A 144,179-nucleotide genomic window follows, 5' to 3' on the forward strand; every position below is an offset into this window, starting at 1 on the left:
TCCACCACCTCCCCCGGCAGCAAGTTCCAGGCACTCACCACCCTCTGTGTAAAGAACTTGCCTCGCACATCCCCTCTAAACTTTGCCCCTCTCACCTTAAACCTATGTCCCCTCGTAACTGACTCTTCCACCCTGGGAAAAAGCTTCTAACTATCCACTCTGTCCATGCCGCTCATAACTTTGTAAACCTCTATCATGTCGCCCCTCCACCTCCGTCGTTCCAGTGAAAACAATCCGAGTTTATCCAACCTCTCCTCATAGCTAATGCCCTCCAGACCAAGCAACATCCTGGTAAACCTCTTCTGTACCCTCTCCAAAGCCTCCACGTCCTTTTGGTAGTGTGGCGACCAGAATTGCACGCAATATTCTAAGTGTGGCCTAACTAAGGTTCTGTACAGCTGCAGCATGACTTGCCAATTTTTATACTCTATGCCCCAACCGATGAAGGCAAGCATGCCGTATGCCTTCTTGACTACCTTATCCACCTGCGTTGCCACTTTCAGTGACCTGTGGACCTGTATGCCCAGATCTCTCTGCCTGTCAATACTCCTAAGGGTTCTGCCATTTACTGTATACTACAGTTGAGAAGTAGGGGAGAGAGTGGCTGGATGGGGGATCTGCAGCTGGAGGGAACAGCTGGATGGCGGGGGCCGGAAGCAAGAGGCCATAGAGAGCCGCGGAGACCGAGCGGCCGAAGACCTTGGTGTCGTCGGGTGCAGGGACCGGCCGGTACATCTTTTGCTGTTGCACGTTTATGGTGCATGTGCAGAAAAACGCACTCCTCCTCCCTCCCCCCCCATCTCTGGCTGCTCCGCTCCCCCCCACCCCGGCTGCTCTCTCCGGCCACTCCGCTCCCCCCCCGTCCCCGTCTCCGGCCGGCTCGCTCGCCCCACTCCCCGGCCGCTCCGCTCCCGCCCGGCCCGCTCCGCTCCCACCTGTCCCGCTCCGCTCCCCACCGTCCCCGGCCCGCTTGCTCGCTCTCTCCCTCCGGCCATTGTGTGCCACCATGTGTTTAGGTTAGGTTGCCTCCGTGTGATTATTTGAGCAGCGCCATCTTTAGTCCTGGCAGTTGCCTGAAGTCGCAGACTGTGCCGTTTTAGTGGCACATGTTGCATTTGCACATGTGCCACTGCAGCGCCACCTAGCGGTAGCGTTGTCAGCAAATGCAGCCTTTAAATATACAACTTGGCGCTCCACGATGTCATCGACCCTTGGCTGCAATTTCAACTGATGGATTAAATAGGGAAGTTGTAATGGCTTTCTCACCAGGTAAAGATTGTGGGAAGAGGATCTGGGGCCAGAAGAGGCCCAAACAGATAAGCTGGTATTACTGGTTCTTGCAATATAAGTAAATTTGATTTATTTTTGTTGTAATGGAACATGACTGCAAAAGCTTTTCTAATACTTCTTTCCCAATCTGTGATAGTATGCATCGAAGCTTGTTGTCAGTGAGTCTTCATCCAGGAACACTACATTGCCTGGATGCACCAAATATTGACAAATCGAGCAGTTTGGAATGCATGCATGTAAATGAACCTGCCTAATTTTATTCCCATAATGGAAGGAAAACCATCAGTTTCCTTTTCAAGTGGCTGCTCCAACCTGCCTTATTTCCTGATAGTCACTGTGCCCAGGTTATCCAGGAAACTCCCCCCTATCAGTTCCTGGAACTTCAGAACTGTGTATCACCTTACTACCCTTTCTTTTTGTCATTAATTTACAGGCTTTTAAAATCCAAATATGAGTTACCTAATCACGACTTCCTGGTACATTGTTCTTCTCTCTTGTTGTTAAAGCTTGTTTTACTTTAGGTGGCGTTGTGCACTATGACCCTTGGTTTTTTTAATCTAGTTTTCTTAATGGTACAAAAGGCATGCATTTCCTGTGTGCCACTGGACAGATGTGGGACATATGTGTGCTGCAGAGCAGAGAGATGTTTGCACATTTAATCAGCGTGTTACCCAGCAAGATTTTTGGACCACAGCTTTGCGACTGCAGGTCAATATTGTTATGACCAGGTGAGAAAGAGGTCCAGGGTTTCCTTTCAGCCTTCACCTGGTCTTACCATAACAGGGTTTAATTTTAAACACACTTTGTGTTTTTAGCTCCCCCTTGGTGAACTTTGTTCACCGTATTCCAATTATAAGGCAAAGAAACCAGTACAAACAGGCTTTCCTAGGTTTAAAGAAGAAAATTTGAAATTTATTAAACTTAAATTTAAACTCTAATTCAGTTTACGCCGACGATACACACCACACCCCACATTAGTATGCATACGCGATACACACATGCGAAAAGAGCAGAAGAAAAATTAAGTGAAAAAGTTTGAGGAACAAAAGAGATTTTGTTACGGTTCTTCGAGCTCACTGTAGAGTCCCTGATTGTAGGTAGATCTTGCTTTGCGTTGGGGCCCAGTATTCTTCTTAAATCTTCTTCACTGTATGAGACATTTCTCTATTGGGGTTCATATGTCGTCAGTGGATTCAGAGGCTTGTGAGAAAGAGATGGGAGCAGACAGGAGAGAGATCTTCTCAGTCCAGGAGCTAACAGACTTCCTGCCCAAACTGTTGATGGAAATTCAAAAAACTTAGGTTGCCCAGCAGGTTAGTCATGTGACTAGGTGGTTTGACCATGTCCAATTGTGTCTTCGGCCATCTTAGCAGTCAACCTGGAATGCGAGCTCCCCACCTTCAATATCTGGTGATCAAAGGTCCATTGTGGGTTGAATGTGTCAGGGAATGGCTGCTTTGTCCTTCCAAACACCATCTGTTAATATGCAAATGTCTTTTCCAGCCACAGCTGATGCGTTCAACAAGTCCTCCCCTCACTCCAGTAACAGTTTAAAATTAATGTTCATGACAAAAGTAATGTGCCCCCTTCTTGGCGGGTGGGGGCCTAGCATGACACCTCCACACCCAATAGAATAAAAGGCGACTTGAGAAAAGGTGCATTTTATTGAAAGGGTCGAGAAAAATGTAAGATACAGAAAAAAACATACATTTCTCTCATTCATTCCCATTCATCCATAAATCCTAAAACTTATAAAAATCGCCCCTTTTTTGGCATCTCAATAAACATGTGGTTCTTTTTTGGGGAAGTTTCTCTTTTTAAAAATTTTTTATTTAAAACATTCGCACCCAGTCGTAACAAAAATCAGTAGTGGGCAGGTCTATCCTGAACTCTCAGTGCTTTGCTGAGTCATGCAAAAGCTTTTAACTTCAGGGGATGGGTGGTTCACTTTTTTCTGACTGTGGGGAAGGATTCTTTGCTAATCTCCCTTTTGTCCCAGAGGAAACTCCTGCCTGCAGGTATTTGTGCAGACTCTACTGCACTCCACTGTGGCACTTCATCTAGGTGAGGCATCACCCTCATGGTTTCCCTGCACCTTACAGGTCTTTCTTTGTCTCTGCAGGTTTCTGTAAATGCTCTTAGCAACTCTGGTGGGGTGCCTCTAGTGTCTGCATTTACGTAGGAGGATGTGGGGTCTAACTTTTCACATTTGGGGTTGGCTGACTGGACAGTAGGGGTTTTCATTCGGGATTCCTCCTGGACATCCTTTAACGTGCCCTCTTGGTCAGTTTTTCCCCTTCCCTGTCTAACCTTTTGCAGCCTTGTGCCTGCCTGTCCCTTTTTGTTCTCAGCGGAGGTCCCTTACAGTTTACCAACCCTCTGCCGGAGTGTCCTTCTGACACCAGTACAGGACTTAGCGGTGCAGGTTTCACTGTAGGTTGTGGTTTCCTCTCAACCTGGCACATGTGGCAGTTCCTGCAGTACTCCACCACATCTTTGTGGAGTTTTGGTCAGTCAATCTGCTTTCTTATGTGTGCTTTGGTCTTTCATATACCGGCATGTACTGCCACTGTAGTCTCGTGGGCCCTTCTTAACATTTCTCCCCGGTACCTCTGTGCCACCACTAACTGGTGAACTACTGTTCACTCCTTGCCCTCAGGTCTGTGAGGAGAACTCCATTTCCTTCAGTACCTCATTCTTTAAAGAGTAGCAATCAGGGATCCCTCTGCTTCACTTTCAGATGGGGCAGCCTGTGCTAACTCTTGCAATACTGGGTCAGCTCACTGAGCCTCAGCTAGGGAAAATCCATTTAATTCATTCCCAAAGAAAGTATCAGACAGACAGACCTGTTCATCTACCAGCAGTGCTAATTCAGTCTCCTTTGGGAGAGCTGGTTTGATCTTGGCCTGATCCACCAAACATTCAGGGAAACTGCAGGGGTCCGTCTCCTGCCACGGCCCTGTCTCTCTGACCTCTTGCGGTCTTTCTTTCACTACTGGGGTGGGGGGGGAGGCTACCACCTTCACCCCCGCCAGATCATTACCGAGGAGCAGGTCATCCCCATCCACAGGCAAACAAGGGACAATCCCTATGGTCACCAGTCCCAAAACTAGGTCACACTCTAGGTGCACCTGGTGTACAGTACAGGCATACACTACCCTCCAATACCATTCACCACCATTCTGGTGTTCACTGCACTCTCTGGGGGAAAGGTCAGGCCTTTTCCCAGTAAAAGGGATCTGGTGGTCCCAGTGTCCCTAAGAATCACTATGGGCTTGCTTGCCCCACTTGAGGGGTATGGGGTTACTCTCTCTTCAGACACAAATCCCTGATAACCCTCAGGAACGCGATTAAATTTTCCTGCACTTGCAGCAGTAGACTTCCTGGGTCTCACTCTTACTACAGTTCAAGCCACAGCTTGTTCTGCTGTGCTTTCTACCAGGGTCCTGCCTTCACTGAGTGGATGTGCCCTGATTAACCCTGTAGGTTTTCCCTTTAGTTTCCAGCAGTCAGCTTTTAAATGCCCTGCTTTATTGCAATGGAAGCACGCAGGTCTCTGTGTCTCTCACTTGCTCACAGCACCTTCCTTTTTGGCTAGAGGAGGGCCCCCTGCGTCTCCTGCTTTTCCTTCTTTCCCAGGTATGCTTGGGCTCCTATCATCTTCCTACCCTTTGTCCTTTTCAGATTTGTGGGGGTGACTAGGAAAGGTTTTCCCCTGGGAAACCGACTTATAAATTAAAGCAAACTCATCAGCCAGAACAGCCGCTTGCCGGGCTCTCTGAACCCGCTGCTCCTCTACATGGGTCTTTATGGAGAGTGGGAGAGAATGTTTAAATTCATCTAACAGAATTACTTCTCTGAGATTCTTATAACTGAGCTGTGCTTTAAGAGCCCTCAGCCACTGGTCAAAAGCCAGCTGCTTACTTCTTTCAAACTCTAGATAAGTTTGATTAGCTTGCTTCTTGAGGGTTCTAAACTTTTGGTGGCAGGCTTCGGGTACTAATTCATATGCCCCAAGGATAGCATTTTGGTTAGTTCATAATTTGATGAACTCTTATCTGGCAACAGGGAATAAACCGCATGGGCTTTTCCAGTTAGCTTTCTTTGTAGTAAAAGAGACCAGGTTTCAGTTGGCCATTTTAGCTGCCTTGCCAGTTTCTCAAATGACACACAAAATGCTTCGATATCCTCCTCATTGAATTTTGGAAGTAATTGAGCTAGTTTTAACAATTCTGTACTCAGCGCTGAATTACGCTCCTCCACATTGGCTATGCTTTCACTGGGGTGACTCTGACACCCCCTAGTTAACTCAAGCTGCTTCAGCTCTCTGTCTTTGCATTCCTTCCGGAATATTCTTTCTCTCTCCTTCTCCTCAAATTCAAGTTTCCTCTGTTCCAATTGTATCTTTGCTTACAAAACCCTGTCGGAATCTGCTTCTAACCCTGTTTCTGCTTCTTCAGATTCAAGGGAAAATGGTTGGCCACTAGCTTTAGGAGTTCAGACTTTTGCAAGGAACCTTTGCAAGGAGTCAGTGGAAGGGGGAATCAAAGACAAGAACAAAAGACAGTAAGGGGAATAAGAAAAGTGATAGGCAGAGAAATCAAGGGCCAGAATCAAACAGGGCCACAGTGAAAAATAGTGGGAAGGGACCAAGTAATGATAAAAAGACCAGCCTTAAGGCTTTGTGCCTTAACGCGCAGAGCATTCGCTATAAAATGGATGAATTAATCGCGCAAATAGATGTAAATGGATATGATATAGTCGGGATTACAGAGACATGGCTGCAAGGTGACCAAAGACGGGAAATGAGCATCCAGGGGTATTCAGTATTTAGGAAGGACAGACAAAAAGCAAAAGGCGGTGGAGTTGCATTGCTGGTCAAAGAGGAAATTAACGCAATGGTGAGGAAAGATATTAGCTCTGACGATGTGGAATCTGTATACGTAGAGCTGAGAAACACTAAGGGGCAAAAAACATTAGTGGGGGTTGTAGATAGACCCCCAAACGGTAGTGGTGATGTTGGGAATGGCATTGAACAGGAAATTAGAGACGCATGCGATAAAGGAACATTTGTAATTATGGGTGACTTTAATCTGCATATAGATTAGATAAATCAAATTAGTCACAATACAATTGAGGAGGAATTCTTGGATTGTATACGGGATGGTTTTCTGGACCAATATGTTGAGGAACCAAGTAGAGAACAGGCCATCCTAGACTGGGTATTGTGTATTGAGAGAGGAATAATTGACAATCTAGTTGTGCGAGACCCCTTGGGATTGAGCGACCATAATATGATAGAATTCTTCATCAAGATGGAGAGTGACAAAGTTGATTCTGAGACTAGGGTCCTGAATCTTAGTAAAGGAAAATACAAAGGTATGAGGCGTGAATTGGCAATGATGAATTGGGAAATGTTACTTAAAGTGACAGCAGTGGAAAGGCAATGGCAAACATTCAAAGAGTGCATGGATGAACTGCAACAATTGTTTATTCCTGTCTGGTGCAAAAGTAAAACAGGAAAGGTAGCCAAACCATGGCTTTCAGGGGAAATTAGAGATAGCATTAGATCCAAGGAAGAGGCATATAAATTCACCAGAAAAAACAACAGACCTGAGGATTGGGAGTAGTTTAGAATTCAGCAAAGGAGGACCAACGGATTGATTAAGAAGGGGAAAATAGAGTACGAGAGTAAGCTTGCTGGGAACATAAAAACTGACTGTAAAAGTTCCTATAAGTATGTGAAGAGAAAAAGATTAGTGAAGACAAATGTAGGTCCCTTACAGTCAGAAGCAGGGGAATTTATTATGGGGTACAAAGAAATGGCTGACCAACTAAATGCATACTTTGGTTCTGTCTTCACAAAGGTGGACACAAATATTATACCAGAAATGTTGGGGAACACAGGGTTTAGTGAGGGGGAGGAACTGAAGGAAATCAGTATTAGTAGAGAAATGGTGTTGGGGAAATTGATGGGATTGAAGGCCAATAAATCCCCAGGGCCTGATGGTATGCATCCCAGGGTACTTAAGGAAGTGGCCCTAGAAATAGTGGATGCATTGGTGGTCATCTTCCAAGATTCTATAGACTCTGGAACAGTTCCTACAGATTGGAGGGTAGCTAATGTAACCCCACTATTTAAAAAGGGAGGTAGAGAGAAAACAGGGAATCATAGACCAGTCAGCCTGACATCAGTAGTGGGGAAAATTCTAGAGTCCATTATCAAAGATTTTATAGCAGAGCACTTGGAGAACACTGGTAAAATCGGACAGAGTCAGCATGGATTTACAAAGGGGAAATCATGCTTGACAAATCTACTAGAATTCTTCGAGGATGTAACTAGTAGAGTTGATGCGGGGGAGCCAGTGGATGTGGTTTAGTTGGACTTTCAGAAGTTTTTCGACAAAGTCCCACATACGAGATTAACATGTAAAATTAAAGCGCATGGGATTGGGGGTAATATGTTGCGATGGATAGAAAATTGGTTGGCAGACAGGAAACAAAGAGTAGAGATAAACGAGTCTTTTTCCGAATGGCAGGCAGTGACTAGTGGGGTACCGCAGGGATCGGTGCTAGGACCCCAGCTATTCACAATACATATTAATGATTTAGATGAGGGAACTAAATGTAATATTTCCAAATGACACAAAACTGGGTAGGTGGGTGGGTTGTAAGGAGGATGCAGAGAGGCTTCAGGGTGATTTAGACAAGTTGAGTGAGTGGGCTAATGCATGGCAGATGCAATATAATGTGGATAAATGTGAGGTTATCCACTTTGGTAGCAAAAACAGGAAGGTGGATTATTATCTGAAAGGCTATAAACTGAGAGAGGGGAATATGCAACAAGACCTGGGTGTTCTCATAAACCTGTCGCTGAAGGTAAGCATGCAGGTCCAACAGGTGGTAAAAAAGGCAAATGGTATGTTGGCCTTCATAGCAAGAAGATTCGAGTACAGGAGCAGTGATGTCTTGCTGCAATTATACAGGGCCTTGGTGAGGCCACACCTGGAATATTGTGTGCAGTTTTGGTCTCCTTATCTGAGGAAGGATGTTCTTGCTATAGTGGGAGTGCAGCAAAGGTTTACCAGACTGATTCCTGGGATGGCGGATCTGACATATGAGGAGAGATTGAGTCGGTTGGAATTATATTCGCTGGAGTTTAGAAGAGTGAGGGGGGATCTCATAAAAACCTATAAAATTCTAACAGGTCTTGACAGGGTAGATGCAGGAAGGATGTTCCCGATGGTGGGGGAGTCCAGAACCACGGGTCATAGTCTAAGGATACGGTGTAAACCTTTCAGGACTGAGATGAGGAGAAATTTCTTCACCCAGAGAGTGGTGAGCCTGTGGAATTCGCTGCCACAGAAAGCAGTTGAGGCCAAAACATTGTATGTTTTCAAGAAAAAGTTAGATATAGCTCTTGGGTTTAAATGGATCAAAGGATATGGGGCAAAAACGGGAACAGGTTACTGAGTTGGATGATCAGCCATGATCATAATGAATGGCGGAGCAGGCTCGAAGAGCCGAATGGCCTACTCCTGCTCCTATTTTCTATGTTTCCCAGCCTTGCCACATACAGTGATCCCACACTGCTCAGCCATTTTCCTCAATTCCTCCACAGACAGTGCTTTTAACTTATCCCAAGTTACTTCATCCTGGCTTGGAGAGCTATTAGGTTCAGTTGCAGACATGTTAGTATTCAAGCACACACAACCACAAGAAAACCTGTATTGATATCGTGCTCTTTTTTTGCTTGGGAACAACTTGGCTTCCCACTTCCAATTTCCCTCGTTTGTCTGTGCGTCAATTCCGGACGAGCCCCAAATTTCTGTTACGACCAGACGAGAAAGAGGTCTAAGGTTCCCTTTCAGCCTTCACCTGGTCTTACTGTAATAGAGTTTATTTTAAACACACCGTGTTTTTACCTTCCCCCTTGGTGAACCCTTGTTCACCGCTTTCCAATTATAAGGCAAAGAAACCAGCACAAACAGGCTTCCTTAGGTTTAACGAAAAAAGTTAACATTTATTAAACTTAAACTCTAATTCAGTTTACGCCTATCATACATGCCACACCCCAAGCTAACATGCATACCCTATACACATATACAAATAGAGACAGAAAAGAGCAGAAGAAAAATAAAGTGGAAAGGTTTGAAACAATATCTGAAGAGTTGGTGGTATGGTTCTTCAAGCTCACTGAAGAGTCCTTGATTGTAGGTAGATCTTGCTTCTCGTTGGAGCCCAGTATTCCTCTTAAACCTTGTTCACTGTAGGAGACTTTTTTCTCTTGGCTTTCATGTGTCTTCAGTGGATTCAGAGGCTTGTGAGAAAGAGATGGGACCAGACAGGAGAGAATCTTCCCAGTCTACAAGCAAACAGCTTTCTGCCCAAACTGTTTGTACAAATTCAAACAACTTAGGTTGCCCAGCAAGTTAATCATGTGACTAGCTGGTTTGACCGTGTCTGTTCGTATATTCGGCCATCTTAGCAGTCACCCTGGAATGCCAGCTCCCCACCTTCAACATCTGGTGATCAAAAGTCCATTGTGGGTTGAATGTGTCAGGGAATGGCTGCGTTGTCCTTCCAAACACCATCTGTTAATATGCAAATGTCTTTTCCAGCCATGGCTGATCTGTTCAACAAGTCCTCCCCTCACTCCAGTAACAGTTTAAAATCAATGTTCATGACAAAATTTGATTACTTCATCATGATAGTACTATATAAGTAGTGTAAATGCTATCTAGTACTGCGCAGTTAGACCATATTACTGTATTATAATTTTTCCCCCAGTTTTCTCTCATACCGTTGTGAAGGCGCCAATTCTTGGTGGGGTTAGATTTCATGGGCACTGACAGCCCTCTGTTACCTCACCCATGTGCCCATTCTCCATCTGAGTGTCACAATGAGATCTTGTTAGCTATTAAACTGTGGAAGGCATCACATCCAAGCCCAATCCTATCTTTAACCAATTTCCAGACATGCACTCTCCAACCAAGATCAGCGATAGTGGTGGGAATCTGGATGATTCTTCCCCTCCCTGTCTGTGATCAGCTAATTCAGTAGTGAACTGAAAGTCTGGGTTTGGGATCTTTTGGTCCTTATAGCTCACGATATGATGTTTTAACTCATTTTTAATAAAGCTTCATACAGTTAAAAATCTTCAGTGTTCAGTAGTTGTAATAAATATGGTGCTCCACAGTATTCTTCATCATAAGTAATATTCAAGGTAGTAAAAAGCTCAGATTAAAATCATTGCAATAGCTTAACATTTGATTCAGCACTGTACACTATACAATCAATGTTGTTCATGCAGGAACAAAGAACCAGCAATTTTTTCAATTAAAAATTATAAACATCTCCTATGACGAAATGTGTACCATTGTAAAAGAGAATCCAAATGCAGTACATGACAAATGGAATGTATCAAAGCGACAGATTTGAAAGCTGTACTACCTCAGCCTCACTGAAACGTAACTGCATAAATCATATAAAGAGTCAGAAAAAGGAACAGAAAAGTAAGCAAATAAATGCCTGGCCCAATGGCAGACATCAAGAAAATGTGAGGGATTTTTACAATTCTTATTTTATGTTTTTCCCTCGCCCTGTTGTGTTTACTAGGTTAGAGTTATGGAAGTGTCAACAGTCCTCCAGTGCTTCAAGTAGCCATTCATTTTGTGTGAGTCCAGCCAATAAGTGTTGCCAGGATTTTTAATCATGGGTTGCTTTGCAACAAAGCCTAATTTTGCTCTCACCTGATATCCATGCACACACATTTTGCAACAGGAATCATTGGAGACTAAGCAGAAGTAAGAACTTTGACCTCTCCATATCGGAGACCAATTACAACACCCCAAATACTGCCCCTGTTGAGATTGGGTAATCCAGATCAAATTAATAATTAAACTTGGGACTCCCTGGCTGTATGCTATTTATGCTTTTAAACTCTCAGCCATTGGGAAATCATCTTTTTTTGGTTAGCCAGGTGTTTGCCGTAAGTGGAAAACTATCACCAAATTTAAGAGACCCCAACCCAAGAAAATCTATATGTGTAGAATTTATGTTTGACCAATCCTTTGTGGAAACTCTCTCCCTACATGGCCACCTCACTTACCAAAATACACAGTGCTTAAGTACCAGGTCAGCAGTTATGGGTCTTCAAGTGTTTGCAGGGGTAACGCTGGAGTTTAATCAACTGAAACCCTGCAGCTTCCCAGCACAGTGTGCTCGTAATCTTCCCAGTGCTTGCTCAGTTAGGATGAGTGTATGCACTAAAGCATCATGAGACAGATTGGTTGGTTAATCATAAACTTCAGATCTGCTTGGTTCAGGTATCAGAACAGAAAATCTTCGGCATTCATCTTGGAACCAGCTCAATATCAAAGTGATACCACTAACAAACTAGAGGTGAAACAAAGGAGTCTGTGGTGCAACTTGTAGGATGTCTAATGTTGGGAAGGATGCTGTGAGAAACATTGTGGTGATAAGTCTAGCAGCTAATGTTTTCAATATTAGCAGACAAAAGTTTAACATATCTCTATCCATTATTTTAACAGACATCAAGTTAACTCCTCCATTAAAATAATGGATGGAGGAATGACATACAACCAAAACCAGAGCTCCCTGATGACAAAAGAGATAGAGTGTAAGATGAAGCAGAGTGTGTACAAGTGAGAACCAGGTTGAATATAGAAAGTTCAGAGGGGAATTGAAAAAGAAAATATAAGTGGCAAAGAGAGAGTATGAGAAGAGACTGGCAGCTAGCACGAATGGGAATCCACAAGTCTTCTACAAGGCATATAAATAGTGAAAGGATAGTAACAGGGGGAGTAGGGGTGATAAGAGACCAAAAATGGGATCTACACCATGGAGGCAGAGGGAATGGCTGGGTTATAAATGAGTACTTTGCATTTGTCTTTACCAAAGAAGAAGATGCTGCCAAAATTACAGTGAAAGAGGAGGTAGTTGAGATACTGGATGGGCTAAAAATTGATAAAGAGGAGGTATTAGAAAGGCTGTCTGTATTTCAAGTCGATAAGTCACCAGGACTGTATGGGATGCATCTGAGGATGCTGAGGAAAGTAAGGGTGGAAATTGTGGATGTACTGGCCATAATCTTCCAATCCTCCTTAGATACAGAGGTGGTGCCAGAGGACTGGAAAATTGCAAATGTTACACCCTTGATCAAAAAAAGGGTGCAAGGGTAAAACCAGCAACTATAGGACAGTTAGTTTAACCTTGCTGGTGGAAAAGTCTTCAGACAGGATAATCTGGGAAAAAATTAATAGTCATTTGTTCAAGTGTGGATTAATTAAGGAATGCCAGTATGGATTTGTTATAAACAAATCATGTTATGTTAACTAGATTGAGTTTTTAGATGAGCTAACAGAGAGGGTTGATGAGGGCAATGCAGTTGATGTGATGTACATGGACTTGCTAAAGGCGTTTGATAAAGTGCCACGTAATAGGCTTAACGTAAAGTTGAAGCCCTTTGAATAAAAGGGGCAGTGGCAGCATGGATACGAGGTTGGCTGAGTGACATGAAACAGAGAATAGTGATGAACGGTTGTTTTTTGAACCGGAGGAAGGTCTACAGTGGAACTCCCCAGGGGTTGGTACTAGGGCCACTGTTTTTCTTGATCTATATTAATGCCTTAGGCTTGGGTGTACAGGCCACAATTTCAAAATTTACAGATGAAACAAAACTTGGAATTATTGTGAACTGTGAAGAGGATAGTGAGACTTCAAGAGGACATAGAAAGGCTGGTGGAATGGGTGGACATGTGGCAGATGGAATTTAATGTAGAGCAGTGTGAAGTAATACATTTTTGTAGGAAGAACGAGGAGAAGCAGTATAAACTAAGGGTATAATTCTAAAGGGGGAGCAGGAACAAAGAGACCTAGGGGTATATCTGCCCAAATTGTTGAAGGTGGCAAGACAGGCTGAGAAAGTGGTCAAAAAGACATATGGAATCCTGGGCTTTAAAAATAGAGGTATGGAGTACAAAAGCAAGGAAGTTATGATGAATCGTTATAAAATACCGGTTTGTCCTCAACTTGAGTATTGTGTCCAGTTCTGTGTATCACACTTTAGGAAGGAAGTGAAGGCTTTGGAGAGGTTGCAGTAAAGATTTATGAGAAAGATTCCAGGGATGAAGGATTTCAGTTATGTAGATAGATTTCAGAAGTTGGGGTTATTCTCCTTGGATCAGAGAAGTTTTGAGTGGAGATTTGATTGATGTGTTCAAAATCATGAGAGGTCTAGACAGAGAAAATACAGAGAAACTGTTCCCATTGGCGGAATGGCCAAGAACCAGAGGACACAGATTTAAAGGAGATTGGCAAAAAGAACTAAAGGTGACATGAGGAAAAACCTCTTTATGCAGCAAGTGTTCACATTCTGGAATGCGCTGCCTGAGGGTGTGGTGGAGGCAGATTCAATCATGGCTTTCAAAAGGGAATTGGATAAGCACCTGAAGGGGAAAATTTGCAGGGCTACAGGGAAAGGGCAGTGGAATGGAATGTTAACTATCGAGAGCCAGCACAGATTTGATGGGATGAATGGCCTCCTTCTGTGCTGTAACCACTATGATTCTATACATTTAGGTGTTTGTCTGCTAATATCTAAGACAGTAACTTCTAGGCTGTAGAAATAGTGTTGGTTCTCAACATACATATGTACCACCATGTCACCTTTTATGTAGGAACTGGGTTTATGAGTAGCAATTATGGAGAGCTGACTTGGTTTAAAAATGTGTTAAAAACAACTGTTCGAAGGTTACATTTTCAGACATAAGATTCATCTGTAAAAATAATCTTTTCAAAGTCTTCCAATTGTGAATCAGTGCACCGTCTGCTTTGCCATTCTTGTCTTCTCCTAATTAGCTCATTTTCCACTGTTGTAGTGTCTCTGAGGCAGTGTTTGACCTCATTGTGAAGGAAGTAATCCTTAACAGTAGTTTTAACAGAGGGAGGCAATATAAAATGAATAGTGTGCCTTTTATTACTAGTGTTATTGCTGCATTGCTGAGGTGATGCAGGCTGAATTGAGCCATCCAATAACTGCTTGCTGTTCTGTGAAGGAGAGTCTCTGGAAGAAGTTCTCACTAAGTTGTCCCCGGGTATAAGTTTTTGCTCCGATGCCTCGGATCCATCAGAGATCTGTCTTCGTGCAACAGATTGGAGAACCAAGGGCGAGTTCTGTCCATAAAACACAGTTTGTGGAATGTGGACCTTTAAAGTCTGCCCTAATCGTCTTGTACTTCCTTTGCTGGGTGGTAATACACTATAGTGACTATTGTTGTCTTGTGCAACATTGTTAACTTCAGGGTTCTGCCTCTCTTGATCACCCATTTGCTGTATAGTTAACACCTTTCCTGGTGCCATGTAGAATGTTATTTTAGTCCGTTTAAAATTTTTACTATAAGAAGGCATTACAGTGGACTCCTCAGGCAATGTGACAAATTGTGTTGTATGGGGAACAGTCAACTTATTCCTTCTTTCCTGATAACTTTCTCTGTTTAACTCCTCTGCATCATTTTGGACACAATTTGTCCCAAGTTCATCATGTCTGATATAGGCCACACTTGTAAAAAGGTCAAAATCCTTTTCAGAACCTTCAGCATCCACTGATCTTAGATTTTTTGAACAAGACATGTGCTCCATTGATATTTGGGTTGAATCCTCTCGCTCACTCTCACAGTCCAAGTCCTCTTCTTTTTCTGCTTCCTCATTGTACCAATCCAAATCATCAAGACAACAAGCCACGGAAGATGATGAGGTCCCAGGTAATTTGCCAGGAAGCCTATTGGAGATACAAGGTGAGGGTGTCTGGCATTTTCCAGAATTCCCAAAGTGCAAAGTGTCACTGCGACCAAACACCGATGAGTCAGAACAAGAGAAAGCGCTATCTATTGAACTTAGTGAAGATTCTGAGGGTGATGTGGTCGGCGAAGACAGGCTTGATAGGCTTGACCTTGTTGACAGATTTATTTTATGTGGATTAGGCTGTTTCAGCCTCGTATTACTTTGAGGGGACCTCCAAAATGTATATCTTGTTTTATTAGAACCAGGTCCTTTTCCATCATCCAATAGCTTCTGACTTTCAATCTGAAGCTTTTTCAACTGTTGTAAATGATCAATGTGGCCATGAGTGATGGCTGCATCACAGCTTGACTGGCGAGCCACTGGCTCGTGAGACAAGGCAAGGTGGTGTGACAGGCAGACACTGGGCTCGGACGAGCAACGGTCTCGTGCTGAATCAATGCTTTGGATAGCTGCAAGTGAAGAGACAGACGAGCAGGAATATAAAGACTCGTTTTCCAACTGCTCACAGAGGTCTCCACTGTCAATCTTCTCTAGGAATTTCTTACATGAAGCTTCTTCATTGAAGAAGCTCTGTTGGTTCCAAATGTCCTTGGCTTCTTCAGTAGCATACACTCTAGAATCATTCAAGGTGATAAAGATGGAATTACTTTTCTGGTCCTTTTCAACTTCTTGCCTTTTTTGATCAGACAATGCTGAATCCATATCGTCAGATGAATACTGTGGTTGCAACAAGTCCACATCTGCAAAAGTAACATTGAAAGAAAGATCAGAATGTTATAACTTTTCCACATGATTTTCTTATGCTCTTAGCTGAAGGTACTGAATTTTGCTCCAATGCTGTTCCACAGTTGCTTGAAGTCACACAGTCATTCATGTGTGTGATATAAACAGCGAACTATGGAAGGCTATTTGATAGTAGAAGTCATCATAGCCAAATCAAAATCTGTCCCTTATTTGACATCTTTACAATTTGCAGCAGGAATTACTAAATAGGCATTTAGAGCAGAAACCCTGGCTGATTTTATTCTTTTCATAGTACAGAGGCACTGTAGCTTCTTTATAGTCACCCTAACTGAGATTAGCAAACTCAGATCATGGATTAGACTTTTAGTTCTTATGGTTTAGTACTACACTAGGTAATGCCTTTACCCATTAGACCATTGGTTAATTAGGATGGTGTAATTAAAGGAAGACAACAATCCAGATTAGGTCTCAGGGGACAGTTACAAAGGGTTAAAATTTTGTCTGCTCCCAGTTTCAGGTGTGGGGCTCACAATTAATGATCCGCCCATGCCTGGTCCTGTTGAGGCAAGCAGCTTGCGAACATCGTTCTGCCTCCTCATTTGCCTGGTTTTAGCATTCAGCTGAGCGCGACACAAACTGCTGGCTAGCTGAATGCACAACAGCAGCTTGCATTGCTAGAATAAAAGCAAAATGCTGCAGATAGTGGAAATATGAAATAAAAACTGAAAGTGCTGGAAATACTCTGCAGGTTAGGCAGCATCTGTGGAGAGAGCAGCAGAGTTAGCGTTTCAGGTCTGTGACCTTTCATCAGAACTGGCAAAGATTAGAAAAGTATTAGGTTTTAAACAAGTGAAGGTGGGGTGGGGTGGGGGGTGCGGGGTGTTGGTGGGGAAGAGAACAAAAGGGAAAGTGTGTAATACGATATACTTGCACTGGAAGCAGTGCAGCGAAGATTTACTAAATTGGTCCCTGGGCTGAGGAGATTGTCCTATGATGACAGGCTGAGTAAATTAGGCCTATATTCTCTGGAGTTTAGAAGAATGAGAGATGATCTAATTGAGACATACAAGATTCTGAAAGGGCTTGATAGGGTAGAAGCTGAGAGATTGTTCCCACTGGTCACTGTCTATAAAAAAATAATGAGGAAAACGCCACAAACCCAGGGAGTCCTCGGAATTTCCTCGCTGGACGTCTCCTGATCTCCCAAAGAGAGAATTCAGCCCACTACCAAAGATTCGGTAAGTGTTTTCAATCATGAACTGTACAAGAATGGCCACCTGGAAGAAAGCACAAAGTCCCAGATGCATCACGACATTCAACAACAGTAACTTGTATTTATATACTGTCTTTAATGCAACAAAATGTCCCAGGTGTTTCACACAGGGTGTAACAGGAGAAGAGCTGGGAGAGAATTGGGAAATGATGATTAATTTATAGAAGGCAATGGTTAGTTCACAGTAATTTGTGCAATTTTGAGCAACCCATTCAAGAAAGAACATTGAAGCCTTAATGGTAGCAGTTTGACATCTATTTTACAATTGTGATTAAGTGTAGCTTATTTCTTATCGAGTAAAAATGTAATAAATAGTTTATAATCATCATGTTAAAGTATGATGTAAGTAATACCCTTACATAGCAGTAGTTTTCCTCTTCACACCATCTATGGAATCTATGTGGTTTGACTACCTTTCTTTGAAAGCCACAAACTGTCTGATTTGAAATAGACAGGCAAATGAATACCTTCATAAAATTAACTACGAACCAATAAATTTAAATAACAGCTTAATTCAAAAAGGGCTGCCAATCAAAGTTAAATTTGAACAAATCATACTTGGAGGGAGATTTACACTGGCATCATCAGACAGAAAATGGATGATAGTGCCTTGAAAATCGTGTGGAAAACTAAACGTCCTGTTCTCGCTCCCAATTTGGCTGATATCATTCCAAAAGGGGATTACCAATGGGAAATTGGAGCATGTGTCTGTTTCAGGCAATAGGCCATTTTAATTTGTAAATCTGGGTCCTATGACATAAATAGGGTTCTGACTGCCAGTCAGGATAATCGCTACTCTTATTCTAAATGGATCTACAAATTTTGCTGCCGGGGCTTTTGCAGCTTTGTATGTATGAGCATTTTATAAATTATAAATTCATCATTCAAAAAGTGTTAATTCTTGAGAAGCAGTCAAGAAGTGTCTATAAAAAAGCAATGAGGAAAACGCCACAAACCCAGTGAGTCCTCGGAATTTCCCCGCTGGACGTCTCCTGATCCTCCAAAGAGAGAATTCAGCCTTCAGAATTTAGGAAACAACTGGTGCATGCTTTGTCCAGTTTTACTGGGAAGTACAGCCAAAGAAGATCAAAAATGGCAAGTTAAAATTAACAGTGCTCCTTTAGGCATCAGAAAATAGGTGGGCTTGTGTCTCCCTGAGTTGATCACCCTGTCTGACTGGGCCTATCTTGCTTCTGGCTGAGCCGGCCTCTGAGCAGGCCAGTATTGTGCCAGCAAGCTTCACCAGAGTGTCTATTTAGAGCCCACAGCTGGCCAGGGACATGGTGATAAGGACAATTAAGAGGCGCCACAGGGAGTGCATCATCAGTGTCAAAAATTGCATTTTAATTTGAGTTTTTGTTTCATTTATCTGCTGTTAATAAAGTTATTTATAGTTGTTTAGTAGTACAGAACTTGAGTATTGCTGAAAATAGAGACATGTTGTCAAAGCTTTTCGTCTTGCACTCATCAAGATAACCCGCAAGAATAACCAATGTAAGGGAAAACGACAACTTATACTGCATGAGAAGAGAGTGCTGATTGGTTGGCAAGAGAACTCTGATTGGTAGAGGCATTGCCATGGAGAATGCACCAGTTTATGGTGACTGACAGTTAACTGCCAATCTTTGTTTGAAATTTAAACCAGGCAGCTTAACTCTGATTGGTCAAGGCATTACCCTGAGGAATGAACCAGCGATTGACTATCACTTATTTTGTTCAGCTGAAACAGGTGCAATATTTGTACATATTCTTTCTGACTGCAAAGAATAGGGCCCTGTGTATTAATGTATGTAGCTTCCAGTACGTGCAAATGTGCCACATGGCAAGCCCGACTGACAATCTTAAATTGGTTGTCAGCATAATTCTTAGCACACTGTGGATTATTTAGAAAATGTTGTCCAATCGCAGAATCATATCTAATGTTCAACACTGTGTTTTGAGTTTTGCAAGCACAGGCTTTTTTATATTCATTCATGGGATGTGGGCATCGCTGGCTAGGCCAGCATATATTGCCCATCCCTAATTGCCTTTGAGAAGCTGGTGAACTGCCTTCTTGAACTGCTGCAGTCCATGAGGTAGGTACACCCACAGTGCTGTTAGGAAGCGAGTTCCAGGATTTTGACCTAGCGACACTGAAGGAACGGTGATACAGTTCCAAGTCAGGATGGTGTGTGGCTTGGAGGGGAACTTGCAGGTGGTGGTGTTCCCATGCATCTGCTGCCCCTCTCCTTCTAGGTGGTAAAGGTTGCGGGTTTGGAAGATGCTGTCTAAGGAGCCTTGGTGCGTTGCTGCAGTGCATCTTGTAGATGGTACACACTGCTGCCACTGTGCATCGGTGATGGAGGGAGTGAATGTTTGTGAATGGGGTGCCGATCAAGCATGCTGCTTTGTCCTGGATGGTGTTGAGCTTCTTGAGTGTTGTTGGAGCTGCACCCATCCAGGCAAGTGGAGAGTATTCCATCACACTCCTGACTTGTGCCTTGTAGATGGTGGACAGGCTTTGGGGAGTCAGGAGGTGAATTACTTGCCGCGGGATTCCAAGCCTCTGACTTGCTCTCGTAGCCACGGTATTTATATGGCTACTCCAGTTCTGTTTCTGGTCAATGGTAACCCTGAGGATATTTCTAGTGGGGAATTCAGCGATCAAAATGCCATTGAATGTCAAGGGGAGATGGTTAGGTTCTGTCTTGTTGGAGATGGTCATTGCCTGGCACTTGTGTGGTGCGAATGTTACTTGCCAACTATCAGCCCAAGCCTGGATATTTCTACACAGACTGCTTCAGTATCTGTGGAGTCTCAAATGGTGCTGAACATTGTGCAATCATCAGCGAACATCCCCACTTCTGACCTTATGATTGAAGGAAGGTCATTGATGAAGCAGCTGAAGATGGTTGGGCCTAGGACACTACCCTGAGGAACTCCTGCAGTGATGTTCTGCAGCTCAGATGATTGACCTCCAACAACCACAACCATCTTCCTCTGTGCTAGGTATGACTCCAACCAACGGAGAGTTTTCCCCGATTCCTATTGACTTCAGTTTTGCTAGGGCTCCTTGATGCCATACTCGGTCAAATGCTGCCTTGATGTCAAGGGCAGTCACTCTCACCTTACCTCTTGAATTCAGCTCTTTTGTCCACGTTTGAACCAAGGCTGTAATGAGATCAGCAGCTGAGTGGCCCTGGCGGAACCCAAACTGAGCGTCACTGAGCAGGTTATTGATCAGCAAATGCTGCTTGATAGCACTGTCGATGACACCTTCCATCACTTTACTGATGATTGAGAGTAGACTGATCGGGCAATAATTGGCCAGGTTGTCCTGCATTTTGTGTACAGGACATACCTGGGCAAATTTCCAGATTGATGGGTAGATGTCAGTGTTGGGTATGGCCCGTACCTTGCCCGTTGCGAACAGCAGAAGGGACATGTTGTTTGATATGATTCGCCAGTCTTTGGGACGTATAGTCTATATAACCTAGTGTCACACTGGCATTGAAATTCATATATCACATTACTCATTTGTGTGATAGGCAGGATGACTTTTTGGCTTGACAGCAGAATCCTGTTAGTGGTGAACACCACACGTGTTGCTACTGCATAGTAGCAGTGTGAAATAGCTAGCTTTACCTGTTGCTCAATTTTTGGGGTACATTACCCTTCCAGGGTAATTTGCGGTAGACTGGGCACTTTTCAGGGCTGTAAAAGATGGCCTTAGGCCCATTCATAAGTTTGCACAATATACAGCGAGAAATGATCTGATCAGGGTAGCCATTGTCACGCAGGATGTCTTTGATTTGCCCTATTTCAGCATCAAGCTTGCATGGTGAGCAAATGGCTCAGGCCCTATTTACGAGGTTGCCGATAAGGCCAATCTTATAGCACATGGAACTATAAGAATTCCAATGCGTGCATTGACCAGTTAGGTAGGTTTGTGGTAGACTGTGGTGGAAAATCCCTTAACAGATTTCTCAATTAGTACGTCAAGGAAAGGGAACTCATTTGACTGCTACATTTCAAAGGTGAATTTGAGAGCAGGATGGAGCCTATTAAGACATGCAAGGACATTATTGCATGCAACTGCGGATTCAAATATAGAAAACGTATCATCTACATATTGGAAATAGGCAAGAGGTAGGAGGTTAGATGTCATTCCCTCAAAGACACGCTTCTCATGGGACCAAACAAAGAACAAAGAACAGTACAGCACAGGAACAGGCCATTTGGCCCTCCAAGCCGGCGCCGATCTTGATGCCTGCCTAAACTAGCACCTTCTGCACTTCCGGGGCCCATATCCCTCTATTCCCTTCCTATTCATGTATTTGTCAAGATGTCTCTTAAAAGTCGCTATCGTATCTGCTTCCACCACCTCCCCTGGCAGCAAGTTCCAGGCACTCACCACCCTCTGTGTAAAAAACTTGCCTCGCACATCCCCTCTAAACTTTGCCCCTCGCACCTTAAACCTATGTCCCCTAGTAACTGACTCTTCCACCCTGGGAAAAAGCTTCTGACTATCCACTCTGTCCATGCCACTCATAACTTTGTAAACCTCTATCAGGTCGCCCCTCCACCTCCATCGTTCCAGTGAAAACAATCTGAGTTTTTCCAACCTCTCCTCATAGCTAATGCCCTCCAGACCAGGTAACATCCTGGTAAACCTCCTCTGTACCCTCTCCAAAGCCTCCACGTCCTTCTGGTAGTGTGGCGACCAGAATTGCATGCAATATTCTAAGTGTGGCCTAACTAAGGTTCTGTACAGCTGCAACATGACTTGCCAATTTTTATACTCTATGCCCCGACCGATGAAAGCAAGCATGCCATATGCCTTCTTGACTACCTTATCCACCTGCGTTGCCACTTTCAGTGACCTGTGGACCTGTACGCCCAGATCTCTCTGCCTGTCAATACTCCTAAGGGTTCTGCCATTTACTGTATACCTCCCACCTGCATTAGACCTTCCAAAATGCATTACCTCACATTTGTCCGGATTAAACTCCATCTGCCATTTCTCCATCCAAGTCTCCAACCGATCTATATCCTGCTGTATCCTCTGACAATCCTCATTATTATCCACAACTCTACCAACCTTTGTGTCGTCCACAAACGTACTGATCAGACCAGCTACATTTTCCTCCAAATCATTTATATATACTACAAACAGCAAAGGTCCCAGCACTGATCCCTGCAGAACACCACTAGTCACATCCCTCAAAACAGCCATCCATTGCTACCCTCTGTCTTCTGTGACAGAGCCAGTTCTGTATCCATCTTGCCAGCTCACCTCGGATCCCGTGTGACTTCACCTTTTGTACCAGTCTGCCATGCGGGACCTTGTCAAAGGCTTTACTAAAGTCCATATAGATAACATCCACTGCCCTTCCTTCATCAATCACCTTCGTCACTTCCTCAAAAAACTCAACAAAGGTACCTTCCCCAACTATACCTCTCCAGGATTGAGGAATCACTCCATAAATCCAATCATTCCTCTGATTCTGAGTTCATCCAGTTTCTTATAACCTGGAACAATTTGGATTAAACTTTATTAACCTGGAACAATTTGGATTAAACTTTATTAACCTGGATCAATTTGGATTAAACTTTATCACGTAGTTGTAAACAATTCCAATTCTAATTTTGAGAGTCTTTATCAAAGAATAGAAAAACTATAAGTATCTCATGACCGGAATCTACAACTGTTCTAATTATCAAAGATTACAGAAGAATATCCACTGAACTATTACAAAGTAAATATTTTATTTTAAGAATAACTATGATAATTTTTTGTTGTACTTAGAGAAAAAAGCTTCCTTTCAACTACTTGCCAAGCATATGATTTATAATAAGTTTATAATGTTATTCTTTGTCCTTGTCTTCTTTCCCTCACCGTCTCCCCTCCACCAGCCAACCCCCACCCCCACCCCCATCCCCGCCACTTGTGGAGAGACAGAGGTCACTGAGCAGTCAGTGTGATAAAGCTGGTAGTCTGCTGGTTCACAGTCCACTCCTCGAGTCAGCACTCTGGACAACTATTGAGTCTGTGATTAGTGTGTTATATAAGGATAGTGCACGCAGGCTTCGTGGACCCTGTATGTTTGGTTGATTTTATGCTTAGAGGTTGATAATTTATATATGCGGAAACAAATCTTTATGACAGAGGTCTGGCAAGGAATGTAAAAATAACAGCAGTAATAGGAATAATTGGTCTCCATTTCCAACACCTTTCTAGGATGTATTCTCAATCACTCATAGTGCAGATGGGGACTTTCTACAGCAGGCTTGTAGATCTTTGCTAGTTTTGGGGGTTCTATGGCACTTATTGTAAACGTTATCAAACTAGGAGGGTTTCAGTATTTACAGAATATTCAAGTGGGCAGAACAACAACAGATCAAATTTAATACAGACAAGATTGAAGTACTGCAAAGACGAAGAAAAACGATACAATCTACACACTCCATTAATGGTATCTGTGAATATTGAGGGAGAAGTTAAGGGATGACAGGAGGGCAATGAAATCAGAGGAGAGAGGGTGATCAGTTGAGATGGGGATTGAAATCACTGAGGATGAAGAGTTGAAAGCTGCAAAGATTGAGGGAAGAAAGGATGGAGGATATCTCAGAGAGAAACCTGGGTGACATTTCGGGGACTGGGATGGATAGACAGCAAGGATTTTAAAGGAGAGGTGAGAAGGTGGAACCGGTTGAGATGCTCAGAGGAGGGGGGGAGATGAAGGTATAACTTGGTGATAAAGGCCACACCATCACTGTGGCAGTGTGGGTAGGGCAGTAGAAGGAAAGTATAACCAGATGGCGAGGCTTCAGTAAGGAGCAACGTGTCATCACCCATCAGCCAAGTTTCAGTCAAAGCCAGAATTTCAAGGCAACCATCTACAAAAGGGTTGTGCATGAGAATGGATATGCTGGTGGAAAATGCTACGAGGGTGATGAATGTTGATACATGAGACAGGAAGGAGGATGATGAGACTAGCCCCCAGCAGGTGCACTGAGTGGGAAGGTTGGCTAGAGAAGAGGATAAGGCTGTTGGCATTGCTGTTCATGAGGAAGCAGTGATAGGTACCTTGATGAGCTCTTTAAAGAATGCTGAGAGGAACACAGAGGGTAGCTGTGGACTCCTCTAAGGGGGAATTCAAGCCTGGGATAGTTACAGGAGAATAGGAAGGCAGAAAAGCAGTGAGCAATTAGGAGAGGAATTAGGGAAGGCAAAGTATCCAATAAGGTAGAAAGGAAAGGTGGCATGAGCCAGGGGTTAAGTAGCTCACTTCAGAATAACCAGTCTCTGGATTACTAGTTCAGTAAATAACCACTGTACTGCTGTACCCTGTATGCAAAATGACTGCTGCATTTGTCCACATAGCAGTAGTTACTGCACTTTGACATAATTCATGATGACATGTGCCTTGGTATGTGTCTAAGAGACATGATGAGATGTTACAGAAATGCAATCTTTTAATCTAACCTTTCCTCTAAAGAAGCTAGAGACTTTTTCCCAAAAACTTCTAGCAGTGAGAGGAATGACTCAAGGTACAATGCACCTTAGCTGGGACAGGAGGAATTGGCAAAATGGCACAGCTCCTGGGGCATGCAGAAGTTGGAAACAATGGGCAGCATTGCCTATCTCCAACATCATTACAACATTATATGAGCACTAAGCACATGACTTCCCCATAACCTATCAATTTAGGCTATATGGTGGATGCAGCATGAAGCAAATAATAAATTTAAAATTAATAGAACTCTTCAACCATCCATAACATTTAGAATCATCTCCTTGCTAATTTTCTTTTGGAAAATGTGAAAGTCCAAAATGAGTAGGTTACCTTTCTAGTGCACTTGCTCTCTTCCTCTGGGCCCATGGGACTAGGAAGCCAAAGCATGTTTGGAGCTATGCAAAGAGCCAAGTTAAAAGCTGTCATCTGGTTTTCTTCTGAGTTCTTCTCAATGTGATGTAGAACACCAAACAAGTGACGAAGAAGAAGGGCATTTGCTTCAGGAAGCTCCTCCACCAGACTGCAAAATATCAGAAATGTTCCTGTTACCTTGACCTTATGCCTTAAAACTCAAAATTCTGGCACAGTAGCTATAACTTATCTAAAAATCACTATATAACCAAAGGTGATGTAGTTTTTCCATTCCATCAACAAATATTTTATACAGCACTTATTCAGGAGGGTAGTAATTGTTGTGTTAAAGCTGGCCTCAGTGTTATTTGGCTAGGGAGAAGAAGTTCAACCAGGATGCTAGTTGCTGATTGCTGTCCAGCCACTGCTGCTGCAAAATGCATGTGTATGGATGTTCAAGGAATGTAGGAACATTCTCCCCTTCTTTCTTATAAATGTTAACACTAGCTAGAGTATGGTATTGGCAGCCCTCTGGTTATTAATTGGCCGCCCTGGGGACAATCACAACGAGTGACTGTTACCACACAGTGCGGGCTTCTGACCCACATTTCAGCCTGACGGCGGGGTTCAGAAGCCTGCAGGGAAAATCCTGCCTGAGGTGTTTAGTCATACAGTAAGCAAATGCCGATCAGTAGCAGGAAGCTTGGCTCATTTTCTCCTCCTAGTCCAACAGTTCCGAGGTCAATTGCAATGATAGCGATCCTTGCTGAGGTCAGTTAACTCAGCTCAAGTTAGCTCAACACAGATTGAGAGATAGATACCAGGCGGATATATGCTAGTTAAATTGTCAAAAAATGTTTCTCTCACTTCTTCATGAACTGTATCTTTTCCTCTTCATTCTCATTTTCTATTCCTTCCATCCACTTCTCATACAGTTCAGATGACAGAACACTACCAGGAATGTTACGTAGAAAATCCTACACAAAAAATACAGCTGTCAAATTCTTTTCAAATTTTTGTCATTAATATGTCCATAGGCATGTAAATTAAAAAATTCTCCAAAATGATTCTCAGATTTAAGTAAGTTTAATAAAAGTAAAGGTGAAGAATAGCAACATTGTGATTAAATAATTTTTTTATTGGGAGCCACACTAGTGAATTCCACACTATTGTTTTATTCTAGTACTTCTGACAAACAGAGTGGTGCAAATATTAACAAAGCAAATGAACAAAATTCCTGAGCTGTTCTCTAGATAACTGCCACTACAAGCAGCCAAGTTTCACTAAGTACAATTCATTACATTCATTTGTAACCCATTACACCTGTTCTTCTTGGATCTTATTTTTCGGGTAAAATATTCTGACTCCTCAGGTGAGAAGCCCAGCATTGGGCAAGAACTCATAAAATTTACCCTTTCATTCCATTTAATCCTTTTTTTTAAATCTTTGATGCTCCCTTTTAATATGTTTTGTAACTGTTGGTAATAACAGTTTTTAATGGCCTAAGAGGAATTGTTAGAATTATAATTTATTTCTGTCTTATTTGTAGTATTAGTTGCCAAAAAGAAAATAAGAATAACTTTAGAATGTTCTTTGAACTTGCTGATGGTGTGTGTTATTGGTAGTCCTTAATATGCTACTGTTCATCATATGTGTTCTTAGAAGCTTTTGATTAAACATATTGCATGAATGTGACCGAGTCGCATTGTGCACCAAGGCAGACTGCTACCCCATTAGTCTCTCACAAGAACACAAGAAATATGTGTTTGTTGTTTGTAGGATTGTGCTGTGTGCAAAATACCTGCTCTATTTGCCTAGATAACAACAAAGATCCAAAGTGATTCATTCCCCTGTGATGTTGCTGTCAGTGAATTAAAAGCTACCCATTTACAAAGGAAGGTGTTGGTATGTGACAACAGGAGAGAGGAGGACATACCCTTTGAAAATAGGTTTGTAAGAGATACGCTGAGAATCAGTGAAATTTGTGTTTTTGGAATGATTCCTGGAAAATTTGAGCCACATAACATTTTAGTGTGCAATAGATAGATGTTAGATGCAATAAATCCAAATAGTAAATTGCCTGTGGCATTGCCCACAGTCAGTTGACATATATAAGATTTGTTATATGTTCTGGATATGAAGATGTTGGCAGTGAGGCTTCAGATACTCACTCCTCAGAGGCATCTAGTGGCCAGAGCATGCAACTACATTGTGACTGCTGATACAGCAAAATTCAATGGGAAATGTTGACAGAAAAGCATGACAAAAATCATGACCACAGGAAGTAATGTTTGTGGAAAGGACATATACACCCAGTGCAAGATCTTAATCTATAAAGCTTTTCAAAACTAATTCAATGTGATGGACTAATTGTGCTATTATGTTACTATTATTGCACAGAAGTACCCCTAATATTTGTTTTAAGAGCCATTCCAACAAAATATTCAAATACTTGAAAATAATAGGAAAGATTTTACAAATCCAATTTTTAATGGATGGAAAATCCTTTAAAATGGGCTCCTGGAAGGCAAAGCTCCATGTAGGGGGTCACAAGTTTATAAGTTTTAACCCAATGGAAGGAGGGTGTCTCAGTTGGCAATATTCTGCCAAGTTCAGTCTGATCCATCATTCTCTTGTCTCTTTTCTCGAGGTTAAAATCGATGGCACTGCACATCCATGTTTAAGGTCTAATCAAAGATACATACTTCTGACTAAAATTGTATACAAACTCATACCGTGATGACAGCAGCTGCTACAAAGACAGATTCTTTGTCCATATGCACCTCATTTCCAGAATTCAGCTTCTCCTTTAGCTCCTTGCAGGTCTTGGCATTAGCTGAGCGCCTGAAAATCCCTTTGGTGGAGGGGCCTTCATGATATAATAGGACAAGCATATCCTGTTGAGAAATAGCACCAGAATTCATTAAAATAATCACTAGCCATTTGATTAATATTTAAAGAAATAAAACAGGCAATGCTGAAAATACGCAGCAGGTTGGGCAGCATCTGTGGAGAGAGAAACAGAGAAAACTTTTCAGGTCAATGACCCTTCATCAGAAGTAGTTGTGTAACTTTCACAGAAAGCTGAGGTGTAAATTGACAAGTACCTTTGTAGCAAATTATTTTATATGGCTGAACACTGTTGAGAAGTGTATGTATTGGCCTTAATTCTAAGCCTAATTTCAGCACAAACAAGGAGGCATATCCTATCCTTAATCATAATGATGAGGCAACTTTAATTCTGTCTTTAACCTAGACCTTATACTAAGCCTGGACAACGTATGTCAGCCAAGAGCGACGTCTCAATTCATTCCATCTTCGCTGCTTCCGGAGAATCCTTGGCATCAGGTGGCAGGACCGTATCTCCAACACAGAAGTCCTCGAGGCGGCCAACATCCCCAGCTTATACACCCTACTGAGTCAGCGGCGCTTGAGATGGCTTGGCCATGTGAGTCGCATGGAAGATGGCAGGATCCCCAAGGACACATTGTACAGCGAGCTCACCACTGGTATCAGACCCACTGGCCGTCCATGTCACCGCTTTAAAGACGTCTGCAAACGCGACATGAAGTCCTGTGACATTGATCACAAGTCGTGGGAGTCGGTTGCCAGCGATCGCCAGAACTGGCGGGCAGCCATAAAGGCGGGGCTAAAGTGTGGCGAGTCGAAGAGACTTAGCAGTTGGCAGGAAAAAAGACAGAAGCGCAAGGGGAGAGCCAACTGCGAAACAGCCCTGACAACCAATTTTATCTGCAGCACCTGTGGAAGAGTCTGTCACTCTAGAATTGGCTTTTATAGCCACTCCAGGCGCTGCTCCACAAACCACTGACCACCTCCAGGCGCTTACCCATTGTCTCCCGAGACAAGGAGGCCAAAGAAGATACTAAGCCAATTATAAATATTATAAAACACTGGTTTAGCCTTAACTGGAGTATTGTGTCTATTTCTGAGCACCATACTTTAGGAAGTATGTGAAGGCTTAAGAGAGGGTGCAGAAAAGATATACGAGAATGATTCCAGGAATGAGGGACTTCTGCTAAGTGAATAGATTGGAAATGCTAGGGTTGTTCTTCGAGAAGTTTGCGATGAGATTTGATCAATGTGTTCAAAATCATGAGGTGTATAGACAAAGTAGGTAGGAAGAAACTGTTCCCATTGGTAGAAGGGTCAAGAACCAGAGGACACTGATTTAAGGTGAATGACAAAAGAACCAACACGACATGAGGAAAAACCTTTATACGCAGCAAGTGGTTAGGATCTGGATGCATTGCCTGAGAGTGTGGTGAAGGCAGATTCAATCATGGCTTTTAGAAGGGAATTGGATAATTACCTGAAGAAATAAAATTGTCAGGGCTACAGTGTGGGAGTAGCTCTTGTAGAGAGCCAGTATGGGCCTGATGGGCCGAATGGCCTTCCTCCGTGCTGTAACCATTCTATGACTCTAAGCCTAAGGAGAAGGCTAGCCCTAACTTTAATATAGAACCTGAACTTGGAGACCTAACCTGAATATATGCACAAAGATTCCTACTGTAGAATGATACAATTAGTAGCAACGAGAATGAACAACAAAGAAAGAAAAGGAAAAAAGAGAGCCAGAAAAGAGAGAGAAAAAATTGCATTTATACAGATCCTCAGGATGTCCCAAATATCTTCATAGCCAATGAATTGCTTTTGGAGAGTAGTCAATGGTCAGCAGCATTCCTTACCATGATCGGCTTAGGAAGGATGCCATTCTTACAGATGGATGGTAGGGACAGACCAAAAAGTTTCCTTGGTGTAATTGGAGACTCTGAGGTAAGACTGCTGTCTGACTGGTTGCTGGAACTGCGGCGGAGAGCCCAATCTATCAGTGACTTCCTCTTTTTAAGAGTTTTTGGAGTTGTTTCTGGAACAAAACATGGAAATAAAAATGATATTATTTTGACTCAAGTATTCAACAATCCTTTAAAGTAAGGGACGATTAGTGAACAGCAACAGGAGAAAGTGACAAACAGTACAGAGGATGCACATCAAGTATATTTTTGGCTCATCACATATTATTCAAAGTTACTATTGTGTAACTGACTCCTTGATCCCTTTGCCTGCTTCTAATGAAATGCTTACTCTCTTGCATTATGTAACATATGAAAAGGTTTGGAAGGGGTAATGGGCTAGATAGTGACCTTTCACTTCTGGGACCTGGATACATATGGGTTTATCATGTTCTGTGTCTGCTGGTTGCTAGAGTCCCACATGAAATGTACTTGAGGCACCATAAATCCAGTTCCTATTTCCAAGCACAAAACTCCTCCACTTTTGTGTAAATAGGTAATCTCACTTAGAGGGGCTTAAGGAATACTGGTGTGGGAAACTAAAGGATGTTGTAATGAAGAGGGAGCACTGTTCTGAGATTGGGGCTGGGGCACATTGCTGTGGTAGACCAGCACATTGCTGGGGTAGTTTAGACTAAAGTAACCTGGCCTGAGAGTGCTTGATGCTGACAGAAATAGTAAGTGTTCCATTTCCCAGCACTAGCGCTCCTGAACTTGATGAGAACAAAAAAAAGTAACACATTGAGGGAGAAATTCTGCAGGAATGCCCTCACTTATCCACCATCTTTGATGGAAGAGTTACAGAAACACTGGAAAATAGCATAAATACCATTCTGCCAAGATATGAGAGACAAGAGGAAAACCCTCATGGAGATTTAACCCCAATATTTCAAACAATGATTCTCATACAATAATCATGTATTATTTTTGAGTAATACTGAAGACATTTTGTGAAGTTTTTCGTCTTGCACTCATCAGGACAATTCACAAAAATACCAATGTAAGGGAAAGCAATAAATTTATACTATATGAGAAGAGAGTGCTGATTGGTTGCCAAGTGGACACTGATTGGCAGAGGCGTTACCATGGACAATGCACCAGTTTATGGTGACTGACAGTTAACTGCCAAACTTTGTTTAAAATTTAAACTATTGGAATTCTTGCGAATTGCCCTGACGAGTGCAAGACAAAAAGCTTCCACAAAATGTTTCTGTTTTCAGCAATACTCAAGTTCTGTACAACCAAACAACTATTTTTTTTAAGTACTATCTTTGCCTAGTAAATAGCAATAAAGTAATTTGATACTTTTTAGTTCAGGCCTAGGAGAAATGCCAGAGAACCACAAACCACACCATGTGCTGAATTTTGTGTGGCCCCATAAGGTGGGATCAGAGGCGGTGGGGGGCACGGAGTATCGCGACCCATCACCTCCCCATCGCCAAGCCAACTTCCTGGGTATGGGATAGGGCGACAACGGCCTACCCACCCTGAGGCCAATTGAGGCCCTTAAGTGGCCAATTAGTGGCCAATTAGGGGCCAATTAGGGGCCTCTTCCTGCCGCTGCTGGGATCTTGGGGTGGCCTCCGCCATGCGGGGAGGTTGCCTTGTAACGCGAGGCACCCTCCTGCAGGCTCGGAGGGGTGGTCCCTCCCCCATGGGCAATTTATGGCCCACGGAGTACCCCCACCAGGAACCAATTCACCCCTAGGATCCCCCTCCGCCTGGACTGCAAGACCACTCCCCCCAGACCCCTCGCCTTCCAGACTGGCCCCGACAACTACTTCTTCTCCGGGGTTCCAGAGCTGGAACAAGGTCTGAGGCCTCTGCAGCACCGGCAATGGCCACCTCTCCTGGTGGCGCTGCTGATACTGCTGAGCTGCCAGCGCTCTGATTGGCTGGCAGCTTATGGAGGCACAATCCCTGTCTTTAAAGGAATGGGGATCCCACCTCCTGAAACTTTGATTTAAAAAGACTGTAGGATCGCTCTGGGGGAGGTGGGGAGGGGGGGGGCGGTGGGTGAAGGCAGAGGCGGGGCTCCTCCGCCTTTTCAGATCGGCACCAGGAGCCCCGTTTCCAGCACAAAATCCAGGCCCATGGCTGCGGTAACTGATTGACTCCAAACAAATCTGTCTGAGTCGGCACTGGTTCCTACTTCAGGCTCAGCATTCACCAGTGGAAAGTGTTCCATTTTCACCATTGAGACACTTTAAATGGCACAATATACACAATAAAAGGGGAAAAGAATCAGTGGATGCGCATAGTTGTTCTAAAGTCAAACCTACTAATGGAGAAACTGTCCAGAAACACTGGTTTCTGAAGCAGCTGGCACTGCAGAGCTACTTTGGGAAACAGGCCTGCAATATAATCATGCTCTAACTATGGAACTACATAGAGTCGTAGAGTCACAGGAACAGCTTGCATGCCATGGTGTCATAAAAGCTTGACCTCGTCATGGAAAGTTACAAAAGAGAATAATAGACACCAGGAGAGCACTTTAATTAAAAATGTTACAATTATTAAACAATCCCTTCACCAGGAGCAACAAAAAGAAATTATCTACAATCATGCATTTTCTGTTCCAATATTGAAAAAGCAAACTTGTCTAGACTTCTTAACTACATAATAATGGAATTGTTTTACTTGAGCGCCCTGTCAACCACAGTGGGGTGGGGGGAGGGGGGGGGGGGGGAATCCTCAGTTGAGGAAAAAGGAAGACATATCAGAAGCATTGTCGTGGAAGGTTGCATCATCAGAGCAGATGCATCAGAGACTGCTAAACCTGCTGATGTCTGTTGCAGGCATATTTAAATCATGGTAATCATCAATTAGCCCCAGAACTGTGTGCTAAAACCAAATTTTCAAACAGAATTTGCATTGTTGGCACTTAGCGCCTGTTTTTACCCTTTCACCAATATAACCCCCATGATCTTCTCACTCTGTATGCCTTAGTAACTCACTTGATAATTGCCCTAAGATGTCATACAAGTCTAGATTCCAATCTTTAAAGTTGAAGAGGCACTTCTCAATCCCATGAGCAGCCACTCATCATGTGGCTATTCTTCATGTCAAGTCTTAAACAATAAATGTCAGCAGGCTTTTCAAACACTGAGGCCAAATCTAATCTTGCCCTCATGCGATATCTACATATTGTATTCATCAGCAGCAGTTGTTACTAATGAATGCTGGCTAATATTCCCCTTTCTTAGTGAATAGAAAGTGAAATGAATGTAGCACTCCAACTGGTGTAGTTCTGGCACAGGGCATCGTTGTTGGGGGCCTAAGTCAGATACAGTAAAATACACATTAAATTCCAGTAAAATTGGCTGCACCCAAACTGATATGTATATGTAAATGCGTGCTAATGAGGGCTAAGGCTGTTTTCTTAAAAATTCAGCCATTTACACCAGAATTTCACCTGACATTAGCTTGTAGAAAAGAGTTTTAAGTTACCCACATGGCTTACCAAACCGGGCCGTGGTTGAGTTCACAGGCTTTGAATGTCTAGAAACTTCAACTGAAGCATAAACTTTGACTGAAACATGTAGAAAACACAACTCAACATGCAGTTAAGAAAGTATTCTCCAAGCTACCTTTCAGCAGTTTCAAGCTGTGAAATCTTTTATTCCCACACTTATGGCATGGAGCTCTTACCATGGGGTTTCTTATCTTCATTTCCATAACATGTCCTTATCTGATGGAAGGCCACGAGGCAGAGGAAATGACAGAGACATGCAGGGTAAGGCTACACCAAAGGAGAAGATAATAGACAAGAGGTGATTTTAAATCCAGCTCCTTATCAGCATTCCATGGTCAATTGCCCACTTGAAATGGATGGGAAGTTGGCCAGTAAGCAAGATCATAATTTCAGGCAACACCTGGACAGGACTGGCACTCAGATAAGCCACAGGGAGAGAGTTTTGGGAGGGTATTAAATTTGGGAAGAGTGATGTGGGGGAGGAAAGTCTAACTTTTCCATATGGGGCTTCACAGGAACGTTTTTCAAAAAGTTAAAAAACTTACCTATTTAGGTCTCATCTTGTCCTGGCTCCTCTTCCCACTATCTCCACCTGGCGGGAAAACCACAATGACTTTCCTGCTCAGGCCACCAGTTAAAATTGCCATTAGGGCCCAGGGACATCATCAGACCCTGATCTACATATTTAAAAAAAGAACCCTTCCAGTTTCAGACGAATGTTTTTGCCGCCTGCTCAGAAGGTTAAAATAGAAGGCAGCAGGAACAGAATAGAACATCGGCATGTAAATCACCTGACTAATTTTAATTGCCTGTTCAGCTGATTTCTACCAGACCTAAAAAAAAACTAATATCTCAGAAAAGATAAAGAAGCATCTGGCTCATGTTGCAAACTGTCCTCTAAACATTCTCTCAAGTTCAAAAAACAGATTAACCTCAGAACACTGGGATTCATATCATAAAATGGCTATGCTATGCATTTATATAATATTGCAGCTAGTGCTTATTAGTACCATGCCTACCCCTGGTGCCTCCCTGCCCTATTCCTAAACCTACCCGAGTGTTGTTGGGCCTGATACAGGAACCGTGGGCTGTCTAAAACAATCCTACACTCCACTAATTGCAGCACCTAAATGTTTCTTCAATGATTCCAGGGTTTCTGCTTCCATTACTCTGCTTGGCAGTCCATTCCAAGTGTTAATTACTTTGCATGAAGAAGAACCTCCTGGTATCAATTCAAACGTCACCTTGTCCTAGTCCCACTATTTATTTTGAAGTAGTATTCTGGATTTTCCATACCATACCGTCTTAGATATCTCTCTAAGATCACCCCTCAGACGTCTCCTTCCCAGGTGAAATGCTGAAGTCTCTCCAGCTGTACCTCATAACTCAGACCCCTGACACTGGGGATCGGCCAAGTGGCTGAACACTGCACTGCCTCCAAAGCTGGAATGTCTCTGTTGTTTCTTGGCGATCAGAACTGGACCTAGTTCTTAAGGTGCAGTTTGACCAAAACACTGTAAAGTTTGATCACAATTTCCTCTGCAAATCACTGCTCCCAGCTTTAGGTCCTCTCCTCTCCTATCTATTTCCCCTGCCCTCTCTCCTTCAATACCATTCATTCTCTTTCCCTTTCTCCTTCATTGCCTCCCCTCCTCTCTCCCATCAGGGCCACTAGTACTGTTTCTAATGGTTCTGACTCAAGCCATTGCAAAAGCGTGGATTCTTGTTCTTGTGGAAGTTCACGCCTACAATATGCAGTGGCTGGAATCACCTGTAAGAGTAGCTGGCCTCAAGAGAAGCGATATTGAAAGGGGAGGGGCCTGGCTTGCATGAACTTTTATTTGCAAAAGCTGCCAGGTGGACTGTGGGCTAAAAACCCTGATCATTAATAGGAGGAATCTAAACTGATGCACCGATGCAATAGTGAGGAAATTCTGCATTGTTGAAGGTATTGCAATGAGATGATAAGCCAATGTCATCAACATGCCCAGATGAATGTTAAAGATTCCATAACACCACTCAAAGAGGAGCAGGGCATTCTCCTGATTGTTTGCACTGGAGTGCTGACTTGGGTTGTATTAGAGTGCTATAGTGGAAGTTTGGTAACTGAGGATAATTAAGGGTTAATTTTATCTTAAATCTAATCTGTCTTTTATTCAGCAGATTAATTTAACAATTGCTGTTAGGGTTGGAGAAGGTGAGTTTTAGACCAGCTTTTAATAGGGTTCACTCTGGCTCTGCTTGCAGCTGCACTTTGTTAATTAGATAACTGGCTTAAACCAGTTTTTAGGGGGCTAGAGTCAGTCAGTATAAAAGTGAGTCATCTTACAGTGCTGACTTTGTTTGCATTGGAGTGCTGACTTGGGTTACATTAGAGTGCTATAGTGGAAGTTTGGTAACCGAGGAAGTTCAGTAAGGAGGGAGTGAGGAGCTCCTTTCATTTCCTACCTGTCCTCAGAGTAAGGGGAGCCGAAAGCTTCCAAAGAGCACAGCTGACTGGGAGAAGACTCGGAGGGCGGAGTTCCAGACCAGTAAGTATAAAAAAAGACTTACCTCTGGTAAAAAAACTGAAAGTGATGTCACAGGAAAGCTGTGACCTGATTGGCTGGTAGGGAATTTTTTTACTGAATTTGAAAATAAAAGATTGATAAAAATTGATTAAAACCCTAATTAACTAATAAGTAGAGTAACTAAATCAGAGGGAGGGGATTACTGTATTTAGTTAGCATTTAATATTTATGGTAGGAATCAAGCACTAGGGACCATATAGTTAATTATAACAAATTAGTAAGGATTTAATAAGTATTTATTTATTTTAAATTAATTTATTAGTGCTAGAAATGTCAGTTAGAAGGGTGAAGTACTTCACCTATGAGGTGTGGGAGGTCCGTGACGCTTCCAGCGTTCCGGATGACTACGGCTGCAGGAAGTGTACCCAGTTGCAGCTCCTCACAGACCGCATGGATCGGTTGGAGCAGCAACTGGATGCACTTAGGAGCATGCAGGTGGCAGAAAGTGTCATAGACAGGAGTTTTAGAGAAGTGGTTACACCCAAGGTGCAGGCAGATAGATGGGTGACCGCTAGAAGGGGCAGGCAGTCAGTGCAGGAATCCCCTGTGGCTATCACCCTCTCTAACAAGTATACTGTTTTGCATACTGTTGGGGGGGGATGGCCTATCAGGGGAAAACAGCAGCAGCCAGAGCAGTGGAACCACGGCTGGCACTGTTCAGCAGGGAGGGACAAAGCACAGAAGAACAATAGTTATAGGGGACTCTATAGTCAGGGGCACAGATAGGCGCTTCTGTGGATGTGAAAGAGACTCCAGAATGGTATGTTGCCTCCATGGTGCCAGGGTCAAGGATGTCTCTGAACGGACAGGGGACATTCTGAAGGGGGAGGGTGAACAGCCAGAGGTTGTGGTACACATCGGTACCAATGACATAGGCAGGAAGAGTGACAAGGTCCTGCAAAGGGGAGTTTAGGGAGTTAGGTAGAAAGTTAAAAGATAGGACCTCCAGGGTTGTAATCTCGGGATTACTCCCTGTGCCACGTGCCAGTGAGGCTAGAAATAGGAGGATAGTACAGCTAAACATGTGGCTGAACAGCTGGTGTAGAAGGGAGGGTTTCAGATATCTGGACCATTGGGATCTCTTCAGGGACAGATGAGACCTGTACAAGAAGGACGGGTTGCATCTAAACTGGAGGGGCACAAATATCCTGGCTGCGAGGTTTGCTAGCGTCACTCGGGAGGTTTTAAACTAGTGTGGCAGGGGGGTGGGAACCAGAGCAGTAGGACAGCAAGTGAAATAAATGAGGGGTAACTGGTAAATAAGGCCAGTAAGACTAAGAGGAAGAGCAGGCAGGGAGATGTTGTGGAGCACAACAGGACTGGTAGTCTGAAGTGCATTTGTTTCAATGCGAGAAGTATAACAGGTAAGGCAGATGAACTTAGAGCTTGGATTAGTACTTGGAAATATGATGCTGTTACTATTACAGAGAATTGGTTGAGGGAAGAACAGGATTGGCAGCTAAATGTTCTGGGATTTAGAAGCTTCAGGTGGGATAGAAGGGGATGTAAAAGGGGTGGGGGAGTTGCATTACTGGTTAAGGAGAATATCACAGCTGTACTGCAGGAGGACACCTCGGAGGGGTCATGCAGCGAGGCAATATGGGTGGAGCTCAGGAATAGAAAGGGTGCAGTCACGATGTTGGGGGTTTACTACAGGCCTCCCAACAGTCAGTGGGAGGTAGAGGAGCAGATATGTAGACAGATTTTGGAAAGATGTAAAGGTAACAGGGTCGTAGTGGTGGATGATTTTTTAACTTCCCCTATATTGACTGGGACTCACTTAGTGCTAGAGGCTTGGATGGGGCAGAATTTGTAAGGAGCATCCAGGAGGGCTTCTTGAAACAATATGTAGATAGTCCAAATAGGGATGGGGCTGTACTGGACCTGGTATTGGGGAATGAGCCCGGCCAGGTGGTCGAAGTTTCAGTAGGGGAGCATTTCGGGAGCAGTGACCATAATTCCATAAGTTTTAAGCTACTTGTGGATAAGGATAAGAGTAGTCCTTGGGTGAAGGTGCTAAATTGGGGGAAGGCAAATTATAACACTATTAGGCAGGAACTGAAGAATTTAGATTGGGGGCGGCTGTTTGAGGGTAAATCAACATCTGACATGTGGGAGTCTTTCAAACGTCAGTTGATTAGAATCCAGGACCAGCATGTTCCTGTGAGGAAGAAGGATAAGTTTGGCACGTTTCGGGAACCTTGGATAACGCAGGATATTGTGAGCCTAGTCAAAAAGAAAAAGGAAGCATTCGTAAGGGCTGGAAGGCTAGGAACAGACAAATCCTTTGAGGAATATAAAGACAGTAGGAAGGAACTTAAGCAAGAAGTCATGAGGGCTAAAAGGGGTCATGAAAAGTCATTGGCAAACAGGATTAAGGAAAATCCCAAGGCTTTTTATATGTATATAAAGAGCAAGAGGGTAACTAGGGAAAGGGTTGGCCCACTCAAGGACAGAGAAGGGAATCTATGTGTGAAGCCAGAGGAAATGGGCGAGGTACTAAATGAGTACTTTGCATCAGTATTTACCAAAGAGAAGTACTTGATGGATGATGAGTCTAGGGAAGGGAGTGTAGATAGTCCCATTCATCTCATTATCAAAAAGGAGGAGGTGTTGGGTGTCTTGCAAAGCATTAAGGTAGATAAATCCCCAGGGCCTGATGGGATCTACCACAGAATACTGAGGGAGGCAAGGGAAGAAATTGCTGGGGCCTTGACAGAAATCTTTGCATCCTCATTGGCTACAGGTGAGGTCCCAGAGGACTGGAGAATTGCCAATGTTGTTCCTTTGTTTAAGAAGGGTAGCAAAGATAATCCAGGAAATTACAGGCTGGTGAGCCTTACGTCAGTGGTAGGGAAATTATTAGACAGGATTCTTTGGGACAGGATTAACTCCCATTTGGAAACAAACTAACTTATTAGCGAGAGGCAGCATGGTTTTGTGAAGGGGAGGTCGTGTCTCACTAATTTGATTGAGTTTTTTGAGGAAGTGACAAAGATGATTGATGAAGGAAGGGCAGTGGATGTTATCTATTTGGACTTCAGTAAAGCCTTTGACAAGGTCCCTCATGGCAGACTAATCCAAAAGGTGAAGTCACACGGGATCAGAGGTGAGCTGGCAAGATGGATACAGAACTGGCTCAGTCATAGAAGACAGAGGGTAGCAGTGGAAGGGTGCTTTTCTGAATGGAGGGATGTGACTAGTGGTGTTCCGCAGGGATCAGTGCTGGGGCCTTTGCTGTTTGTAGTATATATAAATGATTTGGAGGAAAATGTAGCAGGTCTGATTAGTAAGTTTGCAGACGACACAAAGGTTGGTGGAGTTGCAGATAGTGTTGAGGATTGTCAGAGGATACAGCAGGATATAGATCGGTTGGAGACTTGGGCGGAGAAATGGCAGATGGAGTTTAATCCGGACAAATGTGAGGTAATTCATTTTGGAAGGTCTAATGCAGGTGGGAGGTATACAGTAAATAGGAGTATTGACAGGTAGAGAGATCTGGGCGTACAGGTCCACAGGTCACTGAAAGTGGCAACGCAGGTGGATAAGGTAGTCAAGAAGGCATACGGCATGCTTGCCTTCATCGGTCGGGACATAGAGTATAAAAATTGGCAAGTCATCCTGCAGCTGTACAGAACCTTAGTTAGGCCACACTTGGAATATTGCATGCAATTCTGGTCGCCACACTACCAGAAGGACATGGAGGCTTTGGAGAGGATACAGAAGAGGTTTACCAGGATGTTGCCTGGTCTGGAGGGCATTAGCTATGAGGAGAGGTTGGATAAACTCAGATTGTTTTCATTGGAATGACGGAGGTGGAGGGGCGATATGATAGAGGTTTACAAAGTTATAAGCAGCATGGACAGAGTGGATAGTCAGAAGCTTTTTCCCAGGGTGGAAGAGTCAGTTACTAGGGGACATAGGTTTAAGGTGCGAGGAGCAAATTAGGGGGGATGTACGAGGCAAGTTCTTTATATAGAGGGCGGTGAGTGCCTGGAACTTGCTGCCGGGGGAGGTGGTGGAAACAGGTACGATAGCGACGTTTAAGAGGCATCTTGACAAATACATGAATAGGATGGGAATAGAGGGATACGGTCACTGGAAGTGCAGAAGGTTTTAGTTTTGGCAGGCATCAAGATCGGCGCAGGCTTGGAGGGCCGAATGGCCTGTTCCTGTGCTGTACTGTTCTTTGTTCTTTGATGTCCTGTCTGACATTCCTCCTTCAATTAGCAACCAAGAACAGATTAAATGGTCTTTCATCTCATTGTGATTTGTGTGATCATGCTGTGTGCAAAGGGATTGCCATGTGTGTCCACATAACATCAGCACTTCAAAAAAGCACCGAATGTGAAAAGTTTTGAGGCACTTCCGTGAAATCTTACCAGATGTGTTTTAAATGAAAACTTCCCCTTCTTTCCTGAATAAATGTTTTTGATTATTTCATTCGTCACTCACCTCTGGTCACAGGGATGCCTGGCTGGGGCCTTGGTTTCAGAATAAACTGACATTGTTTGGCCTTTGGGAGGTCCTCAAAGAGGATAGATCTCTTATCACTGCGCGATTGGACATTTGTATCAGACCTCTCCATGTGTGCAGTAAAGTCTCTGAGGCAGTTCATTATTACACTAAATGGCTGCTCGTGCCCTGAAAAACAAAATGGAAAACTCATTCATTGAGCTTGGAGCAATAAGCAATTTACAATGGAATTACTGGTTTCCCTCAGATTTCTAAACAGTATTAGTACAGCATTAGAACCCTCAATTTGCAACTCTACAAGTAAAATAGATGTAAAAGATTCCATGGCACGATTCAAAGAGCAAAGGAGTTAATTTTAAGACATCTTAGTTTGTTTTGGGGAAAAATAGCAGGTAATGGGAATATTACATAGGATATATGGTACAAAAACAGGCCATTCAGCCCAACCAGACTATGCTGGCTCCACTTGAGCCTCCTTCGATCTTTCCTCATCTAAATCTATCATCGTAACCCTTTATTTCCTTCTCCCTTATATGCTTGTCTTAAATGCATCTATACTCTTCACTTCAACCACTCTGAGTAAAGAGGTTTCTTCTGAATTCCCTAATGGATTTCTTGGACTATCTTATATTGATGGCCTCTAGTTATGCTCTTCTTCACAAGTGGAAACATTTTCTCTGTACCCACTCTATCAAAACCTTTCATTATTTTAAAGATCTCTGTTAGTTTACCCCTCAGCTTTCTATTTTCAAGGAAAAAGTGACCCAGCCTGTTCATCCCTTCCTGATATATATATATATATCCACATATTTCTGGTATCATCCTTGTAAATCTTCTCTGCACCCTCTCCAGTGCCTCTATATCCTTTTTATAATATGGCAACCAGAACTGTGTGAAGTACTCTAAGTGTGATCTTCATATAGATTGGAAAAATCAAATTGGCAAAGGTAGTCTGGAAGATGAATTTATAGAATGCTTTTGCAAAAGTTTCCTGCAACAATATGTTGTGGAACCAACTACGGATAAAGTTATTTTAGTATTGTGCAATGAGGCAGGTTTAGTTAGTAATATCACAGTAGAAGATTCTCTGGGAAAAAGTGATCATAATACGATTGAATTCCATATTAAGTTTGAAAGCAACATACTCCAGTCTCACACAAGAATCTTAAACTTAAACAAAGCTAATTACATATGTATGAGGGGACTAAGGGGTAAATTGGGTAAATAGACTAAAAGGTATGGCAGTAAATAAAACAGTGGGAATTATTTAAAGAAACACTTCAAAATGTTCAACAGAAATACATTCCATTAAAAAACAAAGATTCAGCAAGAAAGATCCATCTGTGGTTTACTAGAGAAGTTAAGGAAATTGTTAAATTAAAAGAAGAGGCTTATACTATTTCCAAGAATAGTAGTAAGCCTGAGGATTGGGAGTGTTTTAGATATCAGCAAAGGGTGACCAAAAAGTTGAAAAAATGGGAGGAAGTAGAATATGAGAGAAAACTAGCCAGGAATATTAAAACAGATTGTAACAGCTTTTACAAGTATATAAAAAGGAGAATAGCTAAAATAAACTTTGGTCCCTTAGAGGCAGAGACAAGGGAAATTAACATGGGGAATAAGGAAATGGCAGAGAGATTGAACAAAGATTTTGTGACTATCTTCATAGTAGAAGACACAAATTACATGCCAGAAATAAAGGGTAATCAAGGGTTACTAAGATTGAGGAATTTAAAGTAATTAATAACAGCAGAGAAAACATATTGGAGGAACTTTTGGGACTAAAGCCAACAAATCCCCAGGAGCTGATGGTCTTCATCCTAGGGTTCTAAAAGAGGTGGCTGCAGAAATAGTGGAACAATTCCTGTTGATTGGAAGTTAGCAAATGTAACACTGCTATTCAAGAAAGGAGGGAGAGAGAAAACAGGGAACTACAGGCCTGTTATTCTGACATCAGTCTTTGGGAAAATGCTGGAATCTATTATTAAGTAGGTCGTAACAATGCAGTTAGAAAATCATAGTATGATCAGATAAAGTCATCATGGTTTTATAAAACAGAAATCCTGTTTGAAAAATGTATTAGAGTTTTTTGAGGATGGAACTAGCAGGATAGATAAAGGGAAACCAGTGGATGTGGTATACTTGAATTTCCAAAAGGCATTCGATAAGGTGCCACACAAAAGGGTAATACACAAGATAAAGGCTCATGGAGTTGGGGGGTCATATATTAGCATGGTTGGAAAATTGGTTAATCAAGAGAAAGCAGAGAGAGTAGGGATATAAAGGGGGCATTTTCAAGTTAGCAGGCTGTAACTAATGGAGTGCCACAAGGATCAATGCTGGGGCGTCAGCCATTTACAATCTATATTAATGGCTAGACAAAGGGTCCAAGTAATGTATCTAAATTTTCTGATAATGCATAGCTAGGTGGGAATGTAAGCAGTGGGAAGGACACAAAGAGGCTGCAATGAGATATAGACAGGTTAACTGAGTGGGCAACAAGGTGGCAGGTGATGTATAATGTAGCAAAATGTCCTGATGAAAGGTCATTGATCTGAAACATTAACTCTGTTTCTTCACAGATGATGACAGACCCGATAAGCATTTGCAGCATTTTCTGTTTTTATTTCAGATTTCCAGCATCCTCTGTATTTTGCTTTTGCATCAGGATCGAATTTGGTGCATATAATTTATTACTGCACCAAGTGTGCCATTACCCACTAGACCATCACTGGAGTTCCCCAGCAAGTGAAATGTTTCTGCCTCCATACAGAAGCCAAGCTTGTCCTTTTTATGGATTGCTAACCATATCACCTAATCACAAGATAAAAAGTCTTAAAGACAACGCTTACCAATCAGTGGGTAGGGTGTAGCCTCTTTTCCCGAAATCACCCAAAGCTGATGATTAGTAGCTCTGTCCTGGTTGTTTTAAAAAAGAAAGCAAGAATCAATTCACAGGAACAGGGGCTGGCAAATAGTACTTCAAGGATCAGGATTTCTATTCTGTTGTGGGGTTATTGGGTGGGGTGTGAAGGTGACTGTGGCTTAATTGTTGGTAAATGTGGGACGGGGAGGTTACTTGTTTCTGTTAAGTGGATGCAAGTTACGAAAAACGTTTACTGAGGTGTGCAAGAGGGGATTTATGCTTATGCATGGGTGGTGAGCTATTGGGTGTGCTGTTTCCTGCACATGTGGGGGAATGTGGTCAGTGAGGGTGAAGGGATCTACATACACAGTGGACGCGGTGGGGAGTGAGGTCACAGTATTTCCCAATCACTTTGTCCGTCTGAGGTTTTCCAGGTTCTCATGCAAGTTGATGGAGAGGATTACTGCTACAACTTGCATGCCTTCACATTTCTGACTGTTTGGGAATAAGAGATCCTGACATGAAATCTTGAATTCAGTGGTATATCTGGGGATGTGAGGGCTGATGGACAAGTGACATTCAGTGAAGATGGACATCTGAAGATATGAACATATGAATTAGGAGCAGGAGTAGGACACTCGGCCCCTCGAGCCTGCTCCGCTATTCAATAAGATCATGGCTGATCTGATTGTAACCTCAACTCCACATTGTCGCATACCCCAATAACCTTTCACACCCTTGCTTATCAAGAATCTATCTACCTCTGTCTTAAAAATATTCAAAGACTCTGCTTTCACTGCCTTTTGAGGAAGAGAGTTCCAAAGACTCAACCCTCAGAGAAAAAAATTCTCCTCATCTCTGTCTTAAATGGGTGACCCCTTATTTTTAAACAGTGACCCCTAGTTCTAGATTCTCCCAAAAGAGGAAACATCCTTTCTACATCCACCCTGACAAGATCCCTCAGAATCTTATATGTTTTAATCAAGTCGCTTCTTACTCTTCTCTAAACTTCAGCGCATACAAGCCCTAGCCTGTCCAACCTTTCCTCATAAAACAACCGACCCATTCCAGGTATTAGTCCAGTAAACCTTCTCTGAACTGCTTCCAATGCATTTACATCCTTCCTTAAATAAGGAGATCGATACTGCACAGAGTACTCCAGATGTGGTCTCACTAATGGCCTGTATAGCTGAAGCATAACCTCCCTACTTTTGTATTCAATTCCCCTTGCAATAAATGATAACATTCTATTAGCTTTCCTAATTACTTGTTGTACCTGCATACTAGCCTTTTCTAGTTCATGCACTAGGACACCCAGAGGGTTGCTGTTGGCCATGATTTCTTCAGTTAGTGCATGTTGGTGAAGGAGGTTATATTATCAGCATATACTTGGACATAGGAATTTATAGTGAGCAAATGGTTAATTGTCTGAGATTCTTCAAACTTGAAGCCAGTATTGTATTTCACTGGGGTTAGCTTTCTTCAATTAGTTCTGTTTGCATTTGTTGGTGAAGTTTTAAAATGATGTCATATTTTTTAGTGATTTTATTGGTGATATAGGTGTACGCCTACACGTACAGATAGCTTCAAGTATTTAAAAGTTGATGTAGAGTATTTTTAATGAAGTCCATATTTTGCAATGTGGCTATTTACTTCACTAGTTTAATATTGTTGAGATTCTCTTGTGGTGCACAAACAAACATTTCAAGTTAATGTATTTATTAACTTGCTATGTGCACTTCAAAGCTGCAGCCTGAAACACTTCAATCGACAAACAACAACTAAATTCTGAGTGACGCCAGGCTGTGTTTACTTAAATGAATGGACCTTATGGCCTTAAAGGAACAGGACAGGTAACACATCTCCACCATAGAAGCAAAATAAAACATTCTGCATTACATACTATAATTCTCCGATCATTATAAATTAACATATGACTGAACAATCAGTAAGTAGCAAGCAGGAATGCAAACCACCAATCATGAAGCTCGTAAAGCTATGAATTAACATTGGTCAGACTTGCTAATAAAAGAACAAAGTGATTCCTGACAACACCGCAGCCCGCTGACGTCATCCAAGTGTGCCAAAATGCGTACATGCGCAGTTACATCTTGCCAGGACTAAGTGGCGCATGCGCGGAATTAAGTCATCTCCCAGCACCAACGTTAGCTCAGCAACCTCAGCAAGAAAGGCATAGCTAAAGCAATCAAATTATACAGAAATTCACAGTCGCCATGTTGGATTTTCCACGTGTTGAAAATTGTAACATTTGTCACCCCAATCACAGTCTCTTGGAAAAATGTAACCTCTAACTCAGTGAGCAATGCCAATGGTGATCCTTTGGTTTATAGATACAATTTTGCATCTAGCATCTGTCTGCAATTCATGAGATATCACACTCTAAATATTACTTTGCACCTATAACAAAGTGTAAGCGTAAAAGAATAATGCCACTCACTGACCTAGTACCTAAAATTTACATGTTTATAATTGCCCTTTGATAGACCTCAGATGTTAAGTAGTTACCATCTGGATTTGCTTATTGAAACAAAATTAGCAGCCAAGCATCATCACTTAAGATTCAAAATCATCTGTGAGCAGCACCATGGGAGATCTGCTGTTTAAAAATATTCAGCATTTAATGGTTTCTAAATAGTCACAGATGCACACACATAAAACAACTCAACTTACTTTTGCATTGAGCTGTTGAGCTGCCATTTTAATGACCTTTCTCGCTGTATCTGTGTTACCCACCATAAGTGTTAATGCCTAGTAAATTAAAAACAGATATCCACATCAGTTTCAAATGAACAGATTGTTATCTTTGTGCTTTTCAAGGCGAAATGTGCTTGTGCTAGGGAATGGGACATTTTCCATTTTAAGCACTCCCAGATCAGTTATAGGACTTCTAGATGTGATAAAGACTCCTCTACTCTTCCCTAATAAAATACTTAAATTTCAGCTTCAAGAGAGCACCAAGTTGGTATTTTTACAATCGCAAGCCAATGGCTTCTCAGACAGAAATTGTTAAAATAATAGTTAATGTTATGGAATTCCAGCATGGACCCTTGCTTGCTGGGAATGCACATGGAAAATTTGGGTTCATACACACTGACCCCTAACCATGCCCCACCACCACCACCACCACCACCGTACAATGTTCCATCTAATGATTTTAATGAATAGAAATTCATAGGGGGAATACACTCACGTTCACAGTAAGGCTCTACACTGGGAGTGGAATTTCATAAAACTATCATTTTAGTGTTGAATTAGATAGTGCACATGCCTAGAAGGAACTGGATTGAGTTTGCCCAAGTTCATTTTGCATAGGGCCATTATAACCAGCAGACATATTTTCTCTCCTCTCCCCTCAAAGGAGTTGTATTTGCTGGTGTACATACTAGCAGTTCCAGTACTCTGGTACTCTGTTAAAACTTTTTGAGTTTGGATGTGGCTTAAGTGTAGGATTGGGCTCACCACCGATGTTCTCTCACAGTGAAATAACCTGCTGATAATTACTTTTTGTAGCTCGTGTATGGAAAGTCACCACTTAGGAGATACTGGAGGGCTGTCAGTAGGGCACAGCCAAGATACTTACAGTAATATGGACTGGATTTAATGTCCGATCCCAGAAATGAATGGCCAGTGTCTGATCAATGCCAATCACTGTTAACGGAGTTGACCCAGACATGAGGTGAGGAAGATCTAGTGGTGGTGAGCTTTGGGAATCATAGGTCCAAACTCACCTGTTCCTCCCTCGCATGCTACACCTTCCCCATTTTGCTGATCTCTTTTTGTGCATCATTTTTGATATAGTCATAGTCATGATGGGAATTTTATGCTCTCCCCTGTGGTGGGTTTGGAGGTGGGGAGAGCAAAAAATCGGATGGGATGGTGGCATCCAGCCTCTAACAAAATTTAGTCCGGGGCGGGAAGGCCTGTAAACGGCCTTCCCAACCTGCCACCAATTGATGCCCTTAACTGGGCAATTAACCCCCAATTAAGGGCTGCTTCCCGCTGCAGCCGCAATTACATGTGTAGTGGGTGACCCTTTCACTGCACAGGAAATACAGTTAGAAGAACCATGCGAGCTGCTTCCCTGCTCCAAGGGAGGGGGTGTCCCTCATTCAAAGGCACTAAATGCTTGAATGAGGGACCCAGCATCGGGAAGGGAGGGGCCCGCTGAGGACCACCCCCCCACTTGCTGCCGGCCCCCTCCACCACCCCCCCCACCCACCCCTCGGGACCCCCCCACCCCACAAGACCCCTCTAATTCTGACCTACGTGAGGCCTGGCTCTAGCGATGCTCCTTGGCCTCCGGTAGGTGCAACAGCAGCAGCCACTGCTGCCTCTGATTGGTCAGCAGCTCTGCAAGGCCGGGACATCCATCAACGGGGTCCTAAACCCTATGGAAAGCTCGCTGCTGTCTGCTTAAGTGCCTGATAAAGCAGGCCTTCTCCGGAAAAGAGATGACGCAGGGATCACAGTGTTGGTTCCCCCTCGCCACCAACATAAAATTCCCCCCAGAGTTATCTACGGCACAGAAGGAGGCTGTTCGGCCCATCAAATCCATGCCGGCTCTCCAGACCTACCCAGTCAGTCCCATTCCCTCGCTCGATCCCCGTAGCCCTGCCAGTTTATTTCCTTCAAGTGGCCATCGAATTTTCTTTTGTCTCTGCTTCCACCATCCTTGTGAGCAGCGAGTTCCAGATCATTATCACCCACTGCATTAAAAAAATTCTTCCTCATATTCCCCCTGCATCTCTTTCCCAAAACATTCAATTCTGCTCCCATTTCTGAGAATCTGCACATATTTCGATACATGAGCTCCAAGAACTCATTCCCTCACTAGCCCCGTTGAATGCACACACTGACTAGTTTGGTATGAATACATTAATTTCTTTGCTGAGTTAGCTAATCGCAGCTGGATTAGCAGTTGAGAACTACAATTAGTACCCCAAATTAAGGAATAAAAACAAGGCCAAGGCTGCAACCTCTGGTTACTACCCATTGATTTATGTTGTAAAGTGCACATGCAGATATTAAGTAAAAACAGGATCCGCCTCAGCTGTAATGTCAGACAGCTTCCCACCATTCACTGTGCAGACCCACACATGACAATTGGCCAACTGGGTAAGTTGCTGGTAGTTGTGGAACTGTGCTACAGCAAGAGCCAGTGTCTCCAGGAAACAAGAGGTGACAATTGGCAAGAAAACAAATTATGATTTACAGCATCTTTTAAAGCTTTTTCTCAGCACAAGCCATTTATCTACTTTTAGCAAAATCTGCAAAACAATCATAACACCAAGAAATTTGAAAAGTATGTTTTTGGCAGTGTTTTATATAAATACAACTTAGAATTGGCAATACATACTGAGGCGCCACTCTGCGTTGTCATCACTAGCATCTTCATAGATATTTTCTTTGGATGCTCATCCCGCTTCATTTCTTTGATTTGCCTGTTACAGATCAAACAGCCATGATTAGAATCTCAACACATAAACTGTGAACAAGCTGACATCTGTGAACAATCTGTTTTGATCTTGTGCAACCAAAGAAGTTCTGAAATCATGTGTTCCACAGGTAAATAATGTTTTTTTTAAATTAAGCAATGAATTCTTCCAACTTTCTTCTCTCTCTTCCTCTTGATTCCCTCAAAAGGATACAGTTTCATTGCTGTTGGATCTTCTCCAATACCTTAGCCAAATAGCCATTTTTCATGTATCAGTCTTGACAGTGAGTACCAGAAGGCCATTTGACTAGGACATGATAGGCAAAACTCCATTCTCTGATTATCAGATGTTCACATGAACTTTCCAGTACTAGTCCCTGGAATGTAATTTCCTGAAATTTCTTCTCCCTCGCCCTAGCCTTGTGTCAAATGTGCTTCAGTTGAGATCACTGTAGATCAGGGATCAAACCTGGGGCCTTCCTACCCGACAGAATGATGAAATTTTAAAAAGATCTAAATACAAATAGTGAAGAGAATTCTCGTTACATTCTACACATGACACTTTTTAAATTTTTGAACTTGATTCTCTGTTACTTCTTAATGTTATAATGCAGCATTTATCAATGTATTACTGACAGTATTTGAGCACAAATTTATTCTTTATGTAAACAGAATCACAAGTGGCACATTAATATGTTGCATTGATGTTATTAAAAGTTTTTATAATGCCTGATAGCTGAATTCCTGACAAGTTATGACACTATACACAACTGTAACAGAAACCATACTTCAGAAGTAATTAATTATCTGTGATGTGTTTTGGGATATTCTGCAAGGTGTAAATAAAATTAATGTAGCAGTTTGGGGTATTAAAGGGGTACATGCCCCTTTTTTTGCAGAAATGCATGGCTGGTCCACCATGTTCATTTGACCCAATCTAATGGACAGGTTGCATTGAGATAGTTGGAGTATTTATTTAAAGGTACATAGATTCAGTTTCACCCTTCCCCCTCCCCATATTTCAGATTTTTGGCCACTATGAGGACTGCATTCAGCATATTAACGCACTGGACTTTGCAGCGAAGGAGCATTAAGAGCAGAGGAGAGGTGCTCGAGATGCCAGTTGGCATGTGTGGTGTGCTGTCACTCCAGGTCTTTCATACCAGACACAATTACCTGGTAATGGCAATTGCAATATGCCTGAGGAAGGTGATGTCCAGCAGGGAGGCTGTGCAATCTCTGTTAATAAGACTACAGTAAAATATGAAACATCTGCATGGCATGACCATAGACTGTCAGCATGGCCCTCAATTTCAATGCACAGAGCTTCTTTTAGGCTAAAACTGCAGACATCTTCAGTGTCAGCCAGTTTTCTGCCTACGGATATATCAAAGAGATTATAGATACGTCTTTTAGGAAGTAGAACAACGTTATTAATTTTGTCACTGAACAACAGAAGCGATGTGAAAGGATAACATAATTTTACAGAACTGCTGGCTTTCTCAGAGGGTCATTGGTTGCACCCATTTTGCCAATCAGGCCTCTCTTCACAAGGTAATTTCTCATTTCAGTGCAGGCATATATCGGAACCATCAGTACAGAACCATGCGGTCGATGCCTGCTTTCCCAGAAGCTCCCATTGTGTGTTCATTTTAAAGCAATTATCTGTGCCACCTTACATCAAGGGGAATGAAGAGGGAGAACTAGACATGCTCATAACCAATGCAACAGAAAGAAGCAGAGTGCAGGATTAACAAAGTTCACTCCACAACCAGAATAGTTAGCAGCAGCTTTTCACATGTCTAGAATTACAGGAGACACCTCCAGCCCCGGCTTCCCAGAATAATTGTCATTTGTTGTCTGCATCTTGAGGACTGGAGGGGCAAAGCCATGGTAGAGTAAAATGATTAATTAGCAGCAGTACCAGCAATACAGACTGGTCTACTAGATCTACCATCAAGCAAGATGCCTTCCAAGCAATGCTAAAGCTACACTATTTATTAAAGGGGCAAAAACACCTGCCAGTTAGTGTCCAAACTACCTTGACCTTCCCTTTCATGTTCAGATCTTCAAGTACCATCGATTGCTATCTTATGCTCAGCTCCTGATAGTTTGTAACAAATAATAATAATCTTCAAATCAATGCAACACGTTTGTTTTCTCCACATGTAATGGGTGAATGATCTCAGCTGGCGTTGGAAGAGTGGTGCTTTAGCTTTATTTCAGATGTGAAATACATAACCCACTGCTTCTTCTAGGTCATACCTTTGTGAATTTAGTAAGCCTGTTGTCTACTGACAATCTCATGGAAATCTAGCAGCCCTAGACCTCAGCGGCAGACTGAAACAGCAATATTAGGAGCAACTCCACCCCCCACCCCTGCAGTAACTTTTGGATTACTCCTGAATACCACACTAACAGCAATTTTTAAGCTTTGATCACGTTTCAGTGAACCTTCCCAGAAAGTGCGAAAGTGGAGAAATTGAATGCGAGCAGGTTAGGGTCAGGTTGTGATGCCCTCTACAATCGAATAGCCAGTTGATACTCACTGTCTAGACTCGCTCATGAAGAATGTCCCCATGGCGAGGTAGCAGACAGCGGCCGACACCAGTGGAACTGTACCCCACTTCAAGAAAGAAATCAAAAATGTTAATATTCATTTTAAGGTGTTTTTGTCAGAATCACACCACAGAGACACCATTCTGCACCAGATAAAACAGTACATGTACCATGTCGTAAACAAGAATTGAACCTCTTACCATTGCAGTGCTGAAAGCCATTTTTCTTTTGCTTCTGCAGAACTGAAAGATATTTAGCAAAGATGAGGTAAGTTTTTGATATGTTGCAATAAAGTCTCCCTCCCAGGAAAATTAAACAGAAAGTTGCAAAATGATCTTTCACCTAAAAGTGATCACGCAGTTAGTTGTGGGCCATCCGATGACAAAAGAATATTCTGGAGTTGTTTTCCTCTCACACACTTCATCGATGCAGAAGGCTGTCCACATTTCACACAACCTGACCTGGTTCTTCAGCTTTAAGTTTGTTGATGACCTGTGTGGTATTAAGGAATGTATATATATAAATAAATATACTTATAGTCTTTTTGGATGAGACGTTAAACTGAATTAAACTTGTGGGTGAATGTAAACGATACCATTTCAAAAGAGAGCAGCGGCATTCTCCCCTAGTGCCCGGGCTACTGTTTATCCCTCAACCAATATCACTGAAACAGACTATCAGGTTGTTGCTGTTTGTGTGATCTTGCTGTGTGCAAATTGGCCATGGCATTTCCTCAACTTCTAAAGTACCACATTGACTGTAACGCACTTTGGGGTGTGGTGAAAGGCGTTATATAAATGCAAATTCTTTCTTTAACTTTGTTTTATTTTCTTCTACAAAATGCAAAACAAGGCTTGTATCATCACAAACACTCATTGGGACAAACGGCCTGTAAACCACACAGCTCCAGATTGGGGGTGGAGGAGGGGGGGATGACTGTAAAGGCCGACTGCTAGAACGTGTGTGTGTGAATGTTGGGTGAAGGTTGGGCTTGGCTGTGATGCTTCCATGATTGAATAGCCAGGTGGCACGGTATTAGAGTCAGCAGCTATGTAGATGATTAATTAATGATAACTGCTTTAAATGTATGGTGCAGTTAGCAATCTCATTGGGCCTTCTCATAGTGGCTCCTCAGAACCTCCGAATTACAGGTAACACCGCATCTCACCGAGGGATCAGCAGGCAACCCGGTCAATGCGGTTCAAGGCACTCTGTATGGAACTGTAGCCCTGCAAAGAGTCAGTGCCACAGGAAAAAAAAATGATGGTGCCAAATTGGATGTGTTTACTTATCCAACTTCCAGGACAGTTATGTATGTATTCTACCTCTAAGCTGTTTGGAAGTCTTAAGTCATAGAGCCTGCCCTTCTCCAAGTATCGATACCCTACAGTCCTCAAGTAACATGTGCGCTTGTATATGAAAAATAAATGTTTGCATCCATTTCATAGTGAAAGTTTGCAGCTCATCTTGTACGCAAGTTTAGCTATATTATATACTATATAATATATTTACTATATTTGCTGACTATACTTGCAACATTATATTAGGGCTTAGCATCATAAATTACAATTGGAAGCTACAGTGCTTTACTCAAAGACATCAATGGGAGATTGGGGCCAGGAATTAAATTGTTTTGCATTTTAGATAAACCAATATATTAGAGACAGGGAGCGGTGGAGTGGGGAGCTGGAGAATTATCATTTATGGTTGTAATATTGTGGTGACGTTTGCTGCTATCTTTGTGAGTTGTTATAGTGTGATATAAAAAAAAGTATGTGTCATTTCTTAAATTCCAACATTAAGCTATACAGATATAACATAATACAAAACAACACTATTGACAAGAAGCTTACTGAATGAATAAGATGCATCTGCAGGATAAGTCTCCCTCTGCTGGTTAGATAAGTAATTACATAATATTGAGTTACACAAGACACTCAGTTCCTATTTTCCACATTACCTTTCATAGCGTGACAAATGGGGCATTTTAGGGTATTAGAGTCAGCAGCTATGTAGATGATTAATCAATGATAACTGTTTTAAATGTATGGTGCAGTTAGCAATCTCATTGGGCCTTCTCATAGTGGCTCCTCAGAACCTCAATGTGACGAACACCTGAGCTTCCTCCGAATCACAGGCAACACCGCATCTCACCGAGCTGTCAGCAGGCAACCCGGTCATTGCGGTTCAAGGCACTCTGGATAACTCTCTAGACCGAAAATATAATGTGCTTTTTAAGGCCAAAATAAAACAAATTGTCCAAAATCTGGTTCCTGTTCTTGACTGACTCCAACAGGTGGCCAGCTACCCTCAGTCCTTCCCACATCACGCAAACCTTATGGGACACATGCACCAAGCCTTGTGCCCATGGAAATTCACAAAGGTGTAGCAACACAACCAAAAATATTCAATAACCACCAAAGGTTCTGCACACTTAAAACCAATACTTATTTGCTAATATCACTCACCTGCACTTGTCCCTTGGGTTGTTGTTAAGTTCTTTTGTAAGGATCAACCTCTACTACATACAATGAACTATGTGGAATTGCTTTTCCAATCAGCCAGAAGACTGGGCACAGTCACTATACTTTAAGAGTTTCCAAATCAAACTACTGAAAATCCACGTAAGGACAGTTTCCATTTGTCTGATGCACAGTGCACAATTTCTCCCTGTAGGGAACTACTTCACTTACTTAAGCCTAAACCTTAGGCATTGGTTGTCAAGAATCAAATTGTAAGCTGCTCCTGTACAGCTACATCACTGGCATCTACCCTACAATGTGGAAAATTGCCTAGGTATGTCCTGTCCATAAAAATTCAGAGAAATCCAATCCAGCCAAACACCGCCCCATCAAACTACTCTCAATCATCAGTAAAGTGATGGAAACTGACATTGACAGTGCTATCAAGCAGCACTTACACAACAATGTTCGTCGATGCTCAATTTGAGTTCCACCAGGGCCATTCGGCTCCGGACCTCATTACAGCCTTGGTCCAAACATAAACGAAAGAGCTGAATTCCAGAGGTGAGGTGAGAGTGACTGCCCTTGACATCAAGGCAGCAGTTGACCAAATATGGCTTCAAGGAGCCCTAGCAAAATTGAAGTCAATGGGAATCGGGGGAAAACTCTCCACTGGTTGGAGTCATGGTTGCAGAAGATGGTTGTGGTTGTTGGAGGCCAATCATCTCAGCCCCAGGACAGCACTGCAGGAGTTCCTTAGGGTAGTGCCCAACCATCTCCAACTGCTTCATTAATGACCTTCCGTCCAACATAAGGTCAGAAGTGGGGATGCTCGCTAATGATCGCACAGTGTTCAATACCACTTGCGACTCCTCAGATATCGAAACAAGCGTGCCTGCATGCAGCAAGACCTGGACAACATTCAGCCTTGGGCTGATAAGTGGCAAGTAACATGCATGCCACACAAGCACCAGGCAATGACTATCTCCAAGAAGAGAGAGCCTAACCATCTCCCTTTGACATTCAATGGCATTATGATTACTGAATTCCTCACCATCAACAATCTGGATGTTACTACTTACCAGAAACTTAACTGGACCATCCACATAAATACTGTGGTGACAACAGCAAGTCAAAGGCTGGGAATTCTGCAATGAGTAACTCATCTTCAGATTCCCCAAAACCTGTCCACCATCTACAAGGCACAAGTCAGGATTTTTTGGAATATTTTCCATTTGCTTGGATGAGTTCAGCGCCAACAACACTCAAGAAGCTCGACACCATTCGTGACAAAGCAGCCCCCTTGATTGTCATCCCATCCACCACGTTAAATATTCGCTCCCTCCATCACTGGTGCACAGTGGCAGTAGTGTGTACCATCTATGGGATGCACTGTAATGACTTGCCAAGGCTCCTTCGACAACACCTTCCAAACATGCAACCTTTACCACAAGGGCAGCAAATACATGGGAACACCACCACCTGAAACTGCCCCTCCAAATTACACATCATCCTGATTTGGAACTATATCACTGATCCTTCATTGTCTCTGGGTCAAAATCCTGGAACTCCCTCCCTAACAGCACTGAGGGTATACCCACTTCACATGGACTGCAGCAGTTCAAGAAGGCAGTTCACCATCACCTTCTCAAGGACCATTAGGGATGGGCAATAATTGCTGGCCTTGTGAGAAATGCTCACATCCCATGAACAAATTTTTAAAAAGGCTCAAGTGTGCGTATACTCACCAAGAATGTATGAACTTGTAATAGAGGAACAATTATAATAGATAAGAGAATCGCAGTTTGCAACTTGGTGAAAAGTTCAACAGAAGAGAATCTGACAGTCTCATACTTGAAATACAGCAAAAATATATAATTTGAGATGTTATCAATTCAAAGTGTGCAACCCATGAAATGCTTACTTTGATTTTGTGATTACCAAGACATCACTAAAGAGGAAAAGGTGGCGCTCCTGTGTCTGCAGTCCTGTTGTGAGCTGGACTCGTTCATCCATGATAAAGGCTGTAGTGGGGCTGCTGAAGGCCTGAACGAGTGATTTGCTGTCAGGAGATGTAGGGGAAATCGGTCCATCTCTGTGCAGAAAACAAGTTGTCAAAAAATGGTCTAAATTGTACGAAAGTGAATGATATTAATTATAAACATTTGTTCTTCAGGATATTTGGCCCTTGTCAAGTGGTACATCAAGAAAGTGTGATATACCATTTTATCTTATGGCCTTCTCAGTGTTTCCCTTGTAAAATGCCTTGGATTGTTTTGTTACATGCAAGACACATTATAAATATAAATTGTAGTATTACTCAGCAACTATTTTTCAGGGCTGCAACCCTATCCACTGCCTTACTTGAGGGCGACTCTCAGGAATGCTGCATTGCAGAGTGACTGTATCTGTGGTTTGCCATGTAATGAGTGCCCAATTTTCATAATGGTCCTGTAAAAATAACCCTGTAGAGTGCAGCCACTTGCCCACAAGTAAAACAATGATAAGACTATTCTATGAAATAGATTCAATTAATCAATACTGATTAAACACACTCACCTGTGTGTGACATTAAAAATATAACTCTGGTCTGTTAGTGGGTAATAAGCCTTCTAAAATTAGAATTAAGAACAGATTCCTAAAGAAAATAGTTGATTCAGATTCAACTGCCACTTTTAAATGGGAGTGGATGGATATTTGTTGAGAAGGGGAATAGAAGGTTATAGAGATATCAATAAGACTGCTTGGTTTTGTTTCAAGGGAAGTAAGGGAAGGAACTTAGTGTTCCTTAAAATAGAGCATTAGTGGGTGTGAGTAGTGGAGAAGCAGGGGAGGTTAGGTTGAACTTTGTGATAAAACAATTTGGAAAGGCTCGGGTTTGAGTTAAATGATCTGATTCATTCCAGGCTTTCTCAAATTCTAAAAATGGTAGAACACTGAAGTGGGAGCTTTTGCTCTACATCTAACCAACTCTATTCATGCTTGATGCAGACACTGGGATAACCAATGGAAAAGGTTCCATTCCTCCAACATTGAAATGCTTCACTTTAAAATGCATTCCTCCTCAACAATTTTACCTCATGGATTGGAACTGTCACTCGGGTAACATAAAATACAGTACCCATTCATCAAAGCTGCTCCTGAAATCTCTTTAAAAATGTCTACTGTGCTAAGTGACAAGGAAAGGTTAAATGCCTCCCTGATTCTGGATGTGGCACATCAGCCATATCTGAGACCACATCTGGAGTACTATGTAAAGTTTTGGTCTCCTTACTAAAGAAAGGATAAAATTGCATTAGAAGCAGTTCAGAGAAGGTTCACTCAACTGATTCCTGGGATGAAGGGGTTATCTTATGAGGAAAGTTTGAACATGGGCCTATACCCATTGGAGTTTAGAAGAATGAGAGGTGATCTTATTGAAACATATAACATCCTAAGGGGACTTGACAGGGTGGATGCTGGAAGGATGTCTCCACTTATGGGAGAGACTAGAACTAGGGGACACAGTTTAAAAATAAGGCATTTCCCATGTAAGATGGAGATAAGGAGAAATCTTTTCTCTCAGAGGGTTATTAAGTCTGTGGAATATGCAGCACTGGTACATCCTATCTTGTAATAAATTAAAAATGATTGGAGCTCTGTGGTGAGCAGATCTCAGCTGGGCAGTAACAGGGGTGCAATGGGGTGCAATTAAACAATGGGAGGGAGAGAATATGCCAGGGTCCCTGCTTTTGAGTTTTTTCTAGTAGCACCTCCTGGAAAGTGAGTTTGTATAACCATCAGGTGGTGACATGACTGGGGGGAGCTTTGGATGTGATGCCCTTTCGGATTGAACAGCCTCCCAAAACCTAGAACCATAGAATTATAAACTAGCACAGCACAGAAAGAAGCCATTCGGCCCATCAAGTCTGCGCTGGCTCTTTCAAAGAGTAATCCAGTTAATTCCGCTCCTTTGCTCTTTCATTATATCCATGCAATTTTTTATCCTTCAAACATTTATCCAATTCTATTTCTGAAAGCTACTGTTGAATCCGTTTCCACCACCCCATCAGGCAATGCATTCCAAATTCTATACACTCATTGGCAAAAGGACCAGAGGCAACATTTTTACACAATCACCTTAAACCTGTGCCCTCTGTTTATCATCTCTTCCACCATTGGAAATAGTTTCTCTTTCCAATTCACACATAGTCATATATGAATAGTGGCCTCTTCAGCGAAGTACAAGAGAATGGTTTATGCATGTGGAATTATACTCCAGCAAGAGCCAATGAATTCAGGACAGGAAGCAGGGGAAGGAAAGGATAGTATTTGAGATTGAAAAGAAAAATAGGTTAAGTGGACGAATGAGGCAAAAAAAAAAATGCTTTCAACTTATAAGGCATACTGCTAGTTATGGTAGGGTAAACTTTTTTCGTAACATAGGGCTGGATTTTGTGCTGGAGTTGGGGCTCCCGGTGCTGGACCAGAAAGGCAGGGGAGCCCCGCCTCTGCCTTTTCGCACACCCTACCCCCAGAGCAATCCTCCAGTCTTTTTAAATCACTGTTTCCAGCGCCAGGATCCCTGTCCCTTTAAAGACGGGGATCCCGCCTCCAAGAGCTGGTGGCCAATCAGAGGGCTGGCAGCTCAGCAGTGTTGGCAGTGCCACTGGGAGCGGTGGCCACTGCCGGTACTTCATAGGCCTTGGACCCAGGCCCAGCGCTGAAACCCCGGAACAGAGGTAGGTGAGGCGGAGTCGCTGGGGCCAGCCCGGAAGGCCCAGCGAGGGGGTGCGGTGAGGTAGTCGTGCAGTCCAGGGGGAGGGGGAGCCTGAGGGGTGAATTGGTTCCTGGTGGGGGTCCTCCATAGGCCACAAATTGTCCAAGGAGGAGGGACCGCCCCCCCCCCCACCCCAAGCCCACAGGGAGGGCACCTTGTGTTACAAGGCAACCTCCTGGCATGCCGGTGGCACCCCTGCTGCTGATAAGATACCAGCAGCAGCGAGAAGAGGCTGTTAATTGGTCGTTAATAGGCCACTTCAGGGCCTCAATTGGTCTCTGGGCGGGAAGGCCATCATCGGCCTATCTACCCCCAGGAAGATCGCTAGGCGACAGGCCCTCTGTCCCGCTGCTCCTCCCGCCACCTTTTGCGCCTCCCCACCTCCAATCCCGCCTCATGGGGCCACACAAAATCCAGTCCGTAGTTTGTGTGCAAAATTTTAACTAGTTTTTTTAATTAAAAATATTTGGGTAATATGCCAGATCTTGTAAAACTTAGTGATTACCAATAATGGCTTTTGCAGCTTTTCCGTGCGTCAGTACAACATCAAATCATTGACTGTGCGAGACTGAACCTGCTTTTAGATTGCATAAATTCTGGCTTCTGTAAACAGGTCAGGAGCAAGAAAATTCCACTAATGCTCTTGTAGACTACGCCAAACTGACAACAATTAATTATGGAGCAATATATCAAAGCAGCTGTTTAGACTTTTCAGTCGTAGTTTCCAAGATGGAGAGAAGGTTTGCACAGCCATTTGCCAAATAAAGGCAAGAATTTCTGAGAAAGCAGCAAGGGCTGAAAGCTCGCTCTGAGCTTTAGCTGCTGGGGACACTGCAATGCTACTGAGCATGTGCAGTACATTCCACAGGGAGCAGGGGTCCTGAGAGTGATGCATTTTATAGCACGAGGACAGTTTCATGTAAACTGCACCGTCAATGAATTATAGATTTCAATTATGCTATGTACGCACACAATCCTGTTGGTGTGTATATTATAGTGATTGTCTATGCATATATATGGCTTGGTACAATACAGGACTGATATAGATAGTCAATTAGTACTTAGCAGGGGAAAAGCTCTCTAATGGGTAATTAGTATACAATAGAAACCTTAGGCAGTTCAAAGAGCTATTTTATGTCAAAGAACGACAACCAATTCAGATATATCTCACAGATAATATATGGTTAACTAGGTAACATAAAAATAAAATACATATTTTTATCAGAATAATCAAAACAATCTACTGAATCATAAGATCCACTTTGCTTCTAATAAATATTTGAGAAGGCTTTTAAGAATAAAAAAAACTTTGCTGTAGAAGTGAGTATCTCAGCAAAAGTCCATGATAGGACAGGTTTTTTCCTCTTAATTGTCGTTCCAATTTTCTCCCTTGTTCCTGTCCTGAAGGAGCTGGCTCCTTCATTGGAATATGGTTCCATGAGCAATGACATACCCTGCAGTACATCATCCCAGTGCACCTTTTTCACGTGCAAGTTATTTAACTTTGGAAGGCAGTACAGCTGAGCCTGAACCACCTGACATTTTCACACACACACATGTTCCAGTTGGATTTAACTGTGACCATCAGCTGTGATTATATGAATGATTTTATTTTGTTCCTTAACTCAGGAGTGATGAGGCTAATTGTAGCTTCCCTACTGCAGCCCTGTGAGATTAACTGATTCAGCAACAACAATAACTTGTATTTATTTAGCGCACATAACATAGTAAATGCTACAAGGTGCTTTGCAGAAGAGAAAAAGAGACTGGAGAGAAATGGATACCAATTAATATTAGGAAAAGAGTTACCAGAGGTGACCAAAAGCATAGCAGATGAGATAGATATTAAGGCAGATTTGAGGGTGAAAATAGAAGTAGCAACATAGAAGGGTTTAGGCTGCTTTGCTGAGACAGATGATGGTTCTTCCATGAGTGGAGGGAGAGGGAAGCACAGTTGGAAGAACAGAGGAACAAACCTGAGACCTTTCTGATTGATAAGGCTCAGAGACAGAGATGCCAAAACCTGCCACAAGAACAGCTGTAAACTCAGCCAGCATTTTGGCATACCGTATTCCAGCCTTAAAGCAGAATTGCTGGGATGGCCTTGTGGGGGCAAAGACTTTGCCCACCCCCAACAAGGCCAATAACAGAGACAGAGAGATACAGCACTGAAACAGGCTCTTTGGCCCACTGAGTCTGTGCCAACCAACAACCACCCATTTATACCAATCCTACGTTAATCTCATATTCCCTACCACATCCCCACCATTCTCCTACCAACGACCTACACTAGGGGCAATTTACAATCGTCAACTTACCTATCAACCTGCAAGTCTTTGGCTGTGGGAGGAAACTGGAGCACCCAGCGGAAACCCACGCAGTCACAGGGAGAACTTGCAAACTCCGCACAGGCAGTACCCAGAATCGAACCAGGGTCACTGGAGTTGTGAGGCTGCGGTGCTAACCACTGCATCACTGTGCAACCCCTTAGTGTGGTAGAGCCGGGGGTCGGGAGTGCGAGAGATCACTGGGGCACACATGAGGACTTCCTAAGTTGGGAATTCTTATGACCTGATCCTCATGCCAGGATCAAGGTCTGGACCCCTGAAAATGAGGAGTGGCAAACGTTTCATATTTTTCGTTTGAAATGAAAAAGGTTAACGTTACTGGCGCAGTTGATTTATTAGAACTTATTAGGCTATCCCTTATCTTTTCTCTTGAAGAATGCGAATGAAGCTGCTGTGTGTAATGATATAGTGTGAATATTTATAGATGTGCCCATACTTTAGTAAATGTCACTGTTTAAAATTAGTTTGAGTATTTAAGTTAGAGACTACTCTTAACTATCAGTATCTGACAATATATCAATCAGCAAGCACTGAGGCAGATTACTCCAGTCAGAACTAAAGATGGAATTTGTAAGCAAATCTAAAATTGTTGAATGATTCTGCACATAATGTTATTTTAAATCTTAATCAAATTATTCATTCTTCCATTCAATCTTGGATTATAAAGAAGCTTCAAAGAAGGTGAAAAAGTGTAAAGATGAAAGAATTCAATTTCCTACAAGTTATTGTGAAGAAGCATCAGATATTCATAATTTCAACTTTAAGAAAAAAGAATTTAGCACTGGGTATAGTAAAAAATCTAAGGACAAAATGTGTTGTATGAAAGGGATAGATTGGGAGCTGAATTTAAGAATCACATTGATAAACTGATTAAGGGCAGAGTAGTTTATGGAATACTTGATAATTTTCTAAGAGAAAGATGACTGCATGAGAAAGATCTGACATTGGCCACTGTACAAATTCTTCTAAGCCATTGGTGACAGTCAGCTGTCTACAAATGCACCACGCAAGCGACAGAGACCTTGGGGGGAATTTTAAACCCTAGGATGGGCAGGAGAGGAACAAAAGGCAGTTAAAAACTTAAAAATCTGAAAGCCAAATCCAACATGCCTCCAATGCACCCATTTCAAGCTTTATTGGAGGCAGGTTGGGTGCAGGCAGCTGGTCCTTCATTTAAATATTTTAAAGAGGCTATGTGCCTCAAAGTTAACCACAGTTTTAGATTGAATGCCTGCATAGCCAGGCTTCCCAGGCCTCGGGAAATCTGGCAGCTGGAGTGAGTTGGGAAGGGCCAGCTCCAATGGGTAAGAGCATTTACATCATTGCTTGTGGGCCACGATTGGAACCCCCTCCCTGTGATCGGACCCCATTCCCACCATGATCAGACTCCCCCCACCCCCCCACCACCCCCCCTCCCTCCCCCCCGTGGTTGTAACCCACATCCCCGCGGTCGGACAACACCCTCCTCCCTTGTGATTGGATTCCCTCCTCCTGTGATCGGACCCACCTCCCTGGCCCATGATTGGACACCCACCCATGATCGGAATCCCTCCCCCCATGATCGGATGTACCCTATGATTGGACGACAATACCCCACCCATCCTGTCCTCCATGGCCCGTGATCTCCTCCCTAGCTCTGTCCCCCACCTGTTACCACTCAACTTAGCCAGTCTCTCTTCTTCTTCACTCCCCCTTTCTCATGTAAAGGCAGAAAAGTATTTAAAATTCATTTTTCAGCTTTATAAAGTCTGAAATAATATTTGCTCCCAAATGCAGCCACGTATTTTGATATTGTGAAAAAGTTCCTCACAACAGAAACTCAAAATAAAATAGTTAATGGAACACCTATATAGTAATACAAGAATGTATTTCATGGATTAGTTTGTTCATGTGAGGAACACTGAATTAGGGTCAATGAACCAGTAATACACCAATGCAGAAAAGCATGTTTGCACTTAAAATTAAAAATTGGACTTGACAGAATAGAGGACTTACAGGTCATAATTTTTACAAGTCATAACCAAAGAAGATGAGCCACTGGAATTCAAGGGTTCATTATTGATTGTTGATAATAAGAATGATAAATTTTGCATTTGCTTAGACCCCACAAACAGCGGATTGAGGAAACATTTCAAACTTTCAACTCATGAGCAATTTATGACACAGGTTGTTAATGCATTAATATTTTAGGTCATTAGTTAGTTTCATCTTTATGTTTCTGGCAACTGAAGCTGGGTGAAGCAAGTTCCCACTTGTACCCCAATGTGAGATGTATATTTTCCTTCAGCATTCCTTCAGTTGAGGAAATATATTCAAAACAATCTATATATTAAGGGCACTGTAGATGTCAACATATCAAGTCATGATGTAATAATATGGGGTTCAGTTAAAGAAAATGATGATGACAGACTTTAAAAAGTATTTGAAGATACTAGAAGCAGGAGTCAATTTGAAACTTGATCAGGATAAATATGTACTTGCAGCCACTTAGCAATCATTTATTGCTAACCCGGTGGACGGAGGTTCGTCTTCTATCCAAAATAGATATGAAATGTGTGAAGCAACTGCTGTACCTGCCCAATGATGTGGGCAAGAGTCACAAACTAAATTGGGGTTTGTGCCTCAATTGACTCGGAGGGGAAAGTTGCCGTCACTACCCATGCTGGTTATTGACAGCTCTTGCATGGGACAGGAGCAGGTAATTTGGCAGCCATGACATCATTTAAAACCAGAATGCAACCCTTAAAGGGGAGCAAGGAGCATAAGACCCAAGAACTGGCTGCGATCTAGGAAAAAAATTAAATGATTTGACCAGAGCAGCTAAGGTAAGCCTCATTTTCACTCCTCACTTTCTGTTTACCCCTGTGCCACCAGTTGCCACAAACTCACAAGCCTTCCATCCCCTGCTTTCCATCACTCTACTTCAATCACAGCTGCACACCACTCAACCTCCTTCTGCTATTACTGGCACACTCTGAATCTGTTGTTGGCCTCACAATTATTCCCATCACTTCCACACACCTGTTCCATCTTTCACACACCAGCAACACTAATAAGGGCCACTTCCCATCTCCGAGAATATTTTGCCTGCATCGGGAGGGCCTGTTAATTGGCCACCACCGACAATACGCTGCCCAGTGTCTCACCACCAGCTGAAGTGGGGTCACCTCCTGCTTTTGGCTCCGGTGGTGGGACTTTCTGGTAATTGGAAAAATTTAGCCCATAGTCCAGCGTGAATAAGTGCTGTCAGAACAGAATGGGAGAAAATCGGGAGCAAAATAAAATCCATTTTTGCAATTAGTAATCAAAATATCTGCAGCCATTTGTGTAAATTTAGCATCTCTCATAGTCGATGATGGGATTCTTCTTAATGAGTAACTGGAATTGGAGAGAATAATTATAATAAGTAATTCATATAGATTTGTTATAATGCACAATTGCAATTTGTTAACATTCAAGTCAGCACCTTGTCTTCAAAGGGCACAGCTGGTCAGTTAACATCTAAAAATATTTCAGGTTCAGATGTATCAGACCTGTTTTCAGTTGCAGCATTTTTATTCCACAATTCTGGTGTTCAAGATTTTTTTTTTCACCATCCTGTTAAATTTTATCTGGTATTCTACACTATTGACTCAATTACATCAGTAAAATCGCTCAAATATTTAACGGATTTTAATTATTAAAAAAATAAAGCTCTCACCTGGATGGTGTTCTAGATTTGCTGAGTGCTTTACTAATGGCCATAGTGGGTGCTGAGCGTCTCCTCTCTACCGCAGGTTTCATCCTCTGTGTGAGAAAAGGATAACAATAACTACGTTAACTCATCTTTGCTTGTTAAGATTGATCTAATGCTAAATTTGTAGCCCACAGTATACAATCCCTGTACTATACTTCCACTCCTTGGAGGGAATTTTATGCTCTCCCCCACAGTGGGGGTGGAGATGAGGAGAGCATAAAATTGGGTGGATAGTGGCGGTGGCGGGGTGTGTGGGTGGGGTGGGGGGGGGGGGGGGGGGGTTCCTGCCACCATCCTGCCACCATCCTGCCTCCACCAAAATTTAGTATGGGGCGGGAAGGCCTGTGAACGGCCTGCCCGTCCCATCGCCAATTGAGGCCCTTAACTGGGAAATTAATCCCCAATTAAGGGCTTCATCCCGCTGCCACTGCAATTAGCAGTGTGGCAGAGGGCCCTATCGCTGCATGGGAAGCATGGCACAAAAACATGGGCGGGCTGCTTCCCAGCATCGGGAAGTGGGGAGAGAACCCGTTGAGAGCCACCCCACTGCTCTTACTAACAAACCCCCTGCAGCCCCCCACTTCCCCGCAACCCTCACACCGTGAGACTCCTCCCACCCTGACCTACTGGTGGCCGGGTCCAGCACCGCTCCTGAGCCCCAGGTAGGTGCCACTCCAGCAGCAGCCACCGCCTCCGTGGTGGCGCTGCTCAGTGGAAGAGCTGCCGACCTCTGATTGGCCAGCAGCTCTCCAAAGGTGGGACTTCTGGCGACAGTGTCCTTGATCCTGTCCAAGGCCTGCCACATCCAGTTAAGTGCTTGATTGGCGGGCCTTCAGGAGAAGAAGCGATGCAGGGATCTCGGCGTCGCTTTTCCTGGACGTCGAGATCCCCGTCACAAGCATAAGGTCCCTGTCCTTATCATATCAGCCTTGCTGTCGAAGGAATCTTGGCAAGTTGCAGTAGTGCAACCTGTTGGCTGTATGCACTGATGCACTGATACACTGTGCACTGGTGGTGGAGGGCGTGAATGTTTCATGTGATGGGTGGGATACCAATCAAGTGGACTGCTTTGTCCTAGATGGTGTTGACCTTCTTGAGTGTTGTTGGAGCTGCACCCATCCAAGCAAGTTTTAATTTCAGATTTCCAGCATCCACAGTATTTCGCTTTGATTAATTGGCTATCATTTTTTTTTAAATGGGAAAGAAGAGAGGAAAATTCAAAGAATGGAGATTTAAATGGTGTTTATACATGGACTCCATTGTTCAATCTGTGAGTTAACACTCAATAGTGATTGTCACTAAAATGCTGTGTGGCAATCCTAGTACTTACAGGAGATTTAAACCTAAATGAACTAGTTCTCCTTCAACCACAATCGACAGCAAATTGTTCACCAGCAAATAACTACACAATAAATTAAAGGAATATGCCACACAGAGAAAGGTTAATCCAAACAAAAAAAAACAGGCACAGCATTCAGAGCTCTGTCAACTTCTTCACCCACATTCAGATATCTTCTGTTGTCTCCTACAGGGTTTGCTTACCCTGAGCCTTGGCTCAGTGGTAACATTCTTGTTTTGGAATCAGAAGATTGTGGATTCAAGTCCAGAGACCTGAGCACGTAATCTAGACTGGCACTTCACTGAGTGAATCTTTCAGAGGAGATGTTAAACTGAGGCCCTGTCAGCATTCTCAATGGAATTTTTAAAAGACCCCATGGCATTATTTGAAGAAGAGCAGGGGTGTCCTCTCCAACATTTTTCCCTCGACCGACACCTAAAAAACATGATCTGGTCATTTGTTTCATTGTTTGCAGGACTTTGCTGTGCACAAACTGGCTGCTGTGTTTTCTATATTACAACAGTGACTAAATTTTGAAATTACTTAATTGGCTGTAAAGCCCTTGATGTCCCGAGGTCGTGAAAGACTCTGGATAAATGGAAGCTCCTTCTTTCCTTCCTTCCTTACTTTTGCAATGCATTTTTTTGTCTATATCTTTAGTATAAACATAATACAAGTGGGGACTAACGACATACAATATTTATGTAATGGGCTGCTAATGTATATCCTACATGTACACTTTGGTTAAGTGGAGTGGACTTTACTGCACATTATCTGTCTCATTCTACTTCAAAACTGCAAACATCTAACTCTACTACAAAACTAATAAATTATATACAATGTCTGAATGGTACCCATTAACCAAGAGACACTGAAGCTTTGAATCTCAATTGACTCTCCCAAACTCAGTAACAGTCACAAACCGAAGTCATAATTTCCCAACTGAGGATCAGGACCTCCCACAAGTCTGGATAGTAGTCTGACTGCTCATTTCCCTTGCATTTTCTCACTGAGAAAGCAAGAGATAAACTATGGAGGCAGGACTATCACAGTAGTCATTGAATTAGTTAAAGCCCTTTATTTAAAGTATAGATCTTCTTGTTTTAAGAGAGGGTTTTCTATTTTGGGTTGAAGATAGGGTAGTCCTGCTTCCATAGTAGGCTTTTACATGCTTTTGCTCTCGAGTAAGGTAAAGGACGAGAATACTTGAAAATCTCACAGCCAAGTGGCCTGTGAAGAGACAAAGAAATATAGAAAAAAAGCAAAGAATGAAAAGAGAAAGAGAATATATTAATACTATTTGACCATCTCCTGTGGTCTCTGACAGACAGAGCTTGTTGCGACCCAGCGACCCGGGTTCAATTCTGGGTACTGCCTGTGTGGAGTTTGCAAGTTCTCCCTGTGACTGCGTGGGTTTTCGCCGGGTGCTCCGGTTTCCTCCCACAGCCAAAGACTTGTAGGTTGATAGGTAAATTGGCCATTATAAATTCCCCTAGTATAGGTAGGTGGTAGGGGAAGATAGGGAAGGTGGGGATGTGGTAGGAATATGGGATTAGTGTAGGATTAGTATAAATGGGTGGTTGATGGTCGGCACAGACTCGATGGGCCGAAGGGCCTGTTTCAGTGCTGTATCTCTAAATAAAATAAATAAAATAAAAAATGTTTATGATGTAAGTGGATGTCTCATATATAAATTCCTTTGCTAGGATTCTGTGAATATTAACAGTTTACCTACATCTATGAACTTTTTGCTGCTGAGTGTTTCAGACCGACTGTTGCAAGGTCTACATTATTGGGCCACTAGTCTTGGCATCTTTCTGTCTACCAGTTATAATTATGACATTTTTTATATTCAATTTTCTTACCTCCTCAATATTTTTGGTTGCCGACTGTTCTTTGTAAAATTTTCAGAAGAGTTATTACTCATAGCTGATGATTTTGCTCTGGTAAATAAAACTGGATGTAAAGAAGTTTTCCACTATATGTGCTGATTAATTATAAACGCATTGAAACTTCTATTCTAGTCAGTAAAAATCCTTCCACCTGTTATGAAACTGAAAGTTTATACATACTTTTGTCCTTTTGGTAGCAAGAAGTAAACATTGGTGCTGTCCTCCTGACAATGATGACAGGCTATTGAACTACAGTGGGTATCATAGCTGAGCTTGATTGTATTGTCACCCACTGTCCACACAGTCACACTTTTCAGCAACTGGATAACATTCAGGACAAGGAATCCTGCATGATTTTATCTTTCAAGATGTTGCCAATTGCACTGCTTAAACAGCTGCCTCAGCTGAAATCCACAAACTCAGAAGTCTGAAGTGGAATGTTCTGAATTATATGCCTAAGTGCATTAATGATAAAGTCAAAAGGGGCCCTCTTTAAAATCTTTTTATCAGACTTGATAAAGGCAAAATATCTGACAAATCTAGAAGAGGTATGGTCAGATTCTGAGAGCATCTTTCTATACACCTGAGAGACTGACAAGGCTCTGGAAACTGTAAGAAAGAAAATATCGAAATGGTTGTACCTTCATAATGTCTAATTATGTTGTCAAAACGTCTCAAAGTGCTTCATAAATGAATCACTCTTGGTGTAGTGACCATTTCAATGTAAACAAACACCTGCAGGTATGTGAAACTTGAAGGAAAATTTGTTCCTTATAATCCAACCAGAATACTCAAAGGTTCCATGGTCATAGTTCTAATTTAATCCTTTGTTTTGCTGAAAAGCAGTTGACAGTGAGTTTGAAAAACATCGTGCGTACACAATGGAAGTCCTTAAACTGCCCTCTTGCAATTAATTGATGATTCTTGCTCCTGATCAGCTAACTGGTTCACAGATCTCCTGCCTCATGCCAAATGCAACAGGATGAAACAATTCACTCAGGGTGGACTTCTCCGGATTATAAGTAACATATTCAATAAATTAGGTATAGGACATAGGAACAGGAGCAGGCCATTTAACCCCAGTATACAGAGGCCTGGATTTATGGCTGGAATTTTACACCCCCTGCAGGAGCGGGCTGGAGGTGGGGTGATGTAAAATTGAGTGGGAGGCGGCGTGGTCGGGGTCGGGGGGGTGGGGGGTGGTAGGGCAGGGATGCAGTGCTGTTCCTGTCGCCTTCCCATCTCTGCTGCAATTTTACTAGTGGCGGGGGAGGTGACAAATGGCTCACTCAGACCAGGCCACTAAGGCCCTTAAGTGGCCAATTAATTGTCACTAGAGCCTCCTCCCGCCACCACCAGTATATTACCAGCAGCAGGCGGGCAGTTTAATAGCTCGGAAGATTGCCCCGTAAAACCTGACAGTCTCTTTGCGGGCTGTAGGGGGAACCTCCTGATCGGGCACCATGTGCCCAACGGAGGGTCTCGCTGTGGCACAAGCTGTCCACACTGCAGCACCACCCAACCCCGACTTGAGCGACCCCTCCCCCCAACCCCCTGCCTCTCCGGGGCCCAGGCAATTGTTGCCGGCGAAGCTGAACACACCTACCTGTATTCTGCGGCCTCGTCCATGTTGCCAGTCCTGGTTGGGTGCAATCCCAGCGGCGCTGCTGCAACTGAAGAGCTGTCGGCCTGCTGATTGGTCGGCAGCTCGTGTAGGCGGGACGTCCTGCCTCAAAGGAAGTCCCGCCTAAGGCCAATTAAAGGCCTGGGCCACGTAAAGTTACGGTGTGGCTTCCAGGCCTGGTGGAGGCGGGCGCACCACCGTTTTTTTTTGCCAGTGGGCAGGGCCTCCATCCCGACGTGAAATTCCGGCCAATGCTCTGGAGACATGAGCTCTCTGGGAGGAAATCTGCCAAACCGACAGAGTCTGGCCTACATGTGACGCCTGATCTATGTGGTTGACTCCTAACTGTCCTCTGAAATGGCCTAGCAAGATACTCAATTGTATTGAACTGCTACAAAAAAGTAAAATAATAATAAAATCAGATAGACCACTCTGGATCGACTTAGGCAGCATAAACAACAAATGTACACAATGCCCAGTGGACCCAGCTCGCTAACATCTGGAGAATTGAGCCAAAGTTGGGAGAGCTGTCCCACAGACTAATCAAGCAACTGCCTGACATAGTCATACTCACCAAATCATACCTTACAGCCAATGTCCCACAACTCCTCCATCACCATAGATGGCAGCACAATCGGGCAGGAGTGGCCCTGGGAGTCCTCAACATTGACTCCGGACTCCATGAAATCTCATGGCATCAGGTCAAACATGGGCAAGGAAACCCCCTGCTAATTACCACCTACAGCCTCCCCTCAGCTGATGAATCAGTACTCCTCCATATTAAACACCACTTGGAAGAAGCACTGAGGGTACCTAGGGCAAATAATGTACTCTGGATGGGGACTTCATTGTCCATTATTAAGAGTGGCTCGGCAGCACCAAGCTGGCTGAGTCCTGAAGGACATAACTGCTAGACTGAACCTGCGGCAGGTGGTTAGAAAACCAACAAGAGGCAAGAACCTACTTGATCTCGTCCTCACCAATTTACCTGTCGCAGACACATCTGCTCATGACAGTATTAGTAGGAGTGACCATCACATAGTCCTTGTGTTGGATATATCTTGTCTTCACACTGAGGACATCCTGTCATATGGCAATGCTACTGTGCGAAATGGAATAGACTCAGAACAGATCTAGCAGCTCAAAACTGGGCATCCACTCGGTGCTGTGGGCCATCAGCAACAGCAGAATTGTAATCAACCAGAATCTGTAACCTCATGGCCTGGCATAGTCCTCACTTTATCATTACCATCAAGCCAAGGATCAATCTGGTTCAATGAGGAGTGCAGAAGAGCATGCCAGGAGCAGCATCAGGTGTACCTAAAAGTTAGGTGCCAACCTGGTGAGGCTGCGTACTAAACAGTGGAAGCAGCATGCTATAGACAGAGCAAAGCAATCTGACAACCAACGGATCAGAGCACAGCTCTGCAGTCCTGCCACGTCCAGACGTGAATGGTGGTGGACAATTAAACAACTAACCACAAACATCCCCATCCTCAATGATGAGGGAGCCCAGCACATTAGTGCTAAAGACAAGGCTGAAGTATTCACAACCATCTTCAGCCAGAAGTGCCAAGCGAATGATCCAACTTGACCTTCCCCTGAGGTCCCCACCATCACAGATACCAGTCTTCAGACAATTTGATTCACTCCATTTGATATCAAGAAATGGCTGAAGGCACCGGACACAGCAAAGGCTATGGGCCGTGACAACATCCTGGCTGTAGTACTGAAAACTTGTGCTCCAGAACTGGCCACACCCCGAGCCAACCTGTTCCATTACAGCTACAACACTGGAATCCACCTGACAATGTGGAAAATTGCAGGACAAAAGGCAGGACAAATTCAACCCAGCCAATTACCACCTCATCAGTCTGCTGTCTATCATCAGCAAAGTGATGGAAGGGGTCATCGACAGTGCTATCAAGCGGCACTTACTCAACAACAATCTGTTCACTGATGCTCAGTTTGGGTTCCACCAGGGCCATTCAGCTCCCGACCTCATTACAACCTTGGTCCAAACATGGACAAAAGAACTGAATTTTAGTGGTGAGGTGAGAGTGACTGCCCTTGACATCAAGGCAGCATTTGCCTGAGGGTGGCATCAAGGAGCCCTGGCAAAATTGAAGTCAATGGGAATCAGGGAGAATACGCTCCATTGTTTGGAGTCATACCCAGCACAATGTAAGATGGCTGTAGTTGTCGGAGATCAATCATCTCAACCCCAGTACATTGCTGCAGGAGTTCCTCAGGGTAGTATCCTAGGCACAACCATCATCAGCTGCTTCATCATTAACTTTCCTTCCAACATAAGTTCAGAAGCGGGGATGTTCACTGATGATTTCACAGTGTTCAACACCACTCAGAACTCCTCAATTACTGACAAAGTCCATGGCCCGATGCAGTAAGACCTGGGCAACATTCAGGCTTTGGCTGATAAGTGGCAAGTAACATTCACGCCACACAAGTGCTAGGCAATGACCAACAAGAGAGAAGCTAACCATCTCCCCTTCACATTCAAGGAGTGTCATCACTGAATCCCCCACCATCATGTTGGGGTAACCATTGACCAGATACTTAACTGGAGCAGCCAAATTTGTGCTGTGGTCACAAGAACAGGTCAGAAGCAGGAAATTCTGCAGCAAGTAGCTCACCTCCTGGCTCCCCAAAGCCTGTCAACCATATGCAAGGCTCAAGTCAGGAGTCTGATGGAATACTCTCCCTTTGGTGAGTGCAGCTCCAATGATGTTCACGAAGCTTGACACCATCAGGGCAAAGCAGAGCAGCTTGCTTGATTGGTGTGGTATAAGGACCGGAAAGGGTTAATATTGGAGACAGTGAGAGAAATCTCATCTTCCAAAGCCTGTTACCATGTGACTGTTGCATCATCATCACTACAGTAAGAGAAATCCTCTCACTGTAGTGATGATGATGCAACAGTCGCATGGTAACAGGCTTTGGAAGATGGGAGTAGCAGCATGAAGAATGCTAGCTAGAGAGGTTTGTGGAGAGTGTAAATAGAGATGTGTAAATAATAAAGAGTTCTTAGTTGACCTTATCCAGACTCTGAGGCTTTATCAATAACACCCTAACTATGCTACTACTACAACAACAACAACACACACAATATGGTGGCAACGGTTAAAATGACCAGAAAGTACTGAGAACACCTTACCTCATGAAGTAGTGCCAAGAGAACAGCAGATCTCGTTGGGGGACTGCAACGAGCTCCAGAGCTGCTCCATAGCCAAAGAAGATGCAGACAGTCAGTGAATCAGCCATGCAGGCATTCAGACTGCACCACAGAAGCGTGGTGATCTGCAGCAAAACATCCAGGGATCGGGTTCTGAGTCCCAGTGCTGGGCGACAGTCCAGGATCAGGTGAGAGAATTTTAATAGGGGCCATTGTGGATAATGGTGCATTGGGTTGAAAAAAGGGGGGGCGAGAGTTTGATCTCGAGCACAACGGCGAATTGGGAGTCGGGTAGAGTCAGCAGCCATTACTCAGCCAGACCACAGAGAGAAAGTGCGGGAACTCCCAGAAAGCACAGGAATCTCCCGGAAAGAGCGTGAACACCTCCATTAAAGCCAATACAATTTAAAAAAGAAAGGGGAACAGCGTAAAAAGCCTAACAAAGCCAAGAAAACAGAATGGTTTTGGAATTCAGAATGCCTGAAAGCTTCCATGATCAGGAAGGACCCAATCAGGTACAAAATGGGCCCTTATTGAGAAAAAGATTCCTCCGATTTAGGATTGTTTCCCAGTTGAATACTAAATCAGAAGCAGAACAAGTAAATACCCTCTTATACTCTCTGGGTGCAATTGCAAGTGACATGATTGTGACACAAGGGATAAACGAGGCTTCTGATAAAATTGCGGATGTGCCACAAGCCTTTGATGAATATTTCGATTTACGCAGTAATAAAATTCTGGAGAGAGCAACATTTAACAAGCAAGTCCAGAAGATAGGTGAATCTGTAGATTTGTTTATAAATGATCTGTTCAGATTGGTTGAGGAACGTGACTATGGAGAATTGAAGGTGGAATGGATAAGGAACCGAATAGTTGTCAGAATAGCTGATGAATCTTTATCAGATCTCATACAATCGAAAGATGACCTTACACTCGTGAAGGCAATTCAGACCATATGGCAGGTGGAAGTCCGAAGACACAATAGAGCCATTCTGTGAGCTGAAGAGAAGCCTTGGATGAGACAAAATCCAATGACTGTACAGTTCTTGAAGCCAAAGGTGGAGAGGCAATCTGTAGAGAAGACACACACAGGTGAGAAGGTGCATGACACTGGGAAACCCTGCCAGCGCTGTGGAGCCAGGAAGACCCACAGATGGGACCAGTGTCCTACTAGTAAAGCGGAATGTTTCAACTGTAAAAAGGTTGGCTGTTATGGGAAAATGTACCAGAGCAAGACCTCTTCGCTCCAAATTACAAAGCAAAAGACCTTCACACAAAGAGCGATGAATGAAGTGCATCAAAGAGATTTTGGACAGCTGACATTTATGTAAATGGACACCTAATGAATTTCAAATTGGACACAGGTGCTAGTGTCACAGTTCTGTTAGACAAAGAGCCATGGTTGATGAGAAATTACCTGTAAACAGTTGCATGGTCCAGGCGGGATCCAACTAAAAGTGAAGAGTAAGCTTCAAGCAACTCTCCAACATAGAGGGAGATAAATTATGGAAATCTTATATGTCTTGCAAAACCAAGATTATAAACCACATTCATAGCACCATTCTGGAGGCTTTGTTTCAAACAGTTACTGTTTGGAATAACTTCCGCACCAGAAATCTTCCAAAAGGTCTATGTCTAACATCTTAGAAGGGCTCAAAGGAATTATTTGTTGCATGGATGATATCCTGATACATGGGTGGTCAGTAGGGGAACATAACTAAAGAGTTCGAGCAATTCTACAATGACTTCAAGACACATGGCTAACATTGAACAAGAACTGCAAATTCTCCAAGATATCAATTTGTTTCTTGGGACACATGGTAAGCAGTAAAAGTATAAAGGTAGACCAACAAAAGACACAAGCCGTTATAAAATTCCCTACTCCTACTGCTGTTCAGCAGCTTCAAAGATTCCGAGGAATGGTAAATCAGTTAGTCAAATTTCTACCTCATTTAGCACAGGTAACAGAACCACTATGACAACCTCTCAAAAAAGATCAAACAAGGTATTGGAGTTCATATCAAGAACAAGCATTCTGGAAGATTAAAGATATGCTCATATAGCTGGACATCTTGTCACACAATAACCCTACATTACCAACAACAATAGCAGCAGACGCCTCCACCACTGGGTTAGGGGCAGTCCTTTTCCAGGAACAACCTGATGGCTCTCGCATACCAATATACTACACATCTAGAGCTTTGTCCGAGACAGAGACAAGTTATGCAGAAAATTGAAAAAGAAGCACTAGATGTCACATGGGCATGTAAGAAATTTTCTGATTATATTGTTGGATTGAAAGTCGTCATCGAGACAGACCGTAAATCTTTGGTATTTTTGTTGGACGAAAAGGAGATCGCAAAAATGCCTCCAAGAATCCAAAGTTTTTGTTTAAGATTGATGAGATATATGTATGAGACGGTATATGTCCAGGGAAAGAAGCAAACGCCCGCTAATGTGCTATCAAGAGCGACAGTAGAACATCCGACATAAGAAGACGTGAATTTTGCAGACGCGATAGAGTCATAGTCACAGCATACTGCACAAAATTAGCCAGCAAGCGTACAGAAACTGCAAGAAATTTGTCACACCCAAAAGAGCGATGAAGAATGTATTTGTATAAGGTAGTATTGCAGACAAGGGTGGCCACAAGAATGTCCTGGTGGGAAGGCAAAGAAAACTTTCTATGAATATAGAAAATATTTTACAATCATCGATGATTTGCTAGTTTATAATAACAGACTAGTCATTCCCAGTTCACTTAGATTGGATATCTTAGAACATCTACATTAAGGCCAGATGGGAATAACAAAGTGCAGAGCAAGGGCACAATCATCAATGTGTTGGCCAGGAATATCCAAAGACTTTGAAAATGTGATCCAAAAGTGCCAGATCTGTGCAATACAAAGACCAGAACAACGTGAATCTCTGTTAACTACTCAATTTCTGACCAGACATTGGCAACATCTATGAATTTATTCATGTTCAATAGAAAGTCCTAGATAATCATCATGAATTACTTCTCAAGGTGGATAGAAGTGAGAAGGTTATATTCAACAACAATAGAAGCAGTTGTAAGAGTTCTACAAGACATCTTTGCGAAACATTGATATCCTTGACGAAGTACTGTCAGACAACGGACCACAGTTTGCAAATGAACCTTTCATACTGTTTGCGACAAGAATTGGATTTCAACATCTCACAAGTTCACCACGTTATCCACAGGCGAATGGTAAAGCAGAAAGACGTGTAAGAACCATAAAGCTTGTTTTGAAGATGAAAACCTTCCAACCTCACTTCTAATTTATCGATCTACATGGTGATGTGTGGACTGTCACCTGCAGAGTTACTGATGGGCAGCAAGATAAGAATGCAACTTCCTGTGTTGCCTAAAAAATTGCTTCTAGGATTGCATGTCTGGGACTACAGGAGAGTAAGAGACCAGGAAAGCTCTTATAGAAGGCAACAAACTCGAAATTACAACAAAAGTTTTTGTGCCAGAGACTTACCAAAACTGAATGAAGGCCAAAGAGTATGGATACGTGACCTAGAAAGGGAAGGTACTGTAATCCACAGAGATGAAAACTACCAGAGATCATATGTGGCACACACAGCAGGAGGGAACATATGTAGAAGAAGAAGAAACATTATCCCTATTGCCCAGAAGCAACAGTCAATCATTCATTTGGAAGACCTAGATGATGATAAAGAAACCCAAAGCAAACAGAATACCACAATCCTTAGTAGAAATCAACAAAGTTAGCAATCAAGACTTACAAGGCAGACTACTGATCATCCCACTCAGATTAGAACAAGATCGGGGAGAGTCATGAAACCTCCGAACAGACTAAATCTGTGAAGTCAGAGTCTTGTGGCGGGGGAAGGCGGTGGTGGGAGAAAGGGTAGTGCGTAAAATCAAGAATGTAGATATGTTAAGAATATGTATGGATAAAGACTTGGGGGGAGATATAGTATAAGGACCTGAAAGGGTTACTGATAGAGCCAGTGAGAGCAATCCCTCCCACTGTAGTGATGATTATGTAACAGTCACATGGTAATGGGCTTTAGAAGAAGAGAGTAGCAGCACAAAGGATGCCAGCTAGAGAGGCTTGAGGAGAGTGTAAATAGTGATGTGTAAATAATGAAGAGTTCTTAGTTGACCTTATCCAGACTTCGAGACTTGATCAAGAACGCTGTGGCGATACTACTACTACAACAACAACAACAACACACAACAATTTGCATCCAATCCACCAACTTAAACATTTACTCCCTCCACCACCAGCGCACACTAGCTCCAGTGTGTACCATATATAAGATGCACTGCAGCAGCTCATCAAGGCTCCTTTGACAGCACCCTCCAAATCCACGACATCCACCACCTTGAAGGACAAGGGCAGCAGATACATGGGAACACCACCACTTACAAGTTCCCCTCCACACACCATCCTGAATTGGAACTATATCGCCATTCCTTCACTGTCGCTGGGTCAAAATCATGGCACTCCCTCCCTACGAGAACTGTGGGTGTACCTACCCCACATGTCATAGAGTCATACAGCACAGAAACAGGCCCTTCGGCCCATCGTGTCTGTGCCGGCCATCAAGCACCTAACTATTCTAATCCCATTTTCTAGCACTTGGCCCATAGCCTTGTATGCTATGGTGTTTCAAGTGCTCATCTAAATACTTCTTAAATGTTGTGATGGTTCCTGCCCCTACCACCTCTTCAGGCAGTGCGTTCCAGATTCCAACCACCCTCTGGGTGAAAAAATCTTTCCTCAAATCCCCGCTAAACCTTCTGCCCCTTACTTTAAATCTATGCCCCCTGGTTATTGACCCCTCCACTAAGGGAAAAAGTTTCTTCCTATCTAATCTATCAATGCCCCTCATAATTTTGTATACCTCAATCATGTTCTCCCTCAGCCTTCTCTGCTCTTAAGGAAAACAACCCTAGCCTTTTCAGCCTGTCTTCATAGTTGAAACGTTCCAGCCCAGGCAACATCCTGGTGAATCTCCTCTGCACCCTCTCCAGTGCAATCACATCTTTCCCATAGTGTGGTGCCCAGAACTGTACACAGTACTTCAGCTGTGGCCTAACTAGCGTTTCATATAGCTCCATCATAACCTCCCTGCTCTTATATTCTATGCCTCAGCTAATAAAGGCAAGTATCCCATATACCTTCCTAACCATCTTACCTACCTGTGCTGCTACCTTCAGTGATCTATGGACAAGTACACCAAGGTCCCTCTGACCCTCTGTACTTCCTAGGGTCCTACCATCTATTGTATATTCCCTTGCCTTGTTAGTCGCCCCAAAATGCATCACCTCACACTTCTCAGGATTAAATTACATTTTCCACTGCTCCGCCCATCTTACTGGCCCATCGATATCGTCCTGTAATCTAAGGCTTTCTTTCTCACTATTTACGACACCACCAATTTTCGTGTCATCCGCAAACTTACTGATCATACCTCCTATATTCACATCTAAATCATTAATGTACACTACAAACAGCATGTACTGCGACGGTTCAAGAAGGTGGCTCACCACAACCTTCTCAAGGGCAATTAGGGATGGGCAATAAATGCTAGTCATCCCTGTGACGCTCACATCCCAAGAACTAAGGAAAAAACACAACAATCGATGGAAGGGTCAATCTATTTTGAGGGCCAGGCCTTTTAGCATAGAGCTGATGGTCTTTGGATGGTAAACGACCACCATGAGGCAGCCCATTAGGCCCTGTCTATTGTGATATTTGGTGGTCTGGCTGGTGTGCAATCCAGAAGAAGTTATACCCAGGAAGGGTCCTTTCTCCGGATGGAGAGTGGTCCCAAAGTGGCAGCAGACCAAATTGTTTATGTGGAGCCTGGAGGATTAGAGAATGTAGGTTGAAGTAGTGAAGCTTGCTGTATCCCTACTGAGATGAATGAAGGATTACAAGCAAATGTAAACATCTTGCTCTTGGAAGTCATCAGCCTCGTGTTTCCTGATGCTCATAACACCTGGGCCACTGATATTCTGCTTCTCCTGACTTACAGCAATTATGTTCCTTCCTGGTCTTGTTCCTCTCCTTCATGTTATGTGTTTTCTTGTCCTGCAGAAAGAGGTGATGAGAGTTAATGGATTACTTGGAGCTGTTTTGGGCTGGTGCATATAGTGCATGTGTCGGAGGTGTAGAAAAGGCAAGGTGGAATTGTGAATAGGGATATGCTGAATGTAAAGGGATGTGTGTGCAATGTGAAGTGAGGGAGGAGTGGTGGTAAGAGTTGGTGGTTGTGCAAGTGGTAGAATTTGAGACCAAATTGTATTAGCGTGTGGTGTGAGGAGAGGAAAGGAAGAAGTAATTATGCCTGTAGTGAGGAAGAGGTGTCACAGTGAGATGGTACAATAGGAAGTTGTAGAATATGATGGAGGGGAGGAAATTGTTGAGACTCGTGGCGAGGGGTTGAAAAGAGTGTAGTGAGGTGCCGCTGAGAGAGCTGGCAAGATGAAAAGCTGTACTCACCCTTGCTTTTCAATTGAGGTAATTATGCTTCAGTTAGCATTGCAGAGATGTCCTGAAAGTAATGCTGGTGGAATTGACCCTGTCCATGACCTCTGTCCATACAATTGTTGTCCATGGGACATTCGTGCTGATGGTGGGGACCGAAGACCTCCCTGGTTTGCTCAATTAAAGTTCCAAACAAGCATCAGAGAGGCAGTTCTTCTACTCATCTCTCTCTCTCTGCCAGGCACTATAAGTTCGGGAAAGGCTTGCTCCCAGACCAATCAAATTAAGTTACACAGCAAGAAATGCAAGCTGGAAGGATCAACGGCAAAACAGGCTTGAGAGTCTACTGAACGGCCTATTGCTGTTCCTGTGAACTTCATGTATGATGGTTTTCATTCCTGTTTGCTACTTGCTGATTTGAATGTTCCCTTTCTATTCAGTTGTGATTTATGGCTGTTTTAGGAATTAAATGTTAATCCAACAAGCTGTGAGAAACCTGCGTACAGAGGTGTGAAACCTGAAGTGTAACAGAGGAAATATTCAAAATGCGTGCTATATCCAAACTTGCAGTAAGTTGGATGGAAAAGAGTGTTACACAATCTAATGTGCAATATGTTTTCCTTAAAAGGTAGAGCTAATTCCCCATAAGGCCACAGAGTTGAGGCTGGAATTTTATGCCCCCCACCGGGAGCAGGCTGGGAAGCGGTTTGGGGGCATGTAAAATCGGCTGGGATAGTGGGAGTGCCGTGCCCGCCGCCTATCATTCCCCCACTGGTATTTTACCAGCTGCGGGGGGGGGAGGTGGTGGTTAGCCCACCCACCATTAGGCCAATTGAGGCCCTTAAGTAGTCAATTAATGGCCACTTAAGGGCTTCTTCCTGCCACCGCTGGTATTTTACCAGCAGCAGATGGGCACCACCACCTGAGGAGGCTACCCAGTATTTTCTGGCTGCCATCTTGCGGACTGAGAGTTGTCCCTCCTGATCGCGCACCCTGTGCCCCACGGAGGGCCCCTCCAATAGTACAGGCTGCCCCTGCTGGAAGACATCCCCTGCCTACGCAATTGGCCCTCCCCTCCCCTTTGCTGGGCCTGGGTAATTGGCCCAGCGAGTCCCGACCCCACTTACCTTCTTTGCCAGCCTCCATCACCAGCTGGGTCTGGGGTCTGCTGCAGTCCCAGCAGTGGCCACTGTTCCTGGTGGCATTTTTAGGATTGAAGAGCTGCCAGTCCTCTGATTGGGCAACAGCTCTTGGAGTGAGGATATCCTGCTTCCGAGGAGAGGAAGCCACGACCTCAGGCAATTAGTTGACTGAGCCACACAAAATAGCATCATGGCTCGCCCCCATCTTTCCAGCCAGTGAGCGGGGCCACCTCCTCCTTGTTAAATCCCAAATGTTGTTATGTAAACAGAGTCAAGTTTAATCAGCTGCCAAGAACATTATGGAATGGAATGTACTTGTGATTATCAGACAAAAATTTGGAAGCATTTAGCATTTTACGATTCTATGTCTGTAACAAAGTGTGTCATCTGAGACGAGATGTCTCACTGTGACACATGAAATCTGGTGCCTCCACAATAGAAATACCGTATTTAATATATTCCTACCAGATCTCCCACATCGCTCACAGTGCATCAGAGGTTTATGGGAATAGGAGTATTTTGCCAAGTAGCATGAAAAGCGATATTGAGTTACCAGCATTGGAGTTGACCATGCCATCAGATGAAAACAGAATTATGCTTTCTTGTGATGCCCTCCATGGGAACCTGCTGGGGACACTCACTGTTTAAGCTCACATATGAAGAATGGGCACTTTGATGAGGCACTTTGATGGGCAATAGCAACAGGGCTCAAGCAAGAATTAGCATGTTCTGGAGAGGAGGCAACTGTGAAGGAGAGAAAGAGCAAATAGAATCCAGTATTTTTTTGAAATGCCGTTCTGAGTTCTGTGTTATAGACAAAGCTCATATTATCCCTTGCACTATAGGGTATAGTACAGGTAACATAAGGAGAAAGTTTCTAAGAATATTTGCAGTTACAATGTAAACCTCGATCCTCCTGCTTAAAGTATATAAAGAAACGTTACTTTATTCATCTTCAAGATACTGGCGTAACTGGCAAGGCAGGAATTTATTTTCTATACCTAGTTGCCCTGGTTTGATACAACTGGGTGGCTTACTAGGCCATTTTAAAAGAGAGTTCAGAGTTAACTACTATGGTGAGGGACTGGAGCCACGTCAACATCCCAGAGTACTTTGCAGCCAGTGAATTACTTTTGAAGTGAAGTCACTGTTTTGTAGGCAAATGTGGCAGCCAATTTGAGGCCCCAGTTGAATTGTATTTTAAATTTATCTGAGATTAACATAATTTTGCAAACCTAACTTTCCTACTCTAACATCCAATGGTTTTTGCTGTGGAGATGGCTGACAGCACGTGTATTACATAAACATCTAACAGTTGCATTTAAGCCTAGGAGTGAATAGAATGAATATAGATCTTAATGCGAGTTACATGCAAAAATACTGTTCTGACTGACCATGAGCTCATAAGCCCAAAACTGGCATTAAAGTGTCGATGTTATGGTCCCAGTGAAGTGGAGCTGGGCCTGGAACACTATTTTACGGGGTATATTTTGTGAGGTCAGTCAGATGCATAAAGTATTTCAGCCTAATTTGTTTGTGTCTGTGACCAGGAACTCACCAGAAAGGGGATGGGAAATCAGACAAGACTGCAGCCAATAAAGGGCTGTTGGAAAAATTAAAGAGAGGTATCCTAAATAAGTGGCCAAATGTGGGAGACAACATTTATTTGGCCTTTGAATAGTTTGTAAATATTTAAATGTGCCAAATAGCATAAGCAGTATGCAATGGACAGAGCTAAGCGATCCCACAACCAACGGACCAGATCTAAGCTCTGCAGTCCCGCCACATACAGTCATGAATGGTGGTAGACAATCAAACAACTAATTGGAAGGGGTGGCTCCGCAAATATCCCCATCTTCAATGATGGGGGAGCCCAGCACATCAGTGCAAAAGAGGCACTTGCAACAATCTTCAGCCAGAAGTGCCGAGTGAATGACCCATCTCGGACTCCTCCTGAAATCCACAGCATCAGAGATGCCAGAGTTCAGCCAATTCAATTCACTCCACGTAATATCAAGAAACGACTGAAGGCACTGGATACTACAAAGGCTATAGGCCCCGACAACATTCCGACAATAGTACTGAAGACTTGTGCTCCAGAACTAGCCGTGCCCCTAGCTAAGCTGTTCCAGTACAGCTACAACAGTGGCATCTACCCGACAATGTGGAAAATTGCCCAGGTATGTGCTGTACACAAAAAGCAGAACAAGTCCCAACCAGGTCAACTACCGCTCCATCAGTCTACCCTCAATTATCAGTAAAGTGAGGGAAGGGGTCGTCGACAGTGGCATCAAGCAGCACTTGCTCAGCAATAACCTGCTCAGAGATGCTCAATTTGGGTTCCGCCAGGGCCACTCAGCTCCTGACCTCATTACAGCCTTGGATCAAACATGGACAAAAGAGCTGAACGCAAGAGGTGAGGTGAGAGTGACTGCCCTTGACATCAAAGCAACATTTGACCGAGTATGGCATCAAGGAGCCATAGCAAAACTGGGAATCAGGGGGAAAACTCTCCACTGTTTGGAGTCATGCCTAGCGCAAAGGAAGATGGTTGTGGTTGTTGGAGGTCAATCATCTCAGCCGCAGGACATTACTGCAGGAGTTCCTCAGGGTAGTGTCCTAGGCCCAACCATCTTCAGCTGCTTCATCAATGACTTTTCTTCAATCATAAGATCAGAAGTGGGGATGTTTGCTGATGATTGTACAATGTTCAGCACCATTTGCGACTCCTCAGATACTGAAGCAGTCTGCGTAGAAATGCAGCTTGGGCTGATAAGTGGCAAATAACATTTGCGCCACACAAGTGCCAGGCAATAACTATCTCAAACAAGAGAGAATCTAGCCATCTCCCCTTAATGTTCAATGGCATTGCCATCGCTAAATCGCCCACTACCAATATTGTGGGGGTTACCATTGACCAGAAATTGAACTGGACCAGCCATATAAATACCATGGCTACAACAGCAGGTCAGAGGCTAGGAATCCTGCGGTGAGTAACTCACCTCCTGACTCCCCAAAGCCTGTCCACAATCTACAAGTCAGGAGTGTGATGGAATACTCTCCACTTGCCTGGATGGGTGCAGCTCCAACAACACTCAAGAAGCTCGACACTATCCAGAACAAAGCAGCCCGCTTGATTGGCACACCATCTACAAACATTCACTCCCTCCACCACCGACACATAGTGGCAGCAGTGTGTACCATCTACAAGATGCACTGCAGCAACGCACCAGGACCACTTAGAGAGCACCTTCCAAACCCGTGACCTCTACCACCTAGAAGGACAAGGACAGCCAATGCATGGGAACACCACCACCTGCAAGTTCCCCTCCAAGCCATACACCATCCTGACTTGGAACTATATCGCCATTTCTTCACTGTCGCTGGGTCAAAATCCTGGAACTCCCTTCCTAACAGCACTGTGGGTGTACCTATCCCACATGGACTGCAGCAGTTCAAGAAGGCAGCTCATCACCACTTTCTCAAGGGCAATTGGGGATGGGCAATAATTGCTATCCTAGCAAGCAACATCCACTCCCACAAACGAATAAAAAATTATAAATAAAAATTTCAGGCTTTTTAAAGGCAGTTTGGAGCTCGAAGAAAATCAGTGGCTAGCAGAATAAAAGGCATAAAACAAAATTTTCAAGCAGATAAGTGAACAGCACAGCACCAAACCTGTGTTTAAAGGTTGGGGAAGTGGAGGCTGTGCTATATATGGTAGGTGCCAGGAGGGTTATCTGTATAGCACTCCAATGAACCTTGTCCAGAAGGCAGCCTGGCAGGAAGTAATGTTTAGAGATACAGCACTGAAACAGGCCCTTCGGCCCACCGAGTCTGTGCCGACCATCAACCACCCATTTATACTAATCCTACACTATTCCCATATTCCTACCACATACCCACCTGTCCTTATATTTCCCTACCACCTACCTATACTAGGGGCAATTTATAATGGCCAATTTACCTATCAACCTGCAAGTCTTTTGGCATGTGGGAGGAAACCGGAGCACCTGGAGGAAACCCACGCAGACACAGGGAGAACTTGCAAACTCCACACAGGCAGTACCCAGAATTGAACCCAGGTCGCTGGAGCTGTGAGGCTGCGGTGCTAACCACTGCGCCACTGTGCCGCCCCTCAGCACAGTATATATTTCCTCTAAGGCCTGAGAACAGGTGCAAGAGAGGAAAGCATACTTTAAAGCATCAGGCAAAGTAACATTACTCAACATACCATGTACCAAATATATCAGCCTGGAATGCATGCCATAAATATTGCCTGTAAATCTATTCACATCTACGGATTGCCTATGCCAAGCCTTCACACAACCTCACAGTTCTTTAATAAGATCGAATATATACCAATAATTCAGCAGGGTACAGATTCAAGTTGCAATTTACAATTGAAAACCTTGTTACATTAACATTTTCCAAAGGCTTCACACACCAAGTCACTATAACACAACCCAACACAGTCGCTTACTGACACCCAGAATGGATACAGTCTGGGCACGTGTGTGCACTCCTTTAATTTAGAACATTGTGAGAATACTTCTCAAGTATCCCAGATAGCAAGCAATGGTATGTGAATATCAAGCCAGGGCAGTCAGTGCATAACTTGGGGACACTCACAGATTTAGATTGCCACATGAAGAATGGCAAAGTTCCAGAGGGATGCTAGTAATCTCTGCTTGCACAACAAGAGGGCACACACTACAAGAAAACAGACTGGAACTGGGGGATGGCTCAGAAATCAGAAAATAACTGAACGTTCCTGCACATAGCAACAGAGAGTGAGTAAAGGAAGGTGAAGCACAGACCTCTCCAAATCCCCCGCCAAACACAAAATGATTCCTCCTGAAAAATAAATACAGAAAACCTCAATTAATGTCTTAGTGGTGATATTAGCCTCTTTCAAATGTTGTTTATATTGGCCCAGCACCTTTCAGTGTCATTATCAACATCTTGAAAATGTTAACACTGTACTGAGAAAACTAGTAATTGAAATAACTGGATGGAAGCTAGTTGTGCTAAATAGCCATTACTTCTCCAGCTCACCCCCTCAAAGGCGCCTTGTTACTAGTTTTCCACCACGAGCATTGTGTTCACAATTAAAATTATTTTTCATAGGTCTCAAAACCCCATATTGCTATTGTGCAATATTATGCAGCAAGGGCTTTGAATGGATTCACATAAGCGCCAATCCCCAGAATAAACACCCAAATTATCTAACTTTTTTTCATTTCTAACAAACAATTTCCATAACTTCTTCCAGAATCTCAGCATTTACAATTAAATCCTGGAATGTTCCACCAGGATGTTATCTCCTGTCAGTAGAGGTATGGAGTCCAGAGTTGAAACTGTTCTCTTTTCTTGCCCCTGGTTCCCTGAATTTCAATAGCCAAGGCTGGGAGAGGAGTATCAGTAATTAGTTATTTCTGCTGGCACACAGTACTGGGTGTTTCAGAACTCAGCCTTCTCCATCTGGTCTGTATTAATCTAAGCCATTAGTTACTTATGTTGCATAAGCATCAGATCAGTGTGATAATTTTTCAAACTTGTTAAACAAAAATCCTTCAGCTAACTGGAAGCCTCTGATTCATCTGCTACAAGCTGCAATGCCTTAATATCAATACAAATAGTTATTGTGTCAGAACATAGGCAAACAAGCCAGTTTAAAATAAAACATATGCTGACCAGATTGATTGCAATAGTCATCTTTGCTCCCATGCAATTTGTGAGTTGATATTTAAGCATTTGTAAAGCTAAAGAGTGGAGTTGTCCACGTTGAGAGCAATTGCACAAATGACATTGATGTAAAAAAAATCATTGGGTCATACCCTGAATGTTTCCAGGTTACATAGCCATTGGAAGCATAGGCACTCTTGCTGCTCAGAGTGATGGCTTTGACTTCATAAATGTTCCATAAATTAGACTTAGGTTTATGCTCCCAGTGCCAGATATTGACTTGTGACAGGCACGGAGTCACCTGTTGGACCAAGTAAAGTGTTGCAATATACAGTTTGTGTTAGAATGTTGACTAGTCGATAACAACAAACCAATTGAATTGCTTTAAAATAGATCAAAGATAGATGTTTTCTCTTTTTACTAACCCCACGCCCCATCTATGAACCTAATATATGGCCCACATGTTAATTAGCCCCAACTTATAGACGAAGACCTTTGTTGGACAAAGTGATCCATAAGTTCTGCAACAGCATTGAGCACTCAACCAACATTCAAACTTCAGTTTTTGGATGAACATTGCCAGATAAATAGCAAATTACATAGTATGGGGATGCATGTCCTAGCTGCAAAAGAAATCCATCTGGACCGTAGACGTACATCCTCTGTGAAATAATCATGGAACAATAATAGTGATGGAACCAAAGTTGCTTGGCCATAGGACTGAGAGAGATAAAAGTGAGGCGGCTATAAAGAAGGGAATGAGAATGGGGTCAGTGCCACAGTACATGTTATAACAGCATTTATGGAAAAGTTAATGACGTTAAACCTTGATATGGGATGAATAAAAATGTTTAAAGGTATTGGAAAGATGGTGGTTAGATGGTGACCATTCACCCTATAGGACTTGGGCCTAAATCAATTATAGACTAATGGGGGTGAAAGCCCCTTTTATCTTCTGGTTGGGAGGATCCTACCCAAAATGAACCATAGAACCATAGAAAAAGTACAGCACAGAAGGAGGCCATTCAGCCCATTGTGTCTGCACCAGCTAAATAAACTATCCGCCCAAACTAATCCCACCTTCCAGTACCTGCTCCATAGCCCTGCAGGTTACAGCACATCAGGTACATGTTCAGGTACCTTTTAAAAGGATTGAGGGTCTCTGCATCCACCACCATTCCTGGCAGTGAATTCCAGATACCCACCATCCTCTGGGTGAAAAAGTTTCTCCTCATATCCCCTCTAACCCTTCAACCAATCACCTTAAATCTGTGCCCCCTGGTAACTGACCTCCCCACCAGAAGAAAAAGGTCCTTCCTGTTCACTCTATCTAGGCCCCTCATAATTATGTACACCTCAATCAAGTCACCCTCAGTCTCCTCAGTTTCAGGGAAACCAACCCTAGCCTATCCAATCTTTCCTCATAGCTGCAACCTTCAAGCCCTGGCAACAGCGGCACAGTGGCGCAGTGGTTAGCACCGCAGCCTCACAGCTCCAGGGACCCGGGTTCAATTCTGGGTACTGCCTGTGTGGAATTTGCAAGTTCTCCCTGTGACCGTGTGGGTTTTCGCCGGGTGCTCCGGTTTCCTCCCACAGCCAAAGACTTGCAGGTGATATGTAAATTGGCCATTGTAAATTGCCCGTAGTATAGGTAGGTGGTAGGGAATATGGGATTACTGTAGGGTTAGTATAGGTGGGTGGTTGTTGGTTGGCGCGGACTCGGTGGGCCGAAGGTCCTGTTTCAGTGCTGTATCTCTAAATAATAATAATTAAAAAAACATTCTTGTAAATTCCCTCTGTACTCTCTCCAGAGCAATTATGTCCTTTCTGTAATGTGGTGACCAGAACTGCACGCAATACTCCAGCTGTGGCCTAACCAATGTTCTATACAGTTCCAGCATCACATCCCTGCTTCTGTACTCTGTACCTCGGCCAATAAAGGAAAGCATTCCATATGCCTTCTTCACCATTCTATCTACCTGTCTTGCCACCTTCAGGGACAAGCAAGGGACCCAACACTGAGCCCTGTGGAACACCACTGGGAACCACTTTCCATTCACAAAAACATCCGTCGACTACTACCCTTTGTTTCCTGTCCCTGAGCCAATTCTGGATCCAACCTGCCACCTTCCCCCGTATTCCATGGGCTTTCATTTTACCAACCAGTCTGCCATGCGGGACCTTGTCAAATGCCTTACTAAAATCCATGTAGACTACATCCACTGCACTACCCTCATCAATCCTCCTTGTCATTGCCTCAAAAACTCAATTAAGTTAGTAAGACATGACCTTCCCCTAACAAATCCATGCTGACTATCCCTGATTAATCCATACCTTTCTAAGTGATAGAATCTATTCTGAGGGACAGGATAAACTAACAATTTACCCACCACCGAGGTCAGACTGACAGGCCTATAATAACCTGGCTTATCCCTCACACCCTTTTTAAACAATGGTACAATGTTCGCAGACCTCCAATTATCTGGTACCTCGCCTGTATCTGGTTATTTGAAGATGATCCTCAGCGCATCCATTATTTCCTCCCTGGCTTCCTTTAACAACCTGAGATTAGAAACTTTCAATCCAGTTCCTTGACAGCATCAAACTGCCCCTAATTCAGCACTAGGTAAAAATTTTACCCTGACAGAACACATTAGCCTAATGTGGGAAATGCAGAAATGTCCCAATGGTGCAGCGGCAGGCACTCTTCTGATATTAGGTTAGAGGGACAGTATGGGGCAGAGTATTGAGAGATTTATTCTGCATATAACTCTGGGATAGTGACCCAAGAGTGCTTGGCACTACACCGGGTGCTTGAAATGGGAAATTCCTTCCCAACACTAACATCTCTCCCCTTGATTAGCACAAAATTCACAGAAGTGCTTTAGAAGTAAGTGATTTTTTTTGGCACTGTCAATCAGGTATATCAGTCAATCTGTATACTAATGGCTAGGAATAGATTTCACTGGGAAGGTATGTTTTCTTACACTTCCTAATATTATGAAAATAGCATGGCAAAATACAGCTGCAGTACCCTGAAGTAATAGAGGTCAATTTTTGTTTGTTAGTCTGAAAATTCATAAATAAAAGATCTAAAGGGATGTGATATTTCTGACATTGGATAAGAAACCAGAGACTCAAAAATACTGGTGAGTTCAAAAGGTTCTGAAACATGCATGACATGTTGAGGAAGAAATAACAGATGTTTCAGTCCTGATTTATAACAAACCAGAGAGCCTTTGTGTATGACATAACAACAAAGAAAATAAAATATTGAAACATGAGTATAGTTTGGATACACAGCAATGTCATGAACATAGTCTGGAGTGCACTAGTCCAATAAATAATCTGGTTAAATGTTAGGTAACAAAAAATATTTACTCTGGCCCAATAATTTGAGTTGTTAATGCACCAGTCAGTGTGAAGGCCCCTGGTTACAGATACAATTTGCATTGTTAACTGGTCTTAGACAGGGCAGTGATTGAGGTGAGTTCAGAATTAGAGCTTCAGGACTTTCTGGCTAGGGAGAGAACAAATCAGCCAGTGCTCCTAATCCTTACCTAGTGATCCCAGCCAGCAAGCAATGGTATGTGAATATCGTCCAAGCCAGGGCAGGCTTGGAATCAGCTGTGCATAACTTGGGGACAGTCACAGATTTAGGTTGCCACATGAAGAATGACAAAGTTCCAGAGGGATGCTAGTACCCATGGAACTGTACCTCAGGAAGAAATCACTTACAGTCAAGGTTGAGAAATGTTATTTGGTGTATCAATGCTTATACTTCCAGTACTCAAACACTTTCAGGCAGCCTCCAACTGTACAATGAACACTCCTAATATTTTTGCCATTACTACATGCCAAGCATTTATCACTCTTCCTAAATTTTAATTTATGTCCTGTCCTACATTGCTGGCTTAATGTATCATATTAATTTGAGTTTACTTATCTGTGCCAGTATTATTTTTGGTACACAGATGAGATTCCACCTATAACCTTTTCTGTAGAGCCTGAGTTCTCTGATTTTTTTCTTATAGCTCCTCTTTCCATTTGGGATAATTTGTGGTGCTCATTTCTACAACCTTTCCAATGCATGCATGTGCTTTTTGTGGTGTGATGAGCAGAACTGAATACTCTATAAAAATGGTCTAACTTTGTAAAATCTAACATCTGTAGAGCTCAGCTGTTCTGGCTATATATCCCAGCAAATTATTTGCCTTTTTAATTGTTTCCTCACATTGCTGTAATATAGGTGTTAAGAAAATGTGTAATACAATTGGATTCATTGTATTACTGAAGGAAAAATGGAAGAGTAAGGAGAAAGAGAAAAATTAAGCAACAGCAACAGCACTATAAGTTTGAGTACGACTTCCATTCTACAATATAGTTCAACACTCTATTTGCTTCGTTGATTATTGTGCAGCAATTTGACAAACTAAGTCTCTTAGGTCTCTTTCAAGTTAATACTTAGCTATTTCAACACCATTTTCCCTTCTTATCTGCAGTACCTTACCCTGGTCTATGCTAAATTTTATTTGTTGTTGTTCTGCCAACTGTTAATTATAGCTAGAACTCAAACTACCAAGGAAACAATAACATTAGTATGTGCAACCTAAAAGCAATTCAGCACTGAATGCTGTATATCAGGGACATCCTGTCTTCTGGAACAGGGCAATGGATACATACAATACAACCAATGAGTAGATCATATGTGATTAGGTAGAAGTGTGAGAGCCTATATACTAAGAATGCAGAGTGATACATTCAGGAAATTTGAGAGGCCCATTGATTTTAATGGGGCAGAGCTTAATACTGTTTCAATGAGGGTAACAGTGGAAGGTTGGCCAAAAGATTTTGGCATGACATAAGCAATATGTAAGCCATGTATTCCATAATTTCCTGGAGCAGCTGCTGGAATAATGGCATACGTGAGAGATATACCATATCTCTGGTGAAAGTTTTCAGGAAATTAAAGGCCATCCAAAATCAAGAAAGTGCTAATGAAGCAAAATAGCTTGAGTAAAAAAGTAAAAATATTTATCCTTTTTTCAATTATAACATATTTTACACTGAGCAGTCTGCTACTATATGTGATTATGTATCTTGATTACTTTTACAGTATATGAACTCATTTTAACACCAAAATGGACTTTGTTGGATAATTAGTTGTTACTGATGACAGAAAAATAACTTTTGAGTGGTTTTTGAAGCCTTAAATCCGATTGCACTTCAGCCTCCTAAGTTATACATTTTGAGCCCCCTTGGTGTTTCATATTTCAGTAAATCACCATCATTTGCCATTTAGCCTCCATGTAGCACTCTGGGGCAAAAATTCGATTGCTCCCATTTTCGGGCACGGGGACACAATTTGTGATTGTCCCACGCCCAGTCCCTTTGAGGCAGTGATGCAGAGTTTGTGCTGCCTTCTCCTTTCAATGACTTTCAGTGCCAAACACGCTGCTGGTTGACTGTACACTCAGTGGGGCCCAGCAGTGTGCATGGCTAGCACCTGTTTCAGCTAGTCTGCACCTTACACAGAAGCTGCTGCTGACTGTTTAGGAATTAGCTACAAGCAGTAGCACACCAAATGGAGCTTTAGGGAAGAGAGAGGAACTCCAGGTTTCCCCATGCAGCAGTGGAGGCATTAATACAAGAGGTGGAAAGGAGGAGAAAAGAAAAGAGGACCAGGAAGCCCGCAAGTCAACTCCTGAGAAGGGACTGGAAGCAGATGGCCAGGGAGGTCAATTCCCAGAGTCTTGCCACGAGGACCTGGCACCAGTGCCAAAAGAAGGTCAATGACCTCACAGAGGAGGTCAAGGTCCGTGAATGCATTATCAAAGGATATCATCGAGACACAGCACTTCCAATCTCTCAGGCTGCTCAATTCACCACACCCCCAGCACTCACCCACGAGCATTCTCTAGCAGTCAGTACTCAGACCTAACATTTTGAAACACCGCCTCACCCTCATACACCTTCCAAAGATGCCAGCCTCACACCCACGCCTTGCTGCTTCCACATACATCCACCTATTCAGCTATGGCAGGCACATCACTAAAATACGTTGCACCACAGTCACTGACATTCTCCCTGCTCTCTTACACGACAAGGTGGCCCATAGCAGTAGGGAGCAAACAAGAACCAGTGGGGGATAAGGATGCCTGCAACACCCGAGCCCTCTGGAGGAGACAGTGCTCTGAATCATGGAGCTGGCTGTGACAGAGTTCGTTGCATCTGGCATAATCGAGAACATTTAGGATAACTGTATGTTCTTGCCTTATGCCCCTTCACAAATTCCACCTCACCCTCATCCTGAGATGCGACATGAAATGAAAGCTGCAGATGCTTTGACCATGGATCTCTTGCTTTTCACTCAACATCTTCCCGCACCCCAACCCTCCTCTTCTGCATTTCCACTTTCAGATTCCTAAGTATTGATGCCTGGCCATGCACTGCAGCCTCAAGGGAAAAGGTGAGAGTGTCACCTGGCCTCTGATGAAGAAGGACTGTCAATAGATCTGACACTCGCTGTCACCAGCTCAGATACTGGCACAGTGCATACCTTAAAGGATAGTATAGCGTCGGAATCTGCACATGGTATATCACCGGGCATGAGCGGGCTGGAACCAGGCCAGGGTGAAAGGATAGCATGTGTGCCAGCTTCCCAGGTGGCGAGGCCATAGATATGTTCTACTGCAGAGCACTCAGATGAGAACTTTGATGGGTGGCATGGAGGAGAATGCTACTAAGCATGCACAATAAGATGCTTGGGGCATTAGCAGGCCTCCCAGACTGCCTGACAAGGAGAATGGAGGAGTCCATCCCTTCCAACGTGGAAGTGGAGGCCAACTCCATGACAGAACTTTTATGGACCCAGCTGTGATGCAGTGTCTGATGGCTACTGTCTCAGCTTCCACTGCAGCACAGGCTGAAGCTACCCAACATGTCAGTTCTGCAAAGGAAGCTCAGACTGAGGTCATGAGATCCATGCTTCTGCCATTCAGGTTCAGACTGCTGCTATCATGACGGCAGATTTCAGTGCTCAAAGGGACATGCAGACTCTCACAGCAGTGCACAATCTGTCCTCCAACAAATTAGTAGGATTTCTGAGTGGTGCTCTGAGGGAGTGGCAGTTGCACTGGCGTGTACAAACCTGCTGTCCTCTTTCAGTGGTTCCCAGTACTACCATCCCATCAATTCCTTGCTATTACCTCCCAGACAGCCAGCCCAGACTGCTGCCATCCATGTCAAGGTGGTTGCAGTCTGAAACGGGGCCGTCAAGGCCTAGAGCTGCTCAAATCATCCTGCAAGGCCCATTGTAGTGTCCCCCATTGCAAGTCAGTAACCTTTTTTACAACCTCAATGAGGTCATTAACGTTAAAATACAAGATATGAACCCCCCCGAAACCATTTTAAAGAATTATACAACATGATTTAATGTTTTAAGACTTTTATTATAACAACTAAACTAAAAGAAATCCCCATTGACTAAACAGTACTTCGTAAGTAACTGAAACCCCAAAATAGAGTAAGGTACTTTCTTTACTTATTAAAATACTTGATTACCTCACACCACACTTATACGTTATACAGTCCTCCTTGATGGCTAAATCTTTGCAGTTAAAAGTCCCAAACCCCTCCCAGTTGCAATGGGTTGGATTTCCCAGAGCTATTCAAAATCAATGTCCTCTTTGCTCATTTCTCCGAGCACTTCCAACTTGGATGTCTGTGAATAAAGCAATTCCTGGTGATCCTGTTGGCCTTTTACTTCTCTGCAAATCTCAACTTTCAAAACAGGTTCAAGTCTTTCAAGTCTTTCGCTGTATCAATTTCTCTGAGAGCAGGTGTTCCCTCTCTCTCCCTTGAGACTGCCACTGCAGGTTGCTTCTTTTCTTACAGCCCGCTCTGAGGCGGTCACCGCTGGTTTCCTTACTTACAGCCTGTCTGCCTTCAGATAATATGTTAAATTTATCTGGAATCAAAGGTCAATAGCTTATTGCTCTTTTCCAAAATGTAAAATCCAGAAGTCTGGTTTCTGCAGAGCCACCTGGGTTCCCAGGTGTTAACGGCTACTGGATACATTTGCATCCCCAGAATCACTAACTCCTTGTTTATGATCCAACAGTCTGGGAGGGTTAAACCCATTGTTCTTCAGGTGTTATACACCTGCAGTCTTCGTTTTTCAAAAAAAGTCAGTGATCTGTGTTCTCTGTTGTCTTGGTAACCAAGATTTCTGTCCTGTCCTTTAGCAGAGTGGATATGAGGTCGCCTGACTTCTCAGACTCCATCTTAAACTTTTAAAATCTCAGTTTTTAAAACATAATCATGTTACAAAGTCTAACATTCATAACACCTTTAATCAGCCATGCTGCAGCCACTGGGGTAGTACTGGGCTAGGAAAAGGTGTTGTATGATTGCCTTTAAGAGTGATGTCCCTTTAAGATCTTAGTATGCTGATGAGCCAAGTACCAGGAGGCAATCATGTGACTCAGAGACTGTCACTCTGCAACTGTAACACCCAGAGTAAGTTTCTGTAAATACTTAGCTCTGTATTACATAATAGCTCAACCATTGATAATTCTGTTAGAGATCTTCAGCATAACTGGATTCTACAAATCCCATTTTATGTTGCATCAGATAACATAAAAGAACTCATTATATGGTGGCAGCTGTGGTGAGAAGACAAAGTCTGAGGTTGAAGACCACAGTTAAAACAGCTCTGAAAATGACCATTCCTACAGCCACTAGAGGGAAAGTTAAAAAACTGGCTCAAACAGTGGAATAAAAAGAACGTACCTCAAGCTGTAGAATACAGAGCACAAAACAACAAGTAAATTAAGTAAGTCATTGTGCGAGGGATACTGCTTTTTAAAAAAAGGCTTTGAAGTCCTTCAAAAAGATCTTTTTTCTTTCAACAGCTCCGTGTAGAAAAATTACGGGGATGACCCAACTCCTTTCCCGAGCTTACCAAGGTCGGCGCCATTATAGGAGGCATCCGTTAGAAAAAATGCGGGAAAACCCAGATCACTGCAGAGCCTTCATGCAGGCAGCCAAATTAAAAAAAAAATTAAAACCACTCAAACGTGAATAACAGCTTCCATTCAGGAGGCCACAGCAAGAAAAACTCATTAAACCACTCGAGTGTGAACAACATAAACAAACGACTTTATCTTAGTCATTGATTATTTGTCCAAATTTCCAATCAGACAGGTAAAAGACACTTCAAGCGCGGTCGTCACAGAAACATTGAGTGCCATATTCAGTCTATTTGGTCCACCTGAAGAAATTATTTCTGACAATGCGTCACAGAATACGGGCAAACTTTTCACGGATATGTGTGCCAAATGAGGCGTAAACCATGAGATGTCCTCACCACATTACCCTAGATCTAATGGCACAGTTAACTCGCTTATCCTGAAGTGTAGGACAACAAAACAAGATTTTCATGTTGCCGTGCTACACCTCAGAGCTACACCTATGGATATGAGCTTACTGTCACCAGCAGAGATTATGTTTGGCGGAGAAGTGCAGATGACCGCCAAGCCATCATCTGTCCAAATTCTCCGAGATGCAGGAGACACTGCTCGAAAAACAAGGGAGAATGAAAGTGGTGCATGACTGACATGCAGGGGCGGAACTACCTCAACTACACATAAGACAAAAGGTCAGGGTAATACACGCCACAATGAGAATATGGTTACCCGCAGAGGTATCCAAAATTTGCAGTGAGCCTAGGTCCTATGAGATTACAACAAGTAGCGGAGTGGTGTTGAGAACGAACTGTAACCAACTAAGAGAAGTGTGCAATACCCCAATTTCGCACAGCTGACTCAAAAGAATGCACTCTGACGCTGAGGGTGTGACGCAACAACCAACACATTGACAACACGTCTGCAAACACAAAACAGCAAAGGATGACACCCCAGAAGGTTCTCCATAGCCAGATTTGGAAGAGTTGTCAAACCAGTGAAACGATATGTGGACTATTAAACTTGTGCACGTGTAAAGTTCATAATCTCTACACCTGTCTAAATAATTTTAGTGTTATTTAATTTTATGTGTTCTTACTTTTAGCAGACTAGACTTATCTTTGGAAAGAAGGGGGATGTTGTATGATTGCCTTTAAGACAGATTTCCCTTCAAGATCTTCGTATGCTAATGAGCCAAGTACCAGGATGCAGTCATGTCACTCAGAGCCAGAGCCACTCTGCAACTGTAACACCTACAGTAAGGTTCTGTAAGTAGTTAGCTCTGTACTACACAATAGCTCAGCTGTTAATAAACCTGTCAGAGATCTTCAGCACAACTGGACTCCATGCATCTCATTCTATGTTGTACCAGACAACATAAAATAACTCATTACAAAAGGAACCCATAAGACAAGCACAAGGGGGTATAGTTCAGATTAGTGTGGGTTATTGGATGTGCTGTTGGATAAAGCTGTTGTATAATGTTTTTTTTTGTTGATGGCTTTTATTTCAGAATTATGGTCAAGAGGATCCTGTGATGGAACATTACAAATGGATTGAAAGATGGGGAATTATGAAGCATTGATGATGATGAGATGGGGTTTTGGGGGAACCAGAGCCTTAGTTGCTGCCCATCGACAGCTTGTTTGAAGCAAAGGGGTTCCAGATGCCTCCTCCCTGCTTCTTCCTTCTCCTCTTTCACCTCCTCCTCCTCCCTTATCTTCACGCAGCCCAAAGACAGTGTGAACAGCTGACTGCCTCTGGGTGAAGGCATCGTAGCTGCTCCCAGGATAGCAGATACTCACCAATGTGAAGTTCTGGGCATGATTGTTCACCAACTGCACATTGATGGAGTGGTAGACCTTGTGTTTCCTGTATGTGTATATATATATATATATATATATATTATATCCCCATTTACATATAGAGCCTGCAGAGCCACGTGCCTACAGTCAAAGGCTCCTTGCACCATTGGGAATCCTACTACCCTGGCAAAGCCATGTTCCTGCTCCTCCTGGTTCTCTCTGGTAACTGCAAAGATGATGAAGTCCCCTCTCATGGCGTACAGAGCCTCCGTCACATCCCTACACAGCGGTGCACAAACTGGGAAATGTTGGCAATGTTGCCTGCTCCTACCTGGAAGGATCTGTTTCCATAGAAGTTGAGGATGGCAGTGATCTTGAGGGCCACTGACAGTGTCGTCCATGCCCTACTGTGCAGCTGTAAGCCCTGTTGACAAAGGTGGCACAGTTCACCTTCTTGGTGAACCATTAGAAACCTCGAACATTGCTCCTGGCTAAGATGGAGGTAGGTGAAGTGCTCCCCTGAAGACCCTTGGTGGGTACGGCCTTCTTATAAGAGTCCTCCTCCTTCCCCCTCTGCTCACAGCTTCACCTCCCTTCTGCCTCAGCTCCATCTCCCCTATCATGTTGCAGCCAAGAGGGACTGCAAATACAGATCCCCATAATTCCAGGTGGCTTTCCAGGGCAGAAAAAGCTCCTCTGACCTCCTTGTCAGGAGACATCAAAGTAATAAGTCAGCAAAATCCCTCCTCAAACACACCACAGTACGTACACAAATTTTGCAATTAAGTCAAAAGCACCTCATCTGCAGGTTGGATGGTTGGTCATTTTAATAACACTAGTGATGGGTCCCTTGTGCGGCTGAAAACATGTTGAGCTGGGAGTAATTTAGGAGAGGGTGTTAGCTGCACCTGCACAGTCCAAATTGACAGACCCTACATCAACTCAACCATGGCTCAGTTAGTAATGCTCTTGCCTGTGTCAGAAAGTTGTGGGTTCAAGCCTTATGCCAGGACTACAGCACAAAAGTCAAGGCTCCAGTGTTGTCTCTTGGATGAGCTGTTAAACTGAGGCTCCATCTGTCTTCTCAGGTGGATGTAAAAGATTCAATGGTGCTCTTTCAAAGCAGAGTAAGGGAGTTATCCCTGGTGTGCCTGCCCCACAATTTATCCCTCAATCAACATTACAAAAACAGACTATCTAGTCATTATCACATTGCTGTTTGTGGGAGCTTGCTGTGTGCAAATTGGCTGCCATCTTTCCTACATTATAACAGTGACTACACTACAAAAAGTACTTCATTGGCTTTAAAGCACTTTGAGATGTCCTGTGGCCATGAAAGCTGCTATATAAATGCAAGTCTCTCTGAAGCGTGTGTCTGACACTATTAATTTTCAGTGTATTCTCTGTCGGTGCTGTGGACTGATTCCTAACTGAATTAGGAATTAGAATCGACAGGAAGAAGTATTCTGAGCTGGAAAGGAAACAAAGGATTTTTGAGAAGCCAGGATCCCCGCATCTGTGATTCTACACAGGTACAAGCAACAGACAGAAAAGTCTCTGCAGGAGGATAACGAAACACCCAAAAAAAATGAAAAACTATGTAAACTGAAATGCCTGAGGTGATAGAAAGATGACAATATTTTGGTGTAAATCAGTAAAGAACAACATGAAGCTGTATATGTATACTTCATATTAATAGTCTTGTCTCAAATGCAAAAAGAAAAAACTAAAACTGTAGATCCTGGAAATGTGAGATAATATAAAAATGGTGGAAAGTCACAGCATGCCTTCAGCATCTGTGAAGAATCAAAGATAGACTAATGTCTTTGTTGGAGACATTCACTAATGTTTTCTCTCTTTATAATCGATAAATCCCATTCATGACACTGGAGGGAGGTAAAATGAAGAACCTATCTGTAAATTTACTTATGGAAATAGTAAATAGCTTGGCTCTTTTGATAGTACTGTTGGCCCAAAGTTAGACGATTGTGGTTTTAAACCTCATCCCTACTGAAACCATAATCTAGGCTGAGACTCCAGTACAATACTTCATTATTAGAGTTAATTCCCTTTCAATTTTATGTTAAGCTGAGGTCCAATTCAACAACAACTGCTTTGCTGTTCTTTCAATTCAGATTCCAGGAGGCAGTGTGCTGAGTTTAAGGTATTAGGTCGATTTTTCATTGCCCAGTGATAGACTTGCAGAACCAAATAAAGTTGGGTCTGTAAGTTTTTCACTACACTTTGGAAAACAGATTGGAAAGTATAAGAGACCAAACATCCTTATTCTTGTACTCCAATCCCCTTGTAATAAAGGCCAACATGCCATTGGCCTTCCTAATTGCTTGCTGTGCCTGCACATTAACTTACTGTGTTCCTTCTATGTATACACCCAAGTTTCTCTGAACATCAACATTTAGAAGTTTCACACCTTTGAAAAAAGCTCTGCTTTTTTATTCTTACTACCAAAGTGAATATTCTCACACTTCCCCACATTATGCTCTATCTGCCACTTTGTTGCCCACTAACTTAATCATAACTAGCCACAACTATAATGAAGTGGAAACTGTAGCCCACCAATGAAAGGTGAGACTGACCTTGTCAGGGTTTCTGGGGTCTGCCTATTTGAGTTTATGAGGTGCCTCTTTGATGCCCACTGGAGGGAGGGAGCAAAATGCAATACTTGTATGGGCATGTGTAGGCAAAGCCTACAGCATTGGCTGAAAGTTCATTGGATATCAGACAAAGACAGGAATGAGTTTAAGTGTGATGGGCCCACAGTTAAATTGCCTACCAACATCACACTTTAGATTGCACACACTGTTTAATGGTAATTTCTGACTCACCTGTGGAGAGTCACTTGAGTGTTACACAAGAGTATTCCCAGAAACAGTCAATACCTTTAGATGAGGAGAGAAAATTGGAAAGGAAAAATATTGAACTGATCAATGGGAGTCTGCATTGTAAGACAGTGTTTTACTTTTTGTATTGGGCTTGTGAACAAGTATGCAGTTGAAGTGAAAATATACCCTTGAGCAGCGAGAAGCTGCCAAGCTGCCTCTTATCCACTTGGAGTTCAAAATCATATTCTAGTGCATTTTTTTAAAACTGTGTTGTGAAAGAAATGTCCAGTTCCTCAGCAGTAAGAAGTAACTGCAATAATCTTGGAACATTTTTGTTGATTTTTCACATCTTTATCCAATCTTCTGTTTATTCACAGAAGAAGCCAATCACCACCGATCACCAAGTCAAACTTTCTGACATTTAGGGGTAGATATTAATTTTTACTGCTGGGCTGAAAACCAAGAGTAGCCAATTGGCTGCCTGTTATACAACCTTTCCTTTTCATTGACTACCGTTAACTTGTCAAATAAAAATTCAAATCTATCACTTCGAATTGAATTTCCCCTGAAATAATTACCCGAGGTGAACTCACTGCATTACAAATAGAATGAGTTATATAATGGTAATCTAATTCGGCGATTCAGATAATAACTAAAAAAAAAAGTGTTTTGCTTGTAATTGAGAAGTCAAGATGAAAGGCCAAGGTCCATATTACAGGACACCACCAAGACTGAAAACTGGGGGACCAAATGGATTTGGGCTTCAATCACCTCATGAATCTCCTGCAACCTGTTCTCATGCAGATCAATGAGAGTGCTGTATCACAGCCATCCAGGAGTGGGAGTGCTGCAATGGAAATTTGCCCTTTCGCATGGGAGAGTGCACCTACTCCCCTTCCACCCCTTCAACCCTGCTGCCAGCACACCAGATGGGTCAGACTGCCCTGGCAGCTGTCAAGGTGCTGCAGCCTGAAGCTGCGCCTTCTTAGGCCCAACCTCCCGGATGTTGTCAACAACAACCATTCAAAAGCCATCATAAGAGCCGCAGAAGCCTTCTACCTCCCATGCTTGCAAAAACACTCGATTAGCTGGTTAGCTTGTTTTCCAAAATCTTTTTGTGCAGTGTGTGTTCTGGGAGTATCAAGTGATCTGCAGTTTTAGTTAACAGTAATAAAAATGTTGGTCTTTGGGAAGATGCAGTTTATTGGAATGTGGAAAAGAAAAAACAAAAGACTGCAGTGTCTTTCATGACTTCAGGACATCCCAAAGTGCTCTCCAGCTAATTAAGTACTTTGTTGAAATGTAGGCTGGGATTTTACCGAAAGGAACCAATTCCCAATGCCGGGACTGAATGCGGGTGGCGTGGCCGCATGGGTGGGCCAGGGATGGAGTTACAAGTGTGATATTCTCAGGGTCTGCCAATTATCTGCCAGCAGACAGGGGAGCCAGCCAGTCAGGTGACACAGGTGGCGGGAGGTTCCGGCTCAGACAAAGCTGGCTGCATCTTTAAAAGGCAGGCAGCAATACTTGTACATGAAACAGCCCCAGAGGGAACAGTGAGGGAGCCCTGGAAACTGCATAAATTGATGACATAGCCAAAGACACATCACGCCATGATTCAATGATGCCTACCTAGAGATACTGCTTCAAGCTGTAAGTGCACGGAAGGAAGTCCTATTCCCTCGAGATGGCAGGACAGAGCACCTCCCTAAACCAAGCAGGCCTGGGTGAAGATAGTAGAAGAGGTCAGCAACTGTGGAATAGCCCCCGTACCTGGCTACAGTGCCTAAAGAGTGTCAATGTCCTGATGCATCCTGGCAAGGTAAATGCAGCACTTATCAGTAAGCTTGCAGTGCTAATTATGACTGAAGATGAATATGAGATTGCAGAAGGTGTTGCCCACCCAATTGGTGGAGATGCTCAAGCATCAGCATTGGCTGTCAGATTCATGTTAGTCTCTGTGTAGGACACTGTCAGACAGAGGTGACTCCTGCACAGCCAGTACTGATTAACTACATGCAGGAGGCATGCCTGTGGCACCATGATAGGTAGTTAGGCTGCCACCAACATAGGCATCAAGTGTGTCTTTGAGTAATAATGGGAGTTTATGTGCTTGCAGGAGAAGAGAGCTCACAACAGAAGGGAAAGATCAAGAACCGGAGTGGGTGTGCCCTACATGGCCATCCTCATGCCCATGGAGGAAGAGGTATTGGAGCTGGGTGGAATGGAGACAGGCAAGGCAATCACGGATGGTGAGATGGGTCTGGAGCCCCGAATGAGTGGCCTATTGATTGGGTGCAAAAGACCCTCTGGAGAGTACAAAGCATAGTGCTCATGTGTGCTCCACCGGTCACATAGAGCTCCAGATAATGAGTAGTCAGAGGGATGTGTTGGAAAGCACATTGCCCCCTCATCACTCTTCTCTCTCTTGCAGGTCATGGATAAGAGTAGCCAGTTTCCAAGACTGCATGACAGCCCTCCACCAGGAGAAGGAGACCTCAGATGGTGCACTGCGAAATCATTTCCCTGCACCCTCCACCAGCGCAGATACTGTCGCATCAGTGGGTGGTAGCGCATTAGTAACAGGGTCACAATCTGGTGAGCACAGTACAGACGAGCCAAGCAGCTGACGGAGGCAGTGACAGACAAGGCCATTCACACTGAGAGGATTGTGGAATGGCCCAGTGATGCTCAACTTCAGGTTGATGACGTATCTCTGGAGTCATCAACAAGGCAGCAGCTGCTGGAGCTGCAGCATGAGGTAAGGACACTTCTGGCGGAGCTTCCAGAGGCTATGTGCACCCATGCGTGGATGAAAGAGTTCATCCAGGCCATGATTGCAGCCATGACTCTGGCATGTGCGAGCACGGCTTCCTTCATCGAGAGATTGGTGACCCTCATGGTGTGTCATATCCAGCATACCACCCAGTCGATGCCGGAGATATGTGCGGACCTGCATTCCATCACCACCTCCATGAACTCTGTGGAGAAATGCTGGGCAAGAGGGGAACGAAGTGTCTGGAGTCATCACCAGGTTTTGGACTCCTCAGGAGAGCAGGGAAGGCCAAGTGAGCCCTGAAAGGGCTGAGGCGTGGCTGTCTGCAGCATCGGTGGGCTCCTCTCAGGGCACTCCTAATATGGAGCCGCTCTGATGGTAACACTGTGGAGACAGAGGCGGCTCCTGCACCTGTGCAAGAGGCCCTCAAAATGCAAGGGACCTCCAGGCCTCAGACAACTAGAGGATGACCACTATGGTCATCAAAAGCCCCAGAATAGAAAGGTCAGCAGCCTGCCTCCACCTCAGCTGACATGCGCAGAGGGAGCACCATGTAGGAGCACCCACAAATACATTAAGAATTGCAGCGAGCTGCATTTGGGTTTATATTTTGATATTAGATGTCACCTTGCTGTCTATGTGTTTTCAATTAATTATGAAATGATGCACCACAAAAAGAATTTTTTACTTTTTTTTTAAACACTCTACTGGGCCACTAGCAGATAGATGGCTCTCGTACAGGTTGTGATGGGAAGAACATTGCCGAATGAGGTCACTGCATTTCCCATGCCGTTGTCTCATGTGATGATGGGCCCAGGTCATACAGGGAAATGGCAACAGGGCTGCAAAAGGTGGATTAGCTTGACCGGGTGTGTATGTAAAATGTGCCTGTATTAGTGAGTCACGTGCCTCCCTTGCGCATATCTCATTGCGCCTTGCCTCCTGTCCCTTGGGGTCTTCATCCTGTTGCGCCCGATCACCATCTCCCTCCATGTCCTCATTGCCGGAGGAGGTATCGTGCTTCAGGATGTCCTCATTGTTCAAAGCTTCTCCCCTCTGTAACATCAGGTTGTGCAGTGCACAGCACACCACCATGATGTGCAAAACCCTTGCTGAGGCATACTGAAGGGCTCCACCAGATCTATCCAGGAATCTTCATCTTCAGAAGCCCTATGGTCTGCTCAATAGTTGCTCAAGTTGTCTCGTGGCAACTGTTGTATCACTCCTCTGCATCTGTGCTTGGGTTCCTCACTGGTGTGAGAGTAGCCATCTCTTCAGTAGGTAGCCCTTGTCACCCAGTATCCAGCCTTGAAGGTGTGCAGGGGGCCTGAAAAGGTAGAGTATCTGGGACTGCCTTCGTGTGTCCCAGGAAGCTTGCACAGACCTGAAGGATCCATTTGCAGTGCTTGCAAGCCAGTTGTACATTTAGCGAGTGGAAACCCTTCCTGTTGATGAAGGCTGCTGTCTGGTCTATGGCAGCCTTGATGGCCTCATGCGTGCTGTCAATTACTCCCTGCACCTGCGGGAATCCAGCAATGCCCCAAATCCTATGGTCCTCTCAGCCTGACTGTCTGGTTCGGTGCAAAAGCGCATGGATTGTCTGACCATCTTGACACAGCGATGAGCTGCAGACTGAGAGATCCCACAGATATCTCCAGAAGATCCCTGGAATGATCCTGAGACATAGAATTCAGTTCCATGGTAACTTTCACTACCACAGGCATTGGATGCCTGCCCCTTCCCATAGGGCTCAGCTCCTCCTCCATCATGGCATACAGCTCGGTGACCACCTCCCTGAAGAGGCGCAGTCTTTGGCTGCTCCAGCATTTGCAGGAAGCAGAGCCTCTGATGGTAGACCCTCTCTGCTGGGTAGTGTCGTCTGTGCGTAAGAGGCTGGTTTTGTACTCCTCTGCTTCTTCCTCGTCTGTGCCCCCTTCCAGGCTAATGATCCTGGTTGCCCCTCTGGGTGTTGCTGCCCCACTCCAGGTAGCTGCAGCTCTCCCTCTCTCAGATATTCCTCCTCACTGGAGGTCTCAAAGCCTGAGTGAATGAGGCCCATAGCAAATAGCTGCACTCAGCTCTCTGGGCCTCCCATGTCCCTTACCCTGTATATACAAGTGCCAAATCAGAGAGGACACTCAACTGGAATGTCTCCACTGTGCTCGCCAAGTTTGTCTTTGCTCCCGACTGCTACTGCTACTGTCTACTCAATGTCACACACCCTTCCAAGCCATGCTACCTCTCACAATGGCTGCCGACTGCAGCCAGCACTGACCTTTCACTGAGCTTCCATGTCCTCATACCTGGCGAGGCTCTGAAGCTCTGTTGTTCCCATGCCTCCCCTCGTAAAATGGAAAAAAACTTGGTAAAATTGCAGTTAATTGCCTGTTTAACAGGCTTGATTACCTTCCCACCACGTTCCAGCGTGACCTCCACCCGCCAGCCTGGCTTTCTCTGGTAATATCCGCTCCCAATGTAAACGTGTCGGACTTCCCTCCTGAGACCTTTCGCTACCATTATACCACCCCTCCCATTTCCCAGCTGTCAAAGTTGTGGAAAGTTCCCGCTTCCTCGCCATCCTTGATGTCCTTGGTGTCAATTTCTTGAACATACAAAAGGTATGATCTTCACTGCTGTCTCAAGGTATTTTCCCCCATGCAGTGCACACTACAATAGAGGACAACTTTTTATAGCTATACATGTCTATGTATAGAGGTGCCAAATATGCTAATCAAAGTAAGTTACACTTACAAATACTATAAACTTATTATCTCTTCCCAAATTTCAAATGAAATTTACATTTTGGATGTCTTGGCTCCAACAGCTCTGAAGACCAAGCAAAAAGTGTTGGTTAACATTTGCTGAAAGCCAAAATCATGAGCAGTGGCTTGTTTGAGAACGGCTCTCTTTGTAGAATCATGGAAACTTACTGCACAGAGAGAGGCCATTCATAAAGCTGTTCTATGTGATTAATGTTTTTATTTTTTTCCCCTCCTGTCTTTTTCTTTCGCTCTCTATCTTTTGCTCAATTTTTTCTTCTCACATTCTGTATCTCTTTCTTCTTTTCCCTCTTCTGCTCCTTCCCCCTGTTGTGTGCTGTTGTTGTATTTAGTAGCTTAACAGGGATGTTCTGGAGAAAGTCTCAGACTCAGGATAAGGTCAACCAAAAACTGTTTAGTATTTACATTATATTATATACACTCTCATCAAGCCTCCTAAGCCAACATCCTTCATGATGCTCTCTCTTCTCTCCAGCCTAAACTCATGTGACTATGACATCATCACTCTTACAGTGGGAGGGGTTGCTTTCACTGTCTTCAGTTTACAACCTTTACATCCTTATACTACACCCACCTTATACCCCATCCTTATACTACATCCTTACACACACCCCACCCGCTCCCAGCTCCAGCAACATCCCACAGTTGGCCAGTTGTCAGAAACCAACAAATATTGGCTCAGAAAGTGTGCTGAGAACCACAGAAAAACGGAAAGTGGCTGCAGCTAAAACAATAGACTGACTGGTTATGATATGTTAATGGCTAGCATATCTATAGTAGAAAATGGGAAGTACTTTTCTTTACGTACCAATTTCTCGTCATGAAATTGTTGACTTATTGCTGGATATAGTTCCAAGAGTACAGCTCACTCTACAATCACTTACCCATTATCTCAGGACAGGTTTTGATACCAAGTATTAGCAGGCCATTTCACCATCAGATAATTTCCACGCAGCCCAGGAGGGGTCACTGGATAGAATTCAAGAGTAGGAACCTGCCCTACCTCAGGGACACTTCACACTTCTATTGTCACCCCACTGAAACCAATGAACTCAGCATAACTCAGCATGAACCTGTATAACTCAAGTATCCCTGGATAAACCGACAGAGCCATTGGAAGCCCAGTGAAACTCTTTACAAGGGTGCAACTAAAATTCATTCCAGCTTCAAAAATCCCACTGAAATGCTACCATGTTGGCTTCAAGTGTAAATTCAGGCCACAGCAAACACTGCATTTGATATACCATAGGACTGTTAAAAGTTGTTCATAGTGTCAATTAGTCTAAGAGTTAAACGTGAGCTTTTTGAGCATTACTTTAACACCATTTAAAATGCAACCTAAAATTGAAATATTTGGACTTTTCAAAGACACTTTATTAAAATTAAAAAAAATGTATTTATAACTTCAGCTGCAATGCAAAACCAGCACATTGTCCTATTTCCATGCTTGCCTCCTTGATGTATAAACAGTAATTTTTTTCACAAATTCTTTCAGCATGGGGGCCCCCTGGCCCTTTAATAAAATACAGCAGTGGTGAGAATGAAACCTTCCCAGCAATGGGGTGATGAGAGCAAATCTTTAGGTACTTCCTGCCAGGAGAACCAAGGAAAGAAGCAGAGTTTCCTGCCAACATTTAAAGGAACAGATCCACAAACATAGTGAGAGAGAGGAAGGTAAAATGATTTCTTTGTTTCAACAGTAAAACTGAAATGTGGGCACATCAAGACACAGTACTGAACTCTTCTGATAACAACTGCTTTACAATTTTCTTTCTTTTTTTCTCTCCTCTCTGAAAATAACTTGCACTGGAGTTTCAGTTCCACAGGCTGCAGTGCTTCCTTGGTACCCCTCCTAAGTGGCCCTTCTTCAGGTGTGAGCCGAGACAGTGTTGGCAGGCCATGGGAACATGGGGAGCATCATGGGTGAGCTCAAACCTATCCTATCCATGGCCTGATGTCTATACATGCATATTTTCAAGCAAGTGATTATTAGGAGATCGAATTTTGTCAGATCTTCACCTCCCTAAATGTGTTGCAGAGGCCATTTGTAGCATTTAAATTATAATCCCCAGCTGAGTTCAAGACAGAACGGAGATCAATTCTGGTCAATATGGTTCAGCTACTTTAACCATGGTGCAGCATGTAGATTAATAAAAAATTGCTTCATATTTTGTGCATTACAGTTTACTTTCCCCCTCTGGCTACCTACCCCACTTCCCCTGCTCCTTGCCTTCCTCCCATCCCCAACCCTACTCTATGGTATGTAAATATTTTGATAAAGAAGGTTTCAAAGCCTTTGGCTCTATTATTTTTGAACTGATCACTAGGGGCAACACAAGAGTGACAAAGTGGAGAAACTTTCTAATTTTTGTCCCTTCCCTGTCTCAGGTCCAAAAACTTCACTACTGCTGGGCACCTAGCAACGAAGTGCAACTCGCCATGCGATCAATTACAAGAGAAAGTTCTTATCTTTCCATTTCATGTCACATTGTGTTACAGCAATGATACATTGAATCACTCGGGTGCCATTCCTCAAATGCCATGGCAGTAAAACACATCAACTCATTTAGCACTGAGCCAAATAGACCAGGAGGGTAGCAATTTTAATTCTCAGTATTGGATTAGCTGATTTCAGCCAGTCTGTAGCTGGGATGTTAGAATTGGTCTCTGAGCCCTGGACAAGGGAGGGAAAATAATTAACCAGAATTGTAATTCCTGATCTCTGAGCAGTGGCCACACTGGGAAAGCATGCCATTGGCATGTCAGACGAGAATGGGATCAGCCTTGGCTCTGATTCTCCCATGATCTAATATTTTTCCCCACCCTAGCCCAGACCCACTGAGGTCAACTGTAGAACCTCAACTGCATTCTCCACCCGAGATCAGATAACCCAGAATAGAGCAAGATTTGAAATTTGGACTTTCTAGTCTTTGTATTTAATGTCACAATGACTGCAACCTCTACCCACTTGGCTTTCAAGGGATCTCTGTTGTGTTAAGATTTTAATAAATTAACTTTTAGAGTCATAGAGAGATACATCACTGAAACAGGCCCTTCGGCCCACTGAGTCTGTGCTGACCATCAACTACCCATTTATACTAATCCTACATTAATCCCACATTCCCTACCACATCCCCACAATTCTCCTGCCACCTACCTACACTAGAGGCAATTTACAATGGCCAATTTACCTATCAACCTGCAAGTCTTTGGCTGTGGGAGGAAACCAGAGCAGCCGGCGGAAACCCACGCAGTCACAGGGAGAACTTGCAAACTCCGCGCAGGCAGTACCCAGAACCGAACCTGGGTCACTGAAGCTGTGAGGCTGCGGTGCTACCACTGTGCCACCCCATTTGTAAATGATTTTATTTTTACTCAGAGCTGGAACTAATGGTGCAGTTGATATAGTTACTGTCATGCAAGCCCCCACCTGCCAAGCATGAGGCATATTAATTTCGCCACATGGACATTAAATTTCAAACTGTTGTTGAAGTGAAGAAAGGACTTGCTTTTAAAATTGCCAGATCTTGGCTGGAAAGACATTTGCATATTAACGGACAGTGTTTGGCAGGACAAAGCAGCCATTCCCTACCATATTCAATCCACAATGGACCCTTGGCTGGAAAGATATTTGCATATTAACAAACAGTGCTTGGAAAGGACAAAGGACCATTCCCTGACACATTCAACCCACAATGGACTATTCATCACCAGACCTCAAAGGTGGAGGAGCTCGCATTCCAGGTTGACTGCCAAATACACAAATGGACATAGTCAAACCAGCTAGTCATGTGACTAACCTGCTGGGCAAACTGAGTTTTTTGAATTTGTACAAACTGTTTGGGCAGAAAAGCAGAATGCTCCTGGACTGAGACGATCTCTCCTGGCTAGCCGCCACAGCGTCTCCTGTTTGTCTGCTTCCATCTCGTTCTCACAAGCCTCTGAATCCACTCTTCTTCTCTCTTCTTTGGCCTCCTTGTCTCGAGAGACAATGGGTAAGCGCCCACTGAAGACACGTAAACCCCAAGACAGAAAAGTCTCCCCCACAGCGAGCAAGGTTTAAGAAGAATACTGGGCCCCAACGAAAAGCAAGACATCAAGGACTGCACAGTGAGCTCGAAAAACCGTAACAAAAACTCTTCAGATAGTGCCTCAAACTTTTCCACTTTATTTTTCTTCCGCTCTTTTCTGTCTCTATTTCTTTATTTGCATGTGTGTATCGCGTATGTATGCTAGCATGGGCGCGTCATGTATCCGTAGGCGTTAACCGAATTAGGGTTTAAGTTTAATAAATTTAAACTTTTCTTCTTTAAACTTAAGAAAGATTGTTTGTGCTGGTTTCTTTGCCTTATAATTGGAAAGCAGTGAACAATCACTGACACACCATCCTGACTTGGAACTATATCGCCATTCCTTCACTGTCACTGGGTCAAAATCCTGGAACTCCCTCCCTAACAGCACTGTGGGTGTACCTAGCCCACATGGACTGCAGCGGTTCAAGAAGGCAGCTCACCACCACCTTCTCAATGGCAATTAAGGATGGGCAATAAATGCTGGCCTAGCCAGCGATACCCACATCCCACGAATGAATTAAAAAAAACAAGGATTCACCAAAGGGGAGCCGAAAACATGGTGTGTTTAAAATTAAACCCTGTTACGGTAAGACCAGGTGAAGGCTGAAAGGGAACCCTAGACCTCTTTCTCATCTGGTCGTTAATGGTTACCCATTATACATGAAAAAGTAACATTAAAAAAATTATCAACCACATTTTAATACCCCTTTACAATACAGTTCATTGAACTGGCAGCATTTTTACATTGCTAATGCATTGTCAGTAATACCACATGATAATCTCATCACTGCCGCCCATCAATGTAGAGAAGGCAAACTATGTTCCTCCGATGGCATTCAAGGCCTGAATTTTTATGGGTCCTGCGAGCCGCTGTTTGAGGCAGCGCAACATTTAGGCATCCATTGATCCCACTCCCATAATGCAGTAAAAATGGGTTTCCATATCAGTGCCCCTTTCATGAGCCCTAAACCACAACATAAAAAATGCTTAACTGTGTTCTGACCCATTATACCTTCCAGTACGCCTACTGAAGGAAAGGCATGTTTAACTAAAATGATTCATCCCAGCTGGGCCTCACAACTTACCCCAGAATCCAGTGTTATTACAATGAAACCATTTGTCCCTCCCTTGGCACACAACTGAGAAAACAGTGATTTGGTGAGAATTGATTTAAAACCTACAGTATTTAACCAAACATTTTCAAGACACAAAAATCCAACTCCAACACAAAAATAAAAAAGATGACAGATATATTTCCAGTACTGGTCATTGTTAACTCATTCACTATGCACAAGTGTTGAGCTGATATTGGAAACAGCCTCTACGCATAATGTACATTTTCAATAATAATGCCTGTATGCACTCAATACCGCTGAAACAATGGCCCAATCAGAGGGCTGGCAGCTCAGCAGCCTCGGCAGTGCCACCGCTAGCGGTGGCCATTGCTGGGGCTGCACCCACAGGATGAGGGCGCATCGATCGTTGTGCACCCTCAAACACAAGTGTGTCTAGTAATGCTGGTGTCAGGCAAGCAGGCAGGCCCTAGTGATCAGGGATGGAGGTAGGAGGGTCGCTGAGTGCAGGCAGCGCTATTGCCATGGGGGTTGCCATAGCCACCAACAGGCCCCTCAAAGGTCCTGGAATGCTCAAAAATGAGAGCCACCCACTGGAACCTGCTGGATGGTCTCCCCACGCAGTCGCAGACCTCCCACGTTGCTGGAAAAATGCTCGTGGTGGTGGGAAGAGGCACTTAATTGGCTACTTAAGTGGCTCAATTGGGCTCCCAGCCAGTGGCACACCTGCCTGCTTTCCTGCCACGTGCATACCCCCATTGCCTTCCCACGCTATTTTTTCAGTTTTCCTGCCTCCCAGCCCATCGCCAAGGACTGGTAAAATGCCCACCAATGATAACATTTGGCACTTTTGTGGACCTGGGATGAAGTGCCAGCAACAGCCATATTTATACTTTACTGGCATTGTTTGTTTTCTTGAGTTTGTACCGGATTTGCCTCTAGGTTAGAAGAATTGAGAGTCAATTCTTCACTCCAGGATTAAAACTCATTGACCCAGAAAATCCTCAGGCTGTTTCAGTGAAGTTATGATGGTGGAGTAGGAACAGCTTCGAGGAAACTCCAGGCCTAATCTAGACTGTCATTCCACTGCAGTACTGGAGGTATTGGAGGTATCATATTTTCTCTGAGGCGTTAAACTATAGCTGCATCTGGTAGTTCAGACCAAAGATTTTGCGACACTATTTGAAGAACAGGAAATTCTGCCAGTGCCTTTGTTGCCGTTACTCCTTCAACCAACACCACTGCTAAACTGATCATTCATCTGATTGGTGTTTGTGAGATCTTGTGTGTAAATGGCTATTGTGTTTGTCTGCATAACAGTTGCTAGTCTTCAAAGTCATTTTTGTTTTTTTTCCTTTATGTAGGAACCTTTCTCATACTCTGGGCAAAATACAAAAGAAAGCTTGTGTCCTGATAGGTGACTCTCTATTTTGTCCCTTGCCTCCAACCTTTTTCTCTCCATCAAACCTTTCTTGCCACAATCTATTTTGTCAACACTGCTATGGTCCCCTGAACTTTTCTCATGTTCTTTCTAAGCTGCAAATGTGCTACTCCAGATGCTCATCCTCCTCTTTGTAACTTCCCTGCATTGAATTCAAGACTTCTCTCACTTTTTTACTCACGCTCTTTCCAAGAACTTCAAAACCATGGAACTCTTTACCTCTTTCATTGTTCAGGCTTTTTAAAGCCAAGCTTGGATCATTTGATCACTAATTTTTAGGTTCACCTCATATTTTCAGCCCTTTCAATCATTCAGTACTTAGGTCCTTAGACCTTCACCTAGGCTTCTCAAATTTAAAAAAAATCTCCCATTGCCACATATACATTCAATGAGACAATTAAAGTGTGGACTTGGAAAGTCTGTAAGTAAGTAAATAAATAAATACATAAATTCTTTTCTCAACCCTCATTGCTGATGTACTCAATATTTTATCAAGTAGAAAATGTGGAAGAGCTGGCAAAGTTCAAGTAATATGCTTTCAAATGTAATTATCTAAACACAGCTAACATCACTGACACTTTAACTGCAGATGCAACTTGACTGTAAAATTCTAAGATAAATATTGGATTTAGTACCACGTACGTATTAGATTTGGCCGATATTTTATTATATTTCCCAACAAGCAGCTGCAATGTCAATTTTAGCCATGTCCCTGTGCTCTTTTTTCCCCATTCCGCAATCTCTGAAAGTGTTAACCTTTTATGAGCAAAGTTGAAGCGTTATTCCCAAATGTAGGCTAAAACCACAGAAGGTTCCTTTGTAGAAATGGCTCAATAAGTGTGCAGCAGGCCAAAAAAATTTTACAAGTGTACAGCAAGTTGGCCACTACATTTCAGTTGTAATTGATGAGCGAGAAATTTAACTGTGTTGGTACAAAATTTCACTCAAGCTCTGAACTTGGAACTGCAAATAAACTTATATCTATTTTTGTGCTTATCAAGATGCAAAATTTTACTACAGGGAAATGCAACACTTTTTCCTACATAATGATGGTCACTGCACTGACTGCATGAAATGCTTTGCAATTGTTCAGCAATGTGATAAGGTGCTGTGCAAATATAAGCTTTCTTCACATCTTTCTTTCCATTTTTGGCACCTGGTGCCAGCATCAAACACTTTCCCTAGATGTAGCACAGTTGAATGTGGACTAAAGTCATCGCTGCTCTGTCTAGGACTGTGCCTTAGCCCCAACTTCAAAGGAATGCAACTTCTATAACGCTTTTCCATTTCTGATGTGAACCTGTCTGTGGCAGCTCTGTTACGACCAGATGAGAAAGGGGTCTAGGGTTCCCTCTCAGCCTTCACCTGGTCTAACCATAATTTTTAAAACACTGTTTTTAGCTCCCCCTTAGTGAATCCAATTATAAGGCAAAGAAACCAGCCCAAAACAGGTTTTCTTAGGTTTAAAGAAGAAAGGTTGACATGTTATTAAACTTAAACTCTAATTCGGTTAGCGCCTACAGATACACAACATGCCCACGCTAGCATGCATACGCGATACACACATGCAGCTAGAGACAGAAAAGAGGAGAAAATAAAGTGGAAAAGTTTGAGGCAATCTCTGAAGAGGGTTTTTGTTATGGTTCTTTGAGCCCAATGTAGAGTCATTGATTGTAGGTAGATCTTGCTGTTTGTTGGGGCCCAGTATTCTTCTTGAACCTGGTTCGCTGTAGGAGACCTTTCTCTCTTGTGGTTCATGTGTCTTTAGTGGATTTGGAGTTCCATGAGGAAGAGATGGGAGCAGACAGACAGGAGAGGTCTTCTTCAGTCCAGGAGCATACTGCGGTCTCTTAGTTGAAACTGTTTGTACAATTCAGAAAAAAACAGGTTGCAAAGCAGGCTAGTCACATAACCAGCTAGTCTGACCACCTCTGTTTGTGGCTTCGGCCATCCCAGCAGTCATCCTGAAATTTAAGCTCCCTCACCTTCAATGTCTGGTGCTTAAAGTCCATTGTGGGTTAAATTGGATAAGGGAAGTAACCCCTTTGTCTCCACAAGCACCGTCTGTTAATATGCAAATGTCTTTCCAGCCAAGGGCCTGGTGATGTTTTTTTAAACAAGTCCTTCCTTCACTTCAGCAACAGTTTCAAATCAATGTTCATATGACAAAATTAATGTGCCTCAGTCTTGGCAGGTGGGGGGGGGGGGGGGGGGGACTGCATGACAGATTTCACAACCCTCTCCATGTGGTTACAGCATGTAACCACATTCAGATACACACATGCAGCTAGAGACAGAAAAGAGGAGATCTAAAAACAAGTTGGCTGTTCCCAATTTGAAATTGTGCATTTATGTCATGTAACTAGGTTTGATTAATGACAGCACTTCCTTTCCTAATTCCATCACGTTCAAATCATTGCAATTCTATGTTCAAAAATAAATGCAAAACTAATACTACAACATGAAAATAAATAGCTCTAAAGTCAAACAGGCTAAAAACAAATGAGTTAACGTTTCAGGTCTGTGACCTTTCAGGTCACATCGCAGTCACATCACTAATAAAGAACAGATGCCCTGTACAAATTAAAATTGTGTACTGGTGGTTTCAAATTACAATTGTTTTTAAACAGTTCTGCAATGCCCACTAGCTTTGCAAGATTTTAAATGAGCTGCTTGATTGTACTCGATGATCAGCTGAGCATATACTAGAGTTTGAAATATGGGCAAGCAGTTTGACAGACCTTCACTGCTAATCTTTAGCATCTGGGATTGGTGGATGGCTATTTATGCCAAGCCCAGGAGCAGATTTCCTGAAGTACCTCCGATTTGCTTACCCAGTAGACCCGGTGACAAAAATGAAGAGTGAGAAACACTTGTATTTAATATCCTCAGGATGCCACAAAGCATTTTACACCCAATTAATTACTTATTTTTGCAGTGCAGTCACTATTATATTTAGGCAAATGCAGTGCTCAACTTGTCCACAGCATGATCCACAATGAGCAATGAGATTAATGACCAAGAAATTTGTTCCTGATGGTGTTGGTTGAGGTATAATTGTTGGTCAGGACCAGGAAAACGTCCTTTACTCTTCTTTAAATAGTGTCAAGGAATTTTTTGCAACCGCCTGAGTCCTGAGTGGATAGATAAGGCCTCATCCAAAAGGCGGCACCTCCAACAATACAGTATTCCCTCAACTCTGTACCAGATTATGCTCTTAAATCCTGTAGAGGACATTAAACCCATCAACCCCTGACTCAGAGGTAAGTGCCAAGACTGACACTCAATGTGGGGAAGAAGTGAAACTTAAGATTGTGGAGCAGCCTCTAGTGAAAGAGGGGCTGCAGCCTTTGGCACCTTGCGTAAATACGGAACACAGTTTCTGGCTGGCTGCAGAATAGCCAGGAAATCTTTAAAGTGGCTCTGGCACTAATTGGAGGTCGCTACATGGTGCAGCACTCGCCACACAAGGTTTCCAGTGATACTGGGAAGGATCTCTGTGTACAGAGCTTCAATGGAGTTGCTTCCCCACACCAGATGGTAAAATTGTTTGTCAGGTATATCCTGAAGGCGAGGAAGTGGAGAATGCGTGGCAACAATGAACATAGGAAATCCCTCCATACAGAATGGAATGACACAGAGAATGTTTGCAAGTGTCGATCAAGTCGTGAAACAGAGGAGCTTGACAGGAGTTTTTGGGCCTTACACTGATGAGCAGCTCTGTCCAAATGAGTGTGAAATTGATCAGAACCGTTCCACACTGCAAACCTTTGTCAAAGTTATAGACAGGAGAGGCTTATAAATTTGGATACATCAGTCACACTAACAGAGATTGTCTATAAGTTACTGATGGGTCAGTCACACTAACAAAACAGTCTATAAGTCATCAATGGATTAATCTCACTATCTGGGTAGTTTATAAATCAGTCAGTAAATAATCACTGGATTAGGCGTTTCAGCATTTTACTAGTTATCAATTGGTTAATCAGACTGACAGAGGTAGTTTATAAGTTATCAATAGATTAATTGCACTAGAAATAGACGATAAAACATACACTTTTACCATTTGCTCCCTCTGCAACCTCTGGATGAAAAATTTTAAAATTTTATTTTCAGTTGTTGGAATTGAATGAATACAAAAGTACTGTTAAGAATATTAAGAACAGAATATTCTCTGCATCTCAGTTACCAGTGATTGTTACTGTGAGAGAGAATCTCTCCCTGATAGTTAGCAGTCTTCTTTGAATCTAGCATTTACTGTACTTATATTATTTATAATATAAAGAACTTTCTGTAGGAAAATCTAAAATCATAAAGGGAAAATTCTTCATAATGCTTCAAACTCTAGCTTGATTTCTAATGTAAAACTACCACCTTAAAATGTGAACATTTAAAAATTTACCTCTGTGGTTGGGAATTATCTTTTCAAACCAACCTTTTCTGTCTCTGATGTTTTAAATATTCGGTTTCCACTTTCTGCTTTTTGTTTCCTCTGAACTCGGTTATTTTGCTGGGGAGTCATGATGCTGACTCGATTCTTCAGTGCACATGCTTCTTGCTTCCCATGTCCAACAGGAGGAATGATTTGTGTACAGTATTTGTTCTTGCAATCTGCATAAATCCCCTGATAATGATCTGACTGGACTTGCTGTTTGATCTTGGATGAGAGTTGCACAGTTTTTCTTTCCACTGAGCTGGGACAGAGTCCTATTCTGATCCAAGGGCTGTTCCTCCTCACTGACTAAATAAGGTCATCATCTAGCTTGCCTCATTCTACTGTAACCCTTTAGTGCTGAGGGCACAGCAGACTGATTTACTAGCTCATATCCCAACACTAAAAGAGGATGCTTTGATAAATGGTTCCTTTTGAATTCCCAATGTTCACCAGCTTAGCCCTTTGTATATTTAATAATATGCTTAATATTACATTAACATACCAGTTGGGAAATATTTCCGATCTCAGTCCCAGAATATATGCAACTCACAGTGTTAACTTATTGCTGCTAATTCTCTGATAGCTCAATAACTCTCAGGTTCAGTCCTCTGTCTGTGCTGAGCTAGCTGATCTCAGAAAGGGTAGCAAAAGGAGTGCGAGAGGAACAATTCAACTCTGCTTCTCCCTCCTGATCGCAATTCGGTGACTACTGCGTGTATGAAAACATTGGGAGAAGTCAGGATAAAGCTACAGTGTTATGCCCCACATGGTTGATTAGCCTGCTGACCCTCTAGAGTCAGTTGTAATCTTACTCACTTGACGGAAGCCAGGTGGGTGGGCAGTTAAAATTGGTCAGGTGACTTACCCGCTGAACCTGCAGTCTGGAATTTTAACCTGCTCCTCAGAGCGGGCAGCAAGGATACCCATCAAAAATCAGTGGGGTCTTCTTTAAATATGCTGATCAGGGAATAAAAGCATTATTTGATGTGGCCTAAGTGGAAATAATCGCCTGGTGAAAGCAGCAGGACGAGGATAAGGCAGACAGAAGAGAGTCAACATTAACAACTTTCCTTGCGGCCTGGAGGAGCAAAAGTGCTCGTCCGGGCCCCACAAGGAAGCTTTAAATCTCCTTTTACCTTCTTCCCTCCTGTGAGAACCTCTGGAAACCTCCTCCCCAAGAATTAACTTGTCGTTGGAGACCATTCTTTTGGTGCCAGTTGACAGCCTCCTGATGCCTGAAAGTCCACTCCTGCCCACTGGCCAGCTGCCACTTCTCATCCATTATGGGCGGGCAGCTGGTCAGCAGTATGCAGATAAAGCCCACAGGGCAAAATTACCCGGGCCTCATGCTTCACAGGTCAGAACGGAGGGATTGGCATTTGCTTTGCCCCTCACCCAGCAGATTTGCGCTTCTGGTTAAAATTAGGGCTTCACTGTCCCAGCTGGCATTTGAAGAGTGGGTACTCTGGCAAGGCAGCAGAGGATGAGTCAGCCCATTTGGGAAATGGGGGAGAAAACACTGGATGATGGGGGGGAAGAAAAGTCTATGATTTTTTTAATATAACTTGATGCTCCAGCTTAAAACCTAAATCATAATCACTTATCACAGTAAACAGCCACTTCAAATGCTCTACGGGGTCTAAATAAGACAGATGGTGATGATTTTTAAACAGAGTAAGATGAATATCTGAGCATTCCACATTTCTTGTGGAAGTCACATTATACGTGTTTGTGGATCACTGCAATTTCTATGCTTTTTAAATATGTGATCGTGGGAATATCCATCTTCCTAAAGCATTTCAAATATTTTCTATTATACAGTTTATAAAAAGAAATGGTCACACACACATAGGAAATTCAAAAATGTCAAGGCTGAACTTTGTGCCTCCCTGTGAACAGGAAAGCTGAACTAGATGACTGGCATGTTGGGATAGGGCTCTTACTTTTATACCATAGTGTTTAATTACATGTTTCTGGGGCCATGTAAAAGCAGTATTGAATTTCACTTTGAGCTGTTTTGATTCATTCACATTTCTTTGTTAAGCTCAATCATTGCATATACTTCAAGTCTCAATTTGGAGCAGTTTTTAAACATTTTGAATACTCGTATTTTGCAGCATTGGAAAGAATGATTCTTTATAAATTTCTAATGGTAAACACTATATCACAAATATAGAGTGCAATAATAATTCACCCAACTTTCATAAGTTTACAAAATTTTTATTTATTTTTAGTTAAGAAACCAAAATAAATAGCAAAGACCCTTAATGCAGGGCACTGTCATGGCTGGAAAGAATAAGACTAGGTAATGATTAAGTGATGCCAAGTTTGGGTTTCAAAAGCTTGTAGATTGTCGGAGGGAAGACTGAGAGAATTAAGGGATTATTGTCCAATTACATTTAATCATTTAATATAAAAGCAAAATACTGCAGATGCTAGAAATCTGAAATAAAAAAACAGGAAGTGCTGGAAAAACTCTGCAGGTCTGGCAGCATCTGTGGAGAGAAAAGCAGAGTTAACGTTTCAGGCCAGTGACCCTTCATCAGAAGTTCTGATGAAAGGGCACAGACCTGAAATGTTAATTCTGCTTCGCTCTCCACATTTAATCATTTATTACCTTAGTGCCCATTGTCAGCATTATAACTAAGTAGGGTTAGAGTACTGATGTCTATCAGGCAATCAGATATTCATCATCTGGGATGTGTTCCTGTCATTTTCAGTTGTCTTGTAACAGGTTGTGTTAATGTTCTGCTTTGTTAACATTTTTAACACTTTTTTTAAAGCAAATCTTGCATCAGTTGTTTGATTGCTGAGCTTTTAAAATATAGAAAGCTTTTCTAATGTGCATCAAATGCTATCATCTAGAAATCTCAATGATAAAAATCTGCAAAGTAGAATTACACAAATTACTATTACTATCAAAAGAAATTGAGATATTTTAGATATTTTAAGCTGGTCCTATTTATTTTCCTTGTTACAGTTTTCTCCCCAAGTTTAGCCTTGGTGTAAAGGGGAAAACCACTTTACATCAACAGTAAACTTGAAGTATAAATCTGGTGCCAAGGCACGAACTGACCCAGGAGCAAAATGGAGTGACATTGCTTTGTACTGATTGTACAATGATGTGTGAATGCACTCTTACAGTCATATTACCAACTTTAGCACTCCTACTGTCACCCTGCACGAGATCAGCTAATTCAGCACATACTAGGGACTGAAGCTGGCGCATTCTGATTTTGGATTGCTTAATATTGCACCTCGTGAGAACTTTACCTGGGGATTGATTTGGTATTTTGTTCCAACCAAAAGTAAATATTTTAAACTGGTTATTTTGCATGAAAAAGCTATATATTCCTGAAAATGTAAGTATGCAAAACAGACACCTTTGTTCGCTTTATTTGTCTGCACTTCTACTCTAGGACTGAGATTATAACCTGAACTATGCTACAGACAGCAGAGGAATGCAGATAAAGAAAAAATGATTCTTGGTCAAGATTAATATCATCAGCAGGAGCCCTCGCCAAGTGAAATGCTCCACATTCATTCTCTGTGATCTGTATAGCATAATACCATCCTCTTAATCAGTTGAAGTTTATGCATCGGTTTTGAGCAAGGGAGTTTGTTGGCACTCATATGATTAGGTCAAATGTCTGAAGCTAATTTGATGCTGTTATCAATTGTCAGTGGTGTAAATGGCATCCATTTTGAAATCCTTAACCTTTACAAGCCTATTTTCTCACAAAGCAAAATTATACATTTTTATTTGATGTGGGCATCCATTACAGTCATAGAGGTGACAGCAAACAAATAGGTAGCACTTTAATTGAGTTTTGTCGAGTCAAAGTAGAGTCATCCCACATTATTTCCTACTTTTTACATTAGACCTTTAAGATACCGTGGGTTGTTCATGTGTAACTGCAGAGGAAATTGAGCAAAACATTGTCTCACACTCCTGGGCAAAATACAATAAAAGTTTGCTGCCTTTATAGTTGATGCCTCTCTTACCTCATTTCTGAATAAAGTTTCAAAAGGTGGTCTCAAATACTGTGTGACTGTCTTCTTTGGCCTCCTTATCTCGAGAGACAATGGGTAAGCGCCTGGAGGTGGTCAGTGGTGTGTGGAGCAGCGCCTGGAGTGGCTATAAAGGCCAATTCTAGAGTGACAGGCTCTTCCACAGGTGCTGCAGAAAAATTTGATTGTCGGGGCTGTTACACAGTTGGCTCTTCCCTTGCGCCTCTGTCTTTTTTCCTGCCAACTGCTAAGTCTCTTCGGCTCGCCACACTTTAGCCCCGCCTTTATGGCTGTTCGCCAGCTCTGGCGATCGCTGGCAACTGACTCCCACGACTTGTGATTAATGTCACAGGATTTCATGTCGCGTTTGCAGACGTCTTTAAAGCGGAGACATGGATGGCCGATGGGTCTGATACCAGTGGCGAGCTCGCTGTACAATGTGTCTTTGGGGATCCTGCCATCTTCCATGCGGCTCACATGGCCAAGCCATCTCAAGCGCCGCTGATTCAGTAGTGTGTACAAGCTGGGGATGTTGGCCGCCGCGAGGACTTCTGTGTTGGAGATACGGTCCTGCCACCTGATGCCAAGTATTCTCCGGAGGCAGCGAAGATGGAATGAATTGAGACGTCGCTCTTGGCTGACATATGTTGTCCAGGCCTCGCTGCCATAGAGCAAGGTACTGAGGACACAGGCTTGATACACTCGGACTTTTGTGTTCCGTGTCAGTGCGCCATTTTCCCACACTCTCTTGGCCAGTCTGGACATAGCAGTGGAAGCCTTTCCCATGCACTTGTTGATTTCTGCATCTAGAGACAGGTTACTGGTGATAGTTGAGCCTAGGTAGGTGAACTCTTGAACCACTTCCAGAGCATTTCTGACGTCCTGCCCCATGATGTTCGTTTTCTTGAGGCTGATGATTAGGCCAAATTCATTGCAGGCAGCCGCAAACCTGTCGATGAGACTCTGCAGGCACTCTTCAGTGTGAGATGTTAAAGCAGCATCGTCAGCAAAGAGGAGTTCCCTGATGAGGACTTTCCGTACTTTGGACTTCGCTCTTAGACGGGCAAGGTTGAACAACCTGCCCCCTGATCTTGTGTGGAGGAAAATTCCTTCTTCCGAGGACTTGAACGCATGTGAAAGCAGTAGGGAGAGGACTGTCGACATGCTTAAATCATTTGTGTAATAAGATGGCTGATTAGGTTATATTCTAGGAATTACATCTCTAGAAGGTACCAATGTACTTATTTCCCAGATGACTGTTGATTATATCAGTATCATTTACAGGAGCAAATGATGATTTACTCAAACAATTTGATACCAATTAAATCCACGGATGTTCCTTCAGGTAATTCTGTGCCATAATTTAAGTGATAAACCAGTACTGACACTGGAAGAAACCTGTTTGTGTCAGAATTTAATAGCAAGGGTGGTGTCAGGATTTTATACTATTTATTTATTTATTTAGAGATACAGCACTGAAACAGGCCCTTTGGCCCACCGAGTCTGTGCCGACCAACAACCACCCACTTATACTAATCCTACATTAACCCCATATTCTCTACCACATCCCCACCATTCTCCTACCACCTACCTACACTAGGGGCAATTTACAATGGCCAATTTACCTAACAACCTGCAAGTCTTTGGCTGTGGGAGGAAACTGGCAGAAACCCATGCAGACACAGGGAGAACTTGCAAACTCCGCACAGGCAGTACCCAGAACTGAACCCGGGTCGCTGGAGCTGTTAGGCTGCGGTGCTAACCACTGCGCCACTGTGCCGCCCTTTAAGTTCTGAAGATAACATACAGTTAGAAGTTGCAATTTAAGCACATTTGTTCCTCCTCTGATTTTCTCTCCTGAGGTTGTTGACCCTTGCTGTGGTGCCATTCTACTTCACCTGTTTCTAGATAGTGAGTTTTGGTAGCAATTCAACTATGAGGAAATATTACAGTCTGTCTTCACCCATCATGTGTATCCATACGCTTTCCAGTGGAGTTTATTTGCTGCAGTCGAACTTCAGAATCGACTGCTGTCAATAAATATACCAGTGAACAGTTTACATAGTGAGGCAGGGTCACACTGTTCATTATTCCATTTTGTCTTCTTTAGGATTAGAACAAAATTACCATATTTGGAATGTTTACTCATACATATGCTCTCAATTTATGGCACAAACTATTCACAGCATTATCCAATGTAAGATTGTGGACTTAATCAATATACAATTGTTTTGATCAGATCATGTTCCAGCAAATTCACACATGTTTCTTTAAAAAAAAGATGTTCATCTCCCAGATGGAAATTCTTATCATGTTTTTGAGGATTTATTCCACATTTAAAAATTAAACAAGTTATTTTCATTGACACAGCTGTGCGACTTTCAGGGACCCCGAAGTTGACTCTGATCATGCACAGATTCTGAAAATCACAGTTTTTCCTTCCAGAATTTGAAGGTTGCAATGTTACTTCCTGTCACAAAAATCCATTGTTTATTGCAAGACAATAAGGGGAAATGGCTGTTTTCACATGACCCTCTCCCCTGCCTCCCCCCAACACACATACATCCCATGTTTTGAGAGTTTTAAACCTAGCTGGGAAACCAGCATTTAATTTCATGATGTTTCTAGCAGTGTCTCTTTGTTTTGCTTATATAATGTAATATGGTTATGTAGAAACTGCACAGTCCTCAGGTGGTATTTTCCAATTAAAGGCACTATCACACATCATTGGTTATAGTCCAAGCATGCGAGTCAAAAGGTAAAAGAAAAATATTGCATTTTATATAGTGCCTTTCCCCTCCTCAGGATGTCCCAGAGTGTTTAGCATTCAACTCATTATTTTGGGGTGTAGTCACTGTTACAGCTGATGCTGATCTTCATGTCTCCACTTATGTGTCACACATTTCCATTGCAGTTTCTTGGCAACGAACCCATAAGCCTGCTAAACTCTTCTCCATCCCCACCCCCACCCCATGATGGGTGAAGACAGACTGTAATGTTCCCTCATAGCTGAATTGCTCCCAACCTCACCCCCACCCCACATCACCCCACCCCTTACACAGGTCTGCCACTGTCTGCGGGCATACCTAAGCCTCCCTACATCTTGCTCCTCGGTGAGCTCCTGATAGCTATTATGGGTCTGTTGATCCTGATTGAAGGGTAAGGTGGACTGTGGAGAATCCCCCTCCCACATGGTGCTCTGACAGCACTTACTGCAGCTGCAGTTTGTTCTCCTTGCAGAAGTACTCGCCCCCTCTGTCTGCAGGTGCTTGCCCCTTTAAATCAGGTTCCTAATTGCTGATTCGAGTCTTTTCCAGCAAGGATTACTAAGCGGTCGCACCCCATATTGCTACTTCTGTTTAAGCCACAAAAATAGCATCAGGGTCCAATTCACATCATAAGACCCCAATTTGCCTGACATTATTACCCTGCTACAAATGCCAAGGCTGCCTGAACCGAGAGCCCGACGAAAATAGCACCAGCAGCACCATCATGTGCCAGGAAGTCTTCACCCTGATTTTTAAGGCACGACTGCCCCTTTTCTGCCAAGAAAGTGGCTTTGAAAGTTACTCCATTGAGTTTCAGTGTAATGGTTTATGTTTGTCTCTTAGTATTACATGTTTCTGTGTCAACGAGGGATAGGAATGCACATCCACTCTTGCCCCTTGGGAGCGTCACTAGGTGTGGTAATTTGTATTGACTGAAGCAGATACTGACTCTTACCTCTCTTGTGCTAACATTTTGCTCTCTCTGCAGAGTGGGGGAGGGAGTGTGGTGAAGGTGATAACTCTGGGGTGGCGGTCGGGGGTGGGGGTTTCTCTTGTTCTCTCAACTCCGTAAATATGTTGAGAGAAGGCTTTGTCACTTACTATTGCCTGTAGTCTTTAATATTTAAGTGGGCAAAATCACTTGAATCAGTTTTTAATTGGCCAATTCTAGCTAAGGAATGAACATTTGTGAGTCATCCAAAGCAAATACCATTAAAAAAAGATGAAAGAAGAGGAACATCAACATACACTTCAATTGCAATCTCCCCGTCCTGGACACAGTCTTGTTTTACACAGGATAATATGTACAACAGGAAAGGAGCTTGAATTCCAGTCAGTAGTATTCACAGTCATTGCAAAAGCTATTCATAAGTAGGCTATTGAGCAGTATATCAAGAGGTCAGTTGGTTGGGAAAATCAAGAGAACTGCCTGGAATTCCAGAAACGAAAACTTCAAGACCAATTCTGGCACATTGCAAATATGAAAATATGGTTTATTCTGAAGTGTTCAAAATGGAGCTTTAAGCATAAGAAATAAACTCTGTGCGAGTTAATTTTACTGCTTGTCTTTCTGATGGATGTAACATGGTTTAATGACATTCACAAAAGCATAAATATTATGAATATTTGATAATCCTTTAACTCTTTCTCCAGTTTTCTTCCCTCCTCTTCTGAATGTACTGACTCTTGCTTCACAAGCACCAGACACACTTCAGAGTTTCACCAAAGTGGCCACTTGAACCTAGACAGAGACTGCTGACTGTTTGACGCAGACATCACACCTAAATCTGATCCCTTCCTGACCCAGCAACCACATCCATTTACTTTAAAGCAGGAGTCGCTGGATCGAGAAGCCTGGCTGATTCTTTTCCACCTCCTTAGTTGAGCAAGCCTCAAGCCAATTGTAGGTTCTTGCCAATTGAGCTAGTTGAGATCTGCATAGGTCAGAAATTGAACCCAGGACCTACTGTTCTGTTTTGCTAGCCTTCACCTACTAGAACATTAGGGTTAACTCATTAGATGTATATTAATTGAAAAAAATATCCACTTGACTGGTAGGTAGCTTCATGAGCACTGGATGCCCTACAATCCCTTGACTGAGTGGCCATCATTCAAGTCCAAGTCTTGATAACTGTGGACGACATGTCTACCAAACCCAATCTCGTCTTCACCCAGCATTCACATGCACATTTTTCAGCAGGAATTAGAAGCTGGATATTTTTTTCCTTTTCACTTCTGGCTCATTAATCAGAAAAAGTCTCATGCTTGCCTCTGCTTGAGCTAGAATGAGTTCTGATCGTGTTTTACTTACAGTTGCTTTGGATACAAATCACTTCTAACTAGTAACTAGTAAAATGTTTATTTTGGATGAAGGTCCCAAAGGGACAAAAATTACAGCAAAAATAAAAATTAATACAAAAAGGAAGATCCTAAGAGTGTTGGGCTGGTGGCAAAAGTGAAAGGTGTGTTGAGTAGATGCTGTACCTGAGTCATAATTTACTTCGAAGCACAGAGACCCACCAGAATTCTACCAAGCAGAGGACCTGCTCCCATTTTTTGTAAATAAGGCTTTTCCTGCCCTCGTTCCAAACATAAATGCAGACTATGGTGTGAGCTGCAACAGTGGTGGAAACACAGAGAAAACAACAACGTACAAGGAAAGTCTTTTCAAACAGGAAGAGTAACACCATGGGGTTGGGGTGGGTACTCTGAAATGGCTCATTAATCATTTTCAGCTACTATTTTTCTGGGCTCTAATCGCCAACTCTCATGCTGATATATGCAGTTATTTGTAGAGGCCTGAGTGCAGTTGGCTAGCAAAAAGATTGTTTTCATCTTTCTCTGACTGCACAAGCATTACATTAACTTTTTAAAACCACAGAGGTTTGCTCTATAATGCATTGCTCAGTTCATACCATTAAATTAAGAAAAATGAATTTATATTTTATATACCACATTAAAATACCTTAAAGCATTTTGCACCATAAGTTACTTTTGGCTGTTGCTATACAGACAAGTGCTGCAGTCAGCTCACAAAAAAAAGAGATGAATATTCAGTTAACCTTTTAGGTGGTGTTGGTTGAGAGAAGAATATTGAACACGACTCCAGGAGTCGTGATTTTGGTTTACTGTCTCATTTAAAGGACAGGACCTCTGACAGCTCAACACTCCTTCAGTACTGCGCTGGAACATCAGCCAAGGAAATGTGCACAAGGCTCCAGTCCATACCCTTCTGATTCAAAGACAAGAGTACTACTATCTGAGCAAAGCTAAAAGGGGTTATTTTTGGGAAAAGGTAGAAACAGGTGCTCAGTGGGTGCTCTGCTAATAAAACGTACCTGTTTGAACGTCTGGATTTAGCCCACAATCTTGGGGCTAATTGCTCATTAGCATGATTTAAACGTGCCTGGATGTGCTAAAGCAGAGACCTGTAGGTTTAGCACTCAAAAGTTGATTAGTAGCAATTTTCCTAAAGTGTTAATTATAGCCTCCATACACACACTTCCACTGTGAGCGTGCTGGCTGACAATGAAACCGGCGGAGCAGGATAACAGCACTTGTCAGGATGGCTCAGGGACCAAGGGAGAGAGCTCACAGGTTCTCAGAGTCACCACTGGAGATCCTGGTGGAGAAGTACAGCAGGAAAGGGACATTGTGTACTCATGAGGCGAAGGGGAAAGGAGGTCACTTAGGCAAGTAATGCAGTGGATGTGGAAGAAGGTTGCCGAGGAGGTCACAGCCAGGAGCACTGCACCCAAGACATGGCTACAGTGCCACAAAAAATGTAATAATTTCGCAATTATTCAAGGTACGATCCCATCTCACAAACATACTTCTCAATAACAGCTTCACCACCATCAGAACCTAAAAACACCATGTCCACCATCTAGCTATACACTGACATTCATACAACCCATGTTATTGCAACCTTCACAGGCATTACTCACGTCTCAGACACATGTCACAGGTCTTCAACCATGTGAGGCATACAAACGCACCTGCTAATACATTCATTCACAATCACCACTCTTTCTGTTCCAGGACAAAATAATGCATGATAGGCACCAGCAGGATCTGACCAGGGGAAGGAAAGCATAATTCCGTAAGATCATTCCCCTTGAGGAGACACTGCTGGTGGTGATCGGGAGGGGATGACAGACACAGTGGCCAAAGGCAGAGCAGGGGATTTCTTAGAGCTATGTGGCCAGTCATGGCCACAACTATTTCTGATCCTCAATCCCACAAGTGTGTGCATTCTAACCATTCTAGCTTTATCCTTGCAGGCCCCCAGGAGCAAGAATCACTTCGCTTCCCATCCTTCAACACCACCCCACCCCCCCCATCTGCCCCTCACTGACCAGAGGAAATGAAAAAGGAGGAAAAGTCACTACGGCCCACGGTGGAGAGAGAGGAAGAATGCACTGCACCGATCGTTACCACTGTTGCAGGCACCAGCTCTGAGACTGGCATCCTGAGCAATTTGGAAGCTAGAGTGGAACAGGAATCCTCACTGTGGCACGCACCAAGCACTAGTGGGCAGCAGCCATGCCAAGTGGAATGGGCACCACAGATGCTATTTTGCTGGGGGCAAGGTTGCATTTTAGTTCTGCTGTAGAGGAGGCAGATGAGGACCTCGCAGAACCAAACATTAAAAGATGGCTGATGGATTTGCAAACCAAGTACTTGGTGCAATAGACAGCCTGCTTGAAAGCCTACAGGTCACGGCCAGGGGGAAGGAGGATTCTGCCTCCAGCTTGGCCTGTGTCTTGGCACAGAGCCTGGAAGCAGTTCTCTCCAGTGTGGAGAGGCTGGCCAATTCCATCAGCAACCTGTGGAACCCAACATTGTGCAGTGTCTGATGACACAGCTCACAGCTTCCACTGTAGTCTTTGCAGCTTCCATGGAACACCAAACAACTTTCATGGAATGACAATGAGCTTCCACTGAGGCACTATCAGCTGTCATTGCACTACATGCTTCTTCCATGGAATGGCAAAGTGCCTCAATGGAAGCTCAGGCAGCTGCCATGGTGGCTCTGCGCTCCTGGTTAAAAGGGGTTTGCAGAGTGTCTCAGCTACCCAGAGATGTTTCCTCCAGCAGATCATTGGGCAGGCTGAACAGACTCGCTGTGGTAGTGGCATGGAAATCATGGAGCAGGAACCTTACTGGCCTCTCTCTGGAAGGCTGTATTGCTGCTTCCTCCCCACCATTCCACTATCGCCCTTGTCAGCCAGGCGGTCCAGACTGCTGAAGCCCCTGCTGAGATGGTGCAGTCTAACGGCAAGGTCGTCACAGCCCATAGCCTCTCAGGAGTGTCACAGGAGGACATCAGAACCGCCCTCTTCTGAATCTCAGCAGTTATCCACCTTGCCTGCTGCTGCCAATCAGGATGCACTTTGTAGAAACAAAAGGAATAGCAAAGAGTAATTACAGGAATGCCACTAACAGTAAGCACCAGGGTGAATCATTTAATATTTGTAAATGCTGTTGGGTGTTGTAATGCTTCTATTGTTTTGTTTTGTAATAGATAAAGATTTGTTATGGTAATTTGGTAGTAGTGGAGTTGATGGTTCTTTTTATTCGGTTCTTCCTGAGAAGGGATTGAAAGGATTGAGAGTAGACAGTGGACCTCTTGATAGATGCTCAGTTCTGGAAGGTAAAACATGTGGCTACAATATTCCAAGCTCTGATAGCAGAGAAGGTTTTCAATTTGATGGCAGTGAGTGTCCCTCCCAAATGCAAGTCGTCTACCTGGGACTCTCTGGTGCTCCCTCTGGCCGTCCTCCTCTTCCTCTTCCTTCTCCTCTTGTGGCTCCTGAACTTAACTCGCTGGCACAATTTCTGATGATACCAGCTGGTCTCTCATGATCACTGGATTGTGGTGCTTGCAGCAAGTCAGCACGAATCTGGAGACCTTCTCAGCCAAGTACTGTAGGTCATCTCCTGACCAGTTAAAGCATGTAGACCTCTGCTTGAGGACACCAATGGTCTGCTCAATGATATTCCTGGTGACTGAGTGGCTGTCATGGGCTGAACATTCAGCTGGTATCTGAAGCTTTCTCAGGCGAGTCATGAGCCATGGTATATGTAACCTAGCAGCCAGCCATGTACATTGCATTGAAGCTCAAAGATCACTGGGAGGAGTGACTGTTTCATTTCAAAAGTATCTTGGTAGATCCCTGGAAAGCAGGCATTCGCCTGCATGATCCTTTGCCGGTGGTGGCATGGAATTCCTTCCTGGTCCTGATCACCTCTGAGTTTACATGAGGGGCTCATATGGGCACTTGTGTATATTTTAATGGCCCCCTAAACCATGAGGAATCTTGCAATCCTGGCAAATCCTGGAACTCCCAGCCTCTTGCCTTCTCTGGCAATAGGGATTGACAGTCATTCTTCATGGTGCATTGGGCCTCAGCAACCTCCCTTATGCAGAAGTGCACAGATGATTGTGATATGACACTGACATTAATTGTGGCAGCCTAGAAGGTTCTAGAAGCTTAAGTGGCACTGTGACTTTGAGAGCCAAGGCAGTGCAGTCTGGCTGTGCTATGAGGTCTCAGTCTTCATTCCATGAGACAACAGTTCTCTATGATGACCTCCTTCATAAAACATATGTGCACTGCTCTTTGGTCATGTGAATGTAGGAGTAGTGCTCTCTGAGGACCTTAGGTGGGTAGACCGTTCTGCTGAGATCTCCTCTCCTAAAATCCCTCCTTTCCCTCTCTCCTCCAGCAGCTTGAGCTACTCTGCCTGGCATCATCTTCTCTTTTCATTGCTCCTCTAAGATCCCCATGACCAGTCATTCCTTTTGTCCTGGTGACTCTCATAAGGTCTCTCATATGGTACAATTGCACTGCAGTGACTCTCTTTAGATGAAGTCCTCAGGGAGTTTCCAGAAAAAAAGTTGGTAGACTTTTGGTGAAGTGTTGATAGTGTCCGAGAAAGTCTCCTGATGTGTATCAAAAGTACTCTTCAAACACAATGTAGACAATCAATCTCAATCAGTAAGTGAACAGTGAAGGCTGAACATGGCTGTAAGTAGCGCTTGTAATCCCCACCAACGACTTCTTTAGTCCTGTTCAGTTGGCTGCCTTTAGGAGAGGTTACCAGCCTTTATAATGAGTGTTGGAGTCAATTTTTGATAACTAGAGGCTTAATCATCTTTGGGACAGCTGTTCTTAGTGCACGCCTAAATTCGTTTACCAATATGGGGCCAGATTTTTAAAGCCAGCTCAGGGCAGGAGCTGCGTGATTTGAAGATTGCATTCTTGGAGGTCGGCACCAAGTCCCACCACCTCAGAAACGTGAAGCCATTTTTAAAAGGACACTGGGAGGGAGGGAATGTCAAGCCTGCATCCCTCCAATTAATTGCCTGTTGGGCTCATTGTGGAGCTCATCAACAGGCTTGTCAGCAGCAGTTTTGTATTTTCAAAGGAAGGGTATGGGAGAATGCCATGTCTGGGCTGCTGGCATCACTTGGGCAGCTGGGGTTGGCAAGGGAAGACCTGATGAATATACAAAACCCAGCTGAGGGAGTTCAGATGGGAATAGGCTATCTGACATTGGACAGAGCAGCCAGGATGAGCTGTGGCAGATGCAACCTCCTGGACAGCTGGAGGCACAGCGGTGGGGGGCTGCAAGGAGAAGAAAGCGCTACCATTGGCATTAGGTCTACTGCCCAAGAGTCAGCTACTTGCAAATGACAGGGCGCCAACTCCATAGGAGGCTGCACCTATCCAGGCAGATGGCCATCAGGCATTTGTGCTCTGATCCACAACGACCTGAGGCCTCACAGCCTCCATGACAGACCCCTACCTGCAGCCATCAAGGTCACAGTCACCCTGAATTTCTATTGAATCGGGTCGTTCAGGGATCAGCTGCAGATCTAGGTGGCATCTTGCGTTCAGCAGTTCATCAGGCCATCAGTCAGGTCACAGATGACATATTCAGGAGGGCAGGGGACTACATCCACTTTGACACAGATGGGTCTTTGCAAGCACAAAGGGTATTGGGCATAGCCACCATGGATGGATTCCCTCAGGTTCAGGGCATCAACGATTGTGCCCATGTGGCCATTAAAGCACCAAATGACTGGCCAATGAGATCCATCAACAGCAAGGGCTTCCTCTGCCTCAATGTCCAACTGGTCTGCAACCACAGCAAGAGCTTACTCCATGTGTGCTCTTGCTTTCCTGGCAGCTGCCATAACTCTTTAATCCTCTGCCAATACTGTCAGGAGGAGGAGGAAGAGGAGGCGAAGGGGGATAACACTGAACAGAAAGGTGCCCCTGCTGCATGACATGGTGGCCTTCTCCTGCCACCCTCCGGGAAGAGGACCCCCTCCTCTCCCTCATGGTCTCCAGCATTAGATTCAAGACAGGATCGATGAAGTTAGGATCTGCCCTGCCCCTAGTGTCAGGCCTCCCGCACCTCTGTGACATAATGTTTCCCTCTGGTGCAGTGAAAGGGTTTGGGACAAACTGCAGGTCTTTTCCTCAGGACAACCAGCAGCCTCAGTGACACCTGCCATGGGGTGTTTACTTGAATCCCACACTTGATCTGATCCACCCCCATTCCAGGGCCCATTGACTTTAAGTGGACAGGAAACCCATATTCATGCCAATTAAGGGCTTACCCATTTGAAAATCTGAACCTGATTAAGATTCCCAACGATGGCAGGTTTCTGACCCAAAAACCAGACCCGGTTCCTGTTTCCAGCCTCCATAATGAAAATCCAGCTCATGGTGTCTTGCGGTAAAGGCAGACTAACCAGGCACTGCAGCTCAAGACTCCATCTTGGTCACCTCGGAGGCTCTTTAGCACCTAAACCACCTTCAGTGGGGAAAATAGCCCTGAGCACTTCTACTTAATGTAGAGTGAACACTCGGGATAGGAATTTGTTATGAAAACCCCACATGCCAAATGGGAAATATTAATTTCATCGCTTGGAACTTTGCCTATGACTTTTACTGGAAATTGTTACTAATAACTTTTTAAAAAGAAAAGCTGGCAGCCAAGATGGTCATGGCAATTTGCATATGAATCAGCAAGAGAGTAGACTGGAGACAAACATGATTGACTCAAGCTAGCCAGAACAATGGGGTGCTCTCTGCTTTAATTAACCGAGATAGCCTTATCAATGTGGTCCTCAAGAGCCATCGACACCAATTGACTATGAAAAAGCCAACCCCCTCCAAGTGTGACTGAACAGCTTAAGGTGTTTAGTTTAGAGATACAGCACTGAAACAGGCCCTTCAGCCCACCGAGTCTGTGCCGCCCATCAACCACCCATTTATACTAACCCTATACTAATTCCATATACCACATCCCCACCTGTCCCTATATTTCCCTACCACCTACCTATACTAGGGGCAATTTATAATGGCCAATTAACCTACCAACCTGCAAGTCTTTGGCATGTGGGAGGAAACCGGAGCACCCGGAGGGTGCCCACGCAGACACAGGGAGAACTTGCAAACTCCACACAGGCAGTACCCAGAATTGAACCCGGGTCGCTGGAGCTGTGAGGCTGCGGTGCTAACCACTGCGCCACTGTGCCGCCACTGTGGTGCCTTGAATCTCAGAGAATTTTCCAGAAGGGCCTCATTAACCCAACAAAGAGGTTTGGGGAATGTCATGTGACTACTGTGCAGCTTTGGAGAGGCTAAGCTTTGTCAGTCAGAAAGCAGACAGTAATTATAAGCCATCAAAGGAGTAGCACTATCTCTCTCTTACTCTCTCCAATAAAGATCCAGAGAAGCCTCAGCAACAGCTGGTAAAGCCAATTCTACAGACCATCACAACCAACAACTAGGATACAAGAGTCAAAGCCCCCTCTTCTGCCTTCCGGAGCCTGAGAAGCAAACCCGAACTGTGCACATGGCACAGCGAGGACTTCAAGTCTACAATTTCAATTAAAGACTCTGGGACTGCTGAACTGTATTTAAATTCCATTTATTTCAGACTTTACCTCAACCACGCAACTCTGTTTTCCCTCTGTAGTGTGTGTGTGTGTGTGTGTGAGAGAGAGAGAGAGAGCGTGGATGCGCAGTGTATTTTAGTAATATTAACAGGTCTAGAATGTTAAGGATAATAAACTTACATCTTTCTTGTTTAAACACAAGAAAACCTGTTTGTTTGGTTCTTTGGCAATTATATTAGAGGAACAGGAGCAAGTGCTCACTGAGGTAGTAAGTTCAATCACTGTATTAAAAAAGGATAAACCTTGTTGTGGTCAAACCAGAGAAGGGAGAAAAGGGGAGCCTGAGACCCCCTCCTCACCTGGCCGTAACAAACTTTTTGACAATATTTTAAAGCAAGTAATTTTAACAGATTAAAAAAAGAGGTTTTACTGTATATTACATAAAATTTATTGGTCAATTTTACATGGATCTGTTGAACTCTGCAGTGAGATCAGTAATGTAATATCAGGTTGTTACTGGGCAGAATATGTAAATAGTCTGTGAGTGTCATCACAGAACGTGATGAACAGAGCTTGTACAGAACCTCGTGTCGAGTGTAAGTGGAAACCATAGATGCAAGACGTGTGTAAATAAACTCCTGTTCCTGTAACTGTCAGTCTCTTAGATATTCTCTGCCAAGCCTTAATAGTATCAGAATATTACTTGGTGGCAACGATAAACTGAAGAAAAGATGGAAAAGTCACTGCCCTTACTGGAGAACTTCGAAATAGTAGCTGAACAGAACCAAGTTGAGGCGTGGCCAAAATGGGTCCGGAGGTTTGCAAGGTATCGTACTGCATTGGGTCTTGCGCAGAACCCAAACAAGGAGCAGGTCAGTATGTTATCGTATGCAATGGGGGAGTGTGCAGATGACATCCTCATTACACAAGGCGTTGCCGAAGAGAAAGCTACGTATGAAGAAGTCATACTTTAATGTAAGGAAAATTTTAATTGTTGAGTGTGCCAAATTCAACAAGTGTTCTGAGAAGAGAGGGGAAAGTATTGATTCGTTTATCAATGACTAATATAAACTCGCTGAAGATTGCGAATACAACAGTGTATGGGAGAGCTAATTAGAGACAGGATTGTGATCGGAGTACCAGATGACGCTCTCTCAGATCATCTGCAGTCAGGAGATGATCTTATGTTAACCAAGGCAGTTAAGCAGGCAAGCAGAGATTAGAAAATGTAACCGACTTGTCGTTCGAAGGGACAGGGAGAGATTGATCTCGAAATTAGCAGAATCCATTGAATATATAAAGAAAGCAAAAAATTGGAGTCAAAGACAGGAAAGGCAGGAAGAGCATCGAGATGCAGCAGCATCTCATTGCAGTGGGTGTGGCCAAGTGAGGCACCGGCGGTAAAATTAGGGGACACTTCCAATTGGCATGCCGCAGCAAGGAACCAGGGCTGCAAAATATAAAAGAGATACCCAAAGAAAATAAAAAAGTTAACGAAGTGCAGGATATACAATTTGTTGAATTACCATTTCTAGGAGAAATCCATGCAACAAGTGAAGATTCCTGGACGGAGAAACTTTTGTGGAAGGCAACAAGACGACATTCAAACTGGACACTGAGCAGCAGTTTCAGTGCGGGCAGCCACGGAACTGTAGCTGAAGAAGATAAGCCTTAAACCTACAGGTAAAAAACTGTATGGGTCTGGAGGTATCGAGTTGAAGGTTATAGGAGAGTTGAAAATGATACTGAGTTACGGGGAACAGAAATTCCTGAGACATTAAATATTATCAAGAATCAGAGTTGTTCACTCTTAAGCAAAAAGGCTTGCATAGACATACAGCTAATAAGTAGAGTAGAAGAGCTTAAAGGCACAAAGGAACAGCCAAGAAATTTTAGGGCTAAATTCCCTAAATTATTCAAAAGATTGGGAAAACTAAAAACAGCATACCAAATCACTTTGAGAAAGAATGCAGAGCCATTGTGTTTATATACACCAAGAAAAGTTATGCATTCACTCCTAGAGAAAATTAAGCAAGAAATCGAATTAATGACCAAACGGAATTATTTCACCTGTTACAAAACCTACAGGATGGTGTTCAAGTATGGTTCCAGAGAAGACACCTAATGGGTCCATTCGAATTTGTGTTGACCTCACACAGCTGAATAAGGCAGTGGAATGAGAAATACATTCAATGTCGACAGGAGATGAGAGTTTGGCAAAGTCAGGGAAAAGCACAATTTTCGCTAAATTAGATGCTAACAGCGGATTTTGGCCATTACCATTGGATGAACAATCTAAACTCTTGATGACTTTTATAACACCATTTGGAAGATCACCAATTCGTTCTTTCATACTAAATCCTGTCACCAGGTTTCATGGAGGCACCCAAGATCACGTTGTTGGCAGCAGTTGGACCTCATTGTCACAAGGCGAGCCTCTATAAACAGTGTCCAAATCACACACAGCTTCCACAGTGCGGAATACGACACTGACCACTCCCTGGTGTGCAGCAAAGTTAGATTCAAACCAAAGAAGCTACATCACTCCAAACAGAAGGGCTGCCCGCGCGTCAACAATAACAGAATTTCTTATCCACAGCTGTTACATAAGTTTCTAAATTCACTTCAAAAAGCCCTTCAAAACACTCCTACAGGGGATACAGAGACCAAGTGGGCCCACATCAGAGACGCCATCTATGACTCAGTAATGACCATCTTTGGCAAACGTGAGAAGAAGAATGCAGACTGGTTTCAATCTCATACTGAAGAGCTGGAACCTGTCATAGCCGCTAAGCGCACTGCACTGTTGAACTACAAGAAAGCCCCCAGCGAGTTAACATCCGTAACACTTAAAGTAGCCAGAAGTGCTGCACAAAGAACAGCCAGGCGCTATGCAAATGACCACTGACAACACCTTTGCAGTCGTATTCAGCTGGCCTCCGACACTGGAAACATCAGAGGAATGTATGATGGCATTAAGAGAGCTTTTGGGCCAACCATCGAGAAGATCGCCCCCTCAAGTCTAAATCAGGGGACACGATCACTGACCAACACAGGCAAATGGACCGCTGGGTGGCCCACTACCTAGAACTGTACTCCAGGGAAAATGTTGTCACTGATACCGCCCTCAATGCAGCCCAGTCTCTGCCAGTCATGGATGAGCTGGACGAACAGCCAACAAAATCGGAACTCAGTGATGCCATTGATTCTCGAGCCAGTGGAAAAGCCCCTGGAAAGGACGGCATTACCCCTGAAATAATCAAGAGTGCCAAGCCTGCTATACTCTCAGCACTCCATGAACTGCTTTGCCTGTGCTGGGATGAGGGAGCAGTACCACAGGACATGCGCAATGCCAATATCATCACCCTGTATAAGAACAAGGGTAACCGCGGTGACTACAACAACTACCATGGAGTCTCCCTGTTCAGCATAGTGGGGAAAGTCTTCGCTCGAGTCATTTTAAACAGACTCCAGAAGCTGGCTGAACATGTCTACCCTGAGGCACAGTGCGGCTTTCGAGCAGACAGATCCAACATTGACATGCTGTTCTCCCTTCGCCATCTACAGGAGAAATGCCATGAACAAATGCCCCTCTCTGTTGCTTTCATAGATCTCACCAAAGCCTTTGACCTCGTCAGCAGACGTGGTCTCTTCAGACTACTAGCAAAGATCGGATGTCCATCAAAGCTACTAAGTATCATCACCTCACTCCATGACAATATGAAAGGCACAATACAGCATAGCGGTGCCTCATCAGACCCCTTTCCTATCCTGAGTGGTGTGAAACAGGGCTGTGTTCTTGCACCTACACTGTTTGGGATCTTCTTCTCCCTGCTGCTCTCACATGCGTTCAAGTCTTCAGAAGAAGGAATTTTCCTCCACACAAGATCAGATGGCAGGTTGTTCAACTTGCTGCTATGTCCAGACTGGCCAAGAGGGTGTGGGAAAATGGCGCACTGACACGGAACACAAAAGTTTCAAGCCTGTGTCCTCAGTACCTTGCTCTATGGCAGCGAAGCCTGGACAATGTATGTCAGCCAAGAGCGACATCTCAACTCATTCCATTTTCGCTGCCTCCGAAGAATCCTTGGCATCAGGTGGCAGGACCGTATCACCAACGCAGAAGTCCTCGAGGCGGCCAACATCCACAGCATTTACACCCTACTGAGCCAGCGGCGCTTGAGATGGCTTGGCCATGTGAGCCGTATGGAAGATGAGAGCATCCCCAAGGACGCATTGTACAGCGAGCTCGTCACTGGTATCAGACCCACCGGCTGTCCATGTCTCTGCTTTAAAGACGTCTGCAAACGTGACATGAAGTCCTGTGACATTGACCACAAGTCGTGGGAGTCAGTTGCCAGTGTTCGCCAGAGCTGGCGGGCAGTCATAAAGACAGGGCTAAAATGTGGCGAGTCGAAGAGACTTAGCAGTTGGCAGGTAAAAAGACAGAAGTGCAAGGAGAGAGCCAACTGTGTAACAGCCCCGACAACCAATTTTATCTGCAGCGCCTGTGGAAGAGTCTGTCACTCTAGAATTGGCCTTTATAGCCTCTTCAGGCGCTGCTTCACAAATCACTGACCACCTCTTGGCATTTACCCATTGTCTCTTGAGATAAGGAGGCCGAAGAAAGAAAGAAAGATGCTAACAGCGGATTTTGGCAATCACCATTGGATGAAAAATCTAAACTCTTGATGACTTTTGTAACACCATTTGGAAGATTCTGTTTTAACAGATTAACATTCTGAATTATGTCAACACCAGAGATCTTTCAAAGGACGATGTCGAGAATCTTGGAAGGATTAGATGGGATCATCTACCACATGGGCGACCTGTTGATCCATGGTGCCAGTTGGCAGGAACATGACATGAGAGTGCGAGCAGTGTTGCAGAGACTGGAGGAAGCAGGTCTAATGTTGAATGAGAAATGTGTCATTTCACAGCAAATGTTGAGATTTCTAGGTCATATTATTGATGGGCTAGGCATCAGAGCAGATCCTCAAAAGACAAAAATCATAAAAGACTTTCCTGAGCCTGAAAGCATCACAGAATTGCAAAGATTTATGGGCATGGTCAGTCAGGTGGGGAAGTTTCACCGAATCTAGCCATGATAAATGAGCCATTATGACGGTTGTTAAAAAATGACAATGTCTGGTGTTGGAGAGAAGCCCAACAAGAATCCTTTGAGAAAATCAAGAACACGCTAGTTTCTTCAGAAGTATTAATGCATTATGACCCAAAGTTATCAACCATCATAGCAGGGGATACATCATCAACAGGACTAGGAGCAGTCTTACTTCAGGTGCAGAGAGGTGGGAGACACAGACCTGTATATTTTGCATCTTGTTCATTCACAGAAACAGAACAAAAATATGCAGTCATAGAAAAGGAAGCATTGGCAGCAACTTGGGCATGTGAGAAATTTTCTATGTGCTAGGCTTTCACTTTAACATTGAAACAGATCATAATCCATTAGTTACTCTACTAAATATAAAAGAGCTAACAGTGACCTCCAAGGATACAGAGGTTTAGAATAAGATTGATGAGATTCGACACAAAAAAACGAATACGTTCCCGGGAAACAGCAGATCACAGCAGATGCTTTATCACGTATTTCATCAGCAGGACCTGAAGAAGGTGACATTTTATTTCTATGTGGAATAGAAAAGTTTGCTCCGACAACGACAGTAATTTCACCTGCTACAGCTCAGAAATTGAGTGAAATCAGGATTGCTCAAAAAGAGGATGAAGTATGCGCAGCAATCAGAGAATATTGTTTGCATGGATGGCCAGTGTACATGCCACACAACCCAGAATTAAGGCAATATTATGAACAAAGGGGTCATCTGAGCATTGTTGATGATTTATTGATCTATGATGAGAGATTAGTTATCCCTAGGATACTAAGGTTTGAGATCTTGGAAAGGTTACACCAAGGACATTTTGGAATAACGAAGTGCAGAGCCAGGGCAAGACAGTCAGCTTGGTGGCCGGGTATATTGAAAGAAATTGAAGAGATGATATCGAGGTGTATCACGTGTGCTATCAATCGTCATAAGATGAAGGAACCACTCGTGTCATCATCTTTCCCATCTAGACCATGGGAGCATCTAGGTATGAATCTTTTCGAGCATAAGATAAGATATTCTTAATCATTGTCGATTACTATTTGAGTGAGTTGAAGTAAAGCAACTACAAGGTCAGAGTTCATAAGCTGTAAGCACATCCTTGAGAGAAATGTTTGCTACACACAGAATTCCAGATATTGTGATATCTGACATTGGGCCACAATTTGCAAATGAATGCTTCAGAGAGTTTACAGAAGCATATGGCTTTATTCACATCATTAGTTCGCTGAGGTTCCCTCAGGCTAATGGCGAAGCAGAGAAAGGTGTAAGGACTGTAAAGGCATTGTTAAAAAATAATGAAGATCTTCAATTAGCACTTCTAAGTTATCGACGGACATCACTTCAGAATGGTTTAGCCCCATGCGAATTGTTAATGGGAAGAAGGTTGAAAACACAACTTCCTATACTCCCAAGAACATTCAAGCCGCAAGTGAGTGCAGAAAACTTGGAAAAAGTAAGCGGGAGAGAGAGGATAGAGAGAGATCTATTCAATCAGAGAAATATGACAGACATACAACCTGAAGAATCAGTTTGGGTTAGAGACCAAAGACGGTATAGAGAAGTGACAGAACAATTACCATATCCACAACCATACAGTGTCCAAACTGACCAAGGGATGATTACAAGAAACAGAAGGTCATTGGTGGTGATACCAAAGGATCAGCAAATACAAGAGGACCAATCATCTCAAGAATCTAATGAACCAATGAAGCTGCAGTCAGCCATCAACCCAGAGAACAACCTGAGTGAAGAACTTGAGTCATCCAATAGTTCTACTGAAGTACAAAAGAATAAGAAAGAGGAACTAGAAGACTCAAAACCTCAAACCCCTTCAAAAGAAAGAAGAACGCGTTATGGCAGACTTGTAAAAACGCCACAGCCGTCAACAATCTGAAAGGAGAAGTGAGAGACTTGGAGGGTGATGTAGTATAATGTAATATAGGGTTGTTACTGGGCATAATATGTAAATAGTCTGTGAGTGTCATCACAGGAAGTGATGTAACAGAACTTGTACAGAACCTCGTGTAGAGTGTAAGTGGAAGCCATAAAAGCAAGATGTATGTAAATAAACTCCTGTTCCTGTAACTGTCAGTCTCTACTGTGCTAAGCCTTAATAGTATCAGAATATTATAAGATCCATTCATTTAAGTTTAAAAATGCCAGTTATCGGATGTATTTCAATCTTAAAGTTACTGCATTTGTTTAAGTAGCTTTGCAATTTTTGAACATCAATCTCACTCCTAATACCTCTGTGCGGTTGACAACATTGCTTGTGGTATTCAGCTGTATTAATATTAGCAGTTTCAGCATTGCATCAATACAAATTGTAAAATGTAATTCGGATGTGAAGTTATCAGAATTGCTTTTAGGAAATATATATAGACCACACCCTACCACAATCGCGCATCCTTAGACTTGACAGTCACTGCAATCAAGTCTGAAGCAGAAATTCCCAGCAGAAACCATTACATTCATTTTTAATTTCTTTAAAATTAGGTCAGAGCTGATTGTCCTGTCAGAGCTAGCTGTATCATTCAGGTTCCTTGGTCCTGCGCCACTTCAAGCAGGTGTTGGTCTCAGTCCAGCCCCTTCATTATGCCTATGTGTAACAAATTTCAGGTCTGTCTTAACTATTCACTTGGGTACAGTGGTGCTGGTCATTTCTTTTAGTGGCCTGAGCATCTGATTTTCAGGTATGTGTGCCCAATATCTAAGTATAAGATAACATAAAATGAGGATGTAGCAATAGGACCCCCAAGCCCTCTCCCCTTGTTATCTAAACTGGATAGCATGGGCTGAAATCAGATGCTCAGGTGAATCAGCAGCAGATGAAGATGGAATATTTGGGTCACGAGGCCTGGCACCACCTCAATGTGGATTTTCTTCCCTCTTGCCCACCTCTAGTCCCATGCATCCTACTTATCGCTGCTTCCAGGTTTTTAAGTATAGAATTATATATATCCTCCCCCACTCCTAAAAATCCTATTTAGTGCTCTAGTCACCTTGAGTACAGTGTCCAATTTTGATTGATGAATCACATGAAAGATATTTGCGGCTGTGAGTCAGTGAAGAAGAGAACATAAGAGCAACTCAGCAAAGTAATTTTACACGTGTTTTGCTTCTCAATCCAAATGCCAAAAGTTTCAAACTCGAATCTCCTAACTCAACAACCAAACATAGAAACCACAAGTTGACACCGTAGAACAGCTTGACACTCAAATATGACTATATTAACACTCATGCATTTTTTATGCATTTTGTCAAATTACTGAAGTATTTCCGAATAAAAGTGCACCTTTATTTAGGCTGAGCATGGAATGGTAAGTGTAGTGGTTATAGACCAACAACTTCAAATCAAATATGAGCAGAAAATGCTGCAAATACACGGCAGGATCCCAACCCAAAACATCCACCATCTAGAAGGACAAGGGCAGTGAGTGCATTAGAACACCGTCAACTCCAAGTTCCCCTCCAAGTCACATACCATCCTGCATTGGATATATATTATCATTCCTTCATTGTCGCTGGGTGAAAATCCTGGAACTCTCTACCTAAGAGCATTATGAAAGCAGCTTCACTATTCGAACTGCAGCAGTTCAAGAATGTGGCCCCACACTACCTTCGCAATTGCACCTAGGGATGGACCATAATTGCTGGTCTCGCATGTTATGCGTGAATTCCAATTTTTTTTTAAATAAGCGCCGATCAGAAAATGAACTAAAAGGTTACGTTAACATTTCAGCGAGAGATTCCCAGTCAAAACTGGGACTTCAGGATTGTGAAGTCAGTAAATTTAAATATCAGCCTCCTCTGCATTTTAGATTGTTCTAGTGTCTTGTAACCTTCAAAGTAGACCGAGGCAGAAAAACAAATAGGCTTAGGCTCAAACTGCTGAAAAATCAATTTAGAATTGATGTTTGAAAATCTCTCGCACAGACTGGGCTCAGAATAGGTTGGTGAAAGCAAAAGTCTCAGATTCATGTAAGATCCATTTAAGGGGGGAGGCGGTGAGGTAGTGATATTGTCACTGGACTACTAACCCAGAGACCCAGGGTATTGCTCTGGGGACATGGGTTCGAATCCCACCATGGCAGAAGGTGGAATTTGAATTCAATTAATTAAAAATCTGGAATTTTAAAAATAGCTAGTCTAATGATGGCCATGAAACCATTGTCGATTGTTGTAAAAACCCATCTGGTTCACTAATTTCCTTTAGTGAAGTAAATCTGCTGTCTTTACCTGGTCTGGCCTACATGTGACTCCAGACCCACAGAAATGTGGTTGACTCTTAAATGCTCTCTGAAATGGCCTAGCAAGCCACTCAGTTGTATCTAACTGCTACGAAGTCAATAGGGATGGAACACCCGGCATCAATCTAGGCAGCAGAAACAACAACGGTAAACCCAGCCCTGTCAACACTGCAAAGTCCTCCTTAATAACATCTGGGGGCTTTTGCCAAATTTTAGAGAGCTGGCTCACTGACTATTCAAGCAACAGCCTGACATAGTCATACTCACTGAATCATATCTTACAATGTCCCAGACACCACCATCACCATCCAGGTGGCGGCACAGTCGTATACATTCAGGAGGGAGTTCCCTGGGAGTCCTCAACATCGACTCCAGACCCCTTGAAGACTCATGACATTAGGTCAAACATGGGCAAGGAGACCTCCTGCTGATTATCACCTACCGCCCGCCCCCCCTCAGCTGATGAGTCAGTACTCTTCCATGTTGAACAGCACTAGTAAGAAGCAGTGCGGGTTGCAAGAGCACAGAATGTACTCTGGGTGGGGGACTTCAATGTCCACCACCAAGAGTGGCTCGGTAGCACAACTACTGACCGAACTGGCCGAGTCCTAAAGGACACAGCTGCTACACTGGGTCTGTGGTGGGAGTTGAGGGAACCAACAAGAGGGGAAAATATACTTGACCTGGTCCTCACCAATCTGCCTGCCACAGATGCATCTGTCCATGACAGTATCGGAAGGAGTGACCACCGCACAGTCCTTGTGGAGACAAAGTCCCGTCTTCACATTGAGGATACCGTCCATCGTGTCGTGTGGCACTACCACCGTGCTAAATGGGATAGATTTCGAACAGATCTAGCAATGCAAAACTAGGCATCCATGAGGTGGACGCCATCAGCAGCAGCAGAATTGTACTCAACCACAATCTGTAACCTCATGGCCCGGCATATCCCCCACTCTACCATTACCATCAAGCCGGGGGATCAACCCTGATTCAATAAAGAGTGTAGGAGGGCATGCCAGGAGCAGCACCAGGCATACCTCATAAGGAGGTCAACCTGGTGAAGCTATAACCCAGGATTACTTGCATGCCAAACAGCTTAAGCAGCATGCGATAGACAGAGCCAAGTGATCCCATAACCAACAGATCAGATCTAAGCTCTGCAGTCCTGCCATATCCAGTCATGAATGGTGGTGGGCAATTAAACAACTAACTGGAGGAAGTGGCTCCACAAATATCCCCACCATGAATGATGGGGGAGCCCAGCACATCAGTTGCAAAGATAAGGCTGAAGCATTTGCAACAATCTTCAGCCAGAAGTGCCGAGTGGATGATCCAACTCGGCCTCCTCCTGAGGTCCCTAGCAGCACAGATACCAGTCTTCAGCCAATTCGATTCACTCCATGTAATATCAAGAAACGACTGAAGGCACTGGATACTGCAAAGGCTACGGGCTCTGACAACATTCCAACAATAATAGAAGACCTGTGCTCCAGAACTTGCCACACCCCTAGCCAAGCTGTTCCAGTACTAGCATCTACCTGGCAATGTGGAAAATTGCCCAAGTACGTCCTGTACAGAAAAAACAGGACAAGTCCAATCCAGCCAATTACCACCCCATCAGTCTACTCTGAATCATTAGTAAAGTGATCGAATGTGTTCTCAGCACTCCTCTCAACCAGCACTTGCTCAGCAATAACCTGCTCAGTGACGCTCAGATTGGGTTCTGCCAGGGTCACTCAGCTCTTGATCTCATTACAGCCTTGGTTCAAACATGGAGGTGAGAGTGACGGCCCTTGACATCAAGGCAGCATTTGACCGAGTATGGCATCAAGGAGCCCCAGAAAAACTGGAGTCAAAGGGAGTCAGCTGGAAAACTCTCCACTGGCTGCAGTCGTACCTAGTACAAAGGAAGATGGTCGTTGTTGGAGGTCAATCATTTCGGCTCCAGGACATCACTGCAGGAGTTCCTCAGGGTAGTGTCCTAGGCCCAACCATCTTCAGCTGCTTCATCAATGACCTTCCTACAATGATAAGGTC

The 144,179-nt window shown here is 43.4% G+C and overlaps 1 protein-coding gene across 7 annotated transcripts; it reads right to left on the bottom strand.

Moving 5' to 3' along the window:
- Window positions 1–9,349: 9,349 nt before the first annotated feature.
- On the bottom strand, window positions 9,350–116,279 carry arhgap20b (Rho GTPase activating protein 20b). 7 transcript variants are annotated; one of them, XM_068047415.1, is made up of 16 exons: window positions 116,030–116,156; window positions 85,003–85,039; window positions 64,463–64,548; window positions 55,580–55,750; window positions 51,536–51,685; window positions 51,394–51,435; window positions 48,557–48,641; window positions 45,871–45,948; window positions 43,166–43,232; window positions 40,293–40,481; window positions 29,688–29,866; window positions 27,717–27,878; window positions 25,849–25,958; window positions 24,961–25,150; window positions 17,018–17,135; window positions 9,350–15,854 (listed from the first exon to the last, which is right to left on the bottom strand). In XM_068047415.1, the coding sequence occupies exons 3-16, from the start codon at window positions 64,543–64,545 to the stop codon at window positions 14,074–14,076; spliced, it is 3,405 nt and encodes a 1,134-aa protein (XP_067903516.1). In that variant the 5' UTR covers window positions 64,546–64,548; window positions 85,003–85,039; window positions 116,030–116,156; the 3' UTR covers window positions 9,350–14,073. The 7 variants fall into 7 exon arrangements, with proteins under 7 accessions (XP_067903516.1, XP_067903518.1, XP_067903513.1 ...); XM_068047417.1 differs by having other exon boundaries at window positions 116,063–116,106; XM_068047412.1 differs by lacking the exon at window positions 85,003–85,039 and having other exon boundaries at window positions 27,765–27,878; window positions 116,063–116,279.
- Between the last annotated feature and the right edge of the window lie 27,900 nt (window positions 116,280–144,179).

Source organism: Heterodontus francisci, chromosome 15, assembly GCF_036365525.1.
Source record: "Heterodontus francisci isolate sHetFra1 chromosome 15, sHetFra1.hap1, whole genome shotgun sequence".
Lineage (NCBI taxonomy): Eukaryota > Metazoa > Chordata > Chondrichthyes > Heterodontiformes > Heterodontidae > Heterodontus > Heterodontus francisci.

Coding starts and splice junctions, on each gene's coding strand:
- arhgap20b (XM_068047411.1), bottom strand. CDS start 116,149: ATGACTCCCCAGCAAAATAACCGAGTTCAGAGGAAACAAAAAGCAGAA. Junction 64,549..116,062: donor AAACATCAGAGACAGAAAAG/GTTGGTTTGAAA, acceptor TTTCTCACACAG/AGGATGAAACCTGCGGTAGA. Junction 15,855..17,017: donor AAATTCCGAGGACTCCCTGG/GTTTGTGGCGTT, acceptor TTACTTTTGCAG/ATGTGGACTTGTTGCAACCA.